Source organism: Ochotona princeps, chromosome 33 (genome assembly GCF_030435755.1).
Source record: "Ochotona princeps isolate mOchPri1 chromosome 33, mOchPri1.hap1, whole genome shotgun sequence".
NCBI lineage: Eukaryota > Metazoa > Chordata > Mammalia > Lagomorpha > Ochotonidae > Ochotona > Ochotona princeps.
Window position 1 is genome coordinate 6,779,397 of NC_080864.1, and position 140,899 is coordinate 6,920,295.

At 51.5% G+C, this 140,899-nt stretch overlaps 5 protein-coding genes and 1 pseudogene across 5 annotated transcripts; all 6 read right to left on the reverse strand.

Moving 5' to 3' along the window:
* Positions 1-318: 318 nt before the first annotated feature.
* On the reverse strand, positions 319-960 carry MBD3L1 (methyl-CpG binding domain protein 3 like 1). The gene has a single exon (XM_058658065.1). It carries the CDS (start codon positions 909-911, stop codon positions 357-359), a length of 555 nt encoding a protein of 184 aa, XP_058514048.1. The 5' UTR covers positions 912-960; the 3' UTR covers positions 319-356.
* A 3,903-nt stretch (positions 961-4,863) lies between these two features.
* On the reverse strand, positions 4,864-62,353 carry MUC16 (mucin 16, cell surface associated). Its single transcript, XM_058657686.1, has 66 exons — positions 62,246-62,353; positions 60,419-60,540; positions 60,269-60,336; positions 54,610-54,773; positions 54,312-54,347; positions 54,038-54,100; positions 52,983-53,107; positions 52,794-52,861; positions 50,498-50,670; positions 48,261-48,296; positions 47,494-47,618; positions 47,076-47,143; positions 46,556-46,728; positions 46,217-46,274; positions 45,995-46,101; positions 42,218-42,345; positions 41,960-42,027; positions 41,506-41,678; positions 41,354-41,389; positions 40,994-41,169; positions 40,480-40,547; positions 39,114-39,286; positions 38,750-38,785; positions 38,482-38,541; positions 36,516-36,652; positions 36,367-36,434; positions 35,882-36,054; positions 35,750-35,785; positions 35,074-35,198; positions 34,840-34,907; positions 34,139-34,311; positions 33,686-33,721; positions 33,118-33,242; positions 32,872-32,939; positions 32,614-32,786; positions 32,478-32,513; positions 31,915-32,039; positions 31,691-31,758; positions 31,378-31,550; positions 31,224-31,262; positions 30,698-30,825; positions 30,398-30,468; positions 29,649-29,821; positions 28,836-28,871; positions 28,455-28,529; positions 27,501-27,625; positions 27,294-27,361; positions 26,863-27,035; positions 26,225-26,260; positions 25,002-25,126; positions 24,838-24,905; positions 23,826-23,998; positions 22,761-22,796; positions 21,321-21,386; positions 20,422-20,543; positions 20,267-20,334; positions 19,933-20,105; positions 16,463-16,596; positions 15,728-15,795; positions 14,300-14,451; positions 11,582-11,745; positions 10,877-10,944; positions 9,244-9,410; positions 6,921-6,962; positions 6,520-6,599; positions 4,864-5,049 (listed from the first exon to the last, which is right to left on the reverse strand). The coding sequence occupies exons 2-66, from the start codon at positions 60,524-60,526 to the stop codon at positions 4,948-4,950; spliced, it is 6,606 nt and encodes a 2,201-aa protein (XP_058513669.1). The 5' UTR covers positions 60,527-60,540; positions 62,246-62,353; the 3' UTR covers positions 4,864-4,947.
* LOC131478406 (NADH dehydrogenase [ubiquinone] 1 alpha subcomplex subunit 5-like) lies at positions 19,105-19,501 on the reverse strand (annotated as a pseudogene).
* Positions 62,354-73,137: 10,784 nt separating the features above from the next.
* On the reverse strand, positions 73,138-74,331 carry LOC131478429 (mucin-16-like). The gene is made up of 2 exons (XM_058657688.1): positions 73,278-74,331; positions 73,138-73,167 (listed from the first exon to the last, which is right to left on the reverse strand). Exons 1-2 carry the CDS (start codon positions 74,325-74,327, stop codon positions 73,138-73,140), a joined length of 1,080 nt encoding a protein of 359 aa, XP_058513671.1. The 5' UTR covers positions 74,328-74,331.
* Positions 74,332-126,801: 52,470 nt separating this feature from the next.
* LOC101525383 (olfactory receptor 1M1) lies at positions 126,802-127,743 on the reverse strand. Its single transcript, XM_004596031.2, has one exon. It carries the CDS (start codon positions 127,741-127,743, stop codon positions 126,802-126,804), a length of 942 nt encoding a protein of 313 aa, XP_004596088.2.
* A 10,560-nt stretch (positions 127,744-138,303) lies between these two features.
* LOC101525625 (olfactory receptor 7G2-like) lies at positions 138,304-139,278 on the reverse strand. Its single transcript, XM_004596032.2, has one exon. It carries the CDS (start codon positions 139,276-139,278, stop codon positions 138,304-138,306), a length of 975 nt encoding a protein of 324 aa, XP_004596089.2.
* Positions 139,279-140,899: the final 1,621 nt, after the last annotated feature.

The window sequence follows — 140,899 nt, forward strand, 5'->3', positions numbered from 1 at the left end:
GGATCCATAAAAATAAATAAAATCTTTATAAACCATGTGCTTAGTAAATGAAGATGGGTATGTAAAACATTAAAAAGCAAAAAAAAAAAAATCCTGTTTCTTCATCTGAAATCCAATATCTGTGCCCCCTCCAAAAGAAATCGTTGTTCATATTCTCTTCCATCACAGAGAAATGCTTAATAAAATGAAGTATATAGATTTTTTTAAAAGTTTGAAATTCTCAAAGCAAAAAAAAAAAAAAAAAACAAAAGCAAAACCAAAGCCAAAAATGGTGAACACTGCAAAGATGTTTGAAAGTAGTCACACAGCATTCCGGGTACCCTTCTCTTTATTGGGTTTTCCCTCCCCCAGTTTGGTCAATCTTCTCTTCCCAGCCCCCTCAGCTTTTCTCTCTCACTAGCTAGCCTGTCTGCAATCATTGCTAAGGCAAGCCTCTCTCTGGCTGTCTCTACTTTCTTTTCCTGTATCTTAATATCTTCCTCAGTCACCAGAAATGGTTTGTAAAAGAGCTGAGAGAGACCCAGACGCGCTTCTCCTGGCGTCAGCTCCGGCCAAGGTGAGTGCCCGGCCAGGGCAGGTGCGGTCTCAGCCTGTGGCGGGGATGCCCCTGTACCACTGAATGCCAGTTGTTGCAAGACTTTGGCGAGATCCATGGTGCTCAGTTCTTCTCCTGTGCTGCTGGAGGCCTGGAGGCCTTGCACTCTCTTCTGCCAGCTGACCTGCTGGGGCTTGTCCAGGGTCTCTTCCCACTGGTGGTACCTGACCTCATTGCTGGTGTGGGAGGACACCCGAGTAACTGGCCTCTTGAGGATATAACTGGACATCCTCAGGGGGCTGGAGGTGCTCCAGCCAGCCCTGGCTTTAGATGGACTTGTATAGTCACGCAGCCTCTTCTGAGAAGTCTTGGTCATGATGCTTGTTTTCCTCTGAACCTATACAAATAAATCATGAAATTCTGTCAAAACGATCCACTATCAGCATGCGTGTTGGCTGTCTCACAGGGAAACTCAAAGGGCCAAAGAGAAAGGTGATTGGCAGGGCTGGAGGGATACTCGGGGGGCGAGAGGAGAGGCTGGATAACAGGTACAAAAACAGAGACTGGGATGGGCCTGAAAGGTAAATTGAGGTAGGGGCAGGCATTTAGCCTGGTGGTTTAGATGGTGGTTAAGCTGCCAGAGTCCCTCTTGACTCAAAGCTCTGGGTCCCTTCCTGACCCCCAGCCTCCTGCTAAAAGGAGGAGGCAGCCATGATGGCTCAAAAGGTTGAGTCCTCACTGATGCAGCCCAGCTGTGGGCATGGGGAACCTCAGGGGAGTCAAACAGTGGATGTGTGTTGCATTAGGCACTGGCGTGCTCTGGATACGGCTGTCTGCAGGTGTCGATGTAATATATCTGTAACCCGTAAACATGACTAGTACTAAATGCAAAGAAGCTCATTTGAAGCCCCATGCCTCCCCGCTTCCCCTGGGAGGAGGCCTGACCTGCACCCTGTAACATCCTCAAGCAACCTCAAGGACAGAAAGCCCAGGTGAAGCCAGAGTTCTTTGCTTGATCCCAAATTCCTGCAACGTGAGTCGTGTGTGTGATCTGAATGTCTGTATGGGTCACCCCTCACTGACTTGGTGTTCAGAGCTCCCTTGAGCCCTTCAAAATCAAGAGACTGTCACCCCATCTCTCTTAGAGGCACCTTTGTATCCCAGATATCTCCATCCATCCAAATGGGCAGACGGTCTCAAAAGAAGCCAGTATTTGTGATCTCAGATAATTCCTTCAGAATAAAAGTTCCTCACTACCCCTGATATCTGCCTTGGAGACTTCAGACTTGAAAGAACCCGTTTTCTACCACACCGTAGCTCCTGCAGATCTTACGGTAATGATTGGCGTGCCTGGATGCCATCATGGACACCGAGGAGGAAGCGTTAGCCGTTAAAAGAGATTTTTCCTCCTTTCTTTGTGGTAACTCTTACTTTCTTGAGTTCTCCCCTAGGCTTGTTTCAGAATTTCCCTTTTTTGTTTGTTTTCCTTGTATATATTTCGCTCCCCTTCCCCCCGCCGCCGTGTTGATCTGAGACTCGCCCCTTCCTCCTCCTCCTCCTTAGTAACCTTCAGTCCCCCAATCTTCCACCCTAGCCCCCTGCACTGAAACCTTACGTCAGCACTCAAGTGTTTTCACATCACCCCCAAGGACATCCTTCTACTCCCTTTCCTGGAACCTCTCTTCAGCCATTACCTCCTGTGTCTTCGCTTTACCTGGGAGCCGTGGACAGAGTCGTCAACCTCCTCTTTTCTCTGGGGCCAGCTCCTGCCACCACTCCAAGACTTCTACCTGCCTTCACCATTCCGTGTCTGTTTGCCTTGGTAGGGTCACAATGACCTGTTGTCATCAGACCCGAAAGGAATCTTCCATGATTCTTTTTGCTATGCTCTTTCAGTGGGAAACTTGGATCGTCTTTGGACCAACCTGGGCATGTTGCATTTTACAAGCTCTGAATACAGGGCAGGTGTATTGAATAAAGTTCAGCTAGCAAACAGGGGATATATTATACTTGGAAAGTACAAATTGGATTTCTAAGGCGGCCCGGAAATGAAAAGAATGTAAATTAGCTCATCAATTCTCATAGGGATTGCGGGCACGAATGATGTATTGTGGGCACAAATGATTGCGGGCATCATCTATACTTGATTGAAACATACTCTTGAGATTGGTTTCATCTGTTTGCCTTCAGATTGCTAAAGAATTTTTAATTTCCCATACTATAGACACCTCGGCCCTGGCCAGAAGTGGCCAGAAGAGGGCGACATCTGGTTAAGACCCTGCTTCCTTGAGAAGCCTACCTCCCCCGTCACAGTTCCCTGGGTTCCAGTCCCGGGCTCCATTGCTGATTCCAATTTGGGGCTAATGTGTGTCCTAGAGGCCGAGGCACGTTGGCTCAGATTCTTGGGTTCCTTTCATCCAGGTGGAAGACCCAGGTTGGGTTCGAGACTCATACTTTGAACCTGACTCATTGTAGGCATTTGGGAAATAAACTGCTAGAAGGAAGAACTTGTCTTCTGTCTCCCTCTCTGCCTTTCAAACAAATGATTTTTTTTTAAAGATAGAAAGGTCAGGGATTTCTCTCTCTCTCTGTGTGTATGTGTATATATATATATATATATATTTTTTTTTTTTTTTTTCTCAAAGAAAGCATGTCTCCTCCCAATCTGGTGAACTCCCTCTCACCCCAACACCACCACACACTCCTACATTCCCCTAACTACTCGGATGCCAGGAGGAACATTTCCAAATACGAGCAGTCTTGGCGTTGATTCGGCCAAAAATGGACAGATTTTTTTTTTCTTCTGCTCAGTGATGCTGCATACTTCTAGAAATATCGTGGGACTCTCTCAAGGGCAGTGTTTTAATGTGTTCTGTGCTGCTGGAACAGAATACCACCAATTGGATAATTTGTAAAGTTTATACATGTACTCTTTCATAGTTGGGGAAGCCCCAACTTTAGGGTGCCAGCATCTGAGGGGGACCCTCTTGCATTCTCACACTCTGAAAGGCAGAATGGCAAAAGAGGGTGAATACTGGGTCCTCAGATGGCAGAAGAATGGGAGAGAGAGCCTCCTCCCACACATTTTAAAAAAAGATTTATGTATTCCAAAGGCAGTGTGATTGGGTGGGGTTAAGGAGAGATCTTCTGTTGGTTCATCCGCTCCCAAATGGCTATGAGAAACAACTTGTGGGGCACGCCAATGCCAGGAGCCAGGAACTCTATCTTGGTGTTCTGCATGGGTGAATGGGGCCCAGGTACTTGGGCCATCTACTGCTGCTTCCCAGGCACATTATCAGAGGGGCTGGATTGGGCATCAATCTATTGACGAGCTCACGGCCTTCAAAGCCTAAACACCTCGTTAGAGGCACCCCCTTGTCAAGGTCATTGTGGTAGACATTTAGGTTTCCAACATGGGAATTTCAGATGGAGCACAACCGAACCATAGCAAATCCAGGCTGTAAATCAGATAATTCACACAGAGCTTGCCAACCACGGTGTTTAGCAGATAAAGGAGCAGTCAATAAGTGGTAGTCATTATAGATTTGAGCATCCCATATCTAGAATGTTTGGCATCAGAATATTTACATAGATTATGTGGCTTTGGGAATACCTTGGATTACCCAAGGTATAGGTTATAGGACCCAGACTGGAAACGCAGGATGTATTCCTGGCGTGTTGGTACTTGGGATAGTCTGCAAATCACACGGGCATCGTGAGAACTATTCCCCACACTTCTGCAGGTCCTAAAAACAGCAGTACAGCTGGCCTCACACCCAGGTTGGTTGGCAGTCAGTGTGCAATTGGAGTCGGTCCATAGGACAAGGAAGACAAACACTTTTAATCATCTTTATACCCTGAGCGGGCATTATGCTCTCTACAATCTTGGCATGACATGGCTTCCCATCATCTCAACCTTTCAAATCCTGAAAGCTGATGATGCGGTCATTTCTTACCCACTTGTTCCTTCTGGCTCCTTTCTTATCTTGGAGCATCCTTGGTGGGTGGGTGAGGAACCATTAGGGGGAATTGATCCAGAAGGCCCAACAAACCTGAGCTTCAGCAAATCAAGCGGTAAAAACCAAATTTGACATTCTGCCAGGGATCCGGCAGAAATAGGGAAGAGCAGATGTAGGCATGATGAGGGTCGGGGCAGGTGTGTAGCAGGGATGTTGACTTAACGCGGTGGCAATTCTGATATCCCTGAGGGAAGACATGGCGTCAATCCGCCAAACACAACTATGGGTTGATGTCATGACTTGGTGAAGGAAGACTTCCCTTGTAGTCTCTGTAAGCCACTCAGGTCAAGTCAAGAAAGGTCCTGAGGCTGTGTCCAACCAATGTGGTTTATTTCTGCCCCCAGCCAAACCGCTCCAGGACCTGGGCTCTCAGGGCCCTCAGGCATTGGGGATTCATTGCAGTTTCCTGAAGTCCAAGTGCGGCAGGTAGTAGCTCAGAGGGCGGCGACGCTGGACCTCGTAGTCGGCCTCCTTCCTCCGCTGGCAGGTGGTCACCTGTGAGGGGTCAAGAGAGGCCGTCAGAATGGACGGGTGAACTGTGCAACTGCAGGAGACCACGAGACTGAGGACAGGGCTGGAACCAGAGCCCCCATGCCTCCAGATGTCCCTCCCTCCTTCTCCTGTTGGGTTTTCTTCCTCGGCCCTTCTTCCCCTCTTTCCACTTATTTAACAGCTCTCTCCCCACTTGCACTCACATTTTTTGTTACCTCTCTGTTGTCTCTCCATGTAAGCATCATCTGTTGTTTCTACCCAGCATCTCTCTGTGATGTATCAATCATCCGTGTATCAAGTTATTTTCTCAATCATCTAGACTCGTCTAGCTCTGTCATCTCCAACCCAGCTATCTGTGGTCTAGCTATTGAACTCTCTGGTTTTTGTCTTTGGGGCTTGGCCTCTTTCTGTGTCTAGAATTTGTTTCTTCGTTTCTTGTTTCTTAGTAGAATACTACAGTATCCAATCTGTTGTGGTCTGGTTGGTTGCATTTGTCCTGGTTATTTGTAATGTATGCACGTTACTGCGTGCATTAGTAATTCTCATCTGGGACAGGCGTTGTGCTACCACGGGTAAAGGCATTGCCTATTATACTGACATCCTGGGTCAGAGAGAGTGGTCAAGTAGACTAATCCTCTACCCGTAGTGCTGTTATCCCATATGGGTGCTGGTTTGAGTCCTGACTGCTGCCATTTCCAATCCAGCTCCCTGTTTATGGCTGGGAAAGCAGCAGAGAACAGCCCAAGACACATGGGAGACTAAGAAAAAGTCCGTTGCTCCAGGTTTCAGACTGGCTCAACTGCAGCCATTTTAGCCATTTGGGTAAGGAGCCAACAGATGAAAGATTCACTCCCTCTCTCTGTAACACTGCCTTTCCAACAGAGAGAGGAGGGGAGGAAGTGAAAGGAAAGGGAGAGAGAGCTCTCCCACCTGCAGACTCACTCCCCCAACGTGGCCACCACACCCACGTCTGGGCCTCACCAAAGCCAGTATCTAGGGACTCCATCCAGGTCTCACATCATGTGAGTACTAGTGGTCCAAGCACTTGAGTGATCCTGTGCAGCCTTTCCAAGCACGTTAGCTGGCAACTGGATCAGAAGTGGAGTAGCTTAGGATTCTAACAGACGCTCCAATATGAGGTACAGGTGTCACAACTGGCGGTCAACCTGCTGAGTCACAACATCGGCCCCATATCTTCTGATTCCATTTCCATCAGCTTTTTGAAGTACCCTTGTATACAGTCACACATTGCTAACTGATGGGAATTTGTTCTGAGAAATGCCCCCATTGGGTGATTTTTGCCTCTGTAGGAATGTCCTAGAGTATACATAAGCTAAGATGGCTACAGTCACTGAGTAATAGGACCTTCTGCAGCTAGCATGGCGTTTAGTCCTCCGGTGGCCGTGATATCATTGGGCATTAAAGTTCCTGGCAACTCAGTAATTAGAGCACCAACAGCCCTCCCCTGCTCACCAGAAAGCAGCAGATCAGGCACGTAATGAGTCCCAGGAGTCCAGCCAAACAGATGAGGATGACTGCCCAGAAGGGAAGGCCTGGAGAGACAAGGACGGGGGATGAACCTGCTCTGTTTGGCTCGCTTGAGGATCCTGTGTAGCTTGAGTTGGCTATGGTCTTGGGCAAGATGTCAAGCCTACTGACTCAACATTACATGCGTCTGAAGCACCCCCAAGAGTGACCCCCCTTTGTTGTAAACCACAATGTCTTCTCATGGTGCCTCAACAGTTCTGGCCACAGGGTGGCCGATTTTCAATGTCCTCTAGGACCACCTGTCCATGGAACTCTTTCACAAAGCAAAGAAAGCAACATGCCACACCTTCCTTATTTGGGGTTGGGAGAATTCTTTGAGTCCTTACCAGAATTCCTAGTCACAGCATCATTTCTGCTTGGAGGATATCCTGGGAAGAAATAGGGTACAGAGTCCAAGTGAGTGACAATGCTTTAATCTTTCTTTAAAAAGTTCACTTATACGAGGGGGAGAGAGAGAGAGAGCGAGAGAACCCATGTTCTAGCTCCCAAATGCCTGCAAATGACCAGGCTCAATGCAGGCAGAGAGGAACTCTCTCCAGGTCTCCCTCATGGGTAGCAGAGATCAAGTTGGCTGAGCCACCATCCATCTGCTGCCTTTCACAGTGTGCACTGGCAGGCAGCTGGAGCAAAGGACTGACCAGAGGATGATGCTGTCGCTGATTGTAGGACATTGTGACCCAAGAAGGTCAGTGAGCATAGGATTACAGTTGGTTGGATAATATTTGGAGGAGAACAACCAAATGGCTACCCTTTGTATACCTCATTGGATATCAGTTGCATAGGAACAGTTGAGTGGACAGTATGTATATGAGAACACCTGGAAGAATATACAAGACAAAAGAGTTCCAAACAAAACCATTGATAGTTCTGTTGATAAGCTCAATACTTCCTCCCTTATCCAGTATGGCCCTCAGTGTATAAAGTCCGATGCCACTAATAAACTTCGGCTTTGACCGTCAGTCAGGGTCCACGCGTGTTATTATCCGCTCTGTACACCAAGTCCATCGCTGCGGGACAGCGACAGCTGATGATGTAGCCATTTATGGAAAAAAGTAATAGCTTCTGTTCCATGTTCTGCCTCAGCCGCCCCGTCTTATAGGATGACACAGAAGCCAGGGTAGTGCACCAGGCACTGGGGAAGGCCCACGTCACGTGATCCACATCGCATAATCCAGAACGTATAAAAGTCTGCCTATTTCTTCAGTCATTATGTGTTAGGCGTGCACGGACATCATGGGCTCTTGGGGAATGAGGAACAGTCAGTCAAGGAAACTCCTCCTCCCTTCCTGGCGCATAGTGTAACATACACAACCCTTCTCTAGGGGGAAGTTTGGATATGGGAGGTTTAACCACCATGGCGGCAGCTCTGGCTACTTTGGCTAAGGGTGATTTCCCATTTAACTTGATTTTAAAAGCCTGCACCTGGTCCGCAGAAACAGAAGAACAATAAATGTCCTTCGGGACCAGGGAGGAGAGCTTTCTCTGGTCCGAGCCTGGCTCCAATTCTGGACCCCCACCCTCCCTCGCAATGACCATCGGGATCGCTCCGAAAACCCCTCACAGCAAACAATCATACAAACTAAAATAACCTAAAATAAATAGACAAACAACAGAAAGTAGAGCTTGACATCTGACAGGAAAGAGCTGGCGTGAATTGGCTCATGTCTCGCTGGGTGGGACACAAAGATTAGTCACTCCTCACATGGTGTTGAGGATTTTCCTGCACACCACCCCCCCAAAAAAATCTACTGCACCTTAAATGTCGACAAATGTCTTGTTAGAGTTACAAGCCAGTCTAGATTATCCTAAAATCTGCCAAGATCAGCAAAATTATACTTCAACACAACAAATGGCTAAATACTAAAATGAAATAGACACGAGACAGCTGAATGGTACTTTATAGCCATTTTAAGGTATATAGCAGCCGGTCCTGTATATAAACTAAAATTGAAATGTCAATGAGCTAATCATAGGTTGTGGTTAGGACTTGTTTTTTGTTTTTTTTTTTTTTTAACATACTGGTTACGCAAAACCATGTCAATTCCATAATATTGCAAATTGCTGTTGATGTTATATTGGGACTCTTAATTGACTGGGATGATATTCTACCAGCTCTAACTTCGGACCAGAAATGGTCTCCCCAAGAAACTGTTCAACCCATCTGGGCAATAAGTAGCTGGACTCTATGCTTGGTATATGTTTGCAAGGAAAGAATCTTGATTGAATTTGAACTGTAACACTGCATCAAGGTGGAGGAATCCACCAGGGGGGAGAGGAGGTGGAGGGGTGGGAGGATTCCCAGAGTCTATGAAACTGTCACATAATGCAAAATAATTAATAATAAAAAATAAATAAATAGTTAAAAAAAAAAAAGCCTGCACCTGGTGGCCTGTAGGGCCTAAACAAAGAAATCTGGCCAGAGGAGGTCACTAGCCTGTGGTACCAGTGCAAGCCAGGAGAGGGCGAAAGTGCCCCAAGTCCCACTCCTTATCTCTTCCTCAGTGATGGCAAAGACCTGGGAGGACCACACAGCCTGCTTCCAGGCTGAGCAAGGTCCGGGTGGACTCGTGGCTAGGCCTCCAGGTTGCCTGTGAAGGAGTGGAGTGGGGAGGTTCCATCCCAGCCCCCATAGTGACCAGGGAACCTTACCGTCCACAAGGACGCTATGTCTGTCCAGAGTAAAGTTCTGCAGTCGGGTGCCATTCTGGGTCATCCGCAAGAACTCCTCATAGACGGTGACTTTGGTCAACATCCGACCCAAAAACGAGAAGCCACACAGGGAATCTACCTTGGTGTGGTTGCTGTTGAAGATGGATCTGGAAGGGCACAAAAGAGGGTAAAGCTAAGGGAACGGACATCCTACTCTGGTTTTAGGTCCCCTGTTGCCAGGCCCTGTCTAGAACCTTCTGCAGTGAGATGAACGTTCTGTCTCTCCATTCAGCAGTACCATGTTTATTACCCTCAACCATAATGGAGCCCTTGGGGCTAGCATGGAATTTCTAGTTGAGTTAATAAACAGCCCAGGTGGGCGTTCAGTTTAGCACTTCAAATGATTCTTGGAACACCTGCATCCCATAGAGGAGCCCAGTTCCCTGCCAGTGTACACCTTAGGAGGCAGCCCATGATTGTTCAACTGCTTGGGTCCCTGGCACCCCAGTGAAAGATCTGCATTGGACTCCTGGCTCCTGGCTCTTGGCTCCTGGCTCCTGGCTCCTGGCTCCTGGCTCTTGGCTCCTGGCTCCTGGCTCCCGGCTCGCTAGACCTAGCTCTGGCTACTGTGGGCATGAGGGGGATGGACAGTCTCTGTCCGTATCTCTGTTATTCTGTCTTTCCAATAAATAAATAAATAAACCTTTACGAATTAATCAAAATAGATAAATAAAAAATAAACAGGTAAAAAAGAAATAAAACATAAACAAAATATAAAAATAGTATATTTTGCATTATATTAATTTATATAGTCATAGTTATATAATATAGATTTTATAGATTTATAGATTCAGGTTTTATATATAAACATAAATATAGCTATTATATATTATTTATTACATATTAATATCAAAATAACATATTATATAATAATGTACTAATAGGTATTATTAATAATAAAAACTACACAAAAATAATATATAGTTATATATAATACATGTATTATATATGCTACATGTACTATATCTCATATATCACATATTATATATTATATATTATATATTATATACCATGCATTATATATTATATACAATATATATTTTATATATTATAAATATATACTTATTAGTACATATATTATATTTATACATAATACATGCAGAGATCAACATATATTATAGAAATACAATATATATTTTTATAGTTGTCTTATTTATAGTATAAATAGAATATTAAGTATATAGTATTTATTATATTTATAAAATAAATATAAAATATAAAAGATATAAGAAATTAAAAAATAAATAAATAAATAAATTTAAAATAAAAAATAATAAATAAATAAATAGATTTATAAATAAATAAATTTATAAATAAATAAATTAATTAAATAAATAAATTTATCTAAAAAATAAATAAATACACGGTTAAACAAAGAAAAGAAACAGAACGTCCAGGACTTGAATCAGCACTCTGATGAGGGATGTGAACTCCGTGTGGGATGCAGGTGTCTTAACCAACAGTCTGAGCTGTGAGGCCACACACCTGTGCCTCCATGCACCCTTTGTAATGCCTTCCTAGTTGAAAGACAGGAGAAGTCCCCAGAGCTGTCCTGTCCTGAGCTGAAACTCACCGAAATGCCACAACGTGGCATTCAGAAAAGTAACTCTTGATGCTGCTGTCCCGGAAGAGCTGGTTGAGCTGAAAGACAGAACAGTGTTTCTATGATGTGGGCAGTTAGAGCTCCCTCTTGGTTCAGAAATACTAGTCCAGGTGTGTGCACCCAGGGACATTCTATTCCAGGGTGTGACTAGGATGTATGGCCCTGGTTCAGCTTATGGATACTCTCGATGCCTGCTGCTTAATATGTAAAATGGGAATCAGAACCTATCTCGGGCCCAGCGCCGTGACCTAGCGGCTAAAGTCCTCGCCTTGAACGCCCCGGGATCCCATATGGGCGCCGGTTCTAATCCCGGCAGCTCTACTTCCCATCCAGCTCCCTGCTTGTGGCCTGGAAAAGCAGTTGAGGATGGCCCAAAGCCTTGGGACCCTGCACCTGCGTGGGAGACCCGGAAAGACATTCCTGGTTCCTGGCTCTGGATTGGCGCAGCACCGGCCATTGCGGCTCACTTGGGGAGTCAATCATTGGATGGAAGATCTTCCTCTCTGTCTCTCCTCCTCTGTGTATGTCTGACTTTGTAATAAAAAGTAAATAAATCTTTTTTTTTTTTTTTAAGAACCTATCTCCACGAATTCCCATACAAGTTCACTTTGGACCCCTCAGTGTACAGAGATCAACCCCCACATGGAAAGGGAGTGGGTACAACCCCATTCTCACCGCGTTCTCAACACTCCTTTTGCTCCGCTGGTGTTTGGCACTGCCTTCCTGGGATATGTCTTGGGAATACAACAGGTTGGTGATGGTGAAATTCAGCTGGAATTCCTGGAAACCAGGACTGCTTGTTGGTTTTTCTGTCGGGAGATGAACTGTTGGCTGCACTTCTAGAATTTAAAAAGATGCAAAAATCTCACATTGAGGCCAATTCTTCATGAGAGGTCATTCATGCCTACTTACTCTTGGCAAAAATCATCTGAGCTAGTTTTTGGTTTGGTTTTGTTTTTAAAGATTTATTTATTTTTATTGGAGGAGAGACACAGAGGAAGATCTTCTGTTCGATGACTCACTCCCCAAGTGACCGTAACGGCCAGAGATGTGCTGATCTGAAGCCAGGAGCCAGGAACTTCTTCCAGGTCTCCCACGTGGGTGCAGGATCTCAAGGCTTTGGGCGGGCTGTCCTCTACTGCTTTCCCAGGCCACAGGTGGGGAGCTGGATGGGAAGCAGGGCTGCTAGGATTACAACCGGCGCCCATATGGGATCCCGATGTGTTCAAGGTCAGGACTCTAGCTGCTAGGCCACCGCACTGGTCCCAACCTGAGCTAGTTTTTAAAGGTGAGTTACAGAAAACCTCCCTCTGCCTGCCCACGTTGTGGGCACCTGTCTGTGTGTCCGATTCTATTTCCAGTAAGCATGATGAGAGCTCCTAGCCATACAGAAAGGAGGAAGGTGGGTCTCCCTCAGCAGGTGTGGACCACCCTTAGTTTCCTAGTAGGTCTTTCTTTCTCTGGTCCTCTCTCCTTCCAGCCCATTCTCTATACAGTATCCAGAGGAAGCTCTTTTTAAAGCAGAACTCTGGGTCTGGCGCATTAGCCTAATACCTAAACTCCTTGCCTTGTACGCCCCAGGATCCCATATAGGCACCAGTTCTAATCACAGCCACCCCACTTCCCTTCCAGCCCCTTGCTTTTGTGGCCTGGGAAAGCAGTTGAGGACGGCCCAAAGCCTTGGGACCCTGCACCTGCATGGAAGACCCGGAAGAAGCTCCTGGCTCCTGACTTTAGATTGACACAGCTCTGGCCATCCATTGTGGCCACTTGGGGAGTGAATCATCGGATGGAAGATCTTCCTCTCTTGTCTCTCCTCCTCTCTGTAAATCTGCCTTTCCAATAAAAATAAATAAATCTTTTTTAAAAAATTAAAGCAGAATGAAAGAATTATGATTGGATTTGAACTGTAATACTGCAAATAGGAAGGGTTGGGGGAATCCCAGAGCCTATGAAACTGTGTTATAAAATCAAATGTAATAATAAAAAATTAAAGCAGAACTCAGAGCATCCTGTGTCCCTCCTTGAACCATGGCGGTGCCTGCCTGCATATTTGCTTCAACTGTGCTCTCTGCAAAGGCCAAGGCATTCTCCAGCCACAACAAACTTCTTACAGCTTCCCCACGCACACCATTGTCTTTCTGGCCGTCTGGGTTAGAGACCCACAAAGCACAGGCTGTGTTCCTCGTCTGGATCCTACCACCCATCACATCTCGTCTTTGTTGTGCCCTCTAGCCAACTTTCCAGCACAGGATTATGTCTCTCCTTGAGCTTCCAGTAGGTTCCAGAAACTCCCCGTTTTATAGTATTTCATGGTGCCTGTTTAACTTTTGCTGCATACTTAGTTTGCATGGGAGGAAGTGGAAGATACTGTAGCCAGTGAGATGAGCAAGGTACAGAAAGCCAAACGCTGTCCAATCACTCATGGGCAGCCAAAAACGTTGGTGTGACAACAGTAGAAATTAGAATGGTGATCATTAGCAGCTGAAAAATGAAGAAGTGGATGGGTCCAGCGGCATGGCCTAGCTGCTAAAGTCCTCGCCTTGAACGTCCCGGGATCCCATATGGGCACCGGTTCTAATCCCGGCAGCTCCACTTCCCATCCAGCTCCCTGCTTGTGGCCTGGGAAAAGCAGTCGAGGACGGCCCAATGCATTGGGACCCTGCACCCGCGTGGGAGACCCGGAAGAGGTTCCTGGTTCCCGGCTTCGGATCGGCGCGCATCGGCCCGTTGCGGCTCACTTGGGGAGTGAATCATTGGACGGAAGATCTTCCTCTCTATCTCTCCTCCTCTGTGTATATCTGGCTGTAATAAAATGAATAAATCTTTTTTTAAAAAAATGAAGAAGTGGGGAGAATAGGAGTTTGGAAAGTGGGTACTCTAATAGCGTCTTGAATTCTATAGCATGGTTGGGTGAAAACTATTCAATGGATGATCTGTATTATAAAGAATTAGAAGGGAGTTGTTTGAAGGTTGCTAATGAAAAGAAACGACCTGTGCTTGAGACTGAATTGCACATTACCCTGAACATGATATACATACGTTGGACTACCACGATGCACTCTGTAGTTATACATACTATATTTTACTTCTTAAAGGAAAAAAAAAGTATTTGTTGAATGAATATGTAGCTCATAACTGGGAGACCTAACGAAGAAAACTCAAGATGCTCCACATTTAGGGTTGGAAGAGAAATAACCGCTTCCTCCAGCAACATTGCTACATGTTGTCTGGTCCTAGGTGGATGGATGTTATCTAGAACAGCAACTTCCAGAAAGCCCCCTCTCCCTTCCTGAGCCTGTCTGCTCCGGTCACTGGAGCAGCTCAGCGACTCCAGCCTTCCTCAGAGTCCCCAGCTCAAGCGGCCATAAAATTGGCCTCCCCACCTCATACCTGTCACATGCAGGTCCGTCAGCTGGTATGTGGCACCCAGCCAGCAGGATGAGGCATTCAGGGTCTTTTCTAGAAAAACTTGCTTTACCAGCTTGGGGCTCAGATTGGAGGATGAGAAGAACAGCTTCATAGTGACCAACACTGAGCCCGACCTAGAAGACACACACCATAGGGATTCAACGAGCCAGAGATCAAGGGGTCAGCAGTGGGACATCATTGAACAACCTCTTTCCCTCTTCTTGAGAAGAGAGCCTAAACAAGATGGAGAACCTTCTAGGAGCTGGAGCTAGAAGCAGCAATAGTAACAGTAATGAGCCTAGACTGAGTCTTTGCTCTGTGTGGGGACCCCGCACCATCAGGTTGGCAGGAAGTATAATCCTAAGTGTTCCTAACGTCATGGGGCTGCCATTGTGGGACAACAGGTCTAGGGTCGGCTCCTCTGCTTCCGGTCCAGCTCCCTACTAATGTACCTGGGAAAACTGCACGAAGTGGCCCAAGTGCTTGGCTGTGGTAGTCGTCCGGGGATTAAATCAGTGAATGGAATTTTCCTCGAATCCACCTCACAGGGGGCTATTGTGAGAATTCAGTGAGATAATCACATGAAGCAGTGTTGAGTAGGGAGTCCATGCTGATGGTCAATGTTACTTATTGGGCTGACATGCTGAGTTCTACACATCAGCAGGTTGTCTTGTCCGAGTTCCAGAAGCAAAGGAGGAGACGGCAGGGTTTATAGTGGAAGTAGAATGGGAGACAGGGATGCGGCGTGGGAGGAAAAGCAGACACTGCGTGGGGGACTTGTCCCTGATGGACAGCTCAAACACACAAGTCACCGGGCTCAGACAAGTGGATAATCCCAGGGACAGTGCTGTGGCCCAGAGGGCCAGGCTTCCGCCTACAATGCCAGCATCCCATCTCGGAGCACCAGTTTGAGTCCTGGCTGCTCCATTTCCAGTGCAGTTCCCTGTTATTGCACCTGCGGACAGATGTCGTAGATGGCCCAAGTACTTGAACCCTTGCCCTCCAACGTGAGCCAGTGGATAGAAGAACTCTGGCTCACCGGGCCAGTCTTTCGGAAGAATCAACATAGATGTGAGTGTGTACGTGTGTGTGTGTGTGTGTGTGTGCATACAAAGTGGATGAACCCAAGATGAAATCGTTCTCACTGAACTCCGACTTGCAGTAGCGCCAGGAAATCACGAGGAGCACAGGGCGGCCGACCATGAAGCCCCCACCGATGAGCCAAGGCCTCAGGTCTGCAAGATCTGTGTTCTCTGAAACCCCCCTTTCCCTTTAAAACCTCCTTGCCCACAGTCATAGTTTCTTGGGGCTTGTGTATTTCCCATGCAACACTTCCCCCCCACCCGGCCCCCAAAAGAAATGCTGTTAGTCTCTGAAGGATCCCACTGTTTTTCAGCCTGCAGAACTTACGTCAAGTTGGTGACCACGCACGAGTGGAAGACGTCTCGGAGTTGACTCCCTGTGTAGACTGCGGTAACCTGGAAGGACAGAAAGGTTAGAAGAGTGCGTGAGACAGTTGCCTCCTGCAGGTACAGGGGAAGTAGAAAGAACACAGAGGCTGGAGCCAGAAAGACCCGAGTTCAAATCCTGACTCCACTCCTAAACTCCTGTGTGACTCTGGGGACACCAGGCTTCATTCTAAACCCTTGTTTTTTTCCCACCCTGGCAACTGAGGAAGGCAGCCAGGGTCCCACCTTTGCTAACTGCGAGAACCCAGAGCACACAGACAAAGAATGGAGATAATCACTTCATAGATATTTGCTGTGGTTTGAATTCAATCTGTGCCCTCTGAAACATTATGTTAGAGTTTAATTATCATGGTAATGTGGGAAGACGGAGGTAATTTCTAATATGACTAGAAACAGGGTCTGAAAGAGATGATTTTTGACCCAAGTACTTGGTGACCCCAGGGATGTGCGTTAGCAGGAAAGTGGAGTCAGGAATAAGGCTGGGATGTGAAGATCTGATATGCCTTGCAAGCCTCCCCACTGGCTCCTAACATCAGTGCTCTGGACGACTGCCTCCTGTCTTCTTGGGAACTGACCTGGCCTGTGGGATTGCAGTGCTGGTGACAGGAAAGTGGAGGAACGGAGGTGCAAGTCCAACAGGGCTCTGTGAGATGGGGAGGGAGACGGAAGATCCCACCTTGTCCCGGATATCCGTCAGCAGGGCCAGGTACTCCGCAGAGCTGGGGTCAGCATCGCTAAGTCTCCAGTTGGTGATGTGGAAATCGAGCTGGTACTCGCTCCGGATGGGTGCCACGTTTGGGGGTGCATAGCCTAGAACCACACAGGGGAGCAAAAGACAGAAGGGGGAATGCGAGGGTCTCCTGCCTGCCACCCAACTCGGCCAAAATTCGGGCCGCATGTGGGGAGTTACAGGGACTCTCACGGCAAAGTCCCTCTCAGGTACAGGAAGCTGCCACTTCATGGGGATTCTTCTGGATGGAGCTTTCCTGCTTAAAAAAAAAAAAAAAACCAAAAACCTGCATATCTGTTTTAGTTAGTTAGTTCTGAGACAGGAAGAAATCTCTCATCTGCTAGTGCATTCCACAAATGCCTGCAATGGCCAGGGCTAGGCTAGGGTGAAGCCAAGTGCTGGGCACTCAATCCAGGCTTCCGATGTGGGTGGCAGAGACTCAACTCTGGGAGACCAAAAGCTGCTGTCTTTCAGAGTGTGCATTTATCAAAAAACTGGACTCAGGAGCGAAGCCAGGACTCAACTTGAAGCACTCGGAGAGAGGGGTGTGGGTATTTCAACCAGGGCCCGAACATGTATGTTAAACATCCGCCTCTGAGCTTTCCTGTTTGGGCTGATGCCATTCGTACTTCCTGAACGATGCTTACAGTCTCACCTTTTTCTGGAAAACTCCTATACAGGCTTCAAAAACCCCAATGAGATGAAACTCCAGGAAAAGAGGGACCCCCGTCTTTCCGATTCACTTTATGTCCTGAGATTTAGCATGGGGCTAGGTAAGAAACAGCCTCTTTCAGGAAGCCCTCCTTGATTTGTCCTTCCTCTGAGCTCCCACAGTACTGTTAATATCAGTGCCATTGACTGTATTGTGCCTCAATGATGCATGATGGACCCCCCAGTGAGTTTGACCCTGATGGGGAGGGGGGGAAAGTCTAAACATTGCCTTGTACCATCAGGAACATCTCCTTGTAAGATTCAACATGGTACTAGAAGTCCTAGCCAGAGCTGTTAGGTAGGAGAAAGAAGCAAAGGGCTCCCGATCTGGAAATGAGGATATTTAAATTGTCCTTGTTTGCAAACATCATAATCTCAGGTACGGGGGTAAAAAAAAACCTGAGAAACTATGGGAAATAATAGAAGAACCCAGCAAAGTGATAGGATACAGGACTGATGTATAAGAACCAGTAGCATTGGGCCCGGCGTGGCCTAGCGGCTAAAGTCCTCGCCTTGAACGTCCCGGGATCCCATATGGGCACCGGTTCTAATCCTGGCAGCCCCACTTCCCATCCAGCTCCCTGCTTGTGGCCTGGGAAAAGCAGTTGAGGACGGCCCACAGCCTTGGGACCCTGCACCCGCGTGGGAGACCCGGAAGAGGTTCCTGGTTCCCGGCTTCAGATCGGCGCGCACCGGCCGGTTGCGGCTCACTTGGGGAGTGAATCATCGGTCGGAAGATCTTGCTCTCTGTCTCTCCTCCTCTGTGTATTTCTGACTGTAATAAAATGAATAAATCTTAAAAAAAAAAAAAAAGAACCAGTAGCGTTTCTATGTCCCTAACGTCTTTTTTAATTTCATTTTATTTTTATTAGAAAGGCAGAGAGATTCAAAGAGAAAAAGAAGTATTTCCCCATCTGCTGGTTCACTCCCCCGCTAAGTGCCTGCGATATTAGGGGCCGGGACAGAACGAACCACGAACCAGGAGCTCAGTCCCCACCTCTCACTACATGAGCACATACAACATGCTACCTCTTGTGATGTGTTTTAGCAGGAAACTGGATACGGTGCCAACCCTGGAAATCAGGTACTCCAATCTGGGGTGCAGGCATCCCGCAAAGCAGCAGCTTCACCATTAAATCAAATGTCCCACCGCACCACCAGTTAACCCAAGGGAGCACCGTCACCCATCTAAGAGCGTGTTTGTTGAAAAATACGAGTGTGGGGTGGCGTGAGGCTAAGGGAAAGGAATTCGAGCATGACAAACACTACATGACTTAACCTATAGCAGTGAGTCCAACGGGGCTTAACCATTGGCGCGTCAGTGGAGAAGATGGGTAGATGTTGGCCAGAGGATACACTTTCAATTGGAAGAACATGCCATGGGTATCTAACAGATGACATAGTGACTGTCCCTAAGGCTCTACAAGGTTGTTTCTTAAAAAGTGCAGGGAAAAAATGTCCTATGAGAAACCTCTGCCTGGATTTTTTTTTAGGTTAATAAACTATTTTTGCTGTTTTCTAATGTGTTGTTTTCTCTCCCTCCTAACGGTTTAGATAATAAGAATAATAAGAATAATAAGAATAAGAATTATTCTGCATTGAAGAGTTTACTGAGGAGGCTTGGCATTTGGGTTACGGCCTCGCTTTTGTAGACTGAACTTTTCTAGTGAACTTTCAAATCTCCTCACAACCTTATCTAGTCAAAAAAAAAAATGTACCGTCTTTGAAATAATCAGGGTAAATACTTTACAGATCAAAAACTGAGCTACGGGACTCTATGACTAATTGATAATTTGACTAAGTCTCCTAAATACATCTTGTATCAGTTTTCTCCAAAGTGTCAATCATAAGGAAACCTTCTATAATAACAGAACATTTCATGACATTCGTTTCCCATCAAACAAGCAAAACAAGGTAATGTATATTGGCCGTTTCCACTGGCTGGCGGGAGGATCTTCCACTAACGGCTCCCATGGTTTCCACGGCATCCCTTTTTTTTTTCCTGACTTAGTTTATTTTCAGCCTAAAGAATCCCCGCTTCTATTTGGCCACCTTGAAGTTTATCTGCTAATTTTTTTTAACATCTGATCCCTTTTTTCACTGTCCTCACTTCTCATTTGTCATCTGGTCTGTATATTTTCGGGATGCTGTAGTTTTAGGCATCTGTTTAAGCACATCCAACATCCTTGAATACAGTATTCTTACCCTCTCGTGTGGATTCTCAAACACAGCCCACCCCGCCAGGCGTAAGGTCTTCGTCAGCAGGCCCCTCATGTCCACCCTCCACTGCATGGATTTCACAATGGTTTTGGTATGTTTCTTTTGATTCCATTTTTTTCCCCAAAGTTTTTTTTAAAGTACTTTCATATTGGATGCTTGAAATTTTCTAAGGGAAAAGGACTTAAATATCCTGTGACGTTTACACGCACACACAGTGTATATGAAGCGATGGGCTTACTAACTGGCTGAAGTTGTGATATTCATCTCAGAAGATAATAGATAGGTGGGTGGATGGATGAATAGATGATGTGGTCAAGGAATTTTGCACTATTTAACTAATTAAAATAACAGGAAGTCCCTCCCTCTGGTACTGTAAAGAAAGGTAGCTATCCCAGGGCTGACTTTTTGACTTTTTAGAGAAGAAAGGAAATAGCCCAGGGTCAGGAAATGACCATTGAAAATCCAAGTTCAGCATGGCCACTCACCATTGACAAAGAGGCTGTCTTTGAAGAGGCTGTAGAGGCCCAGTTGGGTGACGCCCTGGGTCAGCTGGCTCAGCTCTGTATATAGCTGCCGCACATCCAGTCCTAAGCCCACGGGAGCAGGGCGGTAGCTGCAGGTGACTTCCACACTGGTGCCCACGCTGTCCTTCTCAGGCCTAGGGAGACAGAGAGAGAGCTCATCAGGGGTTCTCGAGATCTCTGGGGGCAGGGTCCGAGCAGGGAGGATCGGCTTGCTGGAAATCAGAGGGCAGATTGAGAACGGAGTGGTCGCACAAACAGGATGGTTGTTACGGGCAAATGGTTAGGAGGATCTGACCTGAGGGACATCAGGCTGCAACCAGAGTAGCAGGGGCCCAAGCTGCTGTTCCGGAACAAGGATCCAAGCTAGGGAGAAATAGGAGGAGGGTAAACAGGAGGGGAGGAGAGGGATGGAACATACCCCACCAGGAAGTGCTGGGACCACCACCTCACCAGGTACTGCAGGTTCTGCTCAGTGGAATTGAACGTGGCTGACCCATGGCCCATGTCTGGTGAATAGGGGAGGTTGGAGATGGTGAAGTTGAGTGTGAGGGTCTTCAGGTTGTGTCCTATGACTGCAGGAAGACGGGAAGAGGGGGCGGGGGAAGAGACACCTGTAACTGAGAGTTGGCCCGAGACCAGCTGGCAGTCCTGCTCGCATTAGCATCTTTACTGTGGCAGCACACTCACCACCCCGCCCACTGCTGTGGTCCTCCAAGTCAGAACCTGTATATCTCCTCCCATCTGCCTTAGGTGTCCCTCTTCTCATGTCATCCCTGTTCCAGCTCAGATCTTGTCTTCTCTTGCCTGTCCTGGCACCCCAGGGCATACACTGTACATCCGATCTAAAAGATGCTCACGCTCATCACGTTCGACGCCCAGGGGGTTGGCATTCAAGGCAGCCTCCCAGTCTGCCTCCTGTGACCTCTCACCACCCCAGGATAAGCCTGGTGCCTCATGCCAACCAACTCCTCTTGGCTCTCCCACATGCATTACGCTGCTTCCTATGGCTGAGTCTTTCCTTGCAGGAACCTCTGTTCCAGGAACCCCCTTCAGGCCCTACTCGCCTAGAGCATTGCTACTCATCATTGAAGACTCAGGTCAGGTGACACTGCCTCCCGAAAGCCTTGTCCGCTCCACATTAAGCCAGGTGACCCTCTTCCAAACACCCAATCTTGGTTCCGGCCCCATTCCACCCCCACCCCCGCCTTGGGAGCTCTGTGAGGGCAGAAGTCTAAGCTGCCAATCTTCGTCCTAAGAATCACGTGACACCACTAGAATCCTCACAATCAGTTTCTGCAGGTGTGGGGCTGAGGAGTTGTTCTTGGGGAGGAGGAGGGTCACCCAGATACCTGTGGTGGCTTCTGGTCGCACAGATGTGGGTAAAGAAGTCGGTAACGGGGTAGCCAGCTCAGGAGCTGTGGAAGAAGTTACCATCAAGGAAGGGACTCAGCTCTGCCCATGGTGGGAAAAGCCAACAAGGAGTCTCCTGGTCTTGAGCAGTGGTTGTGCATGCCAAGGCTACCATTTGCAGGTGGCATGTAGCAGAATGAGGGGAAGAGACTGTGTGACACCAACCCAGGAATGGAAGAGCAGAATGTGACCAGGAGGAAAAAAAAGCAGCTGGCAGAAAAACGGGAGGGGTAAGAAGAAGGAGGAAAAGAGGACCAGGAGGAAAGAGGACCAGTGAACGATCAGAAGTAAAGGTAAGAATAAAGTAATAAACAGGAGTTAGAAAGATGGAAGGACAGAGGGAAGGAAGGGGAAGCAGGTGAATGGGCAAACAGAGGGATGGATGGATGGATGGATGGGCGGATGGGAGGCTGGGTGGGTGGATGGATGGGTGGAAGGATGGGTGGGTGAGTGGGTGGGTGGATGATGGATGGATGGATGGATGGATGGAAGGCTGGGCGGGTGGATGGATGGGTGGATGGATGGGTGGGTGAGTGAGTGGGTGAATGGATGGATGGATGGATGGGAGGCTGGGCGGGTGGATGGATGGATGGATGGATGGATGGATGGGAGGCTGGGCGGGTGGATGGATGGGTGGATGGATGGGTGGGTGAGTGGGTGGGTGGATGGATGGATGGATGGATGAATGAATGAAAGAAGGGTGGGTGGATGGATGGATGGATGGAAGGCTGGGCGGGTGGATGGCTGGGTGGGTGTGTGTATGTATGTATGAATGGAAGAAGGGTGGGCGGATGGATGAATGTATGGATGGAAGAAAGGGTGCGTGGATGGATGGGTGGGTGACTGGGTGGGTGGGTGGGTGGGAGGAAGGGTGGATGGATGGATGGGTGGCTGAGTGGGTGGGTGGGTGGATAATGGATGGATGGATGGGAGGCAGGGTGGGTGATGGGTAGATGGATGGATGGAAGAGTAGGTGGATGGATAAATGGACTGGGCAGGAGAATTGGTGAACAGGCAGACGAACAAATGAAAGGGTGATAGCCCAGAAGAGAGATGATTGGAAGGGTGGAAAACTGGCTAACCGGAAGGGTAGATGCATGGACTGCTGGGTGAGAAAATGGGAACATTCAGCCAAAGTTAAATGAAAAGGCTCTGGGGTTTGCAGCTGGACCGCAGGGCCTGTCACAGGGACCCTGCAGATTTTGTCATCAGAGGGCAGGAGCACAGAGTCACCCTCTGACCCCAGTTCCTATCTCTGGAGGGAATAATTTTATTCTGATCTGTCTGAGTGTGGGGAAAGTTCCCTTTGCGAATGAGGAGAATGGCTTGATCCAAGACCCACAGAACCTGAGGCGGTAACTGGATTCGAAATCACATACTTGTAGGAGGCTCCTCTGGGCCACGCTCATTGTAACCTGGAAACAAACAAATTTCAGTCAGGGCAGGTGGTAGAGCCATCCCAGGGCTGAACGCATCTCTATGCTGGTACCTGATGTTCCTGGTGGGGTCCTGTCTGGATGCCTTGCCCTCCTTTGGACAGTGGACATGTGCTCACCATCAAAGATGTGGTGAGGAGAGATTTCAGAAAAGTTCATGAACAGGCTTATCCCAAAAAAGCTGTGCATGGATTTAAAAAAATGTTTTGCACCTAAGCAAGCCTATCTTCTAGCTCTGATTCCCACGCACATTCCATAGAGCCAAACAGAATGATCCCTGCCCTTCTGGGGGTTTGCATGACATACACAAGCCATCTCTTTGCTCCAGGCACCCAGATTCTAGCAGATACCCAACAGACACAAAGCACACACATCACACAGTGGAAAAGAGGACCAGTCAGAACCTCAAGACCCAGACTGGCTGCAAACTGACTCTAGGTGGAGCCCTCTTTGCGGAAGCCTAGGACATCCCCTTGTCCTGCCTCCTCTGGCAATGAGTTGCTAGGCACCACACCCAGATAGGTTTAGGATGTTCTCTGGCCAACCATTTCACTTGCCACACCTCCTCTGCCAGAACCCCACCCTCCCAGATGCTGTCCCTGCCAAGCTGTTGCCCTCAAAGGGAGTTCAGAGCACCTGCGGTAGGGAGGAACCACTTGGGAAAGAAGCCCACCCCTGGCCAAGGGTGAGAATGAAACAGATGTGGGACACGAAGATCGTTCCGGCCCCCCAGTTTCCCTCAGAAGGACTCCTCTGGAAGTGGAGCCAAACCCTAGCTAGCTGCTGGAAGCTGGGGCTTTCCAGCCACAGCCATTGCAGCAGTATGTCCACCTATAAAAGGGGGGTTAGGCAGGGACCGGCTTTGCAGGATAGCTGGGTGGGGAAGAGGGGCTGGGGGGTTCAGTTGAGATTTGCCTCCAGAGCCTACCTCACAGAGAACTATCCAATGGGCAACTAACTGCCTGAGCTGCACACTGGCCTGGGGAGGTGGGGCCGAGGGCTGCTCACCATCCAGGTACAGGCTGTCTTTGTCCAAGGTGTAGGGGCCCAGCTGCGTGATGCCATGGGTCTGCCAGCTCAGCTCATGAAACACCCGCCCAGCAGACAGCCCTGGGCTACCAGGGGGCAGCCGGTAGGCACAGAGAAAGTCCACCTGTGTCTGAGCGAGGTTCTTCACAGACCTGGGGAGGGACAGGCATACCTTTGAGAGATGCGGGTCACCCAGCACCAGCCTACCCGTGGTCCCCGCACACCTGTAACTTTACTCCATCATTTTTGAACCACTTCTAGAATCTTCCCTGGCCATGCTTAATCCTTCAGGGTCTCTGCATGTGTGTTTTACTTCTGGATGGATGCTTCCCCCCTACTTTCCTGCACTGGGTTACTTCTTGGTCATCCTGTAGGCTTTAGTTCTGACAGCTCCTCCTCCTCCTTCCTGATCTTTCCCAAACTGGGTCAGGTGGCTCACCAGGGTTCCCTAATCCCTGGTACCTTCGTTGTCATCATCAGTGTCTTGTCCCTGTGCCTATTGGGATATGACGTCTGTGAGGGCAAGAGCTAGACCCGCCCAGGACACTGTTGTCAAGCAGAAGTGTTCTAGTACCTGGTGCACTCTCCACCCCAGAGAGAAAGCTGAGTGTGATGAGTGAATGAACCCAATTTATATGTGGACATACAGATGGAACATTATTCAACCCTGAAAAGGAAGGACAGTCCGACAGCTGTCACGATAGAGATGATTCGTAGGGGAAGGACAGTACACACGTGCATTGACAGAGTCATTGCACTCATAGAGACAGGAAGTAGAGTGGTGGGTGATGAGGCTGGGGGAGGGGCCTTTGGAGAGCGAATCAGCCAACGGGAAGATCGTCTCTCCATTGTAAAAAAATTGCATTGTTGAAAAATGAAGAATTTTAATAGCGCAAGTAACCAAATAATACAACCCCAGGGCACTCGGAAGTCCACATCCTTCCTTGGTGGACTGTGGGTGAGGGGGCAGGAAGTGAGAATGGGTTCTCACCTTAGAGCCATGACCCTGCAGCCAGTATACCGGGCACCCAGGCTGCTCCTCTGGAACAGGGGGGTGAGCTGGAGTGGACAAAGAGAGTCAGCACTGGTCAGAGGCAGCCGAGAGCCCCAGGATGGGCATGGAGGAGTGGGGGTGGGTGGGAGCAGGCCTCCTACCAGGTGCTGCAAGAGGCTGTCCGTGATGTTGAACTTCAGGGAGCCAGGCCGGCCCATGATGGCTGAGTAGCGCAGGTTGTTGATGGTGAAATTCAGTGTGAAGGGCACCTCGTTCATAGCCCCAGCTAAGGTGGGCAGAGCGAAAAAGAGCTTACAGGGAGGATAGCTATTGAGGGGGGGGAGCTCTCGGGGGGCTCCTTGTCTATCTCCTGAGAGATGCGAAGACACAGGGCAGCAGCCGAGAAGGCACCTTATTGGCTGGAGCACTGAGGACCATTTCCGGGTAGACGCAGAGAGCAGGTGCTGGGGGAAGCCCCGGCTGTACACCTGCTTCCCTCCACCATCCCCTCTGTGACATTCCCTTCCGTGCCCTCTGCCTCTGAATCCAACCGTGGCAATCCTCTCTTGCCCTGGCAAAGACAGCCAGCGACCCTCGTGGCTGGCGCCAACCCCTATGCGCTTTGATTTACTCCTCTCTAAAATGGAATGACTGTTCCTGAGGATTAAGAAAGTGAATCTTTATAAAGTATACGAGTGCTTCCAGGCACAGAGGAGAGGTTACGGATATGCTCATTACACAAACTTCTCTCTGCTCATCCGCTCTGCGCTCTGTCTCTGTTTTCTTCTCTGCTTCCATTTCTCTTACCACTCGTATGCACTGCTTCCTTCCTACATTCTTTCCATCCGCCCACCTCTCTTCTTCCTTCCATCCCTGCCTTTTTAGTCTCTCTACCCATCCAGCCATCCACCATCTATCCATCCAGTCATCACCTACCTGTTCGTTCAACAAATCCATTTATTCTTGTATCCGTCTTCTCTTTCTCCCTCATTCTCTCTTTCTTCTTTCTATCCTCATTTACTTCTCATTTTTTTTTTTTTTTGTCTATAATTCCATCTGTGACCTTATTCCGGGCAAGCCTCTTTGTTTCTGCCTTTCTCTGTCTCTTCACCCATCTTTCCACACACCTTAACCACCCTTCCTCACTCTCTTAACTCTCTGCTTATCCATCTTGTCTCCCATCCTTCTTTTCTTCTTCCCTCTCTTCTTCCTTCCACTTGTCCATGCTTATCTTCCTTCCTCTGCACTTCCTCCTCATGACCTGATCACCTGTCTAGACAAGGCCTCAGACAACAGGATGAATCAAACACCGTTGTAGCTATTCCCCTCAATAAGGGGAGGTGTTTTCCAACTCAAAATAGGGACCGGGCGCGGGCATACTCACTGGGGGTAGTCAGGGCCATAGTGCCATAGGTATAATCTACAGAGAAAACATGAGAAGGATTTGAGTCACATCCGGGTGAACATCAAGGATTAAGATAAAGGGAAGGGTGCCCAGCGGTGTTGTGGCATAGCCAGTTCGGCTGATATCTGCAACCCAGGTACTCCCTAAGACTCATCTCTTGGCTGCCCCGCTTCAGATGCAGCTCTCTGCTGGTGTGTTTGGGAAAGCAGTGGAAGACAGTCTGAGTTCCCGTTCCTTCTGCCTGTGTGGGAAGCCCAGATGAAGCTCCTGGCTTTGGTCTGGTCCCCCCACTCTGTCTCTCCCTCTTTCTCTAGCTGCCTTTCAAATACATAAATCTTAAAAAAAAAAAAAAAAAAGAAAGATAAAAGGAGGGTTGGGGGATAAGCCGGGGGGAGAAGTAGCAGTGAGGTAGTAAAAGGGATATTCTTGGAGGAGGTTACCAGGTGTCGATATTAGAGGTGGCTGGCCCATGTTGTTGTGCCAAGGTTAATTTGGAGTCATCACCACGAAGATGGAATGTAGCCCCAGAGGAAGTGCGAGTCAAGCACTTGGGGTCTTTATTCCTAGCTTCAAAACAAGCACTGGACTGCTAGAAGGAGAGAGAGGCTGTGGCTCACCGTTGACATAGAGGCTGTCCCTGTCCAGGGCGAAGGGGCCCAGCTGGGTGATGCCGTAGGTCTCCCGGCTCAGCTCCCAGTATAGCTGCTCTCTGCTCAGCCCAGGGTGCGTGGGCTCAGAGCGGAAGGTGCAGATGAAGTTCACACCCGTGGCTGCTCCTCCCTTCTCCAGGCTGGGGAAGGAAAAGACAGATGCTGTCATGTCAGGAGGGGCTCACACAAGGGAGACCGAGCACAGGCTCATTAGGACTTGCAGACAGCCAATGTGGTTCTCACCTGTGAGAACCACCTGCTCACAGGGAGTGGGCCGGAAGGCATCCTGGTGGGCTGCAGTAATGTCAGCGGTGCCTGAGTCCCTGATGGTCAGAGCCAGTCAGGAGTGCCCACCCTGCCTGATGAGTCACTTCAATCCCCACCCCCAGGGGTCTCACCTGAGTGTTGCCAAGTTGCAGCCAGTGTAGGAGGTGCCAACGCTGGTTTTATTGAATAAGATGTTGAGCTGGGAGGAGGAGAGGGTGTAATAAGGGAAGAGCATCAGAAGTGGAGGCGGTGGGAAGATGCTGAGGGAGTAGGTGGGTAGGGGTGAGCAGGGCTGGTGGCAGCTGTTGGGTGGGTGGGTGGGGGCATGGGGTCCTCACCCGGTGCTGTAGGATCCTCTTGGTGGCGTTGAACCCTGAAGAACCTGGGTGCCCCATCTCCTGTGTGTAGCGCATGTTGGTGATGCTGAAGTTCAGGCTGAAGGGGAGCGGGCTTAGAGCGGTGGCTGTAGTGGTGGGGAAGGAGGAGAGTGTCCAGTGGGGGCCACAGCAGTGACCCAGGTCTCCTCCAATCCTATCAAGCACCAGCTGTGGGCGCAGTCTGGATAGGACTATGGGCTGCAGGAGCCGGAAGCAGAGAACATTCTGGAATACCCACAACATACAGACCCTTCACTCCCTCAGCTTTTATTGAGTGTTTATTGTATGTGTACAAGATTCCAGGTTGGGCTCTGGATGAGGAGGACACAGTCCTGGTCTGTGATCAGAGCGGGAGCTCTGATGGTGGTGGTCACCCAACACTTGTCAGAGAAAGCACCTTTCCAGGCATAACCAAAAGCTCGGTAAAAATGAAGCGAACAGGAGCTGAGCAGGTGGGAAGTGTGTTCCAGGCAGAAGGAAGTGCCTGGGGTGAGGACCCAGTAGTGGGCAGAACCTGGTGCACCCGAGGAAACTGAAGTTCAGGGAAAAAGTAAGAGTGGAGATGGGAGAGGCAGTGACCATACAGAACACAGATCGAAGTGGCCTGCTGATACATCCAAAGGTAGATACTGAGACAGGAGGGTTGTACCCTGCCTCGGCGGTGACAAGAAGAAAGGAGCCAGTTTGAGAGACAACGATAATGTCAGGGGTCAAAGGCCAAGGGTTGGGTGGGCAGGGGGGAACCCAAGTGAGATCCAGGAGTTCGGAAATGCTGCATGGTACAGTATATGGACCCTGAACTGTGTTGGTCACTGGAATCCACAGAATTGAGAGTTCCTTGGAGGCCATGCGCTGAAAGAAGTGATTAAGCACCAAGGATGTTGTTATGAGCTGTTTTGACCAAGATCCTCCTACCTGTGGGCGGGGCTGGAGGCGATGGAGCCACAGGTGATGCTGGCGAGGACATGGCAGTCATTGTGGTCCCAGCTGCTGAGAATTAAAAATAAACAGGTTAAACCCAAAGTGTCACATTACTAAGGGAGAGGGAACAGTGGTGGAGGCTCTAGTTATGAAATGTGGGACCCTCCTCTCTCTCTCTCTCTGGCCCCCTCCTTGTTTAGAATTAGAGAATCACCTTCCGGTGAGTAACACCTGCTACCTCTGATTCAGTGCCCATTTCTGGACCTCCATCATGTGCCTTCTCAAGCAGAGAGTGGGCAGCAGAAATAGCAGCTGCTACTAATGTTTAGTTGGCAGGGAGGTGGACCCAGATACACAGGGGTCTGGAATACTCACTCTCGGGGGTCGTGGCGGAGGCTGGACGGGTATAGCCTAAAGAAACAAGGAGAGATGGTGAGGACAGAAGAAAGAAACTTGCAGGGAGCAGACAGCTTGGCCATTGTGGGGTGGACTGCTGGATGGAGGCGGGGGGCGGGTAGTCACTGGAAAGGGATGTGCTGGTTCATCCGGCACAGGTGTCTGTTGGACCATCCCAGCTATGGCACATTACAATGAACGTGACAGCCCCACTTGGCAGGTCTCAAAAATCCAACCCTCACAATTACCAGGGATCAGATTTCCTGTTGATGTGGGGCTCAGGCTGAAGTGAGATGTGGGTGCAGGGATCTACTGCAGCAGACAAGGAGACCCCCACCTCAACCCCACTGCCACCCCACACAGCTCTTTATCACTCAGGCAGACATGGGCATGGCAGAAGCTTGGAAAGGAAACAACCCCAAGTGCTCGGACCGGGGACTCCATCCATCCGTCACTCTGAACACGCCAGGGAGGAGGGATTGTGTCAGGGGATTGGTGTACACTTGAGACTGGAGGCGGGCTGGGGTGGAGAGTGGAGACTGTGTCGTAGCAGTCTACTGCATTCCTGAGGGCCTAGAACATTGTGGGGGGAGGCAGCAGGAAGCTTCAAAAAATCAGTGCTGGGATTGGTGGCATGGCAGACATCTGGCAGATGTGCCTTGCGGGCAAAGGGGAGAAAGGCAAGGAAGAGAGAAGGCAGAGGGGGCAGGAGGAGAGTAAAGAGTAGAGAGACGGAGAGAGAGAAGAACTGTGGGACCCTTGAAGCTGCAAAAAAGGAAGACAGTCCCTCACCACTGATGCTTAAGCTGTCTGGATCCAGGGTGTAGGGTCCCAGCTGGGTGATGCCATGGGTCAGCCGCTCCAGCTCCCAGTACAGCCGCTCTCTGTCCAGCCCAGGGTCCGTAGAGTGGACTCGGTAGGTGCAGATGGTGTCTACCACGGTGGCAGTCCCATCCTTCCCGGGCCTGGGAAGAGTGCATTGTGGGTATGGCAATAAGTGGATTTTCTGGAAGAGGAGCCCTGAGCTTGTTGGAGGGGGATGAAAAAGCCCGAAGAGCGGTCAGAGGTAGATTTTCACTCCAGCCAACCTTGCATCAAGCAGGGACATGGATAGATACAGATTGGGGAGTATTCACTCTGTGTGTGTGTGTGTGTGTGTGTGTGTGTGTGTGTTTCTACTTCTCTATAATTGCAAATGACTAAATCTGCCTGCAACAGGTGCGGGAGTAGAATCCAAGGTCAAAGCAAATGGAGAAGGCAATGCTTTGTTTTGAAAGACATCTTGGGGGCAGAGACTTTAAACCAAAAGGAAATGTTCCCACAGGGCCAACAGAGAAGGGGTTCAGATGAGAAGACCAAGGTGGGACGGGTCCTGCGGATGGACCCCTTATGATCTGTGAAGGGAGCTGATATTGGGGAGGTGGGTAAGGAAGGCTGGAACAGCTGCTTTCCAAATTGCATTCTGCTGAAGAAGGACAGAAAGCAAGCCTGCCCGAGTGACCCCAGAGTCCCTGGACCCGCAAGGCACCTTGAGGTCTCACCTGAGCATATTCAGTCTACAGCCAGAGTACAGGGCACTGAGGATGCTGGTGTTTTTTAGCAGGGGGTCAAGCTGTAAGGAAAGGGGAGGCAGAGGAGATGGGCCCGGTCAGGGCAAGGCCATCACCACTGGGCAGAGTGGGCGTCAACATGTGTGAGAGATAGGGGTTGGTAAGCAGAGCCTCACACCGGGATGCAAGACAGAGGACAGCGAGCCCGGGGTCAGCACCAGAGGGTGGGACAGAGGTTGAGACCGGAAGGGCCAGACAAGGGGCACAGGGTGAGTGGGGCGTGGCTGTTACCTGGTGCTGTAGGAGTCTCTCTGTGGTGTTGAACTTCCAGGAACCTGGAGGCTGCATGGCCTCCGTGTAGGGCAGGTTGGTGACGGTGAAGCTGAGAGTGAAGGATGCTACCGGAGGTGGTTGGGTGGCTGCAGCAGAGAGAGAGAGAGGGAGAGGAGGGCCATGCTGAGCCAGGCCGGATGGGGGGGACACAGGAGCAGGCAGGGACCTGAGCCCAGGGTCGATCCCACTGGAGACCCTAGCAACATTAGACTGTCCCACGCTGCAGCTGAAGGTGAGGGTGGCTTGGAAAGCACCGAGTTCTAGAGCCGACCTTCCAGTCCAGCTCATCAGCTTGCAGGATGTCACAGCAATTACCCACCTGCTCACTGCGCTCTACCTGGTCAGGATGCAGGTGGCTCAGACCAGGTGCTTCTTGCCCTCAGCCCCTGAGACTTTGCCTGCCATGCCATGGGGAGCGTGGCTCTTTACCCTAGCTGGAGATGAGGTGTTGGAGAGAGAGTTGGAAGGATTAATGAGGACTCACCATGGGTGGTGGCAATGGTTGTTTTCTGACAAGTATAACCTGTAGAGAGGGGGAGGGATTGAGAGAAGGTCCTAGAAGGTAAAGAGGGCTTACAGGAGGCGTGGAGAGGGGGTGCTGCAGGCTCAACCGCACAGCACAAATGACTGTTGCTTACCGTTGACGTAGAGGCTGTCCTGGTCCAGGGTGTAGTTGCCCAGCTGGGTGACACCCTGGGTCAGCTGGCTCAGCTCCCAGTACAGCTGTTCTCTGTTCAGCGTGGGGCCTGTTGGTTCATGGTGGTAGGTGCAGACAGCGCCCACCTCTGTGGCTGCTGCATCTTTCCTGGGCCTGAGGAGGATGGGTAAACAGAGGAGAGTCCATGGTTCTCTGAAAAAAAAAGGGTCCTCGGGTTCCTGGGCCAGGATGGTGGCTAGCTAGATGAGAATCTCTAGGCTGCGCTAAGCCTAGTAGCTTTCCCCAAGCCTCACCTGAGTAAGACCAGCCTGCAGCTATGGTACAGGGGACCAACACTGGTGTTCCTGAACAGGGGTCCGAGCTGCAGAGAAGAGGGGTTCAGAGGTCTGAGACTCAGGGCGAGACAGGCACCATCCATCACTGCTTGCCGCCAGCAGCCAGCCCAGCTGAGGGCCAGGTGGGCAGGTCTAATGGGTGCCCAAGGGCAAGGGCAGGGGTGACTGTGGGCTCCTCTCACCAGCCGCTGCAGGAGTTTCTCTGCTCTTTGGAACATCCGGGAGCCAGGAGGCTGCATGCCCTCTGCATAAGGCAGGTTGATGATGGTGAAGTTGAGGGTGAACGGCACTAGGGGTGGCCCTGGGGCTGCAGCAGGGGAGAAGAGAGCCATGGGACGGAGACCGGGGGTGGGGCAGACAGGATTCTGGGAACACAGGCTTGAGACAAGCAACCTTCCCACAGGAGACCCTGGTCCTTAGGTCCTTGTGCCACACACACACCAGCTGGATATTATACCACTGCAGGCCGCAGGTGGAGGTGGAAGGTTCCAGAAGCCACAGAACTTTGCAGATGACCCTCTCCAACCTGAGATGGTCACAGACAGTGTTTCTACAAAGATGTTCCTCTGTTCTGCCTCATCCAGCAGCAATGGCACGGAAAAGATCAACAGAGGGTACTTGCTGTAAGGACTGCTCTGCCTATGCCCCCAATATCATCTTCCTAACAGCTGGAGATGCAGCTGGGAACCTGGAGCTCCCTTGCCTGTGTCTGGATCAGCTGTTCTGGGATTCACTGAAGACTCACCTGTGGGTATGGATGCAGCAGTCTTGTGGGTGTAACCTATAGAGAGGAGGGAAAGAGAGAGAGAGGAGGAGGTGCTGGGAGCTGGAGACAGCTTCAAGGAGACATGGAGGGGAAAGTATGGATGGTTACTGCTCACCGTTGACGTAGAGGCTGTCCTGGTCCAGGGTGTAGTTGCCCAGCCGAGTGACGCCCTGGGTCAGTTGGCTCAACTCCCAGTATAGCCGCTCTCTGTCCAGTTTGGGGCCCATGCGGTCAGGGCGGTAGGTACAGACAGCGCCCACTTCAGTGGCTGTCCCATTCTTCCTGGGCCTGGGAAGGGCAGGTTAACAGAGGACAATTAAAATCTCTGGAGCAGGCCAGCCAGGTCCCTTGGGTGAGTGGCCCAAGGTCTCACCTGAGCATGATTAGTCTGAAGCCTGAGTACAGATGACCGATGCTGGTGATCTTGAACAGAGGACCAAACTGTTGGGGGAGGGGAGAAGCAGAGGAAAAGGTCTGAAAGTTGGGGCAAGGCTGTCACCGTTGGACAGGGTGGTCCTCCACGTGGGAGGGAGAGGGTGGACAGGCGGGGCTGGCAACAGCAGGCAGGGCCATTATGTCTCATGCAGTGCCGGCCCAGTGGGTGGAATGTGGCTCTCACCAGGCGCTGCAGGGCCTTCTCGGTGATGTTGAACTCCCAGGAGCCTGCAGGCTGCATGCCGTCCACATACTTCAGGTTGGTGATGGTGACGTTGAGAGTGAATGGGACCAAGGGTGGTCCCGGCGCTATAGCAGAGAGAGGGAGGGGGAAGAAAGACCATCCTGGGTCAGGCTGTGGGATGGACCCTCGGCCAGGCAGGGCCAGGCAGGGCCAGGCAGGGCCAGGCAGGGGACTTCTTCCTGGAGACCCTAGCAAGAACTGAGACTCCCTGGGGCCTACTGCAATGCAAGGGTACCACATGGCTGCCAATGAGAGATGGAATGTTCTGGAAATCACCAAGCTTAGAGGCTGCTGGCAAGCGGGGGTTCTCATCTGAAGTGCACTGTTCATCTACATGGCTCCGTAAACTCACAAACACATAGTGATGACAAATGACCCGCAGCAGCCAGCTGATTGTTACTGTAGACACGGACTGTCCCTCCCTCCATGACAGCTGGAAATGAGGCCAGGGGCTGAATCTTCCCTCCCCGGATTTGGATCATGTGTTCTGGGGTCCCTGAGTACTCACCACTGGGGCTGGATGCTGTGCTCCGGTGAGTATAACCTGCAGAGGGGAGAGGAGGTGAGAGAGATGAGGTGCTGGGAGGCAGAAAAGGCTTAAAGGGACTGGCATTGTGGCATAATGGGTTAAGCTGCCACCTACAATGCTGGCATCCCATATGGGTGCTGGTTCAAGGCCCAGCTGCTCAACTTCCAGCCCAGCTGTCTGCATTAGCATTAGCACCTGGGAAAGCAACAGAAGATGGCCCAAGTTCTTAGGCTCTTGCACCCTTGTGGGAGATTCGATAAAGTTCTTGACTCCTGCCTTACGCCTGGCCCAGTACTGGCTATTGTGGCCTTAGGGAATGAGCCAGTGGATGGTAGGCCTTACTCTCCCTCTCTCTATAACCGTTTGGCAAATAAATAAAATCCTTTTTAAATTTTTTCATAGAAGAACAAAGCACAAATGGCTGTTGCTCACCGTTGACATAGAGGCTGTCCTGGTCCAGGGTGTAGTTGCCCAGCCGAGTAACACCCTGGGTCAGTTGGCTCAACTCCCAGTATAGCCGCTCTCTGTCCAGTTTGGGGCTCCTGCGGTCAGGGCGGTAGGTGCAGACAGCACCCACTTCAGTGGCTGTCCCATCCTTCCTGGGCCTGGGAAGGGCAGGTTAACATAGGACAATGAATTCCTTCCCCTGGAGAAGGGTCCTAGACAGGAATGGGGCAGAGGAGACGAGAAGCCGGGGACAGAGCTGAGCTAATGGACTCTGATTCTGACAACCCCAAGACCGTGTGCACAGGACGTGAGGTGGGGGTTAGTATTAGTAAGTGGTGCACGCAAAACCTGCAGGCCCAGGAATTGGAGAGCAGCTCCTTCCAAGGTACTGCTGGAACTGGGGACTGACCCACACGGACAAGGACAAGTTCATCTTGAGAGAATTCCCGCAGACACCCTTGAGAATCTAGAAGCAATGCCTGTCTTGTTGAAAGGAAGGGAGAAAGCCTAGAGTGCGGGGGGGGGGGGGGCAGCCAGGATTGGGACCCAGCATGCTGATGGACCTGTAGAATCTGAGGGCAGTGGGCAAGCTACAAGAAGAAGGAGGTACCCTAGTGCTGGAGCCAGTACCCCCTTAACGGCAGCTGCAGGGCTCGCAAGAAGGGCTGAGTCGCCCCAGGTCTTACCTGAGCAAGGTGAGTCTGCAGCCCAAGTACAGGGGGCCGATGCTGGTGGTCTTGAAGAGGGGGCCAAGCTGTTAAGGGGAGAGGAGAATCAGGGGAGAAGGCAGGAGAGTCATTGCTGTTGGGCAGGGTGGTCATCCGCGTGGGAGGGCCGAGAGTCATGGGTGAGGCTGGCACCCATGGGTGGGGCAAGAGTGAGGGTGACACCAGTGAGTGGTCGGCGAGCATGGCTCTCACCAGGCCCTGCAGCTCCTCCTCCATGGTGTTGAACTTCCAGGAGCCTGAGGACTGCATGTCGTCTGTGTAGGGCAGGTTGGTGATGGTAAAGCTGAGGGTAAACAGTACCAGGGATGGTGTTGTGGCTGTAGCGGGGAGGAGGAAGAGCAGTCAGACCCTGGACCAACAGCAGGGGGCAGACTGTGCCTGAGGGACCAGGTAAACAGCACCAGGGATGGTGTTGTGGCTGTAGCGGGGAGGAGGAAGAGCAGTCAGACCCTGGACCAACAGCAGGGGGCAGACTGAGGGACCACCACCTCACTGCCGACCCAAGCGAAGGTTGAGAGGGTCCTTAGGTTCTACTGCTTAGAAGCATCAGTTAGGGACATCGGAGCATCACACACACTGCAGGGGATGAAGAATATGATTCGGAAGCTACACGCTTGGGAAGGGACAGTGTGAGTCTGAATTTCCAGCGACTTCTTCACCTGCTTTTCTACATTCATCCCCTCCCCTGTACGCTGTATCCAACAGTGAGTGGCATCTCTCAGGGTCGAACGGACAGCGGAGAGAGAATCAACAGATAATTCCTATTGCACTGATTCCCCCACGAGCGCTGACAGCTGGAGATGCAGCCAGGGGCCGGTTACATCCTTCCCTGGTGGAGGCAGTATTGCGTGTGTCACTGAAGACTCACCTGTGGGTATGGATGCTGCAGTCTTGTGGGTGTAACCTGCAGAGTGGAGGGAAGGAGAGAGAGGAGCTGCTGGGAGCCGGAGGCAGCTTCAAGGAGACATAGAAGGGCAAAATATGGATGGTTACTGCTCACCGTTGACGTAGAGGCTGTCCTGGTCCAGGGTGTAGTTGCCCAGCCGAGTGACGCCCTGGGTCAGTTGGCTCAACTCCCAGTACAGCTGTTCTCTGTCCAGTTTGGGGCCCATGCGGTCAGGGCGGTAGGTACAGACAGCGCCCACTTCAGTGGCTGTCCCATCCCTTCTGGGCCTGGGAAGAACAGGAGACGTGCTGAGCATCCTGGGAAGGGATTCTGAGAGTCTTTGGAGTAAGGAGGGGATACTGCGGTGAAGACGATGCCCAGCCAGCAAGGATGCCTAGACTCTGTGATGGCTACCCCATCTTCCCCAGGCTCAGGGAGGACAGGATAGAGGGACAGGAGACCACAGGAACCTACGGGAGGAAGGTTTCTGAGAACATTGAGAGAGCATCGCAGGGCAAGTTAGGTTGTGTTTGGTGTGGTTGCTTATGGATTTCTAGCACTGACATGCCTGGCCAGGCCATTTTCTCCCAAGGGCTCACCTGAGCAAGGTCAGTTTGCAGCCAGTGTAGAGGGAGCCGAGCGTGCTACTCTTGAACAAGGACCATAGCTGTGAAGAGAGAAGGAGAGGTAGAGGGCAGGGTTGGCCTCTGTAGGCAAGGCAAGAAGGTGGTGTGGGCAGGGCTCCTACCAGGCGTTGGAGAATTTTCTCTGTTCTATTGAATTCCCCAGAGCCTGGGCGTTGCATTCCCTCCACGTAATTCAGGTTGCTGATGGTGAAATTAAGGGTGAAGGGTGCCAGGGTTGGGCCGGCTCCAATCGGAAAATCTGGAGAGGAAAAAAAAAAAAAAGTCACACGTGGGGTCATGACTGAGCTCGATCTGGGCGCGAGGGATTGGGGAGAGGCTGGATCCCACCTCCCCCCATGTCCAGCGGGTTCATATCTGGCACATGAGCTCAAAATGCCTCTCCTACAATGAGAGGCATCATCCTGTAAGACTCTAGTCAAGAGAGTGGCGTTGAGGCAAACCATGAACGGAGGGCTGCAGGAGAAACACTGGTCTCTAGTGAGCCGCACCCAGTGTTAAACTTTGTGCCGCACCCAGTGTTAAACTTTATTTCCAGTATCCACCAACTCTGAAGACGAGCCCTGTCACTCATCGGCTGCAGAGGGTGAGCATGAGTTTCAGAGAAGTCACTCCTCCCCGGTGGCCCCAGTCACAGCTATTTTAGGGCAGAAGCTCAAGCCTTAGCGTAGACTAGGTTTGACTCTTGCCCACCTGCTGGCTGTGTCACCTGGGAAAAGCTCTGAGCTGCCCTCCGGCACCCCTAACATGGAAAAACCTTGTGCAGAGTCTCCATGGGATTGGAGCGACAGAGCAGGCTCCCTGGTGCAGATGATCGCCGTCTCTGTATTGTTGTTGGGACTATTCACAGTCTCTTTAGACTCTGCTCTTTGGGAATGTGTACCGGCTTTGCCCTTGACTATTTTCTTTCCATTGTAATACAAAGTGAACTCAAGTGCCTAAGACCCAAGGACAGGAGTTAGCTAGTGACTGTACCCTCTCTCCCTGTGGTGATGCAGCCCCTACCACTGTGCACCTGCTGTGATGCTGTGGCCCCTCCCACTGTGCACCTGCTGTGATGCTGCAACCCTCCCTCTGTGCACCTGCTGTGATGCTGCAACCCTCCCTCTGTGCACCTGCTGTGATGCTGCGGCCCCTCCCACTGTGCCCCTGCCTGTGGTGCTGCAGCCCCTACCACTGTGCACCTGCCTGTGGTGCTGCGGCCCCTCCCACTGTGCACATGCTGTGATGCTGCGGCCCCTCCCACTGTGCCCCTGCCTGTGATGCTGTGGCCCCTCCCACTGTGCACCTGCTGTGGTGCTGCGGCCCCTCCCACTGTGCCCCTGCCTGTGATGCTGTGGCCCCTCCCACTGTGCACCTACCCAGTAATGATGCTGTGGCCCCTCCCACTGTGCCCCAGCCTGTGATGCTGCGGCCCCTCCCACTGTGCACCTACCCAGTAATGATGCTGTGGCCCCTCCCACTGTGCACCTGCCTGTGGTGCTGCGGCCCCGCCCACTGTGCCCCTGCCTGGGAAGTGCGGCCCCTCCCACCACACACCTGCCTGTTGTTGAGGCCCCTCCCAGCTCTTGGCTACAGCTTGGCCCTGACTGGCTTGGACCAGTGGAGGCTAGGCCAACAGAGAGGAACAGGGGCTTGCATCACTCTGGACACAGACACTCGCCCTCTCTTGCTGCTCATGAATCTGTGGCCCCCATACGCACAAGGCAGAGCCAGCCTGTGGGAAGAAGGAATCCCACGTGGAGGAGAGCTGGCCTGCAGGTGACTGCCTCGACCTAGGGAAGCAGCTGCCCAGCTGACGTCCACAGCAGCGAACGGTAGCAAATGGCTGTTGGAATCCAATATAGGCAGAGCTTCTTTGCTGTGCCTTTAGTCTAGGACTGAAATCCTGCAGTCCTGAAGGGCAGGCTGCACTGGTGAGTGTCACAAGGGTATATCCTCAAAGATTTCCCCACCCTGTCTTGTCTTCATGCCCGGACCTGTTTGAGCAGACTCTGTTTTGCCCTTCTCATTGCTTACCAGAGAAGCATGGAGTTCAGGAGACAGGAGACCAGGCGAGAGGAAGCCTACCTGTGGGGCCAGAGGAGGAGGTGGTAGTAGTTGATACTCCCGACGGGTGGGCCACTGCGGCTGAAGAGGAAACAGGATAAAGGGATACAATGCAGCTTCATCAACTTGGCGGTGGAGGCAGGGGTACTTGATGATAGAGGTGGGGTTGTGTGAGTGACCAGCCTCTCCCACTACCCAGGCTTCCTGCCTCTGCACCTGGTAAGGAGTTACCAACTTCCCCAGCACAGGGCTGAGGAGTCCTGGGGTTATCTATGGCTTGAACACTTACCACTGGGGACAGCAGTCAAGAGTGGCCTGGTGTAACCTGCAGGGCCAAGAGCAAGGGGGCTGTTGGAAGGTGGCTCGGGGCAGGGTGAAGGGGCTGGACTGTTAGTGTGAAAACAGATGCTGTCAGAATGACTTGGAGGGACAGCCTGGGCTCAGAGGCTAGCACCTCCTACAACCTTGCTCTCCCACCTTCTTTCTCTAAGTGATTTAGTTACCTTATAGCGGGGAAGGGCAAATGCCCAAGGAAAGGAAGGGAAAGCAGGGAGAACCCTAAAAGCAAACAGATCTGATGTGTCACAGCTCAACAGCAGAACGCACCTGGAGTAGCAAGAAGCGGGACCCCTCCGTGGCCATCAGACACTCACCGTTGACGTAGAGGTGGTCTCTGTCCAGGATGTAGGGGCCAAGCCGGGAGACCTCATGAGTCAACTGGCTCAACTCCCAATACAGCTTCTCCCTGTCCAGCCCACGGCCCGCAGGATGGGGACGGTGGCTACAGATGGCGTCCACCCCAGTGGCTGTTCCACCTCTCTCAGGTCTAAGGAAGTAAGGATGGGGGAATGGTGAGAGCACCCAGAAGCATCGTTTGTGGGGACCCTCTCCCCTCACTCACGCCCCTTGCATGTGGATGCCTGTTCATCGGCCATCCTGGGCCAAGTAAGGAGCATGTGTGTGCAGTGTGGATAGCGTTGTCCACAATCATTTGGATGCCAGGTCAAAGGTTCACAAAGAGTTGATGTTAAAACCTTCAGTGCAGGGACCACATGCATTGAAGACCTTCATGAATGCTTTGCTCAGGTGCACAGAGGGCACCCACAGCCCCTGGTGAGATTAGACCCTCACCTCTGTGAAGAGAGATCCTTTAGCTCTTGGGGAGTTAAGTCCAGGTATTACTTTCTGGACATCAACATCTGAGCATATGATGGTGCCCAGCAGAGAAAAGAGATGGGCCCGAACTCACTGCCCATCTGCCTGCTCCACTGTTGTCTCTCTAGGGTACCAGGACGAATGAGGGCAACTGTGGAGGGGGAGGTGGCAGGGGACTGATGGAAAATGGCCTGCCCCTTGTATCTCAGCGGGAAGGAAGTGACCTTGAGCCGGGCTGGCTGTAGCTGTGGTCTCCTGGATTGCCCCAAGAGGGGTGCAGGCCATGTTGCATAGGCTGGGAGGGACCTCAGGTTGATGAGGAGGCCATCAGTGAACCTCAGCACCATGCAGAAAGCTACTGGGCTGTCCTCGGTGTGGTGATCCTGTTATTTGGGGACGTGCTGGCCCCTCTTTGGGACGTGGGAGTATCAAGTCACAGTAAACTCCATTTATCCAGTGAGGTCTCAATTTCTCACCTTGGAGAGGGCCACCCAAGATGTGAGAGAGGGCTCTTGCCAAGGTGAGGTGTCCAAGGTCCCGCTGACTGACATATTGGTTCCTGCCCTCATCCTTGTGGATGGATGAGGGCCTTTTTGTGGGTCTATCTAGTAGGATGTGCTGTGACCTCATCAGCCCCCTGCCCATCCCAAACCAACCCCAACAGCACGATGAAGCTATCACAGCATTGAAGGCAGTATCATCATTTTCAGGGTTGTACAAAATGCAGACATGGAAAGCAACTGAGCGTACGATGTCCTTGAACATCATACCCCCCGCCCCATCTCACTGACTCCAGGGCCTGGCCAACCTCCTCCCCAGCCCACTCCTGTACTTCCTGCAGGTGACACAGAGGGCAGGGCTCACCTCAGGGTGGTCAGTCTGCACCCAGTGTAAAGTGGGCCCAGGCTGCTGGTAGTGAACAGGTCCTTGAGCTGAGGACAAAGTGTAAAGACAGAACAGGTAAATGTCAGAATCACCCTGGTTCTGGATTCCGTGGGGCGACAGGGCATCCATAATCTACAAAAATCTATCTGTGTGGGCATCCCTACTGGGGCTGTACAAACGCCTACAACTGCCAGGGCTGAGCAAGGCGGAAGCCAGGATCCAGGAACTCCCTCTGGATGTGCCATGTGGGTAGCAGGAACCCAGCTCGTGGAGCCATCACCTGTTGCCTGGCACCACCTGCATTAACAGGAAGCTGGGATAATGAGTAGAACTGGGGCACAAGCCCAGGTTCTCTGATATACGGGCATCTTGCATCGGTGCCGAACGCCCACTCCCACTCCACATTTTGAATAGTCCAGATGATCCAGAATTCTCACAGAGGCTAATGGAAGGAAGTCAGTAAAGAGGGAAGCAGGTGGCAGGGGACTCCCACCAGGCGTTGTAGGATTGACTGTGTGGAGTTGAACTTGGCAGAGCCGGGCTGCATGTCCTCGATGTAGGGCATGTTGGTGATGGTGAAGTTGAGGGTGAAGGGGACCAGGGCAGGGCTGGCAGCTGCTGATGGTGAGGAGGTCAGCGTCCCTGAAGACAGGGTGGCCACCATAGAAGCTGGAAGGAAGGAGAAAGCAGGTGTCTAGGGTGGGGACCACATCACCTTGGAGATGGGATGCCCCTACCCAAGGCAAGAAAGAGTGGGGTAGAGAGTGCACACACAGGGCCCCAACCTCTTCTCAAGAGATAGAGCTGCACTTTGTAGAAGTGGCAGGGGATTAGGAACCCTCAAAATACTCACTCTTGGGGGTAGTGGCCAGGATCTGGTGGGTGTAACCTGCAGAGACATGTACAGAGAACAGCTGAGGAAGGGATTGCTCAAGCGAGGAAGAGGCACAGAAGTGGAGGTTGTGGGCCTGACCAGACAGCAAAGCACTGGCACCCACTGCTCACCATTGACGTAAAGACTACTCTGGTCCAAGGCATAGGGGCCCAGCTTGGTGATGCCATGGGTCAGCCGGCTCAGCTCCCAGTACAGCCTTTCTCTGTCCAACCCATGACCTGTGAGGTTGGTGCGGTAGGTGCAGATGGAGTGTACACCTGTCGCTGCCCCATCCTTCTCCGACCTGGGGGAGGGCATGAAAAGTGGTCGCAATTATCAGACTTTCCAGGGAGGGGAGCCCGAGATTTCCGGGGCGGGGGGGGGCTTGAATTTCCTAACCATATGAAGTTGGGGCAAGACTGAGGTTGGGGATAGAACAGATGGATGGTTGGGGAGGAAGTTAGTGAGTCATGGGACTGCAAACTGCCCACAGCCTCGTGGCATGTGTCCAGGGAGTTCAAGGCTCAGAGGCAAGAGCTGGCATTGAACATCAGTTGAACGAGGGAATCTCTGGAAGTCTCTCACCTGAGCGAGGTAAGTGTGCAGGCAGAGTACCGGGCACCAATGCTGGTGTTTCTGAACAAATATCCAAACTGTGAGAGAAAGGAGGCGGTGGGGGGGAGGTCAAAGGAGAAGCCTTAGGGGGTAGGGACGGGGCCAGTAAGGTGAGCATGGCTCTGACATCCGTGGGAGGGGTGGGGAATTATTCTCAGGGGGTGTGGCCTAGATGAGGTGGGCGGGGCTTCCAGGGATGGGCAGGGCATGGAGGGGCAAAGCTCTCACCAGTTTCTGCAAGATCTTCTCTGTCTTCTTAAAGCTCCTGGAGCCAGGGCGACTCAATTCAGCCTCGTAGCGCAGGTTCACAATGGTGAAATTGAGGGTGAAGGGTACCTCAAGGATCGGGGCAGTGCCTGCAGTGGGAGTGGGAGGGAGACATGAAGTGTTAGCTTTTGGTGCACCTGAGCAGAAGGCATAACCGCTGTGAATCTTCAGACGGGGACACACGCACACACACACACACACACACACACACACACAGAGGCATCAGCATTTATCTGAGGGGCACTGGGCACAAGTGTGAAAGCTTGCGCTGTAGCGGCGTGGGAGGGAATCATCACAAAAATTTGTGGAAAATGGAATTAAAAGATGTATATTTTGGTGCCAAAAAGAATATTGAATTCTATGCATGTGAGGGGTTGCCAGAAAGTCCAAGGACAAGGAATATTGTAAAAATACTACGCAGGAGTTGCAAAGAAAGTTTGCAGCAAAGTAAACTTTCCAGTGGATTTCATTACATTCTAAAATGCCCACTTACAATCGGATCATTGCTTCAGAGAAGGAATAAAGGGAATATTATCCCTCTTAAGCAACCTGAGCCAAAGGGTATTGGACAGTTTGCTTGATTCCGACCCTGGGCTTTGTGTCTCCAACGTCTGTTCTCCAAACTTCGACTTGAGACTGCAGGGCAGGTGCAGGCGGTCTGAGTGGTCAGGGGTCAGAACGCCCTTGGGAACTCCAGCAAGGTATCTGGGTGCCTAGTAGGACAGCGATAATGCTGGCTCCCACAAGGCCTTCCTCCTAACTGATGGGTGATACAGAAGTCTGCTTTGGGGGGGGGGGGGGGGGGCCGCGGGCCTGGGAGGAAGGTTAGCGCTGTTGGCTGCAACAGGAAAGGCAGGGATGGGAGTCCATTCATGCAACTCCAGCCCTCACACACATGAGTTCCGATTCTCTCCTGCAGAGGGCTCCACTTGGCAAGGAGCCGCATCCTGTCCTACGGAGCTGCCTTTTCTAACTTTGATCCTTCTTCCAGGAGTGCTTGATTTGAGGCTACCTGAAGTAACCTCTGAGGACTTCCCCCATATTGGCCTGGTGATGTGACCAGACTCGTGCTTAGGGTCCTTAGTGAACAACCATAAGTCCTTTGTTCCTGGTACAGGCGTCATCACGCAGGTGCATGTATGTCTAAGCTAAGAAAACAAAGCTCGCATCAGCTACCTCCACCGTGGGAGTATGATAATAGCTTTCAAAACACTTGAAAGGGTAACGAGAACAAACTCAGGCAGCCTGCAGTGCCCGAGGCCTGAGGGACAAGGGGTCAATGGAGAGGCCCATGGGTCAGAGATGGCTCAGAGCACAGAGCAGACGCGAAAGCACACACAGAGAGGTGAAGAATTCGCACGTCTTCCTTCCACCCTGTTCACCCCTGCCTCCAAGCTAACAAGGGGCTCTTGGAAAGTGGAGCTGTCTCAAAGGTTAGTTACTCCTCACTAGGGTATTGAAGATTTCTCTGCACACCCCTCCTAAAAACTGTTCTGCACCTCAACTGTTGACATATGCCTTGTTAGAGTTCTAAGCCAGTTTAGAGTTCTAAGCCAGTTTAAAATCTGCCAAGTTCAGCAAAATGATGCTTCAACACTATAAACTGCTAAATACTTAAAATGAAAATAGACACGAGACAGCTGAATAGCACCCTATAGCCACTTTAAGGTGGATAGAAGCCGGTTGTCTATAACCTAAAATTGAAATGTCAATGAAGTAGTCACAGGATGTGCTTAAGAACTTGCATTTTTTCAACATATTGGTTACTCAATACCATGTCAATTAATTCCATAATATTGTAAATGGTTGTTGATGTTGTGTTGGGGCTTTTAATTGATTGGGATGATATTCTGCCAGCTCTACCTTCAGACCAGAGATGGTCTCCCCAAGAAACCGTTGAATTGACCTGGACAGGAAGATGCTGGACTCTATGCTTGGTATATGCTTTCAATGAAAGAATCTTGACTGAATTGGAACTGTAATACTGCACCAAGGTGGAGGAATCCACCATGGAGGGAAGGGTCCGGGGAGGGGTTGGGGGAATCCCAGAGCCCATGAAACTGTGTCACATAATGCAACATAATTAATAATAATGATAAAAAGAAAGTGGAGCTGTCAGCCTTTGAACCCACACTTGCCGCCTGGGAAAACCAAGACAGCCTGTGCCGAAGCGAGTCTAGAATCGTGTGACAATTGGTAACAAGCGCCGTGCGGCGGGGGGGTGGGGTGGGGTGGGGTGTTGTGTTGCTGAAGATACTGTAACTGTCCAGGAAAACTAAAAAGTGGATGCTACTATCCGTTATTGACGTCTGCCACTGATGAGGAGTTAAGTTAGCAGATGTCAAACAGTTGTCCCGAAGAGTGAATGTGACAGAATCATTAATGGTTGGGATGCGGGCCAGGAAATGAACAGGTCCATGGAAAACCATCTGTGGGTTTCCTGTCGCTCTACCACGTAGAAGGTGCTGGGGTAGACAATCCAGAATCACGAAGGAGTGTCACAGTTGATCAGCCGATTCCCTCAAGATCAGCAGCAAGGAGCCGAGAAAACGCCTGGGTTTTCACGACTTAGTTTTAAATAGGCAACAGGATTTAAAATGAGTGACAAGTGAAAGTTTCCCATGCCTCGTCTGAAATGAAATTTGATCTAATAAAAGGAAATTGTGTTTTCTTAAAAAGAAAAACCCAGCCAATCACACAGTTAGCTATAGACCATAGCTCTGAGTACATACTTGGTACATATTTGGTAATGGTCTGTAATCTCTTTAATAACCATCATCATCATCATTTCGAACAGTACCACCACTGCTATGGCTTGGGTGTGTCTCCCAGAGTCATCTGGCGATAGGATTTGCAGATAGGGGTTAAATAAGGGCGTGAGGAAGAAGAGGGGAGAGCTGGGCTGGTACACTCGCTCTCATTTCGTTGTGTGTGGCCCTAAAGGACCCTGGAAGGCTGAAGAGAGTCTCCCTCACCAGCTGGGGGCCCTTGACCTTAGATCTCTAAAACCATGAACTGAATAAACCCCTGTCCTTTATAAAGGACCAAACTGGAATTCAACAGTTAGAGCAGGGCCTGGTGGCGTGGCCTAGTGGCTAAAGTCCTTGGCCTTGAACGCACTGGGATCCCATATGGGCACCGCTTCTAATCCCAGATGCTCCACTTCCCATCCAGCTCCCTGCTTGTGGCCTGGGAAAGCAGTCAAGGAGGGCCCAAAGCCTTGGGACCCTGCACCCGTGTGGGAGACCTGGAAGAAGTTCCTGGCTCCTGACTTCGGATTGGCACAGCACCGGCCGTTGTGCTCACTTGTGGAGTGAATCATCGGACGGAAGATCTTCCTCTCTGTCTCTCCTCTCTCTATATCTGACTTTGTAATAAAAATAAATAAATCTTAAAAAAACCCATTATAGCAACAGGAAGTCATCATCATTGCTAATTATAACCACTTTCATCATCATCATTACTATAGCCACGTTCCGTAGCAGTAGCATCCTCTTTACCGTCACCTCCTTCATCAAAGTCACAGTAATCTAAAGCTCCTTGAAGAAGGATAGCGAGTCTGTGTTGTCGTCTGTGTGCTGTGTCCCTAGGGCCCAGCCCAGAGCTAAGCGAAGGCTGTTGGCTGAGTCATGATCGCTGGGGTTACCATGACCTTACACCTTCATCGAGTCAATAATATCATTGTGGGGGGGGAGGGGTGGTGGCCCTCTCACAGAGATGCCATGTTCTGGTACTTACCCACAAGGACAGGGGAAGAGGATTGAGGCCCAGAGATTCCCAGGTCCCCCGTGGTGGTCTCAGGAGCTACGGAGAAGCCCCTCATCAATGACGGGGTCAAGACACTCCTATATATATGCATATATGCCAGAAGGAGGGACTATTCATGGGGCACCTAGGACAAGACCTGGGCTTCTCGGGACAGCTCCCAGCCCACCTGGTTGAGGGATGGGGAAAGGGCACGGGCCACCACGTGGGTACTCACTGCTGGCTGTGGTGGCAGAGTTCCTGCCCGTGAAACCTGCAGCGAGAGGGAGGGAAGACAGTGGGTCGCGAGCGTGAGAGAGGTATGGGGTGAAACCGAGGGGTTTTCATGGAGCAGAGACCCCGTGGGAAGCTTCTATGAGCACCCCACACACTGAGGAAGAAGGGTCGAGGTTGAAGTCAGCCCCCAGAAGGGGAAAAAAATCCACTAGCTGCAGCCTTGAGCCCACACGCATGGCCGAGCCTACAACGACCAGGCAAAGCGTGGAGGCTGCCCAGTGAGGAGGATGAAATTCTAACAACACCTAGGCTACTCACCATCCACACAGAGGCTGTCCCTGTCCAGGCTGTAGCGACCGAGAGAAGTGACACCATGAGTCAGTCGGCTCAGTTCCCAGTACATCTCTTCCCTGTGTAGTCCCACGCCTTTAGGGTCAGGGCGATGTCTGCAGATGGTGTCCACTCCGGTGGCCGCCCCGTCCCTCTCGGACCTAGACAAGAGCCTCCCGCGGTTAGTCCAACGGTCCCTCCATCCTTCCATCTCCTTTGCCAGGAGCTGGGAAGGTGGCTAGGCAGTTTGCTGGTGTCCCCAAGGAGACCCCCGCCCCCATCTCTCAGCAAGCCAAGCAGAACCCAACGCCAAGCCTCTGCCTGCCTCCAGCCTAGATTTCCCTTGTAGTTCCGCTTCACTGAGTTGTGACTTGGGCTGGTGTGACAGCAGAAACGAAGGACACCAGATGGCACCCTGGGCCTTGGGGAAGCAGCAGCTGCCAGGATGGGCAGGATCAGGGTTTCCCAGAACCCTCAGCCCATCCCGCATCGTTGGGCAAGAGCTCACCTGAGTGACACCAGACTGCAGCCTGAGTAGAGGTGTCCCAGGCTGCTCTTCTTGAACAAAGGTGTGAGCTGTGGGGCAGGACAGAGGAGGTAGAGGAGGAAGTGGCTGAGGGAGGCATTTGTGGCGAGGAAGAAACGGGTATCCTGGACAGAGCTGGTACCATGAGCTATGGACTGCCTGGGTGAGGTGGGTGGGACAGGCACCAGGGGGCGGGGTTTGGACGTTGTGGGTGGGGCTCGCGTTAGTGGGTGGGGTCTGGCCATGGGTAAGAGGGGCTGACATCAGTAAGAGGAGCTGGCCTCAGTGGTTGAAGCGTGAGTCTTGTGGTGGAAGTTACTGTCACAGAGGGTGTGGTCCAAGAGACTGGCCGTGGTGGGGGGGACCTCCACTGGTAGGTGGGACCCAGGTAGACTCTCACCAGACCCTGCAGGATCTTCTCTGTGCTGTTAAACTTCCAGGAGCCCTGGAGCTGCATGTCCTGCTCATATGGTAGGTTGGTGATGGTGAAGTTCAGGGTGAAAGTTACCAGTACAGGCACTGCCGCTAGGCGAGGGAGAAAAGGAAACCACCCGTGAGGCAGACCTGGAATGGGCTCTAAGATAACTCCTGAGGCCCCAGGCAGAGGAGTTGAGCCCAACAGGCAAGCACCCCCTCAGCTGTGTCTTTCTCTTTCCAAATAAATGGCGTAAAAACCCATAAAGACAACGAGCTGGGGTCTGGTGCTCTAGCCTAGCAGCTAAAGTCCTCGCCTTGCACGTGCCGGGATTCCATATAGGCGGCCCTGCTTCCCATCCAGCTCCCTGCTTGTGGCCTGGGAAAGCAGTCGAGGAGGGCCCAAAGCCTTGGGACCCTGCACCCGCGTGGGAGACCTGGAAGAAGCTCCTGGCTCCTGGCTTCGGATTAGCATAGCACCGGCTGTTGCACTCACTTGGGGAGTGAATCATTGGACGGAAGATCTTCCTCTCTGTCTCTCCTCTCTCTATATCTGACTTTGTAATAAAAATAAAATAAATCTTAAAAAAATAAAATAATAAAGAATTTGGGCTGAGATTAAGACCTCAAAAAGACCCTGGGGCTGTCGGGGGCACAGGGCGGCAGGGAGGGCCTCTTCCCAGGAATGCTGTCTGAGGAGGAGGGATCCTAGGGACCCTGCGGCATCATGGGGGCACTGACTGGACTACTCACTGCTGGTGGGAGGAGTCCAGGATCCGGGGTTGTAGCCTGTAGAAAAGGAAGAAAGAGTTAAAGGGGACTTTGACACAGAGGGATGAGGGCAGTACCGGAAATACAAATCATCAAGGAACCTTCTGAGGTTCACCAACATTCAGTGGCCTCCTGCATCTATTATATGAGCACTGTGACTGGTGTGATTAATACCAAAACAAAAACTATCCTTAAGAGATGACTGTATTCATCGGGATCAGGGGAGGTACCCACGGTGATGCTAAACACGCGGCAAAGATGAAAGGGTGCCTTTCCCAACAGGTGTATGTCCGGTCTTACCTCAATGTGTCCACACGGAGAAGTAGCTTTTTTTTTGTTTTTCAAGTTGTTACTTATGTATTTGAAAGGCACAGTGTTAGGAAAAGAGAGGAACTGATCTTCTATCTACTCTCTCACTCCCCAGATGCCTGCGGTAGCCAGGGCTGTGCCCAGCCTTTGAAACCAGGAGCCTGAAAGCCCTTCCAGGTCTCTCCGGTGGGTACAGGTGCCCAAATACTTAAGGCTGTCTTCTGCTGCTTTCCCAGGTCCAGTGGCAAGGAGCTGGGATCAGATGTGTACCCATGTTCCAATATGGGATGCCAGCCTTGCAGGTCTCAGCTGAGCCCTCAGCACCACAACAGAGGCTCCAGAAAATAAATTTTATATCTCCCCTCCCTAGATTTTATGATAGTATGCTTCCCTGATGCCCTCTGCCACGAGCCATGAGCCTAACAGACAGGACCAAGGGGAACACCTTGCCCTTGACTGGGGTTATTCCTGAATTGCCTCCTTTGCTCATCACAACAGTCCCGTTCGCTGAATGTTTTTAATTCCATCTGACAGACGGGACACTGAAGTCTACGAATGTTGGATAGTTCATCTAGAATCCCACAGACTACCCAAGCCAGAATTACACAGCTAGGAACTGGTGTTGAGGCCCTGTGGATTAAACATGTGCTCGGGACACCAGAGGGCCCACTGGAGTCCAGCCCCACTTCCGATCCAGCCCCTTACTCAGGAACCTAGGAAGCAGCTAGAGACAGTTCGAGTCCTTGGGCTCCTGCCACCCAATGTGGAAGACCCGGACAGAGTTTTTGGCTCCTAGCTCCTGGGTTCTGGCTTCCCTGGGTTCAGGTCGCAGTCAACTGGGGGAGTGAGCCAGTGGATGGAAGATCTGTCATTTTGCCTTTTAAATAATCAGATGAATCTTAAAAGATGGACATGATTTGCCAGGGCTGTAATTTGATCTCAGTTCTAGAACAAACCTCTGGAGTGTGTCCTGTTGATTGTACAAAGACTTACAAAATTTCAAGCCAGATACAAAAGAAAACTCCAGAGGGACATAGAGAGCAAAACAACGAGTTAAGCATTCAACTAGGATGGCAGACTACACCCTATTAGTGGCCCTTCCTGTGCTCGGATGGGGGCTTGCTCTGGCTGGTGGCCTGCAGGGAGCCAGAGAGCTGTCTCCAGGCTTTGATTGGCATCTCCATTCTGTCATGCGTGGTCATGGACGGACTCTGTCTTTCTCCGCAAATGCGTAACAGCTGTCTATAAAAAATGCGCCCCGCCACCTAGAGTGATGGATGAGAATCCTAATGCAAGCCTGACTTCTCCCCACACCTGTGCTGGCAAGCAGCAGACCCTGGATACCTACGCGCTACTGTTTCAGCAGCTTTGCAGGGAGCGGCCCTGCGGCCCTCTGTGCTAAACAGTCAAGACTCAGGGCATGTTCGCTGAAGAGGGAATCATTTTACAAAGCCTGTATGGTGAAGCCGGGCCTGCGGAAGCAGAATTTATGTTTTAAGTGATACAGCGGAGAGGGAAGCGGAGTTGCCTTCTGCACCTGCAGCCCCATGAGAGAAACCTAGCCGTGGGACGCTGCATTCCTCTGCTCCTCCCTCCCCCCCCAGTTCTCAGTTCTCAGCTTAGGCATGAAGTAGGAACAGGGAAAGAGGAGGAGGAGGAGGAAGGGAAATCAAGCTCCCTTGGTGTGTTGAGCTAGCTTGGTCCCAGGACTGGGAGTGTGTGCGCAATGGTTTCCCAACCCTGGCATTGTGGCCACTCTGTTCTAGACTATGGGATGGTCAGCAGCAGCTCAGGCCTCTGCCCACTAGCCACCATTGGAATCCATCCAGTCATAATGTCCAAATTGCCAAATTTGCTGCTGCTGAGAACCAGTGGTACATGGAGATACGGGCCATTGGCATGGTTCTCACCGTTGATGTAGAGGCTGCTGCTGTCCAGGGTGAAGGGGCCCAGTCGGGTAACACCATCAGTCAACTGGCTCAGCTCCTGGTACAGCTGCTCTCTCTGCAGACTGGGGTGCATGGGGTGAGCATAATATGTGCAGACAGTGTCCACTCCAGTGGCTGTCCCGTTCTTCTCTGGCCTGGAGTGACAGGGGGAGTTAGACACCTTTATTCAACTTCTTCAACTGAGCTGCCCCATCCCATTTTGGCTGCTTCTCCCTCTTAGATATTTTGTTTTCCCTCCTGGGCTCTCTTTCACCCCATCTCTTGACAATCAATCTGTATGGTTTTATTCTCAACCACGTTCTTTTTTTTCCCCCCCTAGCCTTCTTGGGTCTGTTGGTTCCTACTCATCGTTTCAACATTTCTGCTACCATGAAACCCAGTCTCTAGACCAGACCTGTCTCCCCAGTTCTGCCTCGTGTGACTAACACCCTTGGGGGAAATCCTCTAGACCCTTGGGTTCCATAGACCTCCAATCAAGCTCATCATTTCCACTCCCCTAAAAACACAGCACCCTGTTGTGGTGGTGGTGGTGGTGGTGGTTGTGGCTATTGTTCTAACCCATACCAGTTGTTGACCTTATTTCATGGCTTCTCATTGATGGAAATGTATAGAGATGGAGTACTGGGGCCTACCATGTCCAGATGTGGGGGTACAATGCAACATGCATTCCTGCTTCCCAACAAAAGGGGGACTCCCGATGAAACTGTTGGACCTGTGTAGGCAATGGGATGCCGGACTGTCTGACACTGTCTGTACCAGCAATGTCGGGGTACACTGATGGAATTATGACCCTTTATGAAGGACTATATACTACTGTAGCAATGTGGGGAAAACCTGTCGGGGGGGTGGGAGTTTGAGGGGAATCCCAAATAAAATAAGTTTCCGTATCAGTGTCAGACCAGGAGCTCCCTGGCCTGTTCTTCTTTCTCCCCACATCTGCCTCTCCTTAACTCTTCTTAAGTCCAGTCCAGCTCCGCAGTGGCCTGTCCATCTTCTGTCCCGTCATGCCACCACCACCAGTGCTCTTATGAACGATGCCAACGTGTCAGGGTCCTGCCCGTGACAACACCATGGCTGCCCACAGCACTAATCATGACCAGTATTGATGCGATACCAACATGTTACATTTGTTGTCCCATTGGTAACAACTGGGACAAGTCAGGTGCTTTTACTGCCATCCAGCCCATGAACATGCCCATTGCCTCGCAGAGTGATTTTGGGTGACGGTCGGGAGGCGTGAGAACACCAAAAACTGCTCTCAACAAGTCTGAAGTACAGTACAGCACAGTACAGTTATTCACAGGAGTTGTTTTATAGTCAATGAAATAAGGCCATATTGTGTGTGATGCCAGATAGAATGGGACTGGATGCGTTTGGGTACCAGGGACCTTAATGCCTACCTTTTTTATGTTGCTGGGCACGATTCTATAGAAATTCCCTACACTGGCTTTTCATCCCAGTTCCAGCCTGGATTCTCCATGATACCCACTCAACTTGGAATTGATGCGCGGCTCACGTGACGGTACCGCTCAGCAGTCTGCTACTGTCCCTCTTCCCTCCAGCCTGTCATGTCCTTCTCTCTTCCTTTCTCTCTCCATCCTTCCCTCTCTTCTGTTACCATTCACTCATTCAATTGCCATTTATCCCAGTCTGCTGTCCAGTGTGATGTGATTGTGCTTGGGTGTGTCTCACCTCTTTTGGACTGCTCAGAGGTGCCGCCCCTCATATTTCATACTTGGATAATGTCTACTCAGCCATTGAAGTTTGGGCCAGCCATCTTTCTCCAAGACGGCCTCCACCCAACTACCCCCCGGTAGAGCCAAAAATTCCTCTCCTTGGACTCCTGTGACCCCTCGGTAGAGCTCAAACGTGAGGCCAATTCTGTTTCTGTTATGGCTTCCTGTTCAGCTGGCTCCTGCCTTCTTTGCTTTGTGGGCATCTTAGGGAAAGGGCCAGGCTCGAGTCCCTCAGTGCTGTTAGCACAGATGTGGCCTGCAGTGTCTTACCATTTCTGGCTAAAACATCAATGTCACCTTCCCTGGAAAGTGGGCCTGGATGCTGCACAGCCTCTGCTCATCCAAATAATTTTAGCCCTTTGAAAGACCCCTCTTCCAGAAAGCCTTGTCTGGTGTAGTCAATTGCAGGGGAAAGCTTCCAGGCTTGATTTGGTTCTAGGAGTCATGCTTAGGACCCCACTTCGAAGTGAGCTTGCCTGTGACCATGCAACTCTGCACAGTATGAGGGCAGAAGGTCTCACCTGAACCAGGTCAGTCTGCAGTCAGAGTAGCTGGATCCAAGACTGGTGTTCTTGAACAAGGATCGCAGCTACAAGGAAGACAGGGAAGGAGGGAGGTCAGGTGGAGGGGGGTGGCATGGGGGGGTGGGCGCAATACTGGTTATAGACTAAGAGTGAGGTGGGCCAGGCTGGGCACCGGGAGGCTCTTACCAGGCGATACAGGGCCTTCTCAGTGGAAGTGAAATTCCAGGAGCCTGGGTACCCCATATCTGAGGTGTAATGCAGGTTGGTGATGGTGAAATTGAGGGTAAATGGTATCAACTCTGGGCCTGCAGCTGGGAGGGAGAGAGAGAGACCATGGATTTTAGTCCTGGGCTTGGATGTGGAGTTCAGGGATAGCCCTCTCTGAGAATGGTCATATTGTCCAGCGGGTGGGGCCCGAATTGTCCCATCTGGGATATTCTTCAGCCATCTCAAGGAAAGGGGGGGGAGGGTCCTCCAAGATGGACGTTGCCTTTAGCTCCATAGGGGATCTCAGACCTCTAGTCTCAGAATGGCCAATGCCTGACACATTTCATCGAGAAGAGAAGGGGCCAAGCCTTTTCGTCCTGCCCAGGTTTTGAGGGCCAGGAACTCTCCAAATAGTAATGATGACCATGCAACAGACTAAAAACATGCCACTTGCAGGCTGTGTTTGGGAGTGCGGGAGAGAGATGCTACTTGATAGAAAATGACCTTGGCAAAGGCATGCCGAGCAAAGACAACAGGGAAGGAGGAATCAACACAGCTAAGTTTCAAGATCAGCAGGTGCGATGTCCCTGAAGGTGGAGGGATATTTGGGCCCTGAGGGAACAGGATTGAGATTAACGTGACCAGAGAGGACAGAAGCAAGGGACAGAGTGGACAGGTTGAGGGTGGGGGAGCACCAGGGTCTAGATCAGCTACCGATGGTGAAGTTCATGATTTGTTTGGAAAACAGATACCCAACAGGTGATGGGCGGAGAGAGCTTGTCCCTCTGTTATTTCACTTCCCAAATGTCTACAGTGACTGGGGCCAAACCAAGCCAAAGCCAGGCTTCCTATATGGATAGCAGGGACCCCAGTATTTGAACAATCACCTGCTGCCTCCCAGGCATGTTTGCAGGACACTGAAGTCGTGCTCAGAGCCGGGATGCGAACTCACACACTCCCGTCTGGGATGGAGGCCTCCCAGGTGGTATCTTTACCTACCACACAAATGTCCACCCAAGAAGTCAGGTTCTTACCTGGAGCCTTGGGGGTGGAGGTCACAGATGTTGGGGTCCCAGGAGGGGATGTGGTCGCGGGACCTGAAACATACGTAAGAGATTCTGTGGCCCTGCTGTGCAGCGCTGTGGTCGAAGTTGGTACCAGGAACTTGCATTTCCTATTGGCCCAACCTGAAACTTGCTGTCCCCGGGGCTGACAGCCCGGAGCAAGGGGGCTACTGTGCCCCAAGGGGACAGCCTTAAGGAGGTGGGGACCCAGGGCAGCAGGGGTTTTAGGGCTGGCATTACTCACAGATTGTGGTGGGAGGCTTGGACTGATAGTTACAACCTGCAGAGGGGGGCAGAAAGAGATGATGGGAGGGGACTGGGGACAGGGTGTGGGGAAAAAAAAAATGCCAGGCACACAGTCCTGCCCTAGCTCTCCCTCCAAGAACTGCTGCCCATCACACACTGCCGCCTCCTCGTTGCCCTTGACCTCCCAAAGTCCCAAGCCTTGTTTGTTTCTCTGTAGTGTGTGTGTGTATAACTATTCTTCATGCATGGTTGGTACGGTATTTCACGATGACACATAAACCTTCAGAGCGGCTCACCATTGACGTAGAGACTGTTCCTGTCCAGGGTATAGGGGCCCAGTGAAGTGGTCCAGTGGGTCAGCTGGTTCAGCTCCCTGTACAGCCGCACTCTGTTCAGCATGGGGTCCGGGTGGAAGGTGCAGACCATATCAGCTCGGGTGCTTGTTCTGGCCTTTTTCGGCCTGCGGAGGAAGGATCACAAAGATCTGAGTATTCCGGGCAACAATGTCCTCTGGTTGTGCCCATTGGTTGTGCCCATCTTCCTCCATTTTTGTTTCAATGCGTTTATTTGAAATGTCAAGAGACGAGTGAGAGAGGGGGAGGTCTTCCATCCCCCTAAAAGGACACAATAACAACTCCATCCATGTCTCCCGTGTGGGTTAGCAAGGCCATGGCCAACTTGGGCCATCTCCCAGATGCATTAACAGGAAGATGGGTTCGGAAGCAGAACAGCCAGGGACTCCATCTGGTGCTCCCATATGGGATGCCAGCATCGGCAAGTAGCAGCTTACCATGCTACAGGACAGCACTGGCCCCTCCCATGGGTTGTCACTGTTGCCTAGGAGACATCTGCTTCCTCCAACACATGTTTGATGTCACTTGCAGATCCAGCCTCCTGCTGCCAGCCACACGCATTGGATAGACCATTCTCCAGGGCTCCTCTTCCTCCTCCTTAGTTCACTTTTCTAGACTTTCCATTTTTTTCAAAGATTTATTTTTATTGGAAAGTCACATATACAGAGAGGAGGAGAGACAGAGAGGAAGATCTTCCATCCGATGGTTCACTCCCCAAATGATCGCAACAGCCGGTGCTGCTCCTATCCGAAGCCAGGAGCCAGGAACTTCCTCCAGGTCTCCCACAAGGGTGCAGGGTCCCAGGCCACAAGCAGGGAGCTGGATGGGAAGTGGGGCTGTCGGGATTAGAACCGGCACCCATATGGGATCCCAGCGCGTTCAGGTCTGAGAGCTTTAGCCAAAATCACCTGGTGCCTTGCTGGAACCGGAAGCAAAACTGGGAACTCAAACTTTGAGGGCCCCTAAAACGCCTGCAAGAGTTCATCAAGCAGAAGATATTTTAAAAATCATACTCAGACCTCATTTTCGCTTTCACTCCCTCGTGTACGGAAGAATTTTTTTTTTCCAAGTACGCACAAAGTAGAATTTTCTGTGAGATTCAAGGCAGAAGCAAATTCTTCTACTAAGCCAGACATGTGTCAAATAAAACAATGCCCTTAACTCATTTTACCCCTTATTATTATTATTATTATTGTTTTAATTTGAAAGGCAGAGTTCCAAAGAAAGAAGGATGGAGCAAGGGAAGAAATAAGAGAGAAGGAAAGAAGAGAAGAGAGAGGAGAGAGGGGAAAAAAAAAGGTGTATTTTCTACCTGCTGAGTTACTCCTCGGATAGCTGCAACAGCTGGAGCCAGGTAAACCAAAGCCAGGATACCTAAATTGCTTCCTGGATCTCCCGAGTGGGTAGCAGGGACCCAAGGACTTGTGCTATCCTCCACTGCTTCTCCCACACCATTAGCAGGGAGCTGGATCAAAAATAGAGAAACTGGGCCTGGCGCAATAGCCTAGTGGCCAAAGTCCTCACTTTGAACGTGCCAGGATCCCATATGGGCGCTGGTTCTAATCTCAGCGTCCCTGCTTCCCATCCAGCTCCCTGCCTGTGGCCTGGGAAAGCAGTGTGAGGATGGCCCAAAGCCTTGGGACCCGGCACCCGGGTGGGAGACCCGGAAGAAGCTCCTGGCTCCTGGCTTCGGATCGGCTCAGCTCCAGCTGTTGCGGTCACTTGGGGAGTGAATCATCGGACAGAAGATCTTCCTCTCTGTCTCTCCTCCTCTCTGTATATCTGACTTTGCAGTAAAATAAATATGAAAAAAAAGTAGAGAAACTTGAGTCTAAAACCGGCACCCATGTTAGATACTAGCGTATCAAGTGGTGGCTTTACTCGCCACGTCACAACGCCCACCCATCTTACTCCTTCAGGCTAGGCTGAGATGTGGAAAAGATTATGGTTGTTCCTAAAACTATATCTCTGTTTTTTGCAACATTATATGCTATATAGTGACTATGCATGTCTATACAGTATATGTTGTATCAAAATTGTTACAACTTGAAAATATGGGAGCAGGGAGGGGTCCCCAGAGTGGAGCAGGCGGACAGGAGGAGGCTTGTATCCCAACCCTGAAGACTCCTAGATCCTCACCAAGGACTATCAGTACGAGCACCGAGGACTACATCCCAATTGCCAAGGAGACCACGGGGAAATGGAGTGCCTTCGGAGACCAAGAACTCTGAGGTCACCCACCCCCATTTGGATCTACCACATGGGATGGAAGAAGCCCAAATCCTGCCTAGCAGGATCCAAGGTCATCGGAACAACAGCCAGGATCCCTGAGCGGTCCGCAGAAACAGAAGAACAGTAAACTTCCTTCGGAACTAGGGAGAGGAGCTTTCTCTGGTCCCTTGTCTGCTTCCAATTTTGGGTCCCCACCCCCTCTCGTAATAACCATCAGGAGCGCTCCAGAAACCCCTCAAAACAAACAAACAAACAAAACTAGAATAGATAGACAGAGAACAACAAGGAAAGCTTAGAAACAGACAGGAAATGATCAGCGGGGATGCACTTATACCTCACCGGGTGGGACACAAAGATTAGTTACTCCTCACTGGGGTATGGAAGATTTCTCTGCACACCCCTCCTAAACATGCTCACCTAAACTGTTGACATATATCCTGTTAGAATTATAGAGTTAGACCACCTGAAAAACAGCCAGGTTCAAAGAAAACATGCTTCAATGCTATAAACTGCTAAATACTAAAATTAAAATAGGCATGAGACAGCTGAATAGCAATCTAAGCCATTGTAAGGTGTATAGAACACAGTTGAATATAAACCAAAATTGAAATGTCTATGAAGAAGTCACAGGTTGTGGTTGAGAACCTGCATTTTCCTATTAACATATTGGTTAATCAATACCATGTCAATTAATGCCACAATGTTGTAAATGGTTGGAAATACTATGTTGGGGCTTTTAATTGATTAGGATGATACTCTGCCGGCTCTACCTTCAGACCAGAGATGGTCTCACCAAGAAACCATTGAACTTACCAGGACAATAAGAGGCTGGACTTTATGCTTGGTCAAAACCTCCAATGAAAGAATGTCAACTGAATTTGAACTATGGAAATGCAACAAGGTGGAGCAATCCGCCTTGGGGGGAGGGTGTGGGGAGGGGCGGGGGGAATCCCAGTGCATAAAAAATGTATCCCATAATGCAATGTAATTAATTTTAAAAAATGAAATGCAATAAAAATATGTTTAAAAAAATAAAATAAATATTAAGCATAAAAATAATACAAGGGGCCCAGTGTGGTAGCCTAGTGGCTAAAGTTCTCACCTTGCATGCACTGGGATCCCATATGGACGTCAGTTCTAATCCCGGCGGCCCCGCTTCCCATCTAGTTCCCTGCTTGTGGCTTAGGAAAATAGTCAAGGATGGTCTAAAGCTTTGGGACGCTGCACCCGGGTGGGAGACCCGGAAGAAGCTCCTGGCTCCTGGCTTCAGATCGGAGCAGCTCCGGCCGCTGCGGTCACTTGGAGAGTGAATCATCGGACGGAAGATCTTCCTCTCTGTCTCTCCTCCTCTACATCTGCCTTTCCAATAAAAATAAATACATGTTTTTTTAAAAATAATATAGGAAGATGATCTATTTTGTTTGCATATAGTGGGCTTCGTTTTCATTAATGAATAATAAATATGAACTTTCCCAAGCATCATTTTTATAACAGTAAAGGTTGGTATCCTTTGGAAACCTTAAGTTTTTAAAAGAATGTAGAAGTTTTTCTGCCCTTTGATCTTTCTGACTTTGCAATAAACTTGATTATTAAAAGTTTTGGGGGAGGTAGGAGGGAGATGCTGTTGGTCCAATGGTACAAAGTTGGAGCTGATGATGCGTTATAGTGCGTTAAGCTCCTGCTTGCAGTGTTAACACCAGCATCCCATGATTGGAGCGCCAGTTCAAGTCCCAGCTATTCCCGTTTCTGCTCCTACTTCCTGCCAACACATCTGGGAAGGCTGTAGATGATTGATGACTTGGCGTACTTGGGTCTTTGCCACCCACGTAGGAGACCCAGGTGAGTTCCTGGCTCCTGGCTTCCTCCTGGTCCAGTCCTGGCTGCTGTGGATATTCGGGAAGTATACCAGTAGATGGAGAATCGATTCCCACTCCTACTCTTCCCTCTCTCTCTCTCTCCCTCTCTTTTTCTTTCTCTCTCCACCTTCACCCCCGATCTCTCCACCATCCGTAGAATTCAATAAGCAGGTTTAAAAGAGACTAAGACAGTTTCTACCACAAGATGCTAAATCTGTACTGGAATCGGTAAAGGTAGTTTGGCCACTGTCGCTTGGTAATCCCTGACGTTTTTGCTAAGGATCAGGCTCATACAGTCCCAATACACACCCGGACCCAGGCGACAGCTGTGTCAAGGAGCTTGGCCTGCTGACCAGCGGGGCTGCGGTGGCCATTTCACAGCGTCTGCTGCCTGTGCCAACGCAGAGAGTCGCACGCCTTCAGTAGACACAGGTTATGAACCTGTTCGCAGTATCACAAGGCATTGAAAATATGTTTGTTGACCCAGTGGTTTCCTGGGTTACATGCAGGGGTTCTAAGAACCCAGAACACATGAGGTCAAACATGGCTGCCCGCAAGTGACTAACTTGAGTGTTCTGAGTGAGTATAAGCCCCACAGCATCTGCAATGTGGGATTGCTCTAGGTGGGTACGGGGATGAGGACTGGCAAGCATATAGGCCGCTGTGACTATAGGATGGCAGGGGGCAAGACCTGTGTTAGAAGTGATTGGAGCAGTTGGGATGGGTGGAGCTCAGCCAAGGACACTTGTGATATATAGTAGGCAAGAAATCTCTATTCCATGGTGTGCATAGAGGACCTCCCTTCTGGCTGAAGACCCCCTGATCCACAAAGCTCCCCATCATTGTCTGGGTACATGAAACAGAGACACTACAGGGTCATGAAGTATCAGAAAGGGTGCTGTGCCCAGAGGACCTTAGAGGACACCAAGGGGACATAGGTAGAGAGATGTGAAGGCAGGTTATTCTGATGAGTAGACAGGCTATTCATCAAAGAGTTTAGGGGCATCTGAGCATCTTACAATTGGCAAAAAAAAAAAAAAAATACCCCCATTGAAGCGTGACACTGATTATGGTTTTCAGTAGAGCTTCCTTTGTGAAAGTGTCTCCCTCTTTTCAGAGAACAAACTTTGGATCTGCAGTGTCCAGCGTCTGTCCCCAGGACAGTAGAGACAGGCCAGAGTAGGAAAGTTATCTGGAACTCTGGGAATATCATTGGTAAGGATGTTACTCCAGTAGCCGCTATTACAAGATCTAGCTAAATGAGGGCTTACACTGTGCGGAATGATTGACAACCTCAGGAGTTATGGACTGGCTTCGCTGTTTTACAGAGACAGCAGCCTCTGTATCTTGCCCACACGGGTGAGATCAGGGGTTCAAACCCAGACACTTTGGGTCCAGCAGGCTGCATTGCCTCCAGCAAAGACCCACATAGCTGTGGTTGGCTGGGGTGTTAGAGCCCAAGAAAGAACAGCAGTGGGATTGCTGGAGGTGCTGTGCGGGTAGGAAGGTCTCACCTGAGCCCGGTCAGCCTGCAGCCGGTGTAAAGGAAACCAACACTGCTATTCTGGAACAAGGTCTGGAGCTGGGAGGCAATGAGAGAGGGAGAGTGAGCAGGAAGGTAGACTCAAGGCAGCAGGGTCAGGTAGGGTCAAAGCAAGGCTCACCAGGTCCTGCAGAGTCCTCTCCGTGGCATTGAACATCCCAGAACACGGGCGCCCCATGTCCACCATGTAGGGCAAGTTAGTGATGGTGAAGTTGATAGCAAAAGACATTAAGATGGGAGCCCCTGCTGCAGTGGGGAAGATAAAACAGAGATACATCCTGAGTCAGGCCCTGATTGGGGGTGGGGAGAGCAAAGGCTCTGAGGACACCATTTCCTTCCTGTGCCCACCTGTGACCTGGCATGTGTGTCCAGTGGGAACTACTCCAGTGAACAGTCACTGTGTGTCCACCTATCCTGGGTACCATGTGCGTGCAGGGGATGTAGATGTTTGGATTTCAGAAGGGAGTCACTCTGGGCATGTCGGGATGAGTATAGGTCCCTGCTGTCTCCAATGGTCCTTACTAGCTCAGCACACAGCAGCCCCTGCACCTGTTTGTCTTGTGGGGAGGGGATTAGCAGACTCAAGGAGCATCCCTGCAAACAGCGGCTCACAGGATTGGCAGGTGCAGGCCCCAGCTCCTTCATCCCTCTGATGGGATGACTCCACGGTATTTAGTTTTTGCATTTTCCCAGCGTCTTTCTTGGAGACAGTTAAGTTTCTGTTGGTGAAGCCACCCAGCGTGTGGCATTTCCTCTTACAGCAATCCCAACAAATTTAACATACCCTGCGACCCAGAAATTTTTTCAAAGTATAAAAAAGGGGACTCCAAAAGATACTGACATGCTGATTCATTGCGGCATTATTCGCAATGATCAGTGAATCAAAGCACTCCCCAAGGCCCATCAACACCTGAGTGGATAAAGGAAGTGTGTTCTATCCAGAGAGCAGGATAGCATTCATCCACACAAGCTGATGAACTTATGGTGCACACTGCAACACAGTGAAATTAGCCAGACACAGCAGAGCAGGCGGGGGGGTTAATTTCACTTAGATGAAACATCTAAATTGTGCAGAATTTTAAGAAGCATTAACTTGATTAGAAATTAACAGTGGCTGGCAGGCATGGGGGACAGGAAGTGACTGTTGAATGGATTTCATTAAGAATGGATTTTAGGGACTAGCATGATGGCTCAGTTGCCTAATCCTTCCACTGTGTCCCAGCTGCTCCACTTTCCACCCAACTTCCTGCTTATGGCATGGGAAAGCAACAGAGAAAGGCTCAAAGCTTTGGGACCCCACACGTGTGTGGGAGACCCAGAAGGGTCCTAGCTTAGGTTGGCCATTGCAGCCACTTGGGGATTGAACTAGAAGACAGAAGATCATTCTCTCTCCTTCTCTCTGTGTATCTGCCTTCCCAATTAAAACAATTTTTTTATGAAAGAATGGGGTTTGTTGGAATGGTAAAGGTGGAGGAAGAGACAGCAGTGATGTTTGCATAATAACTGAATGTGTGATTAAATACCACTGGATGATATACCTGCGGTGGTTAAGAAGGTAACTTGCATATTACACATTTTGCACACAATAAAATGAATTCTTTTTGCTTAGTCCTGAAGCCACATGCTCACAGGCCAAGGTGGACCCCCAAGACATGCCCACAGGGACTAAAGGGGGCTGTGGCCACAGATACAGTGGGGCTGGAACCTGTGGCAGCTATGTGAGTGATCATGACAGTTATGTGTTATCGCAACAGTGGTAGGTCTTGCTCCTTCTCTGTGACTAGCTGTGGGTGACCTTGGACTCTCTGAAAGTGTCCTGTGGCCTGGCAAGCTTGGGGAGTCCAGCTGAAGCTACAAATAATGAGGTTTCTGTGTGCTATCAGGTTATAGGATGGTAGCGACACTGGCAGTCCCAGGGAATCTGGGAGAGACAGCTGGATAGAAATACCTGTGCCGGCATATGCTGAAGAACTGGTGTCCCATAAGCCTGTGGGAAAGGCTGAAGCTGGGGTTGTCGTGCTGGTCTCTGTCTGAGGATGAGAAGATGGTGAGGATGTTTTCACTGTAGCATCCGTCGAAGGTGAAAATGACATGCTTGGTTCAGCACTTGGGTGTGGTTCCCCAGGAAAGTGAGTCATCATTGGCAAGGGTGTACTCTTCACCGCTCCGGAAGTCATCGCTTGGGAGGTCACCATGCCTCGTTCACCCTGTGACACAGGCTTCGCTGACACAACTGAGCTGGTTTCAGACACGGGGTGGGTAATCCGTGAGGCTGTGGATTGATCTGGAGACGTTCTCAGGGTTGGAAATACAGCATGCTGTGTTCCAGCCGCAGTGAGCCGTGAGGTTGCTAGGTCTGTTGTAGTAAGAGGGACGGTCAGGGTTGAAGGAGCCGAGCTGGCTTCTGACTCAGGGTGCGTGACTCCTAAGGCTGTGGTCTCTGGTACACCAGAAGATGGAGTTGTCGTTGGAAGCGCTGTTCTCTTCATTGTTCGAGAAGTTGGAGCCTGTGAGGTCTCCGTATCTCGTTCACGCTGTGACATGGTCCTTGTTGACACAACTGAGTTGACTTTAGACTCAGGGTGGGTGACCCATGAGGCTGTGGTCTCTCGTTGATCTGGGGATTTTGTCAGATTTGAAATCCCTGGACTGGTCACTTCCGTGGAACTACTGAGTACTGAATTCAGTAGTTCATCAGGAACCCAAAGTGAAGTATTAGGTGTTGGGATATCTGAATTCACTTCTATCCCAGGACTGGAACCAACGGGGACTGTGGGGCCTGATTCACTAAAGGACAAAGGGGGAGTTGTTCTGAGCACTGCTGCGCTGGTTTCAGGAGGCTGAGTGACTAATGCAGTTTCTGAATCTGGACTGGAAGGGTGAAAAGTCTGCGTTGTAGCAGTTGGACTGAGGTCTGCTTCAGGGTAAGTAGCCCAGGAGGCGACAGTGGTACCCAGAAGGTCTGGGGAAGCAGTCAGCTTAGGAATGGTTGTGTCTGTCTCTGTCTCAGGGCTAGTGCCCAGCAACGTCACCTTCCCTGCTATGGCAGGTGCACCTGTCGGAACTGGAGCTGGTATACTGGTACCAGCTCCAGGATGGGCATCCATTGAGGCTGTGGTCAAAAGTTCAGATGGAGAAAGACTTGGGTGTACTGGTGTGGTTCTGGTGGCTGTCTCAGAGCTAGTGATCCATGAAGCCACATCTCCTGGTGCCGTAGGTGAGACCATTGTTGATGGAAGGTCTGATGTGACTTCTTCCCCGGGACTAGCAGCTATTAAGGAGGCGTCCTCAAGGTGGTCAATCCTTGAAGTGGCACTGGGAGCTGTTGGGCTGGACTCTGCATGATGAGTGACCCAAGAATCTGCCGTTGTCTGTTTCACAAACGATGTATCCATCATTGTCCCAGAAGGAGTGGCCAGTGATGTCAGATCATCTGGGACACCGGGTGAGACAGGTGTTTTGGGAAGAGACGAACTCACTGTTGCTCCAGGATGGGTGGCCATCGAGGGTGGGGCATACACTACACTATGAGGGAAGCTGGGAGTTGTTCTGGATGCAGGTGGGCTGGTCTCTGCAGAAACAGTGACCACCGAGGCTGCTGAACCTGGCTGACCACGGAGGATAGTCCAAATGGAATCTGCTGAGGTGGCCCTTGCTCCCGGGCTGGTTCCAAACTCGGGCTTTCTGGGGGAGACTGTTGCAGGTGGCATGGAAGAGCTGGTCTGTGCTCCAGCATCAGGGACCCACAAGGCTGCGGTATCCGGTCCATCTGGTGGATCAGTGCTGGGCATCAGCATTGTTGTATCCGTCCCAGGACTGCTAGCCGGTGAAGTTATCGCCTCTGATACAGCAGAAGAGGTAGTGGGGCTTGGACCCGCTGAACCAACCTCAGGATCACTGCTTATTGAGGCTGTGGTGAATGGTTCTCCACGGGAGACTCCCGGGGCTGCCTTGGAAATCCTTGAGGTGGTCTCCGCAATATGGCTGAGCCACGAGGCTGTTGCGTCTGACTCAGCAGGTGCAACAGTCTGAGTCAGAACAGCTGGACTGCTCTCTGTCCCCAGATCACGGATTGATGGGACTGTGCTCTCTGGGGCACTCCTGAAAACAGGTGTAGTTGTCCTGGGCACAGCTGTGCTGGCCTCAACTCCGCGTCTGGTGGCGGGTGAGGCTGTCGTCAGCGGGACATCAGAGGACACAGCTGAGGTTGTAACGTCCATTTGTGCTGCGTGTGTGCTGCCTGCCTGCACGGAGGTTAGGCTTGGCATCGTTGTTGCTGATGCTGGAGTAGAATCTCTTGTGCCTGGGTCAGGGGCCTCTGTTTTTTCCATTCCTGTGGATTGAGAGATGCAAATCGATTATGCAGAGTGGACTGGCAACCACTATGTTTCTCCACAGAAGGACAGGGAGAGAAATATCGTTCAGCTATGGACTGCCTACAGAGCTTCTGCAAGGAGAACACTTGCACTGCTGGTCCCTGAGCTTACTCATCTCCTCATGGAGGAATAGCCACCCAGACCATAGCTGTTCCCACCTGTGTCTTTACCCCCCACCTTCGAGTCTTGCTTCCAGCTCTTCTGTCAGCCTTGAACGACTGCTCATCATCAGATACCTACATTCTGCATTTCTTCAATCCCTAGCCCAAATCAATCTTCACCAAGCCATGCTGGCACTCATCTCTCCCTACTCCCTACATAAGGACTTCAAGAAGTTTATGGAGGGGTGAACCTTTAACGCAGTGTTTTAGCCCCAACCTGGGATGCCACCTTGAAGGGCTTGGGTTTGAATGCCAACTTTTTTTTTTTTTAAAGATTTATTCTTTTTTTTTTTATTACAGCCAGATATATACAGAGGAGGAGAGACAGAGAGGAAGATCCTCCGTCCGATCATTCACTCCCCAAGTGAGCCGCAATGGGCCGGTGCACACCGATCCGAAGCCGGGAACCAGGAACCTCTTCCGGGTCTCCCACGCGGGTGCAGGATCCCAAAGCCTTGGGCCGTCCTCGACTGCTTTCCCAGGCCACAAGCAGGGAGCTGGATGGGAAGTGGAGCTGCCGGGATTAGAACCAGCGCCCATATGGGATCCCGGGGCTTTCAAGGCGAGGACTTTAGCTGCTAGGCCACGCCGCCGGGCCTTTGAATGCCAACTTTTTGTTAATTCCTGCTACCTGCTAACGCACACCCTGGATGGCTCAAGTAATTGGATCCCTGCCACATTGTGTGAGACCTGGATTGAGTTCTCAGTTGCAGATTTTGGCCTGGCTTTTGTGGACCTTTGGGGAGTGAACCGGTGGATTACAGGCTTCTTTTTCCTCTGTCTCTATCTCGGGAATGTCACTGAATTCACACACGTGAATGGCAGGAACCAAAGTGCTTGAACCAGCCATCATCCGACACTTCCCAGAGGCATTCACAGAATGCTGACTCGTAAGAGTTGGTAGGACTCCATCCCAGGCACTCCAAAATGGGGCAGAGGTGTCCTAAGCCATGGCTTACACCTGCTGTACCACAGTGCCCATCCTAGCATACATTTACAAAGGTGTATCTTCGTTGTTTTCTTCCATTGCCATCTCTCCTTCTGGAATGAGCACTGTACATGGACATTGCTAAAAAAGTGGCATCAGTAGCTCTTCAGATGATAACATAGACTCTGAGACATGGTAAGTTATCAATTAGCATCTTCAGAATGTAACTGAGTCACTTCTGGGCCCGGCGGCGTGGCCTAGCAGCTAAAGTCCTCGCCTTAAACGCGCCGGGATCCCATATGGGCGCTGGTTCTAATCCCGGCAGCTCCACTTCCCATCCAGCTCCCTGCTTGTGGCCTGGGAAAGCAGTGGAGGACGGCCCAAAGCCTTGGGACTCTGCACCCGCGTGGGAGACCCGGAAGAGGTTCCTGGTTCCCGGCTTCGGATCGGCACGCACCGGCCCGTTGCGGCTCACTTGGGGAGTGAATCATTGAATGGAAGATCTTCCTCTCTGTCTCTCCTCCTCTCTGTATATTCGGCTTTCCAATAATAATAAATCTTTAAAAAAAAAAAAAACTGAGTCACTTTTGCAAAGTTGATGTATCTGTGCTTGGACTAAACTCACTCAGTCTACTCCAAAGGAAAGAAACATGGTGGCCTATACCTTCTCACCGCTAAGCACAGATCCAGCTCACACATCACAGCCACACGCAGGGCTCTAAGAAACCAACAACCCGTGTCTCTCTTGCGAACGAATTAGAGCTACATGTAGAGTTACTGTGGAGTCATCCGAGTCAAGGCTACCTTTAGGATGAGCAGGTGCTGTGGATGCTGTGGAATCTTGGACTGGACTTGTGGTGCCTCTGGGGGTTTCTCCAACATGCTTCCCTGGGGCATGCTTCACTGAGCCTGTAGTTCCTGCAGCTGAGGGAGGGGAACAAAACCAGAGCCATTCTTCAGACCCAGAAGGAAAGCCCTGTCTCCAAGGCTGCACTCCAATGACCACGCAACATCATCTGCACAAGTTGCCCTGTATGCCTTTGAACTATCAGTGGCTCCGTTCTCCCTGAATCCATCCCTTGACCTTCCTTCAGAACATTCATTCTTCCCTTCACCCATCCCTGGAGCAGACCACTGTTTCTTCCAGCTTTCCATTCTCATTTATGCATCCTTTGACCTTTTATCCTTTCTTTCCCTTGTCATTTTTGTCCCCCTTTTTTTACATCTTTATTTCATGTCACCTTCCCTTCCATCTCTATATCCTTCAGTCTTTCCTTTTTTCCGACCATCCATCATTCTGTCCACTCATCCACCTTCTCGAATCTTCCTTTCGTCCTTCCATTCATACGACCACACCTGAGGCCTCCTTACAATGTCTGCGCTCATTCGGTTACTGCACACCCATAACCCAACTACTGAGCCACGCTTGAAGATTTGGATCAGTAGCTCCCGACATGGTTAACTTGTGACTTCTTAAAGCTAACTGAGGTTGGAGACATCACGTTGGCCTTGTGAAGATACTGTCCTCCAGGGAATCAGGTGTCAGAATAGTCAGAAGCCGTCTTGGCACTTGTGTCCAACAACTAAAGCTGGGCCAGATTTGGAGGACTGCAGTCCCTGACAAGTTTAGTCCCTTACCTAGTGATCTAGGGCTGTCCCTGATGTGTGCAAAGCATTTTACCCTTTGGTACTGTCATCTTCACCTCCCTCCACGTGAATTCCCCATACCACCGAAACAATCACCTCCTCTCAACTTGACTTTTCCGGAGCGTGTGAAAACACTACCATTTCTCCTTCTCCTTTTCCTCATCATTTGACCCAGATAAACTTATTAGGGTCCTGGATTTGAATAGTGTTACCATAAGGAGTAAGTAAATTAATCAGATAATGCTTGATAAAAAAAAATCAGGATTGTCACCATCATCGGGATTGTTGGTTATACCAAGGTTACTGTGTCATGGTATTAGAATGACTCATTTGCTTTCTTAAAGCTTGAGTTTCCACGGACTAGTCCTATACCTGGAGCTGCAATTAGACCCACAAGTGCTTGCTCAAAGAATTCCCAGTGTAGGAATTGACTCTTCATCAACTCCGTTTTACCTCCCATTGGTAGTTGGGTTGCGGGGGGGGGAACATCATTTTGCACAAACACACACAAGAGTGGGAATGCAGGAGCTACGGGTCCTTACTTGTCAACTGTGTTGCCAGTGGAGGAACCCGAGATGCACTTGTCATTTTTTCTGAATCAACTTGCTTCGTCATGTTAGCACCCAGAATGGGTGATAAAGATGTTCCAGTGGGCTGGTTCCAAGCAGTAGTGCTGCTCTCTGTGCCAAGATGGGTCTCTACCATGTGTGAGGTAGCTGGAGAGGAACCTAACCCAGAAGGAATGGGGCTGGTTGAAGAGTCAGCTGCAGTGATGTTGGGAGAGTGGAATTGCATTGACGCTGGTGAACGTGGGTTCCCTGCCAGGGAGGACATAGTAGCATCCCCAAGGCTGGACTCAGCCCTAGAGAGTGGACTGGTTGAGAAGGCAGATGAGCTGGGTCCTGGCATTCTGGAAGCAGGGGGTGACGTCATGGACCCCGAAGGCAACATTTCTGTGTCCAGCGGATGAGTATTTTCTGCCACAGGCATAGTCAACTTGGATCTTGGAAATGAGCTCATTTCAGTGGTCTCTGTAGCAGGGGGAGAAGTATAAACTTGCGTGACATTCTCTACTGGTGTCTCAGTAGGATGTGAAGGTGCTGGCTGCTGTGAGGCCAGTGTGTTCACAGGAGAGTTGAGATCAGCCACAGAATTCTGCATAAGGTGAGTGAACGCAGCAGATGAGATAGTGTTGGGTATGGCTGTGCTGGTGTCCAGGGACATGTTGTTTTCCTTTAACCCGGAAGTTGAATTGGAAATCGGTTCTGCCTCAGAACTTGTGGACTCCACGTTTGTCAGCAATGATGAGTGAGTAGTGGCCTTGCCCATGGAGGAGGCTGTGGCCATTGGATATGTGGCTTTGGATGACTCAGACTGGGTTGGGGAAGCAGTCAGCTTAGGAATGGTTGTGTCCGTCTCTGTCTCAGGGCTAGTGCCCAGCAACGTCACCTTCCCTGCTATGGCAGGTGCACCTGTTGGAACTGGAGCTGGTATACTAGTACCAGCTCCAGGATGGGCATCCATTGAGGCTGTGGTCACAAGTTCAGATGGAGAAAGACTTGGGTGTACTGGTGTGGTTCTGGTGGCTGTCTCAGAGTTAGTAGTCCTTGAAGTCACATCTCCTGGTGCCATAGGTGAGACCATTGTTGATGGAATGTCTGATGTAACTTTTTCCTCGTGTCTAGCAGGAATGGCCGTGGTGTTCTCTGGTAATACGGAGGAATGCGGAGTAGTTGTGGTCATGGCAGGAAAAGGCACTTTGTGCTGTGTGGAGCTGGACTCCCTCATAGCGGCTGTGCTTATCCGCAGTGCTTCCTCTGGATAGGGACTAAGGGCCATGATGGTCATTTCTGAGTGTGGGAATTCCTCACTCTCAGCCAAATGGGTCTCTGCCTGTGTGGCTGTGGCCCTTATTTCCCCACTGAGTGTACTCTGCCTTGTAGTCTCGCGAGGAACCACTTGGGTGGTGACGGCCATCTCCGTGGTTTCTGTCATGATGGGCGAGGTGGAGTGCTTGGTGATGCTCTCTGTGGAAACGCCTGATGACTCCTTGACGGGAAGAGAGCCAGAAATGGGTGTCCTAGCGTGGAAGGTGGCGTCTGTCTGGGAGAGCTCAGTGGTTGCACCAGGAGGCTCTGCCCAATGGCCATAACTTGTCTGTGTGACTGAGCTGATCTCAGAGGGGCTTGTCTCCCTCGGTGTGGAAGCCACGGAGGAGACCAACTTCATTACAGTCTTTATGTCAGACAAGCCAGGCATTGCCGAGGGAACAGCAGCCTCCAGAGTGGTGAGATTAGTAACCAGTGCAGAAGTTGATCTGGATGCTTCTGAAACATCCTGCAAAGAGGACATGGATTCTTGTTCAACGGGGCTTTTGTGCACAATGGTCACTGTTGTGCTTGCGGAAGGATGCCTTCCATCAGTGTGTATAGGAGCCACATCAGTGGCCAGCCTCTCCTCTGAGATACCGTTTCTACTTGGCGCTGAGTTACTTCTGGGAGCAGGGCTTTCGCCCATCGCCTCTGTGGTTTTTAGCTGTCCAGCAGACAGCAGTGAAGTCACCGATGGAACAGTGGAGGGGCCCCTCACGGCTAAGCCGGAGGAACCGGAAGCTGGTGAGCTCGTGGCAGCTAAAGGTGTTGTATAGGAGGTAGAGATGGTTTTTCCCACAGGAAGACTGCTCGTTCTCCACGTTGTTTGGGGATTGCTGCTTGTAACAGTCCTCTCCTCTCTCTGGGGAAATCTCTGAGCCGCAGTGGAGTGGGTCACTGGCCTAGAGGCTGTTTGTGAGGTATCCCAGAAATGAGTGCTATTGGTTGTGTGCGTGGGCGGCCCAGTTTGGGTTGGGATACTCCTGTCTGCAGATTCCACCATGAGAATGGAGGTAGCGGGAGGCCTGGTGATGTCAGCTGAGTGAGGAAGTGATGTCATGAATCGAGCAGGGTCTGGATCAGATGTTCTGTTCAAGGAGCTGAGCTCTGAGCTGAAGCTCTCTCTAGGAGCATGAGGAGATGCTTCGGGAGGACCGGAGCGCAAATCCTGGGAGGTGCTGGTATCTTTCAACATTGAGGTCAGGGAGTATGCAGTCTGAGTCTCCCTTTGTAGAACCAGAGCAGAGCCATGCGCTGCCATAGAAACGGAGGTCTCCCCTAAGGTAGATGTGAAAACCTTTGATGGTGTGGCTTCGGATGTCCTTGAGTCAGCCAGCACAGAACTGGTGGTTCCCACGGTGGTCACTGCTGTGCTTGTGGAAGGGTTTTCTGCTTCAGTGCCCGCAGTGGCTTCATACGGAGGCACTGTATCCCCTGGGGTGCTCCTCATGGTTGGAATTAAACTGCTTTGTGATCCTGGGCTTGGTGTGGTCACAGCCATGAGCTGTGAAGTGCCATGAGGAGAAGAAGGACTCTCCTCTCCCGGAGTGGAGGAGACAGGCAACGGTGAAGTCATGGCAGGGGAAGACAGCAGAAGAGAGCCAGAGGTTGTTTCATCTGCCGAGGGTGGGTGTGGCTTTGATACACTCCCAGGATCCCTGCTCAGAAGAGTGGTCATCTCTGAATGGGGCAGACTCTGAGTCACAATCGAGGAGGTCCCCACCCACGAGGCTGAGGTGGAGGTTTCCTGGGTAACAGTGGCTTGTGCTGTCATCCCAGGATGACCTGACAAGGCAGCAAGGGTCTCATCCATAGACTCTGTCATGACAGGAGAGTTGGAGAACTTGGAGATCTTCGCTGTGACCGTAGCTGGTGACTGTGTGGGTTGAGAAGCCTGGATGAGTGTTCTGGTAGAGGAGATGACTTTTGTCCCAGGCTCCGATGTCCCAGTACCAGTGGACTCTTCCAGGAGCCAAGTACTTGTCTTTGCAGTTGAACTGATTTCCTCAGAGCTACTCATCTTCCATATCTCAGTAGCCGGGGGGAAAGTTGGCTCTAGAGGAATCCTCAGAGTGTGTGAGAAGGCAGGAGTTGGAGAAGAAACACTCTGATCCCCTGTAACAGAAGTGGGCATTTCTGAAGCTGTGACTTTGCGCTTCTCTGAATCAGCTGAGGCAGAGAAAGATGACACACGCGCAGAACTGGTGGTCCTCAGAGTGGCTACGGATGCCCTTCTGGAAGGACGCTCTGTAATGGCCAGTGGCTCTCCTGAGGTACCCCTCATATTTGGAGTTGAATGTGTTTGTGGAGCTAGACTGGGACCTGACACGTGGGGGTAAGAAGTGGTATGTGAGGGGCTGTCCTCTGATGGTGTGGAGGAAGCAGAAGATGAGGGCGTGGCTGAGAAAGGTACCAAGGATGAGGCCGAGTCGGTGCTATCCACAGAGGTAGTGCTGATCCTCGCCACCGACCCTGGACTACCGCTCACGAGAAGGTGACCTTCAGGCTGGGCAGAGTCGGCTGTCACAGAGGAGTGGGTCCTCGGCCAAGATGTTGTGTTAGACGTGTTCCGATAATGGGTACCATATGCTACACCCACGGGTGGCTGAGTCACGTATGCAGATTTGGTCACAGGAAGGGAGATAGACATCCGGTTGACAGTTCCAGTTGGCAGATCCAGCGACGTCACAGAATGAACAGGATCTGGGCTAGATGCCTCACTCAGGGAGATGACTTTCATCCCAGCAACCTCAGCAGTAGCTACAATAGGCGAATCAGCAGTGCCAGTGCTCGTCTGTGCAGAGCCAGTTGATGCAGAATTGGTTTTCTCTGTCAGTCCACTAGTCAAGGAAGACAGTGGCATGGTTGCTGGCTCAATGCTTGTACCCAAATCGTGTGTGGTCTGCACCAGGTCGGGCATGCTCAGTGAAGAACTGGTAAGAGGAGAGGAGAAGCCTCCCTCTGATGAGGTCGAAGAAAGAGCAGATGATGTCATAACAGGATGAGGTAAAGATGGAAGAGATGACACATCCTGTATTTTGCCCACGGTGACAGGGCTTGAACTTGACACAGTCTCAGAACCCGTGCTCATTGGAGTAGTTACTTCAGAGTAGGGGAAATGATGAATCCCACTTGAGAGATTGTCTACCCATGACCTTGAGGTTGATCTATACCCAGTGAAAATGCTCTGTGATGTAGCCTTGTGACGACCTGACTGGATGGAGGTGAGTTTGTCGGCATGTTCTGTCATGAGGATGGAGCTGGAGAACTCAGAGGTCTTGCCAGCAGTGATGTCTGATGACTGTGTGGATAGGGTTGGATATGGGAGAGGCGTCTTACCAGAGGAGAGGATTTCTGTCTTGGGCACCTCAGTGGTAGATCCAGGGTCCCTTTCAGAAAGATCAGCGCTCGTCTCTGCTGCTGAGCTGACCCCCTCAGAGGTGCTTCTGGCTGTCAAGCCTGCAGTCAAGGACATTGGTCTTCCTGGAGTCCTTGCAGTATGAAGGGAGTCAGGAGTTGAGGAAATACTGGTATCCTCCAAGGTGGAGACAGTCACCTGTAGAGACGTGGCTGTGGATATGTCTGGGTCAGCTGGGAGAGAGGAGTATGATTCTTGTCTAGGATCAGTTGCTTTTGGCACATTCTCAGGCCCTGTGCCTTGAGCTATCTCCAGGATGTGTGTCCTGCCGGGAGAGATGACTTCTGCCCCGGATACATCAGTGGTAGCACCAGTGTCGCCCTCAGAAAGACCAGGACTCGTCTCTGCTGTTGAGCTAGTCTCTGAAGCACTGGACGATCTCAATCCAGGGGTCAGAGAGGGAGCCAGCCCTCTGGGTATCCATGTCATGTTAAAGAGGTCAGGGGTTGATGGTAAAATACTTGCATCCCTAGAGGGGGAGGCAGTTATCTGTGGAGATATGGCTTTGGATATCCCTAGGTCAGCTGGGATGGAGGAATGTGACTCTCGTCCAGGACCGGTGGTGTCCATCATGGTCACTGACGTGTCTAAGGAAGAAGTCTGCTGTGACTCTATTTTGACTTCGGAGGAGGTCAGAACATTCGCTGGGGCACTAGTCAGATGTGGAGAGAGACTAGATTCTGGTTCTGGGATTGGACTTAAAACTTCAGTGATCTCCATCAGACCAGAAGTGACAATCAGAGGGGAGGAGGTGCTGCTCTCTGTAACCGTGGAGGAGACAGACAACCAAGAGTTTATGGCAGAGGGAGACAAGGAGGCCAAGTGTGAGGCTGCCTCACCCACAGAGGTCGTGCTTGCCCTTGACACATTCTCAGGACCCGTGCTTGGAAGACTGGTCATCTCTGAGTTGCGAGTCTCCACTGACGTGGTCCCTGCCCACCATGTCATGGTTGGCTTTTCCCCAGTGATGGTGCTCTGTGTTATTGTCCCTGGAGAACCCGCATGGTTGATGGTAGTCATCTTGGCAGGTTCCATCATGTCAAGGGGATTAGAGAAAGAGGAGCTCTTCCTGCTAAGGGTTTGTGGTGACTCTGCGGGTGGAGCTGCACCATATTCTTGGCTAGAAAAAAGTTCTGTCTTGGACACCTTGGTCATAGCAGTAGCAGGTGATTCAGAAAGATCACTGCGGGTCTCTGCAGTGGAGCTTGCTCCCTCAGAGCTACTGGCCTCTCTCGATCCCATCCTCGGGAAAGGAGGGGGACTGGTTACCAAAACCGGGCTCATGCTCAGGTCATGTGTGGTCTCGTTCAGCCCAGATGTGAGCGGCGAAGGAATGGATTGAGAAAAAAGAGTGTTGTCCTGTGCTAACATGGAGGACTCAGGGGTCAAGGCCTTGACAGGGGAAGAGGAGGGGGAGGACTCAGAAGTTGTTTCCGTCACAGAAAGTGTACTTGTCCTTGACACACTCCCAAGAGCAGTCTCTTCTGAATGAGGAATACTGTAAGTCAGTGTTGAAGGAGTCCCTGTCCAGATGGTTGGAGTTGATGTGTCCCCACTGTGGGTTCTCTGTGTCGGTCCCAGGCTATGTCCTGCCTGGACAGAGAGTGTCGGGTCTGCTGATTCCACCATGGTAGAGAAGCTAGAGAACTCAGGGATATTTCCAGTGGTGATGTCTGGCAACGGTGGGGTTTGAGCTGACTGTGGAGTGGGTATCCTACCAGCAGCAATGTCTTCTTCTGTCCTGGACACCTCAGTGGTAGCCCCAGGATGCCCCGCAGAAAGGCCAGGGCTTGCCTCTGCTGTTGAGCTGATCTCAAAGGTGCTGGTTACTCTGAATTCAGTGGTTAGAGAGGAGGCTGGCCCTCTATACATCCTTGTAGAATTGAAAAGGACAACAGTTGGTGGTGAGGAAGTACTTGGATCCCCCAAGGAGGAGGAAGTCACCTGTGGAAACGTGACTTTAGATGCATCTGAGCTAGCCGGGAGAGAGGAAGAGAATTCTTGACCTATACTGGTGCTGTCTGCCATGGTTATCGCCATGTCTGAGGGAGGAGGACTCTCATCTGACTCTGTGGTGATGTCAGAGGCGCCCAGTCCATTCACTGAGGTGCTAGTCAGAGTTGGAGAGGAGTCATGTAGCTGCCAGCGTGTGCTCATGACTTTGGTGGTCTTCTGACTTGTTACTGGTTCCAGGATTGTGATGAGAGTCCCACTGGTCAGTGAAGACGTAGGAAGTGGGGAAGAGGGACCCTGCTGTCTTTGCAGGAAGGAAACAGCAGGAGGTGAGGTCATGGCAGGTTGAGACACTACAGGAGGATCAGAGATGGTTTGGATCACAGAGGGAGGAACAGTTGACCCAGACATAAGGTCAGGACTTAGACTTCTAAGAGTAGTTTCCTCTGAGTTGAGTGGACTCTGAGCCACAGTCAAGGTACTGCTTGCCCACCACTGTGTGGCTGGTGTGTCCCCATGGGGAGTGCTCTGTGATGGGCCCACAGGATGACCGGACTGGTTGGTGATGGCCATTGCTAAAGATTGTGTCATGGCGGGAGACTCGGAGAACCTGGAACTCATTCCAGTGTAGGTGTGTGGCGACTCTATGGATGGAGCTGGGCTGGGCATGGGTGCTTGGCTAGGGGAGATGATTCCTAATCCATCTGCCTCGGTGGTAGCACTAGTGGGCAATTCAGAAGGATCAGTGCTGGTCTGTGCTGTTGAGCTGGTTGCCTCGGAGTTTGTGTCCTCCCTCAACCCTATGGTCACTGGAGAAAGCTGACCAATGGCCATTCCCTGATTTGTCCTCAAGCGCTCTGTGGACTCCTTCTGGCCAGATGTGGGCAATGATGAAGCGGAAAGGGATAAAGCAGGGCTGTCCTCTGCAACAGCAGAAGCTGGGGCGGATGCAGTCATGACAGTGGATAACAGCAGAGAAGGGCCAGAAGGGGGTACGTTCACAGAAGGTGGATGTGTGCTTGACACACTCTCAGAACCCGTATTCCTGACAGCCGTCATCTCAGAGTGAGGGAGACCCTGAGCCACAGTCAAGTGAAGCTTCCTCCATGTGGTCCTGGTTGATGCCTTTGCGTTGAGCGTGCTTTGCGTCGTAGCTCCAATAGGACCTGACCGGATGGAGGTGGTCATATCTGCAGTTTCTGTCATGGCTAGAGAGCTAGAGGACATAAAGATCTTTCTGGCTGTGATGGGTGGTGACTGCAGCTCAAGTGTCCTTCTATCAGAGGGGACGTCTGTCCAGGGTGCCTCATTGGCAGCCGCAGTGGCCCCTTCAGTAAGGCCAAGACTTGTCTCCGCCGTTGAGCTGGTCTCCCCAGAGGTTCCGCTTGCTGTCAGTCCTGTGGCCAGGAGGGCTGTTGGCCCTCGGTACATTTCTGTGGCCTCAAAGGGGTCAGGAGCTGATGAGGAAACAGGAATGTATTCTGAAGGGGAGAGAGTAACTGGAGGAGATACGGGTGTGGCCATATCTGGGTCAACTGAGGCAGAGGAAGGGGGCTCTTGTCCCAGACTGGTGGTCTCCACCATGGTCACTGCTGTGTCTGAGGAAGGTGGAGTGTCCCGTGACTCTGCGGTGATGTCAGAGAGGGCCAGTGCATCCCCTGGGGTGCTACTCGACATGGTAGGCGGACCCGTTGCTGGCTGTGGGCTTGTGTTCGTGACGTCATTGTTCTTCATCAGACCAGAGGGGAACAGTGAAGAAGTGGTCAGGGGAGAAGACAGGCTGCTCTCTGTTGATACCGAGAAAACAGGAAATGGAGTCACGTGACGGACAGACTTCCGGGTATCCTCGGAGGCTGTCGTATCGACAGAGGTGGTGCTTGTCCATGAGGCGTGCTCGGGTTTCCAGCTTCTAAAAGTGGTTGTTTCCAAGTTGAAAGGACTCCGAGTCACAGCACTACGGGGTCCTGTTCTTGAGTTTGTGGTCGGCTTTTCCACTATAAGGGTGCTTTGTGCCACAGGGGAGGCAGAAAACCAGGAGCTCTTCCCAGTGGGAGTGCGTAGTGACCCTGGTGGCTGGACTGGGCCTGTGATACGTGTTTGGTGAGCAGAGATGGTTTTTGTCCCAATGTTCTCAGCGATAGCTCCAGCAGCACCTTCAGAAAGGCCAGTTGTCTTGGCTGTTGAGCTGCTATCCTCGGAGGCACGGGTTGCTCCCCATCCAGTGGTCCAGGAAGACGTTGGCCCTCGGTGACTCTTTGTTGTATCAAAGAAGGCAGGGGTTGATGGGAAAATACTTGTATCCCCTAAGGGGACATCAGTCACCCATTGAGATGTAACTGTGGCTGTCTCTGGGTAAGCCAGGACAGAGGCTGGTTCTTGTCCAGCACTGACGGTGTCCACCACGGTCACTGCTGTGTCTAAGGAAGGAGGACTCTTGGCTGACTCTGTGTTGACATCAGAGGGAGGTAGTGCATCAACCGAGGTAGTACTGAGATTTGGAGGCAAGTAGGTTTCCGGTGGCGGGGTCTGCATCAGACCAGGGGTGAGCAGTGAAGCAGTGGTCAGGGGAGCAAAGGGGCTGCTGTCTGCTGATGTGGACGAAGCAGGTGAAGAGAGGTGAGCAGGACCATAGGTTGTATCATCCACAGAGACCACGCTCGAGCGGGACACCACGCCAGACACAACAGCAAGGGAAGTGGGGCCCCTCTCTGGTGTTACAGAGGTAGCAGGAAAAGATGAAGTACCGTGATGGGAAGATTTCCAGGAAACATCAGAGGTCGTGCTTGCTCTTGACATATCATCAGGACCCTTGTCTTCACTTGTGGTCCTCTCTTTAAGATTCTGTATCATGCTGGAGGCAGTGTCCACCCATGCAGTTCTGACTGATGGGCCCTCAGGAAGCGTCCTCTGTGATGTGGCCTCACGATGACCTAGCTGATTGGAGGTAGCCGTGGCTACAGACGCCATCACGAACTCAGAGGGCTTTCTGGTAGGAGTGCCGGAGAACTGTGTGTGTGGAGTTGGCTGTGGGGTGGGTTCCTTCACAGAAGAGAGGACTTGTGGCCTGGATACCTCAGTGGTAACTCCAGTGGCCCCTTCAGAATGGCCATAACTTGTCTCTGCTGTCCGGCTAGCCCCCTCAGACGTTCTGGTTGCTGTTAATCCTGTGATCAGAGAAGCCGCTGGCACCCCGTGTGTCCTGGTAGCCTCAGAGAAGGCAGGGCTGGATGGAGAAAGAGTGCTGTCCCCCAAGAGAGTAGCAGTTACCTGTGGAGATGTAGCTTTGCGGGTCTCTAGGTCAGGTGGGACAGAGGAGAGGGATTCTTGCCCAGCACTGATAGCCAATGGTGTGTCTGAGGAAGAAGTGTCCTGTGACTCTATGGTGACGTCGGCAGAGGCCAGAGCATCCTCTGGGGCTCCGCTCGACATTGTAGGTGGACTGGTTGCTGGTGGTGGACTCATGCGCGTGACATCTGTGGTCTTTGTCAGACCAGAGGTGAACTGGGCGGAAGTTAACAGAGGAGAGGAGGGTCTGGCTTCAGGGAGTGCGGAGAGAACAGGAGAAGGTGAGGTCCCAGCAGGTGAGACTGCAGTAGCCTGCTCCTCAATGGCCATACTTGCCCTTGATATGTTCTCAGGAACTGTACCTGGAAGCCGTGTACCCTCTGGGCTGGGGAGACTCTGAGCCCCCATTGCTGGGGTCCCAGCCTGCCAGATGGATGCCGATGTGTCCACAGCCTGGGGTCTCTGTGTTGCCACCCCGGAATGACCTGTCTGTCTGGTGAGAGTCAGGCCAGCATTTTCTGTTGTGTCAAGATAGCTAGAGAACTTGATACTCTTTCCACTGGGAGTGTCTGTGGACTCCCTGGGTCCAGCGATGCCCAAGGTTGGATTCCCTTCCAAGGAGGTGGTCCCAGAGGTCTCCCTCGCAGCCCCAGCTAGCATGCCAGGAGGGCCTGTGGCTGTCTGTGCTGTGGGGAACATAACCTTAGAAGAGCTGGTCTCCTTCGGTGGCCCCGTCGGTGAGGGTGTCATCTCTATGCGTGTCCTAACAGAGTCAGGGAAGGTAGGTGTTGTGGTAAACCATCCTGGATTTCCTGTGGTGGCATCTGAAATAGATGTGGCTGTGCCGGCTTCTGGGTCTGCTGGACCAAGCGACCTGGGATTTGGGGTATCCACATTGGCCATGGCTCTTTCTGAGAAAGACGAAACCTTCTCTCTGTCTGTGGTGCCTGCGGAGGTGGTCCGTATTGCTAGTGAGATGGCACTCGAATTTAGAGATGGCCTGGTTATGGCTTCTGGGGCTGTGGTTAAGCCATCTGTGGCCTTCACCACGGCAGAGGGAGGTAATGAGGAAATGGTGACAAGAGAAAGTGGGCTACTCTCTGGTGATGTGGAGGCCACAGGAGAAAGCGAGGTCCCATTGTACAAAGTGTCGGGGGAGCTGTCAGAAGCTGCTTCATCCCCAGAAGCCGTACCTGCCCTGGGTAGATGCATAGGACTCCGGCTCATGAGGGCGGCCGTGTCCATGTCAGAAGGATTCTGAGTTACAGCCGTATGAGACTCTGCCCATAAGCTGGTAGTTGACTCCCCCCTGGTGAGGATGCCACGTACTGCACCTGCAGGATCACTTGTGTGGGTGACCATGGAACTGCGTTCAGATTCCGTCATGGCAGGAAGGTTAGAAAGCCAAGAGATCTTCCCAGTGGAGGTAGGCAGTATCTCTGTGGATTGAACTGGGCGTGGGGTGTGTGCTGGGCTAGAAGATACGACTTCTGTCCCAGTAACATCAGTGGTAACCCCAGGGGGCATTTCAGAAAAGTCAGTGTTGGCCTCTTCAGCTGGGCCACTTGCTTCGGAGCTGCTGGTCTCTGTAACTCCTGTGATCAGGACAGAAGATGGACTGGTTTCCTCTTCCGGGTCAGTGGTCCTCTTCAGGCTGGACGTAAGCAGCGAAGATGTAGTAAAAGCGAAAGAAGGATTGTCCTGTGTCAACGCGGACGTGGAAGCTGAGGTCATGACCAAGGATGACGGCAGCAAAGGCTTAGAAGTTATGCTATCCACAGAGGGTGGGCCTGTCCTGGGCACAGTCTCAGGCCCTTTGCTGCTAACAGCAATGACCTCTGAGTAAGAAAGTCGCTGAGCCACAGAAGAGGCAGTCCCCACTGATGCGTCCCTGCTGAAGGTGCTTTGGGTTGCTGTCCCATCGTGCCTGGGCTGAGTAGAGATGGCTGTGTCTGGAGATTCCACCACGACAGAGGAGCTAGAGAACCCAGATAGCACTCTGGTGGTGATGTCTGTAGATGGTGTTGGTTGAGCTAGGGGTGAGTAGGGGACCCTGCTGGAGAAGGTGTCTTCTGTCCTGGGTGCCTCAAGCGTAACCCCACTGACCCCTTCCGAAATGCCACTGTTTATTTCTGCCGTTGAGTTGCTCTCTTCAGAAGCGCTGGTTGGTTCCAATGCAGTGGTCAGAGAGGAGGCTGGCCCTCTGCGTATCCATGGGGTGTCAAAGAGATCAAGGGTTGATGGGGAAATAGTTGCATCCCCAGAGAAGGAGGCAGCCACCTGTGGAGATGTGGCTTTGGGGATCTCTGTATCAGCTGGGACAGAGAAAGGTGATTGTTGTCTAGGACTAGGGGTCCCCAACATGGTCACTGCTGTGTCTGAGGAAGGAGGACTCTTGCCCGACTCCGTTTTGACTTCAGCGGAGGCCAGTGTTTTAACATTACTCAGATTTGGTGAGGGAGTAGTTTGAGAGTCTGGGCTCACATTGTCAACTTCTGTGGTCTTCGTCCATCTAAAGGTAAGCCTGGAGGCATGGCTCGCTGGGGAGGGGTTGCTCCCAGGGAATGTGGGGGGAACGTGAAAGGGTGAGGTCGTGGCAGGGGAAGACTGGAGGACAGAATCAGAGGTTGCTTCAGAGGTCACGCTTGCACTCAACATGAGCTCAGGGCCTGTGCTCAGAGGACTGGACTCCTTCCAAGCTTGAGTCTCCATCAAAGTGGTTGCAGCCAGCCGTGCTGTGCTTGACTTTTCCCCAGCAAAGATGCTCCGTGTTAGTGCCCTGGGAGACCCTGTTTCGGCGCTGACGGATGCATGAGCAGGTTCTGTAGCGTCATGTGACTTAGACAGAATGGTCCTTCCAGGAGGAGAGTGTGGCGACTCTGTAGATTGAGCTGGGATGGGCATGTGTGTTGGGCTAGAGGACACTTCTGCGGTCACCCTGGCAGGCAGTTCAGAAAGTTCAGAGCTCATCTCGGTGGTGGAGGCAGCGGAGCTCTTAACTGTGGTCAGGAAGGGAGATGGACTGCTCACTGTGTCCATGCTGACACTGACAACATTGGAGGTCTTCGTAAGGCCAGAAGTCGGAAGTGAAGGAGTGACGGCAGAAAAAGAGGCAGGGTCCTCTGTTAAAATGAAGGATGTAGCAGGAGCCGACAGAGGGGAAGGGACAGCAATTATGTCATCCACAGAGGGTTGGCGAGTCCCTAACACATTCTCAGGACCCGTGTTCCTAAGGGTGGTTGCTTGTAGATGAGAAAGACCGTGTGTCCCATCAGAGGGGGCTCCCATCCACACTGAAGTGTCATCCCTGGTGGTCCTTGGAGTTGTTGCTGAGCCACAGCAAGCCTGGATGGAAGGGGTCATGTCCACAGATTGTGACATGGCCAGGGAGCTGGTGAATCCAGAGATCTCTTCAGGGGTGATGTCTGGTGACTGGGTGTCTTCGCCCGGCTGTGGGTTGGTCGTCCTGCCTGAAAAGATGACTTTTTCACTGGACACCTCAGTGTAGGCACTGAAGCCAGGGCTTGGCTCTGCAGTGGAGCTGGTCCCCTCAGAAGTGCTTGTTGCCCTCAGCCTTGTGGTCAGGGAGGACATTGGCCCTCTGGGGGTCCTTGAAGCATCAAGGAGGTCAGGGGTGGATGAGAAAGTACTTGTATGCCCCAAGAAGGAGGAAGTCCTCTGTGGAGATGTATCTATGGATGGTTCTGGGCCAGCTGGATCAGAGAAAAGGGATTCTTGCCCAGGACTGGTGGTCTCCACTGTGGTTGCTGCTGAGTCTGAGTGAGGAAGAGTTTTGTCTGATGCCATGGTGGTGGTAGAGAAGGCCACGGTGCTGACTAGGGCACTACTCCAATCTAGAGAAGGATTGGATTCTGGGAATTGGCTTGCACTCAAGACTTCTGTGGTTTCTGGCAGACCAGAGAGGAGCTGTAAAGAATCCATCACGGAAGAGGGGCTGCCCTCTGCTAATGTGGGGGAGACCGGAGAAGGTGAGGCCAACACGAGAAGTGGCAGAGAGACAGGAGTTGAGGTTGTTTCACCCACAGAGGCAATGCTTGCCCTCCATGCATTCTCAGGACCCATGCTTAGAAGGCTGGTCATTTCTGAGTGCTGAGTCTCCATGGATGTGGTCCCCGCCCACCACGTTGACTTCTCACTGGTGAGAGCGCTCTGCATTGTCATTGTAGGGGGATCTGTTTGAGTGGTGATGGCCGTGGGTGCTGATTCTGTCGTGACAGGGGACTTAGTGAGCATGGTGGTCTTCCCAGGGGCAGTGTCTGGTGACTCTGTGGAGTGAGCTGGACTACGGGAGTGTCCTTGGATTGAGCTGCTGACTTCCGTCCTGGTGACCTCAGTAGCGGCAACAGTGGACAATCGGGACACATCAGTCTGTGCCATTGAGCCGCTTGCTTCAGACCTGCTGGTCTCAGTTAATCCCGTGACCAGGAAGGAAGGGGGACTGGAGTCCCTTTCCATGTTGGTGTGCAGAGCATATGTGGTCTTGCTCAGGTCGGATGAGGGCAGAGAAGGAGCAGAAGGAGAAGAAGAAGTGATGCTGTGTGTTAACATGGAAGACACAGGAAGTGAGGTCATGAGAGAGGAAGACAAAGGAGGAGAGCCGGAAGTTGTTTCTTCCAAAGAGGGTGGACTTGACCTCGAAATGCCCTTGGGGCCCATGCTTCCAAGAGCTGAGGCCTCTGATGGAGGGTGGGTCTGAGACACAGTTGAGGGAGCCCCCACCCATGCCGTTCTCTTTGCTGCAGCCCCCCTGGGAGTCCAGTGTGTTGGAGCCCTGTGACGCCCTGGCTGAGTGAAGATGCTGGCGTCCACAGATGCTGTCAAATCTGGGGAGCTCGAGAACCCAGAGGGCTTTCCAGATGTGATATCCAGAGACTGTGTGCTTTGAGGTGGCTGTCGAGTGGGTGCCTGACCAGAAGTGATGAGTTCTGTCCTGGGCGTCCCAGTGACAGCATCAGTGGCCATTTTAGAAAAGCCAGGACTTGTCTCTGCTGTCCGGCTAGCCCCCTCAGACGTTCTGGTTGCTGTTAATCCTGTGATCAGAGAAGCCACTGGCACCCCGTGTGTCCTGGTAGCCTCAGAGAAGGCAGGGCTGGATGGAGAAATAGTGCTGTCCCCCAAGAGAGTAGCAGTTACCTGTGGAGATGTAGCTTTGCGGGTCTCTAGGTCAGGTGGGACAGAGGAAAGGCCAGGGCTTGTGTTTGCTGCTGAACTGGCACCCTCACTGGTGCTTGTGGCACTCAGTGCCATGGTCAGGGAGGATGTTGGCTCTCTGGGAGTCTTTCTAGTATCAAAGACGTCAGAGGTAGGTGGCAAAACACTTGGATCTCCTAAGGAGAAGAAAGTCCCCTGTGGGGCTGTGTCTGTGGACGGTTCTAGTTCAGCCAGGACAGAGGAAGTCGGTCCCTGTCCAGTACTGATGGTCTCCACAGTGGTTGCTGCTGCAACTGAGGAGGGAAGACTTCTGTCTGACTCTGTGGTGATGTCAGAGGCGGCCAATGCATCATCCGGGGCACTTCTCAGATTTGGGGGACTCGTTTCTGCGAGTGGAGTGGTCACAGAGGGGAGCTGTGAAGAACCCATCAGAGAAAAGGAGCTGCTCTCTGGTAGCGTTGGGAGGACAGGGGAAGGTGAGGGCCCAGCAGGAGACAGGGCAGCAGGGATCAAAGTTGATTGACTCACGGCATCCATGCTGCCTCTCATCACAAGCTCAGGGCCCATGTAGGTATGCAGGGACTCTGTGAATTGAGCTGGGCCAGGGACATATGCTGGGCTAGAGGACATGACGTCCGTCCTGGTCACCTCTGGCGTGGCACCGGTGGCCAATTCAGAAGGGTTGGTGCTGGTCTCTGCAGTTGAGCTGTTTGTCTCTGAGTTCTGGATTGCCTCTCTGAGTCCCATGATCAAGAAGGAAGGTGGATGAGTTTCCACTTGCAGGCTGCTGTCCAAATTCCCCATGGTCTTCCTCGGGCCAGATGACAGCAGGGGTGGGGTGGGAAGAGACAAAGGGATACTGTCCTTGGCTAAAGCAGAAGATATAGGAGGGGAGGTCACTGAAAGGGAAGATGGTAGAGACAGCTCAGAAGTTGTTTCAGCCACAGAGTGGTGGCTGGTCCCTGATACAAGTTCAGGACCTGATACAGGAGCAGAAATGGTTAGAGGAGAGGAGGGGCTGCTCTTGCGTAACGCAGAAGGGACAGGGGAAGGTGAGACCATGACAGAGAAAGGCAGGGGGGCCGAGTGGGAGGTTGTTTCATCCATAGAGGCCGTGCTTGCTCCCAACACAGGCTCAGGGCCTGTCTTCAGAAGATGGGTCTCCTGGGAGTGCTGAGTCTCCGTCAACATGGCCCTGGCCCACCATGTCATGGTTGACTTTTCCCCAGCAAGAGTACTGTCTACTGTAGCCTCAGGATGCCCTGATTGGGTCGTTCTGGTTACCTCTGCGGGCTCTCCCCTGGGTGGGGAACTAGGGGACGCCGAGATCTGTCCAACAGGGCTGTGTGGTGGCTCCGTGGATTGCGTTGGGTTGAGGATGTGTACTTTTCCAGAGGAGAGAGCATGTATCTTGGAATTCAAAGTGGACCCACCAGCAGGCAGTTGGAAAAGATCCGCGATTGGTTCTCTGCTTGAGCTGGTCTCTGTGGGGTCTGAGGTCTCCAGAAACTCACCTGTGAGGTAGGAAGCTTGGCGTGTAGAAGCCCTCGTCGCATCGGAGAAGCCAGGAGTGTCCCTGGGAACACGTGCATCCCCTGCGGTAGCTGTGACAACCTTGTGTGTCCCTGAGACAGAAGCAGGAGAGGAACTGGATCCCTGCGTTGAGCTCTGGGCCCCTGGATCAGCCAGTGCTGTCCTTTCCGAAGGAAGCACCGTTTGAGTATCCGCTGTCGCCTCATGAGTGGCCAGCTCCTCCCTCGAAGTGGTCCTCACACCTGCAGTGGAGCTCATCCTCGGGGTGGTACTTGTGCCCGACAGCTCTGTGCTGAGCCATGAGGTCACATAAGGAGAAATGGTGTTGCTAGTCCCTGAAGATGTGGAATAAAGAAGGGAGGCTGAGGTTACCACAGGTGAAGGGACCGGGAACACAGAGACCCAGTTCAGGGAGGACTTGTCCGTGGAGCATCTTCACCTTTGCTCGAAATGGTGGTCACCTCCCATAGAAAACTCTTAGTCACAAGTCATCGGGACCCCTGCCTGGGAGGCTGTGTAGTCTCTGTTTTCAGTCCCAGGATGCCATTGTTTACAGCCTGCCATGACCCACCTGAACAGGTGTTTGAAGGAGTGAGGGAAGGGGGTAGGCTTTGGGAAGGACTGATTTTGTATTCTGTGGGGTGCTTGGGGAGAACCACCCAACCCTACCAGAAAATACCAAAGGCTCTTATGGACGGAATGGACCTGCCGGTAGCCAGTTCCACCAAACAGCACACATTCGTCCTCCACAACTAGAAGCATTCAACGCTCTGCAGCTTTCATTGGACACACTGTGACCACCCTGATGTCACCAATTATGCCTGAATCACACACATCAGTACAAGTCCAGGGCACACGGTTCAGCCCAGGGGACACAGCCAGGTCTTATCCAAGCATGACTCTCCCAGTTACAAGGAAGCAAGCACCTGTTGTGCCAACATTCCAGGTAGAAATTCAAGTCTCAACCCACGATCCCACAACACCATGCACCTCCAACTACTCTTTTCAAAGGCCAAGGACACAGAGTGACATAAACAACCCCCTTCCTACTTATCCGGCTTGACCCTGCCTCTTTTGATAGCTTGCCAACTTGGACTCTTCACTTGTAGCAGCTAGAACAAGTTCAATGACATCGGGAGAACACGTGAGATCCTGAGAACGCTTATCTTGTAGGACAGACCACCCTCAGGGTCCAGGGCAGTTGATGTCATGCATCCTTGGATGGTCAGCCCCACAGAAGTGGTTGCTATGGGAACACCAGTCTTCACCAGCACAGGGGCTGAGCAGGGCTCTGGACCCTCTCTGAAGTATTGACAGGGTCAGTGTAGGGCCTGTCCTCCGAGAGGACGAAGTACAGATGCCCAGAGATGAAGCACGTAGGAAGACCATACCCACGTCTCCGCCTCAGGCACAGCCCTCCCAGCCAGTGCGGAGCAAACCCGCCCACCTGCTTTGTTCTCAGAATTGTGGGTGTCCCCAGACCATGGGGTTCTTGGAATTCACCGTTCACACGCTCAGAAGAGTGAGTCTCAGAGGAGTGATGTATTTGAGTCTGGCTCTAGCCTGGCCATACTGTTTACCAGAAGCAGGTTTCCAAAGGGAATTGGGATTCTTTCTTGTGTGCCTTCAATAACTTAGGCAACTTCAAATACTAAGGCAACTTCAATAAGTCCCTGGGGGAGGGGCTGACATGATGGCTCAATTGGATAATCCTCCTGCAAGCTCCAGCATCGCCCATGGGTACCAGTTTGTGTCCCAGCTGCTGCACGTCCAATCCAGCTCCCTGCTTATGGACTGAGAAAGCGGTGGCTGATGGCCCAACTCCTTGGGCTCCTGTACCCATGTGGGAGACCCGGAAGAAGCTCCTGGCTCATGACTTTGAATCAGTGGCACTTGTAGTCGTTTGGGGAGTAAACCAGCAGATGGAAGACCTTTTTTCTTGATCTCTCCTTCTCTCTGTAAATATGCCTTTCCAATGAAAATAAATAAATCTTTAAAAGGAAAAAAAATAAAGTTCTTGAGTACATGGAGGTGTTTATTTTGAAGCAAACATGCGCCAGAACCCACACAGTTTGGTCACATGAATCTCAAAGGATTCCTCATCTTGGATTCTAAAATAGGTTGGCACCAAAATTGGCTTTTCTTACAGTTTCTGTTAGATTCGCTAACCACCAGGGAAAGAATAACTCAGCCCAAATATACGAAAAAAATTTAAATGGCCTTTATTTCGGGGGACCACAGTCATGGGTTTCCCTTCCCCATGCAGCAGAAAGACAGAAGTGAGTAAGTGGGCTGCCGGGGAAGAACAGCGTGGAAGAGATGGGGAAGGGACCCTTTTAAACTCTCTCTGAAAATGGAAACAGAGACGGGGGTCGCCTGGGCCCTTATTGGTGGCCGGATATGAGTCGCTATGCCCCTCATTGGTGCAACGGTGGTCTCACAGCCTGAGGGGCCTGCCAGAATTCCGCCATCCGTTCCGGGGCTGGTTGGAGGCAAACTCCGCCCTTCTCCGGTTACCGTGGTAACCATCAGTTTCATTTTGCACAAGCTTTTAACAAAGGTTATATGTTTAAAGCAGAGAGAGACATAGGGAAACATAGAGAGATCCTTAATCCATGAGGTTGACACTCTTAATGCCTGCCTTAACCCAGGAGCCAGGGATTCAACAGGGGTCCCACATGTGGGTGGCAGGGACCCATGTTCTTGAGCTATCATCTGCCACACACTTGGGATACGCCTTAGCAAGAAGCTGGAAGAGGAAGCAAAGAGGGAACTCAAGCCCAGGAGCTCCGATAGGAACCGCAGGCATCCCCAGTAGTGTCTTCATTGTTGTCCCAAACACCCACCCTTCTATGAGCTTTTGGAAGTGGGAAAGAGACATCTTTCTTCTGATGTTTTCACTCCCCAGATGGTTGCAACAGAAAGGACTGGGCCAAAGTCAAAACCGGGAGCCAGGATCACCTTTTGGGTCTCCCGAGAGGGTGACAAGGGCCCAAACGCTTGGTTTGTCCTCCACTGTTTTGCTCAGGCCTTTAGCAGGGAGCTGGATGGGAAGCAGAGACCAAAAAGGGAGCGAAAAGACATGAGGGGTAACTTTTGATATCTACTCTGTGGGTACCAGTGCCGGGCAGCTAAGTCACCTGTTGGGACACCCACATCCCATACCAGTGCCAGCTCCTGGTTGTTGTGTCTGCCTCTTGCGGTAGCTTGCCAACTTTGACTCTTCACCACCAGGAGCTAGAGCAAGTTCAATGTGGGTAACCAGTCCAGCTTCCTGCTAATGCAGACCCTGGGAGTCAACAGTGATAGCTTGAGAGCTTGGGTCCCTCCCACCCACGCGGGATAATGAAAGACCTGGATTGAGCTCTGAGCCCTAGCCCAACCCCTACCACTGTGGACATTAAGGGAGTAAACCTGTAGTTTCTCTCCCTCTCTCTCTCTCAATAGAAACAAACAAAAAACTTCTAGATCCTCCCTTGCCACAGAGAAAGGCTCTTGACCCAAGAAAAGCCAGGGTCTATTTCTCTTCCTGTAAAAGTGGTATCTTTCCCGGTCTTGTGTTCTGTTACCGGTCTGATCTGGTCATTGGCAACCATGGTGACTAACTCCTATTGTTTTAACACTGAACTTGCTACAGGATACCAGTAACCTTCCAACATTCCTGAAAAACAAATCTGAGTAAACAATAATGCATAGATTGATACCATATGTATTTTTTTTTGTACTAAGGTGAAGTTACCTTTGAATCCCATGTTCCAGGAGTGTTTTTGAGAAACCCTCATATATATATACACAAAAACATGCGCCCCAATGCACACCATCTTGCATTTTTTTTTTTTTACAGTTGTGCGCTCAGAATGCCTGTACACACACACACACACACACACACACACTCTCGGCAGGAATTCAAGTCCTAGAGCTCTGGGTTTCTTCCTGGATCTACCTCAATTATTACACCTCAGTTTCCCCCATGATTAAAGACGAAGACTGAATGAATCATAAAACATATGCACCTTGCTGGTTGCTGCCATGGGTGTAATGCGAGTGAATTATAGGAGCTGTTTTTTGTTGTTGTTGTTGTTTGTCTTTTGCCAGCAAGTGTAGCAGATGAATTCATTGTGCCTTTAGAGCAACAAGTTCCCTAACCCTTCCAATCTCCGCTTCTCTGGGAGGACCCCCGCAGTGCCACAGTGACCTTGGCTCTCGTATTCCCGTCTCCAACTTCTGCACCCTATCTCTTCTCTCCCTGTCATGACCTCAGTACAGCATGCTGTATACATCACCAACCTACCTACCTTTGCTAGAACAGTCTGCTCAGGAGGTGTCACAGCACAGCTGTGACCCCACAGCCCAGAACAGTTCCTGATACACAGTAGCCGCCCAATAAGTATTCTTGCAACAAATAAATGTCGCCCAGGGAAGTCAAAATTCACAGGAAAAATAGGGCGAGGGGAAGAAAGCAGGGCTTCTTTTGGGGAGCAGGTGTTTAACAGGTGCAATACCAGCATCCCATACCCAAGAATCTAGACTCAAGTCGCCATTCTGGCCCCTGACTGCGGCTCCCCAACGGGAGGTCGCAATGATGGGTCAGGTAGTTTGGTTCCTGCCACTCAACGTGGGAGACCTGGGTTGTATTTTCCTTTGTTTTTTTTTTTTAAGATTTATTTATTTGTTTTTTGAAAGACAGAGTTACAGCATAGAGAGAGAAGAAACAGAGCAAGAGAGAGGGAGAGAGTGTATGTTCCATTTGCTGATTTACTCCTCAAATGGCTAGGGGAGCCAGTGCTGGGCCAGTTTGAAGCCAAGAGCCTCAAAGTTCTTCCAAGATCTCGCAGGTGGGAGCAGGGGCTCAAGCCTTTACTGCTTTCCAGGTGAACTAACAGGGAGCTGGACTGGAAATGGAGCTTCCAGGACTCAAACCGGTGCCTGTATGAGATGCCAGCACTGCAGGCAAAGGCTTATCCTACTGTGCCCCTAAAGTGCCGGGCCCATTAGGATGTATCTCTATTTCTAAATCTGTCCCCAACCTTGTCCTTTGTCGCAGGCATTTGAGGAGAGGAGTGAATCAGTAGATGAAAGCGCTCTCTCTCTCTCTTTCTCTCTGTGTATCAGATAAATAGCTTGCAAAAGATAAGCTTCTTTCTGGTGCAAAAAGATTTTTGAAATTCATTTTTTTCTATCATATGCATTTTGCTTGAAACTTGAAGGGTTTTTTTTTTTTTTGCATACATTTTGCCCCAGATTAAGATTTCAAATTAAAAAAAATTTTTTTTTACTCATTTTAACTTTGGAAGGCAGGGAGACACAGAGTAGTCATGGAAAGAGATTTTGCCATCCACTGGCTTGTTCTCCAGTTTGTTACAGCCTGGGTTGGGCCAGGCCACAGCTGGGAACAGAGCAGTCCATCTAGTTCTGTCCAAGTAGGGACCAAGTACCTATGTCACTCTCCGCTGCCTCCCAGGAAATGCATCCATCAGTAGGGAGCTGGATGGGAAACCAGGCCCTTAACGCAAGATGGGGGCAGCCCCAAGGAGTACCCTCAACTATGGCATCACAATCAGTCTCTTTGTTAAAAATTCTGTTTTCACATGAACTGTGTTTGCAGCAACCTCCTTCGGGTAATTAGCAGCGAGGAGAGTTGGGGGACTCCTCCTGCAACCCTGGGCAGGCTGGGCGGGGTGGGAGGGGAGGGGAGGGGGGAAGGGGAGGGGGAGGGGGGAGGGGAGGGGGAGGGGGAGGGGGAGGGGGAGGGGTGGGGCGGGCTGCTGTCTTCAGTGGAAGGAAGCAGAGAATCCCCGCCTCCCTCCCTCCGCTACCGTGAGACTCCTCCTTTGCCACGGAGAGGGAGGTCTTAGACCCAGGGAGACAGGGGACATCGCGGAGGGTAAAGAGGCCCCCCCCTAAGGTGGCTCTGTCGGCTTTTGACTTGACACTTATTTTTTTATTTAGAAGGCAGAATTACAGCATTGGAGGGAGACTTTGTTTTTAGTTTTAAGATCTGTTTTTTGTTTTGTTTTGTTTTTGTTTTTTTTTTTAGTTTACCTAAAAGGCAGTTTTAGGGGAAAGAGAGGGAGGGAGGGAGGGGGGGGTGGGAATCTTCCAGTCTCTATTTCACTCCTCCAGATGGCCACAGTGGCCAAAGCTGGACCGGGCTGAAGCCAGGAGCCTGCAGTTCCAAGTCTCCCATGTGGGTGGCAGGGACCCAAGGACTTGGACCATCAATCACTTGCTGCCTCCCAGGGTGCTCATAAGCAGGGAGCTTGATTCCCAGTGGAGATGGGACTGGATCCCAGGCATGCTGATATGGGATGCAGTTGTCACGTGTGGTGGTTTAGCGCACTGCACCACCACACACCTGCCCCAAGGAATCCAACATGCTTAGGTTCCTCATAGACGTCAACCCTGTGCGATGACTCCCTCAACAAATCCTCGCCCATCAAGCGCCAGGATCCCAAACGGATACCGATTAGTCTCCCGGCTGCTCCAACCCCCATCCAGCTCCCTGCCTGTGGCCTGGGAAAGCAATGGAGGATAGCCCGAGTCCTTGGGACCCTGCACCCACTTGGGAGACCTGGAAGAAGCTCCTGATTCCTGGCTTTGCGTCAGCTCAATTCCAGCCATTGCAACCACTTGGAGAGCAGACCAGTCGATGGAAGATATTTCTATCCTCTGTAAATCTGCCTTTCCAGTAAGAATAAATCTTAAAACAAAAAGCAAGGTGAGTGGGTGTTGTGGTGCGGCGGGTTAAGCTACTGCTAGACTGCAGGGTCTGGAATGACTCTCTTTCCAGTCCAGCTTCCTGTGAATTATCTGTTCCGAAGTCCTTATCAACCATGCGGAAGACCGGAATGGAGTGCCAGGCTCCTAGATTTGGCAGCCCCAACAGTTGGAGGCACTCAGGGAACAAACAGCAGCTAGATCGCTTGTCTTTCTGTCTCCCTTCTCTCTGCCTGCCTTTTAAATCGTTTTTTTTTCTTTTCCAAAAAAAGTACATTTTAGTGCAACAAACCCTGAAATCCATGCAGCTAAGGGATCTTCAAAAAGTTCGTGGAAAATGTGTACTTTAAAAAGAAAAAAAGCAGGGCCCGGCGGTGTGGCCTAGCAGCTAAAGTCCTCACCTTGAATGTGCCAGGATCCCATATGGGCACCGGTTCTAATCCCGGCAGCTCCACTTCCCATCCAGCTCCCTGCTTGTGGCCTGGGAAAGCAGTCGAGGATGGCCCAAGGCTTTGGGATCCTGCACCCGCGTGGGAGACCTGGAAGAGGTTCCTGGTTCCCAGCTTCGGATCGACACAGCACCGGCCGTTGCGGCTCACTTGGGGAGTGAATCATAGGACGGAAGACCTTCCTCTCTGTCTCTCCTCCTCTCTGTATATCTGGCTTTGTAATAAAATAAATAAATCTTTAAAAAAAAAAAAAAACAAGCAGATGTCCTACTCACTGGTTCACTTCCCCAGACCCCACAACCTCTGGTACGAAGCCACCCAAAGCCAGGACTGGGGATGTTCCATCTGGGTCTTCCACGTGGGGTGTAAGGACCTACTTGAAAGCACCTGACCCATCCCTTCCTGCTTCCCAGTTCCTGCTGGAACTAGAAGAGGAGCCAAAAATCCAACCCAGAGGCCAGTGCTATGGTGTGGCCAGTAAAACGACCCCGAGCACACCAGCATCACATATGGGTGCCAGTTCAAGTCCCGGCTGCTCCACTGCCCATTCAGCTCCCTGCTAACAACAGCTCCCTAGCTGTTGAGGGCCATCTGAGAAGTAAGCCGGATGATGACGAACAATCAATCAATCAATCAATAAACCTATCTCTATCCAAGGAAACTCCGAGTTTCAAATAAATAAGGTTCTCATCAATAATATATGTATTTCAAACACCTTCCCAAAGGCTCCACAAGAGTTTCAGTTTGTCCATCAAAATAAACATCATTGAATTCCATTTTCCAAAAACTTACCCAAAAGATGGATTGATTTTTTTTTTTTTTTGAAAGTCTGAGCTAACATAGAGAGAAAGAATCTTCCACCCACTGGTTCACTCCCTAAATAAGCATAATGACTGAGGTTAGGGCAGGACAAAGTCAGGTTCCAGGAGCTTCTTTCTGGGTTTCCAAGGATCCCACATCCTTTCTAAAATGCCTCCCTACCTGTCTGTGCTGGGGTCCGAGGTTTAAACAAAGCTTGAAGATGGATAACAAGAACAAATGAGCAGAAAAGCAGTGACATTCACTGCAGGTCCCACCAGTCCCCATCACGGCCTTCCTGGTGATTGACGCAAACTGTGACTGACTGGCAGGGAGAAGACAGAGCATGGAAACCCTGGGCCAAAATGAGAGTTATGTCCCAGGTGGGGCAGCACCGGCATCCCACTGCTTAGGACCACGCACCATCTACAACCTGTGCTCTTCTCATTATCAAGGGTGGGATGGAAACCTATGTGTCCTGTGGGGAGTCTGCCCAGAGAGGTCTCAGAAGAGATGAGCCAGCACATGGGGAGTGAGCAACGCAGAGAAGGCCTTCCAGGGACCGTGGGGACATAGGAGGGCAGGACCACCGGGGACAGGAGCTAGACACCGAGATGTGTAATGGGAGGGTTTCCCCCAGGTCTGGGTCAGTTGATCTATTGATCTGGCTATGTATTCACCTCCATCTACCTATATGTATTTATACATTTATCTCCCAATGTATTATGTATTCATTTATTTTTGCCTCCCTGCTTACCCATCTATGCAGCCATATATTTGTCTGTATATTCACCTCTCGACCTATGTTTTGTATTTACATATTTATGTATGTATCTGTGTTTTATTTGCATGTGTATTTGTGTATTTGTCTATGCCTCTATGCATTCATTTATCCATATTTCCATTGATCTATGCATATATCTCTCTGGAACTAGATTTATCTATCTCTGTAAGACTGCTACTTATCTATCTATCTAAGACAGCTCCCATCTGCTGATTCGTTCCCCAATGCCCATAACCCACAGATCTGGGCCAGGCTGAAACTGGGAACTCCCTTTAGGGTCTTTCATGAGTGAGTGGTAGAGACCCAAACATTTGAACCCTTGTCCCCTGTTCCCCCACCCGCCGACAGCAGGAAACAGGAGTCAAGAGCGAGCCAGGACCCAAGCCCAGGTATTCCCGTGGAAGACAAGAGAGCATTCTTACTGTCAGACCACGCTGCTGCCTGCAGTTCTGCAATGTCCTGGGGAAAACCTGTGCTTTGGGGAGAAGTGTCCAGCCCAAAGACATACAATCCATCCATCAGCAACAGCAGACCCAGATTCTTGCCCTAGAAGTTGGAGGAGGCTTTCCGCAGGTGTTTTATATAAAAACGACTAAGGGGATGTTAGGATTATGGGAAGGACAGGCTCGAGAGAGGAGTATCAGCCACGGGGAGCTACCCTCCCTGGGATCGGAACAGGACCAAGAGGCTGCCTTCCCCTGGCCATTATCCACTCCACGGTGAGCTCTTGGGGACGGAAGCAGCTAACCAGCCTGAGTCTGTGATGACTTGGGAGCAGCTCGGAGCCCTGCCTGGGATGGTGGTGTACAATTCAGCCCATTGTGTCCAGGTCTCACAGTGACCTCCAACAGACACAGGACTGGGGGCCCTGGGGCCGCCTCCTGGAGCAGGGGAGGTGACATGATGGGGGTCCCCGCCCTATCTCATGCTGTGCCTCCTCCTCCCCCTCGAAAAAAAAAAACAGAAACCCAAACCCTGGTGTGGCCAGGTGCCCCTCCGACAAGCTCCAGGTTGTCTTGGCTACCACAAGGGTTTGTATGCCTGCCATCTCTACTTCCTAGCCAGCAAGAAACAGTAGGGGGACCCTACGCCTCCCAGGGAGCTTGGTTAGTACCCCCTCCCTACCCCTACCCCTCACACACCACCCAGCAGGAATCCAGCTTCTCCCAGGGGAACTTTCTCTTGTCAACAAGGCCCACACTGACCTCCTTCCCCCTCCCAAGTGACCCAGAGACCACAAGAGTCCCCCCTTCGACCCACAAATGTGTGTACCTCTGTCCGTCCCAGGCTGCTAAGCTTAATGGTCTTGCACCTGCTCTGAGCATCCCCCCATCACACGGCCACATTTGCTCATTCACACTCAATGACCCAACTGAGTCTGGCATTTCCTGCCCCCCAGCCTCTGCCCACACAGCACCCCTGCTACGAGTGCCCGTCTGCAGAATGGTGCCTGCTCAGTTCGTGGCCAAATCCTGTGAAAACCCAGGGCACTTTAGGCAGAGGGCTTCCAGCACCTTTGAATGCCCGCTCAACCTCGCACCCCAGGTTTCTGTCAGTCTCACCCCCAGGCAGAAGCCCCTAGAAGCCACAGGATCCACGTGCCTCCCAAACCAAGAGCCAGGGGTGTAAACCTTCCCCCAGCAACCCTGCCTGTGGCCTTGAATTTACCCCAAGTTGATTCAGGAAGATGAGCCTCAGCTGGGAAGGACAGGCAAACTCCAGAGAAGACCTCCTGGTTCCTACCATGGGCACAGGGAAAGCCCGGGACCCCTGTCCTGTCCGTCCCTATCATCCTCACTGCTGGCTTCAGTCCAACCCCCCGCGTACCTGGTCTGCAGGTGAAGAGGAAGCTCACAGCCAGAATAAACAGGTGCCCGTGCCAGTGCCCCGGGTGTGCAGGCACCTCCTGGCCCATCTTTGCGCCCTGTGCCCGCTGTGCTGCTCAGCCTTGGGGCGAATCTCTGAGACTGAACCCAGCCCAGCCTGAGGACACACCTTATCGGTTCCCCAGGAGGGGCCGGGCTTGCCCTAGGGGAAAGCAGCGGGTGCCACCTCTGCTGGTCAGCCTGCATTATTCAGTGGCCCATGTTGTGGTGACTCATACCAGCAGGCTCATACCCTTGAGAGGATGGGGTCCCCATGTGGACCGCCTCCACAGAGGACAGCTTCTTCCTAAGAATGTGGTCAAACCAAGACTCCTCGCGGGGACCCATGAAGGAAAACAGAGTCCCAGGCACAGGTCTGCCTCCCTGCTCCTGACTCCCCGGCTCCAGCCTCTGTCCGACGCCGTCCTCTCTGAGACAGGCACCACCCGCCCACTGCAGCTGGGCGGACCCCTCACTGGGCTGCCTCTGGTTGGTCTGGAATGCGTAGGAGTACGAGCAAGGCTGCGCTTGCACGCTTGCCCGTGGGAGCCCCTAGCTGCCCAGGGAGCTGATCTCTGGGCTTCTCACACTTCCCAGGAGTGTCCCCCATCCCTGTGCTGCCATCAGAGCCACCCCTACCTCTACATCTACATCCGACTGCTGTCCCACTAGACGTCCATGGCCACCGTAGGAGTTATAAGCCCTCGCTCCTCCCCACACTGCCCTTTGGCTGCCTGCATGGTGGCAGAGCTTGGCGCAAAGAGTTGGCACAAGATACAGACACGGGCTTTGGGGTATTCTACATCCTCTTAGCAAACTCTGCAACTTCCACCCAAACCTGGCTGGTGCAGCAGCTGCCCCAGAGGTAGGCTCTGCCTCCCAGCTGCTCAGAACCATACTTTCTTGGGACACCTGCTGCCCCTCCCTAGTCCCCCGTGCTCAGCAGCCTCTCTGCCCCCTCCAGACTCCAACGGAAGAAAGCTGGGTTTGTCAGCACTGTCTCCCAGAGGATGCCAATGCTGGTACCTAGAGTACAGATGACAGGTGGTGGATTCAGATCTTGGCAAGTTGAATGTGCCATCGGGCCTCAAATCCCTCGGCCTCTCATGCCCAGCGTCAAACCCCTGGGACCTGTATCTCCAGGCAAGCTATTCAACACTCCCCTTGGCTCTCCACTGGCCTCCATACAATGTCCTATTAACCTGACTTGGCCTGGCACCCTCTAGCACACACCCTGCCTTGAGCCCCTCAACCCACACTCCAGACGTTGCAGTCTGATTGAGGTAGACTCAGGAACAACCAATGGATGACGGGGCTGGAATGCAGAGGTAGGAGACAACACATCCAGGCGGGGAGAGGGAATCAGGGCAGCCTTCCTGGAAGAGGTGGCATGCTTAGCACCATGAAGCTGGCAGGGCCATGGGAAGATGAGGAGCAAGGAAGAGGGTGTGGCAGAAAGAAGATAGTAGCAGACCAAGAAAGACAGGAAGGAGGAAAGTAAGTTTGTCCTGTATCTCATTCCCAAACACCCTTTTCCACAAGGGGGAAAACTAGTCCTGGAGAGACAGAGGGCCCGGCCAGTAGATTCCCTTGTGTGGTCACTGTGTTTCATTTACTTGACAGAGGAGAAAACGGACCGTCTCTCTCCCCGCCACACGCGCGCACACACACACACACACACACACACACGCACCTTCAAGGGCAGTAACAGAGCTGGAACTGGGCCACCAGTTCTCATTGCACAGCTCTGACAGACTGCTGTGCGTTCAACACCTGCCATGTGGTAGGCATGGTTTCCAACTGGGCTTTCCCCCTTCCCAGGGACTCCCGAAGGCAGGAAAATGGGTCCATTGCACGGATGAGAGAGTTGTGGCCAAAAGGACACGTCTGCAGTCATTCAGCTGGACCAGGATGGCGGTGGGATGTGAACTCATGGTCCAACTATAGACCCGGTGGTTTTTCACCCCAGAGGTGATCATCTCCCTCCTCTTGGAGGGATGGGGATACATCTGGCAATGTCTAGGTTCATCCCCTGACAGCAGGAGGAAAGGAGTTGTAGCAGGGGACACCCGGTGAATAGAAGTCAATGCTGTGTCTACTATTGGGGAGGAGGAGGAAGAAGCTGAAGGTAGAGCTCTCCCCACCACGCCCCCTAGCAGCACACTCATGACTTTAGGAGTTCAAGTCCTGGTGGCTCCACTTTGGGTCTAGTCCCCTGCTGATGCGCTTGGGCCCCTGCACCCACTCCTGGGAGAGCCAACTGGAGCTCCTGGCTTCTGCCTGGCCCAGCCCCAACCACTGGGAGCGCGGGGGGTGGGGGTGGGGGGGCCTTTGGCGAATGAAGCCGTGGATGGAAGATCCCTCTCCCAACCCTGGCTTCTGCCTGTCTCGCTTGCAGTCTCCTCGACTCCAACGTGTAAGTCCAAGAAGACAAATACATACACATTTTAGGAAAGCAGAAGAGGGTGGCCAAGGAAGAGATACAGAAAGCTCCAGAAATGCTCTGAGAGAGAGAGAGAGAGAGAGAGAGAGAGTGTGTGTACAGGAAAACCTGAATCAGGTTGGCAAGGCTGGAGAGAGGAACAGGGGAGCAGGTTGGGGGGGGGGGCGCAATCGACTTTTCGATCCCCATGGCAGCAGTAATGACTACAAACAAACAGCAGTAACAAGGAACAGGAAGAAGGGGGCCGGGGGGGCTGAGATCAATGGCCTTAAACCCTGGCACCCACAGCTGACGTTTCTTGAGGGTTGGTCTGAGCTACGTCCCGCCCCACGCGGAGCTGAATGACTCAGGGCACCCCCAGGGGTGTGTCTGTGCTGTCACAAACCTATTTCACAGTAGAAAAGGCAGAGGCATGGGGAAGTGACAAGACTCTCCCTCGGTACCACCTCACCCCCCCACACACTGCCATATGCCGTAGCTTTGCCCCCTTAACCCCTCCATCCCAATACAGTGGGACGGTTTAACCCGAGGGTGAAACCGTCGCTGAAGTCAGAATGATCTTCTCTGGGCTAGGGGGAGGTACTGGCTGAGAAGAGGGTACTGAAGGAAACTTCTAGTTCTCAGGTACCAGAAGGGCATCCAGCAATGCCGGAACTGGGGTGATAAAAGCTGCTGGCGGGCCCAGCGGCATGGCTTAGCGCCTAAAGTCCTCGCCTTGAACGCCCCGGGATCCCATAGGGGCGCCGGTTCTAATCCCAGCAGCTCCACTTCCCATCCAGCTCCCTGCTTGTGGCCTGGGAAAGCAGTTGAGGAAGGCCCAATGCATTGGGACCCTGCACCCGCGTGGGAGACCCGGAAGAGGTTCCTGGCCCAGCATCGGATCGGCGCGCACTGGCCCGTTGCGGCTCACTTGGGGAGTGAAATATTGGACGGAAGATCTTCCTCTCTGTCTCTCCTCCTCTTTGTATATCTATCTGACTTTGTAATAAAAATAAATCTTTAAAACAAAACAAAAAAATAGCTGCTGACATTGAGAGAGAAGCTCCTCCTCATCTGATTCGCTTCTCAAATGCCCGTAACAGCCAGCATTGGGCTAAGCTGAAAGCAGGAGCCAAAAAAAAAATTTATTTATTTTTATTGCAAACTCAGATATATAGAGAGAGGAGGAGAGACAGAGAGGAAGATCTTCCCTCTGATGATTCACTCCCCAAGCGGCTGTAATGGCTGGTGCTGTGCCGATCCGAAGCCAGGAGCCAGGAGCTCTTCCGGGTCTCCCACGCGGGTGCAAGGTCCCAAGGCTTTGGGACTGCTTTCCCAGGCCACAAGCAGGGAGCTGGATGGGAAGTGGAGCTGCCGGGATTAGAACCGGGGCCCATATGGGATTGCGGCACATTCAAGAAGAGGACTTTAGCTGCTAGGCCACTGCTCCGGGCCCTCACATCCATCTTAAAAAAATAAATAAAAGTGGCAAGCGGAACTGGGATTTGATCTGGCCCTCTGATTTGGCACATGGGCATCTCAAATGGCCACTTAATGGTGGGCCTGGTGCCTGCAGGTCTCACCTCAGTGGGCTGTGGTGGGGCGGCCTCTGCTTGCTCCAGGGCGGCATTCCCCTCACACAGCCTTCAAGCATTAGTCAAGGGATTAAGAAAAAGAAGAAGAAGGCCCTAGAATTTCCTCTGCAGAATCAGAAAGGGCCCTTTGTTTATGGGACCTGACTTTGGGGGCCACAACAGCCTCGGGGAAGAGGGGGGGCAGGCCTCCTGGGATGCTGTCTGTGAAGTGCTGCTCCCTTCCGGAATCTTCTGGGTGATCCTGGCCTCTGTCCACACCTCTGACATTTTGCACATCACCTGCCACCACCCCACCCTCTCTCATTTCCCCCTGCAGCAGAGCATGACCTGTCAAAAATGCAGAAACAGCCAGCTCCACCCCTACTGCGGATTCCTCAGGGCGTTCTCATCACGCCCGGGTCAGGCCAAGTTCTCTAAGCTGGTAGCCAAGGTATCGGAGGCCGATCCCTGGCTACGATGTGCCCCCACACCACACAAGCTGGCTGCGTAGCTGCAAGCCTTTGCCCAGCTGTGTCTGTGCCAGGCTTGCCCTTACCCCCTGCTTACGTGCCCTGTCCAAGATTTGACTGCTCTGCCTCACCATCCTCCCGCCACCTCCACCCTGCTGAACCTCCAGGCCTCCCCTGCCTCCCTCAAACAGATGATCAACTGCTCTCCCAGTGTCCAGAGTCCTCGCCTTGTAACTGTCTCCATGAACGCGCACGGACCACCTTGTGTTCAGCCCCAACACCGTCTCCATTGATGAGGAGCACACAGGCAACATGACCCATAGCGGACAGGCAAAAAACAAAGCGTGCTGAGTCCCCACCTGGGATGCCCACACCCCACATCCAAGTCCCCAGCTCTTCTGCTGCCTGTCCCAGCTCCCTGCTTAACGCAGACCCCGGATACAACAGATGGTGGCTCTTCATGAGCCCCCCACCACCACCCACGTGGGAGACTGAGATCTCCCCACGCCCTTTCTCAGCAGGAATCCGTCGTCACCTGTTGCCTCCAGCATCTCTATTAGCTCGCAGGTGAATGGCCGGTAGAGGAGCCAGGACTGCCACCTGCATTCCTGTGTGGGATATAAAATCCCTAGGAGCAATTTAATTCATTGCACCACCCTCCAATCCCCAGCGTTTGCTGAGTGTCGTCCAGGGAGCTTAGGTCAAGGGGAGGAGGTTGGGGACCAGTCAGGGAACTCTTTGGTTTTGGATTCCTTGATTGTGCAGTTTTATTTTGTGTTAGGATTTATTTCTGCGGATGGAAATGGAGAGAGAGAGGGAGAGACGGAGAGAGAGGGAGAGAGACAGAGAGAGAGAGAGAGGGAGAGAGAGTGAGAGAGATAAAAGGCCCCAGCAAGGAGCCTAGGACCTCTATCCAGGTCTCCATGTGCTTGGGCTGTTTGCTGCTGCTCTCCCAGGTGCAATAGCAGGACACCGGATGAAAGCAGAGAAACTGGGTCTAGAACCCACTCTCCATCATGGGGTGCTTGGGGTCAGGAACAGAGGGCACCACGATGCCGGTTCCCAGACTACTTGCTGGTTTTGAATCCCGGCTTTTCCACTCCAGGGCTGGGATGGAGCCACACGGCTCACACCACTGTCACTTGCAACTTTGTCTATGAAACGTGTGTGTGTGCATGTATATGGGAGGGTAGTAAGCGCTGTTCTGGATGCCAACTGCACGGAAGCCATGGGAGTGGGCAGCGGGGAGGCAGGGATCCTTGAACACTTCCAGCCGAGCCCAGGACACCTTGACCCTGGGCTTTCCTGGTCATATTCTCAGCAGCTGTCCCTGCGGACACTTGAGCTTAGCAGGTCCATTGTGGTGGCGTTATCCGAGCCGGCTGGCACCCACGGGTGTGCCCACGTGAGCACAGCAAAACCATCATTACAGCCGCAGCAGCAGGTGGCAGGCCCCCACCCTCCCCACAAGGTGGCTGTGAGGGCCGGCCAGAGGAGGTTAACATTGCTGGCTGACCCCTTCCTAAGCAGCTGGCGAGAGCTGGACATGAAGGAGTTGGGGTGGGGGAGGTGTGGGCTTTGTTTTCCAATTCAAAGAGAAGAAACATAACTGTCCCATTGTCCCCCAGCTTCCCGGGATGTTCAGTTCACGTGTTTGGCAAATATTTACTGAACACCTGCCATGTGGACTTGTGTGTACCCAGGACAATGGATGCACAGAGAGCAGTGGGGTGTGAGCCTCTCTTCTTTGCAGAGGTTGAAAATCAACAGATTGGGCCCGGCGGCGTGGCCTAGCGCCTAAAGTCCTCACCTTGAACGCCCCGGGATCCCATATGGGCGCCGGTTCTAATCCCGGCAGCTCCACTTCCCATCCAGCTCCCTGCTTGTGGCCTGGGAAAGCAGTCGAGGATGGCCCAAAGCTTTGGGACACTGCACCTGTGTGGGAGACCCGGAAGAGGTTCCTGGTTCCCGGTTTCGGATCGGCGCGCACCGGCCGTTGCGGCTCACTTGGGGAGTGAAACATCGGATGGAAGATCTTCCTCTCTGTCTCTCCTCCTCTCTGTATATCCGGCTTTCCAATAATAATAATAAAATCTTTTTAAAAAAATAAAATCAACAGATTATATATATATTTTTAAAAGTAGGGCTGTGGGCTAGGTGAGCAAGAGACTAAAGGTAGGCTAGTGGCAGGAGAGGGAGCCCCTGCAGGGCAAGGCATCACCAATGGTGGAACAGCTTTGCCAAAGCTCTGAACAAAGGGCAGCCTTTGGGGGTACAGCGGGCCGAGGAGCGCATGCGAACATTGGTAACCCGTATCAGAATGCTGCTGTGAGCACCAGCTACTGGGTTTCCAATCCAGCTCCCTGCTAATGCTCCTGGGAGAACAGCAGACTGTGGCCCACTTCCTTGGACCCCCTGCCACCCATGTGAGAGAAATGAATGAGGTTCTTGGCTCCTGAATTCCGCAACAAGGCCATGAGGGGAGTGAATCAGTGAATGGAAAATCAACTCTCATTCTCTCCCTCTCTTGTTCATTCTCTCTCTCTCTCTCTCTCTACGTTTTAGAGAAATTAATACATCTGTGGCTGGTGCCGTGGTGTAGTAGGTTATACTTCAGCCTGTGGTGCCAGCATACCATATGGGTGCCAGTTCGAGTCCTGTCTGCTCTGCTTCTCACCCAGCTCCCTGTGGGTGAGCTGGGAAAGTAGCAGAAGATGGCCCAAGCCCTTTTTTGGATTGGCTCACCTCTGGCCATTGCTGCTACTTATGGAATGAACCAGTGGATGGAAGATACCTCTCTCTCTCTCTCTGAAACTTTGCCTTTCAAATAAAAATAAAATAAATCCATTAAAAAAAAAAGCCAGGGGCCCAGCGCAGTGGTCTAGCAGCTAAAGTCCTCACCTTGAACGTGCCGGGATCCCATATGGGCGCCGGTTCTAATCCCGGCTGCCCCACTTCCCATCCAGCTCCCTGCTTGTGGCCTGGGCAAGCAGTCGAGGATGGCCCAAAGCCTTGGGACCCTGCACCCGCGTGGGAGACCCGGAAGAAGCTCCTGACTCCTGGCTTCAGATCGGAGCAGCTCCAGCCATTGCAGTCACCTGGGGAGTGAATCATCGGACGGAAGATCTTTCTGTCTGTCTCTCCTCCTCTCTGTATATCTGACTTTGCAAGAAAAATAAATTGATGTTTAAAAAAAAAAAAAAAAACCAGGTCATGAGAGGGATAGCTCTTCCAGCCCCTATGCCAGGTTCAGCCAGGCTGCCATGTGTTCTATTGTCCCCCGCACCCCCTGTAGTACCACGATAGATTGTCCGTGTGCCTCAAAGCCCAGCCACTCCTTTCCCCTCCTCTGGCCTTAGGCACAGTTTGAGCATCTCTGAAATCAAGGAATAAGTAAATGTGTGCCATGTCAATCTTGTCCCCACAACAACAATAACAACAATAACAACAACAACATGCTAGCTCTGGGCTCAGGCAGTAAGACCACCCACATTCCATTATCAGAAGACCTGGGTTCAAGTTCCCACACTGCCTCCCGCTTATGCACATTCTAGGAAGGAAGCAGCAGGCGACTGCTCAGGTCAGTCCTTGGGTCCCTGCACCGCAATGTGGGTAGCCCAGATGGAGTTTCTGGCTCATCCTTGTTTATTGCAGGTGTTGGGGAAACTGAATCCAGAGATGAGAACTATATGTCTGTCTGTCCATCTTGCTGTCTGCCTTTCAAATAAGTAAAATAAGAGAGGTAGGACCTCGTGAAAGACCCTGGGCTCATCAGGGGCATTGCCCTTGCATGGGAACCCTGGTTTATTTGAAGCAAGTATTCAGGACAGCACATGATTGTAAAAGCCGACCCCTGACCCCAAGTCTCTCCCTGGCTTTCTGGTTGGAGGTGTGTTCATTTCTTCCCAAGCACACACACGCTTGTCATCCACCGTGGCACCTGTTCCAGCACCAAGCTATTTTGAATTTCAGCATCCAAAACTGAGCGGAGCAAACGCCCCTTTCTTTTATGAAGTTGCCCTTCCTCGGGTATTTTGTTATAGCAACAGAAAAGCTGATGAATACCCTCAGGTTCCTCTCCCGTTTGCTGGAGCTCTGGCTGGCATGGAGAGGCCACCGCAAGGGCCCAGCATCATGCTGTCTCAGATCTGTGCAGGTGCACATCATGGTATCCTTAGAACAACCCAATCACCAAACGGCACACTTCTCTGAATCCATCCATGTCACGAAGCCATGTGTGATCTGCCTTCTAACCATCACAGTGCACATAGCAATGGACATGTGATGCCTCTCAGTTTAAAAAAAAAAAAAAAACAGAAAGAAAGAAAGAAAACTTCATAAATCCCAGAAAACCAAAGGCAATAGCCAACTCAGGGTCTCATCAGAAGATTAAAAAAGCAAGGACTTACCACGCCTGGTCCTGATACGAAGGCCTGGCCACCTCTTCAACCCTGAGTGTAGATGGTATACCCAGGCAGGGAGCAGCCAATAGCCTCCTGGGTCCCATTCCTGGCCCCCAGTGCCTGGCCTCCTCCAGGAGCTCAAAGGAAGGTCCAGACTCAGGGGTGACTTGGAGGGTTCCGGGCTGGACTCAGCTTCTGTAATTGGTTTCCTCTTCTTCAACCATCCCCAGGCATCCACAGAAGAGTCACTCATGTTCCTGGGTGGAGGATGCGTCCCTGGGGGCCTCCTGGGGGAGACGGGCACATCAGGGCACAGACCCTCTGCAGAAGGCTGAGGTGTGGATACATGCTGAGCCCCCAGGATGCCTGAGGCTACAGCAAGTCTTCGTAGGGCTCTGGTTTCCAGGTGAGTAGCAGCCCCTGGGAGGGAGGGAAAGGGAGACAAGACCAGCTTTACCTCTGAATGAGCCAGAGCCATCCCTGCCCTGAGAGTGTCCTCAGTTACAACCAGCTACTGCACTCAAAGGACGAGTCTAGCCCTAATCTAACCAGCCCAGTTCTAGAAGCTGCAGGAATAAAAGAGAAGAAAGGAAAGAACGAAGGAATAAGGATGAGTGGATAAGTGGATGGATGGATGGATTGGTGGATGGATGGATGATGGATGGGTGGGTGGATGGATGGATGGGTGATGTGTGGACAGATGGATAGATGGATGGATGGATGGATGGATGGATGGATGGATGGATGGGTGATGGGTGGATGGATGGATGGATGGGTGGATGGATGGATGGATGGATGATGGATGGGTAGGTGGATGATGGATGGGTGATGTGTGGACAGATGGATGGATGGATGGATGGATTGGTGGATGGATGATGGATGGATGGATGGATGGATGGATTGGTGGATGGATGGATGATGGATGGGTAGGTGGATGATGGATGGGTGATGTGTGGACAGATGGATGGATGGATGGATGGATGATGAACAGATAGTTGGGTAGGTAGATGGATACACACATGAACAGATGGAAGAACGGATGGATGGGTAAGTAAGTAGGTGGATGAGTGGAAAATGAAACTCCTCAGCCCTACGCCTCTTCCTGTGTCTCAGCTGGCAGAGCATGGCTCCTCTCCATGTCGGATCCCAGAGCCAGCTACCCGAGGTAGTCCTAGACTACCTTCCCCTCCACCCTGCTCTGGTCACCATGCCCTCCAGCAACATCCTCCAACAGAAACCTAACAAGAGACATATAACACCAGTAACTGCCTTACATCAAAAGGCAAAAGAGGTGGAATGTTAGTGCCGTGTCCTATTTAAATCAGTATCCAAAGTATGATTCTGATGTGTGACCCATTTTTTTTTAATTATAAAGGAGATGTCATGCCTACTTTTTTTGCACTACATCTTTAAGATCTGGCATACATTTTGCACACCTAACACACCTCTTTCTGGACCAGTCCTGCTTTGGGTGTTCTGTAACCACATGTGATGGGTGCCATCCAGACAACGCAAACTTATTTCATGTGCTGCTTTGTTAATATCCCAAAGCAGATTTACTTTCTCTGTGTTTGCTTGTGAATATTGAAATCATATCTCCTGGGGCAGGTGTTTGGTGTAGCAAGGGAGGCGCTGCTTGGGACAGCTGCATCCCATATCTGGGTGCCTAACTTTGAGTCCTGGTTCCAATTCCAACTCCAGCTTCCTGCTCATGCAGACCCCAGGAGGCAGCAAGCATGGCTCAAGTATTCAGGACTCTATCTTGTGCCCCGCAGACTGACACTGAGTTCTAGGCTCCTGGCTTTAGCCTGGCACAATGCCAGCTATTGCGGGCTTTTAGGAAGTGACCCAGTACGAAGTAGGTCCCTATTTCCTTATCATTCTACCTTTCAAATAAATACATTTTTAAGAAGGAAACTCCTCTTACTACCTTAAAAAGAACACTGCAAATATGCCTTATCAATTAAAGATGGATGAAACTACTATAAATATTAAATGTCAGCTTCACCAGGTTGCAAGTACAATATGCCTTCAGCAGAAAGTGTATTTCCAATCTTGGATTTTGATCTCTGCCCATTTGGGGAGTAAATCAGTGGATGGGAGATCTCTAGGTTAGCAGGCAGGCATGGTGTGCTGGTGGACCAGGCTTGGAGAAGTGTGAATGTGCTTGGATCTTGGGTGGGCAGGGGTAGGGTCCCAGGTCAGCACATGTGCCAGGAGATTGGGTTCCTGGTGGGCAGGTAGACCTCCAGGCCAGCACACCACACCACTGGATGAATGGACTTGGGAAGACAGGGCTGGGGAACCCATGCGCTCCCAGATGAAGGGAGCTCAGGATTGCTCAGGGAAGAAGGTATGGGAATATGATGTGGGACGGAGGACCACTGAGGGAGTGTGTTGCACACCAGGAATGACTTCTGGGGGATTTCCACCAACAAGGTCACTGTACTTGCAGGTAAGCAAGGAAGCTGAGACCAAGCAATTTGCAAGAGGGAAGTTGCAGAACCTTTCTGGGTCAGACTGATTCACCCACACACGTAGGAGATGAGCTGTGCTAGTTAGCATCAACCACCAACAAACGCCATCCATCAGGGCGTGTTAAAGCTAGGGCTGGGGGCCTATCTGGCAGGGCTAGATCATAGTGTCCACTAGTGACTGTCGGAACAGGGGATGGATAATGTTAGGCTGAGCCATGACACTAACCAGCACACAAGAGAACCAGATCTGGGAACAGATTCTGTGTGGATTATGTGGGCCCACCCCCTGTGGAACTGCAATATCTGCTGATTTGTTTGAGCTGGGGATAGTGATGGGCTGAGCTAGCTATGACCATGGAACCCCAAGACATTCATGGGTACTGGGACTGGGAACCGGCTGGACTGGTCCAGAACACCACACCTGTAGGTGCACCCAAGAATAGGATGTGGATTGGGCCAAGCCACAGCATCCATAAACTCACAAGAAGATTAAGTAAGACAGAGGACGCAGACTACACTGGGTAAGGGCCTAGCAACTGCTGGCACCTGTGAGATCTGGATCTGGGAGTGCCCCTGTTGGGGGAACTTGGTGAACCCCTCAGGTGGGCTATAGATCCTGCTGATAAGCATGTGATTTAGGACTAGGTGTTGGTCGGGCTGGGCAAGGCAGATCCACTTGTCAGCAAATGTATGGATTGGTTCTAGGGGATGTACTGGGCAGGGCCAGGCCAAGTCTTAACACACTGCCATGTGTAGGAGCCAGGATGGTGTGCAGACCATGCTGGATTACGCTGTCATGCCTACTGGTTTGCATGAAAGCTAGGAAAGAGGGCAGACCGGGCAGAGGTAGGCTGCAGCACCCACCAGTGAGAGTTGGGACTAGTAATCGGCTGGGACAGGCCAGGCTGCAGCATCTGATGTCATAAAATAAGACAGGTGATGGTGATTCCAAGCTGGGTCAGAGCAACCATTGACATGCGCAGGATCTGTGGCTGAGAGCAGGCCTGGTCAGGGAGCTAAGGGGATGCTCTGGTTGAGTTGCAATTGCCACTGGTGAGTGTGAAAGTCAGAATGGGGGCAGTGAACTGGGCTGGACATGTCTGTAGTCTCCCTCGGCATGGGTGTAGACTGGGTCTGAGGTATGCCAGACGGGGCTAGACTCCAGCATCCACTGGTGCTTGCAAGAGACAGGGTGGGTGTAGGATGGGCTGGGCTAGGTCTCATCCCCCATGGAACTAGATGAGAACTGGGTCTGGAGGTGGACCAGGCATGATTGGGCTGTAGCACCCAACAGTAAGAACTGGAATAGATTTGGGCTGATTAGGCTGAGCCAAGTCCTCATCAGTGTGCATGACATCTGCCATTGTTAGGAGACTTGATAGAAGAGCTTGGGAACTCCTCTGTCAAGGTAAAGTTCTTGCAGGTGATCTGAGAACTGAGGCTGGGAGCAACCCAGACCAAGCCAGGTAATACTGCCTGTCCACACACGTGTGTGTTCAGGTCTGGAGGCAGGCCAGGCTAGGCCAGTTCCTAACACCCTCTGGCAGATCTGAGAACCCCAGGATGGGGTGCAGGACAGGATGGGTTGCGCCACAACACCAGCCAGTTCACATTAGGGCAGGGAGTGGCCTGTCCAGGCTAGGTAAGGTTGGATGAGCTGAAACTGGGAGCAGGCTGGACCTGGCCAGGCTGAAACACCCACCAGCTAATGCCAGGGTCAGGTGGGCCATGCTAGGCTGGGCCACAGCACCCATCAGCACACGTAAAATCTTAGTGGGAGGGAGTGAGCCCAGTATGGAGGCAGCGAGGACTCCCCTGCTGGCCCACTACTCCTGCTAGGCAGCATGAGAACTGGATCGGGGCAGATCAGGCAAGGCAGGGCTATCGCACCCGTTGCCCTGCTTGTGAGCTGGCTGAAGTAGAGAGCCAGCTGGGTTAAGCGATTCTGTCAACCAGTGCATGCAGGAGCCAGAGTAAGTGTAGGCTGGTCAGATATTGGTGCAGCATCAGCTGGCAAGTGCTGGGAATGGGGGCAAATCCTGTCAAGCTAGACTGCAGAACCACCTGGAAATTGCAAGATCCAGAACTGGGAGTGGGCCTAGTAGAGAAACTATGGGAACCCCTCTCTGATCAGCTGCAGGTCCCACCAGGGAACGTGAGAACCAGGGCTGGGTTTGGGCCTGGCTGTACAGGCAGTACTACCCTGTACGGACTACTGCCTGTAGCAGGAGTGTGAACTGGACAGTAGGGTCGGCTGGGCTAAGCTGGGTGGCAGCATACGTGTGTACAAAAGCTGAATGGAATACAGGAAGCAGGGCTGGGGATGGGCCTGGTGGGATTATCAGGGGTCGTTCCGACTATGCTGGAGTTACCACTGGTGTACTTGAGGGTTGGGTATGTGATGGGCAGGGTTGGTCTGGACCACAGCATCCATCCGTTTGCTTAAGAGATGGGGCTGGAGGCAGAACTGACCCACCAGTACAACTACAGACATCAGTATGTGTGTAGGCTGATGTGGGTTACAGACGAAGCTGGACCCTGTACTGGCTGGCGCACATAGGAGTTAGGTCTGGGGTCACCTCAGATGAGGTTTCTTTGGTAACCTCCCTCCTCCCTACCTCCCCAACTGAACCGCTCAGAAGTCAACTCCAACCGTGGGGAGAACTGTAAGATCTGTGACCACCATGGAGTGAATGTGTTAGACCGGGCCTCTTCATTTACTGAAGACGGTGTGGTGGACAGCATTCCCAGATGCACATGGGGGACATGAGAGATCATTGAGGCATCCATCCATGGGAGCATGCTCCACTTTAGGGTCCCTGAGATGGCATGGGGTAGCTGTCCCCCATCCCCAGGTACTGAAGTGGTTGGGATGCTGGGTGCAACTTCCCCCTATCTCTCCCCCCTCCCTCCAGATATCAGAAGAAAAAGAAAATTGGAAAACAATGGGTTTCTTTCACTTTGCCCTATTCCTTAACGCAGCGGCTTACACGGTCACGCATGCTACTCAACTGTATAAACATCAACAAAAATAAATTTTAAAAAAAGAGAGCGCGAAAAGTCAGTGAGGGGCCAGGATTGCTGCGCAGGTCGTTAAGCCTCCATGTGCGGTGCTGGCATCCCATGCCAGAACATCAGTTCAAATCCCGGCTGTTCTACTTTCAGTCCATCTCTCTGCTAAGCTGCCTGTGAAAGCCATAGAAGATCGTTCAAGAACTTGGATCCCTAGACCCATGTGGGAGACCCGGATGGAACTCCTGGCTTCTAGCTTTAGCCTGGTCCAGACCCAGTCATTGTGCCCAAGGTGGAAGCCGGTCTTTTCTTTTTTTTTTTTTTTCTCTATCTCTCCCCCATCCCCCACCCATTTCATCCCTCTCTGTCACTCTGACTTTCAAATAAAAAAATCTTTCATAGAGAAACGATTACATAGAATTGTTTCCCCCATTCGCAGAGAAACTGTATTTCTCACGTGGAGAAACTTCTGCAAGGTGTAGGCGCCGCCCAGAGAGAGACGGGAGAAGAAGAGGAGGGTAGAGTTTCAAATGTGGGTGCTCCAGAGGAAAAGCCTTGTTCCAGGACAAAGCCATCACAGAGGGATCCAGGGCCTGGGCCGCCTCACCCTTGGGAACACCTGTGGGGTTGATGAGCTCAGCCCATAGTAAAGCTCTAATTAAACAGTACCGTTCCAGGAAGCCAACACCCCCTCCCCACCAGGCTCCTGCGCAAACCACAGGGTGCAAAATGGCACCCAGAGGTTAAATACCATGAGCTCCTCGCTGAGAAACAGGGAAGCTGGCTCTGGGTATTGTCTACACGCAGCAAGCCCGGGACAGCAGCCAAAGCCTCCTCTCTGGGCGGTGCCTGTACCTTGTAGAAGTTTCTCCAAGTGAGAAATACAAGTTTTTCTGGGAATGGGGGAAATAAAGCAGGTCTTAGAGGCCGCTAGCCACTAAGTCATTTTCTGTGTGGGACTTGGGCATACACGGATTTTTGGAATCCGTGGAAGTACTGAGACTCAGTACGCCGGGGACATAAATGGACAATCCCACGACACTGCCAACACTCTTTTTTTTTTTTTTTTTTTTACCAAAAGACATCAGTTTAACACAGTTTGACCTAGTGTTAGTCCCATGTTAAACAGAGGGAAATTGGCGTAGGCCAAAGTTGCACGTGGAGGGCGGACAATTGTCACGTACTTGCCTTGGTCCCTGGTCTTTCTGGCAGCAGCCTGGAGGCAGCCATATCGCACACACGCCCTGCTTTGGGACCCCAGCCAGGGGCTGCTAACCAGTGGGCAGGTGGACCAAGTCTTGAGCAAACAGCTTTTTCTCTCTTTCTATGAATCTGCTTTTCAATAAAAAAAAAAAAAAGCCAGGAGCCAGGAACCAAGAACTTCATCTTGGTTTCCCATGGAGGTGTCAGGGGCCCGGGTACTTGGGCCATCTGCTGCTGCTTTGCCAGATACATGAGCAGGGAGATGGATCAAAACTGCAACAAGCAAGGGGCCAGCATGGTGGTATGAAAAATACTTTTCCACCTGCAGCAGCCCATAGGGTCACCAGTTCGAGTCCTGGCTGCTCCACTTCCTAATCCAGCTCCCTGCTTATGGCCTGGTGGTCACTATGCTGGATAGTGGCCTCTAAGACCTGCTTGGTTAAGTGAGTCGGCACCTTTGGAGCACTTAGTGAATGGCCAGGACTGTGTATGTGTGTGCTTGGTACACAGCAAATAGACATTCATTATTGACAATGAACTAAAGTCAAGTGGATTTATGATAAGAACGGATAAACACCATGTGTGTGTATGGTATACTTATATGTAATGCTCTGAAATCTATAAACAGGGGTCAATGCTGTGGCACAACGACCACCTACACACTGCCAGGATCCCAAATGGGCACGGGTGTTGAGTTCTTTCTAAAGATTTGTTTATTGTTTTATTTATTTATTGTTGGTTCATTCCCCCAAATGACCATAACAGTTAGGGCTGGGCCAGGTCAAAGCAAGGAACCTGGAGCTCCATCCAGGTCTCCCACATGGGTGGGAGAGGCCCAAGCACTTGCGCCATCTTCTGCTGCTTTCCCAGGCCACAAGCAGGGAGCTGGATGGGAAGTGGAGCAGCCGGGATTAGAACCGGCGCCCATATGAGATGTCTGCACTAGGAGGCGGAGGTTAGCCTACGAGCCATGGTGTCAGTTCCTCCATGTACTACTGTAGAGACTACTACGAACAGGATAGTCTGCTTTGGAACCTGGGAAGCAGAGAGCTTTTGTAGATTCGGTTTCATGAACATTCAGAATGGTGGGCGGGTGTTCCGCATTGAGGTTTAACCCCAACTTGGGATGCCCACATCCCTAATGTAAGTGCCTGGCTTTGAGTCCTAGCTCCGGCTTCTGACTCCAACTTCCTGCTCCTGTACTCTACTGTTCAGATCGCTGCCACCCATGTGGGAGACACAGTGAAGCTCCTGGCTGTTTGCTGCAGCCTCACCCAGCACTGGCTGTTACAGACACTTGGGGATGTGAACCAGTGTATGGGAGATCCATCTCCCTCTGTCTCCACTGCCTCCCCCATCACTGTTTCTTTCAAATAAATAAAGCACACACGCATATTAACAGAGAGAGGCATTGGGGCACAGTTAAACAAACTGCATCGTGGCATGCCCACCTCTGTGAAAGGACATTATGAATATTTTGCCATGCAGAGCCATAACTTTGGGAGAGCTCCAATTTCTCTGGGCGGGCCCCCAGGAGCAGTTAATATGGGAATGAACAGACAGGAAACTCCCTACTGGGCAGGTAGGTAACAGCAGAAACCTTCTAGACAACAAGTTGTGTATTGGGGAACTGTTTCTTGCTGTTGACATGTAAATGGTCCTGAGGCCTAAGTGACAACTTTTTTTTCGAAGTCTCATCCTTCAATACCATGCCAATTAATTCCATAACGATGTTAATTGTTGCAGATGGTATGTTAGTGCTTTTATTTGACCGGGATGATACTCTTTGCTGTCTCTGCCCTCAGACCAGAGAGGGTCTACCCAATAAGTAGTTGGACTTGACTGGACTATAAGATGCTGGACTCTATGTTTGGACTGTATGCTTGAAATGGGGGAATCTCAACTGAACTTGAACTATGGTTATGCAACAAGGTGGAGGAACCCACCATGGGGGGAGGGTGGGGGGAGAATCCCAGATTCTATGTAATTACAACACAATGTAATCAATGAATAAATTTAATTTAAAAATAAATAAATAAAAGTCTCATCCTGAAAATAAGCCATCTTCACCATCACGTAATCCGCGCGAGTTATTGATACGCTCTGCGCACCAAGTCCGTTGCTGCAGGACAACGAATACACGTCCAGTTCAACTCCTGGCTTTTCTATACTTCTTCTAGTCCAGGTTCCTCCTGATGCAATTGTGAAGTAGCGTCACAAGTACTTGAGCACCTGCTAGCACCTGCTAGCCATCTAGGTGAAACACTGATGGAGGTCCTGTCTCCTGGCTGTGTCCTGGGCCAACTCTGGCTGCTGTGGGCTTTGGGGGTATGAACCATTGGATAGAGAATTGTGTGTGTGTGTGTGTGTGTGTTTGTGTGTGTGTGTCTGTCAACCCTGCCTTTAAAGTCAATCAATCTTTACAGAAAACCACATTTTCTTGCATACCCAGACTCAACTACCCAGAGCTACACCACACATCTCAACTCCACTCCTTGCAGGTCCACACTGGGATGTCCACTCGGGGGACACCGACTCACAAAACGGACCCAGCAGGACTGCAGCACAAACCCACAGCCCCGTCGATGGACACCCACTCGGAAGTCTGCTCTTGGCTCCTGGGACAGCACCTTTGTCAGGAAACCCAACACTAGGACCACCAGGAGCTGACACACAGGGCACAACTTGGGACAGGTAAACCTAAACCTACCTTTCCCCTGCCTACACACACACACACACACACACACACACGCACACGCATGCGCTGAACTGCTCGTCTGTTACAAGAGGGGAGATTTCAGAAAACCATAACGAGATGTGCGAACCCCGTGTCCTGCCACCCAGAGAAACCAGAGGTGAAAAAAAGATAGGGGAGAATTCTTTAAATCACAAAAAAGTGGAGTGCAAAGATAAATTGGGGCCCACGGTTTGGTTCGGGGGGGGCAAGACACGACTTAGGACACCCACAGTCCCATGTCACAGTGGCTAGGTTCACATGCTGGCTCCACTTGCAGGTGCAGCTTCCTGCCACTGCTCACTCTGCGAGACATCAAGTACTATCTAGCCACACCCCCAGAACCTGCCACTCCCTCCCTCACCTGCCAACGTAGGAGCATCACACATGGCTGTAGAATGGAAAGGGTTTCAGCTCGCATCATCCACCTGTCTTCTCTCCCCCCTATAATGTTCTCCTCATTTCTGTCTCCTTCCACCCCTGGGGCAGGCATGGCACTGCAGTGGGTTAAGCTGCCACCCGGAATACCCACATCCCGAAGGGGAGCCTGGCTCAGCTTCCTGCTAACGTCCCTGGGAAGGCGATGGATGATGGCTGCTATAACTAGGGCCCTGCCACCCATGTGAGAGACCAGATGGAATTTCCCAGTTACAGTTTGTCTTGGGCGTTTGGGGAATAACCCCCCTGCTTGAACATTCTGACCTCCCTCACTGCTGAGAGGCTGAAAGGCAACGCCCCGCCCTCAGCACATGTCACAGAGGAAACGCACGGGAAACAGGGAGGAGCCACTGTACTAACAGTTACCATGGTTACTGTGGTCATTCATCACCGTAGTTACATCAGTTTTGGGGTATGGTTTACTCCTCAAATGGCAGCAGCAGCTGAGGTTGGGCCAAGCCAGGAGCCAGGAGCTTCCTCCAGGTCTCCCACGTGGTTGCAGGGACCCAAAGACTTGGACCGTTTTTCACTGCTCTCCCAAGCTTATTTACAGGAAGCTGGGTTGGAAGCGGAGCAACTGGGACTTGAACCAGTCAGTACTCACACGGGTTACAATGGTCACACGGGCATTGGGTTAACTGGCTGTGCCCCAGCTTTTTAAAATTCCATGTTTTCATTAGCTTTTAGAAGTACCCTCCTAGGAACGTACCTAATCCTTAAACAACTATTTTTTTTTAATTTTAGTTTTAGTTATATTTCAAAGGCAGAGTTACAGAGAGAAGGAGAGACAGCGAGAGATCTTCCATCCACTGAGGTTGGATGTTGGGTGTTCCATCCAACTCCCCAGTTGGCTGCAAGAGCCAGAGCTGAGCTGATCCAAAGTCAGGAGCTTCCTCTAGGTCTCCCTCATGGGTGTGGGGGCCTGAGGTTTTGTTGTCTGTTGCCGTCCTAGGCAATAAGTAGGGAGCTGGATGGGAAGTGGAGCAGCTGGGACTTGAGCCAGCGTCCATATGGGAAGCTGGTGCCATAGGTGGGAGTTTAGCCTTCTATACCAATGATAGCAACCCCAGGTAAGGATTTCTCTAGGTGGAAGTTGGGGGTGAACCTTGGGGGCCATGGAAACAGTTTGACCTTGGGTGTCATAGATATAGATATAGATATAGATATAGATATAGATATAGATATAGATATAGATATAGATATAGATAGATATAGATATAGAGATACAGATATAGATATAGATATAGATATAGATATAGATATAGATATAGATATAGATATAGATATAGATAGATAGATAGATAGATAGATAGATAGATAGATAGATAGATAGATTTTTCCAGGCTCAGAAACTGGAGATAAAATGGAATAGCTGGGGCCCAAACTAGCACCCCTGTTTCATGCTGGCGCCACGAGTGGGGATTTGGCCGACTACACCACAGCGCCAACCCTTAGTACTAAGGTAATAGTTTATGTAAACAGAGATGTTAATGAGCGATGTTGGGCGATAGTGTGTAATACTAACAACGTAAGCATCAAAGGCTTGCTGTCATCTTAGCCACAGGAACCATCCCCAAAGCCCCAGGACACTTAGGCTTTGGGGTTTTTGTTTATTGAGGGATGGATATAAGCGCACATCCATCACAGGAGATCTTGGAGACAGGACCCAAGGCCCAACGTAAAATTCCTTTCTGTTCCACACACACAGACCTTACACACGCATTCCATTTTATCGAACACTCCAGTGTAACCTTGACCCAGCTCACGCAGGCTAGGTGGACACGCCCTCACAGCTATAGCATCAAGTGAGTGCCTAAGAAGCTTTTCATTCTGGAACATTTCAGCTTTCAGACGCCCTGCCCATTTCCCGGGAGCCCTCCGCCCTCTGCCTCCCCTGCTGTGCCCCCAGAGTCTTCTCTCTCCCTCTCTTGTCTCTCTCCCCTTAGCTGTCTGCCTCCTTCCAGAACAATCTCTCACTCCCTCCGGCCTCCCTCCCCCGCCCTGCACCTCTCATTTTCTCTGTCCCTCACTTGTGGGTCCCCTCTCCCTCCCTCTGGTCATCTGGAAGGTAGCCCATTGCTGGCAGCCAGACACCAGCTAATCCTGGGCAAACAGAGGTCGGGTCTCACTTCCTGCTGTGACCACAAAAGCAGGCCTGGGGCAAAACCCGCAGACAAAGCCCAGGGGTGGGGCAGAGCTCCCCTCACTGCCCAGTATTTTTGTTTCTTCAAAACTTGGAGGCCAAAAAAAAAAAAAATGTTTGGTGACTAGGGTATTGGGGATTTCTCTGCACACCCCTAAACTGTTCTGCACCTCAACTGTTGACATATGCCTTGCTAGAGTTCTAAGCCAGTTTAGGCTATCCTAAAACTGCCAAGTTCAGCAAAATGATGCTTCAACACTATAAACTGCTAAATACTTAAAATGAAAATAGACACGAGACAGCTGAATAGCACCCTATAGCCACTTTAAGGTGGATAGAAGCTGGTTGTATAGAAACTAAAATCAAAATGTCAATGAAGTGGTCACAGGATGTGGTTAAGAACCCACATTTTCTAACTTATCAGTTACTCAGTACCATGTCAATTAGTTCCAGAATGTTGCAAATGGTTGTTGATGTTGTGTTGGGGCTTTTCATTGATCGGGATGATATTCTGCCAGCCCTGCCTTCAGACCAGAGATGGTCTCCCCAAGAAACGGTTGAATTGACCTGGACAGGAAGATGCTGGACTCTGTGCTTGGTATATGCTTGCAGTGAAAGAATCTTGACTGAATTGGAACTGTAATACTGCACCAAGGTGGAGGAATCCACCATGGGGGGAGGGAAGGGTCCGAGAAGGGGTTGGGGGAATCCCAGAGCCTATGAAACTGTGTCACATAATGCAATGTAATTAATTAAAAAAAATAATGTTAGGTGGGAGTACAGGGACTTTCCTTAAGGTTAACAGCATGGCCTGGAGTCCAGCCAGGGCTAAGTCAGCCTGAGTTTGCTGGGAACTCTCCTTCTAGCTCCTCCTCCTCGTGGCAGGCAAGGCCACAACCATGGGATTGTTTTTCTTTCCCTGGAGCCCTGAGGCCAGCCAGTAGACAGTAGGACATGGCATTGGCCTCTGCCAGCTCTGGCTAGCCTCCCTGAGCCATGCTCTCTGGTTTTAATATCAGGAACGGACGACAGTCTGCTACCATGTGGTGGTACCTCATAGAGGTGGGACCCTGGGATGGGAGCTAAGGATGCTAGGTAGCATGAGGGCACTTGAGAAAGTTCTGGACTCAGAGAGGAAAAAATAACTGTATTTTGGAGGGGGGAAGAAAAACAAAATAAAACAATCTTCTAGAAGTGTCATCCGGGCATGCAGTTGGCGTTCTGTCTGAGCACCACGTCCTCGTAGCAGGTGTCACGCAGTGCCCTGCTTTCTGAAGGCTTTATGGACAGACCTAGCATTTGATCCATGTCTGGAGCTACACCCCCAAAGACTCTCAAAGAAGTACTTGCATTCCCGCATTCATAGCAGCGTTGCTCAGGGAAGCCAAGAAGAAGCAGACAGACCCTAAATGTGCATCAAGGTATGGAAAGATTAAGAGAACATGGGACAGTTTGTAGCACAGGGAGTTAAGCCTCCACTTAGGGTGGACACATCTCATACCAAAGCAACCGGTTCAAGACCCAGCAACTCCATTTCTGCTCTGGCTTCCTGTTACTGCTCCTATGAAGGCAGCAGGTGATGGATCAAGTATTGGGGTTACTACTATCTACATGGGACACCCAGATAAAGCTGCAGGTTCTGGAATCTGGCCTGGGCTAGCTCTGGCTGTTTCAGGCATTTGGGGAGTGAAGCAGTATGCGGAAGACTCTCTCTCTCTCTTCATTTCAAATAAATAAAAATTAGCATTCTTTAAAATGTGGTATATGACAATCCTTCATCCCTCAGGATCCACGGGGAATCAGACCAGCCCAGATAAGAGATCCTCCTAACTTCCAAAAGTTCATGGAAAGACAGAATGAGAGATAAGCTCGGGTGCGGGTGTTGTGGGTTAAGCTGCCACTTGCAAAGCCAGCATCCCATACCGGAGTGCTGGCTTGAACCCTGGATGCTCCAATTCTGATCCAGCTTCCTACCGATACACTTGACAAGGCCCCAAGTCCTGGAGTCCCTGCCACCCATGTGCACGAGAGACCTGCACGGTAAACGTGCCTTCCTGTGACAAGCAGTCATGCCACAGCCGGCTGTGTCACAAGCTGCCAGCTGGTCACGTCTGTCCATATGAGCAAATGAGAGCGAGGCAACCACCCAGCTTCCTTCAGCATCGCGTCCTGTCATGTCTGTCACAGCTGTCTGGCACCTGGGTGCTGCATGGGCTGCGTGGTGCTCTCTGCACCTGTCCTGGCTGGCTCATTGTTCAAATCAACGCTGCAAACCTGAATGGGTCTAAGGTTTTCAAGTTTTGATTTAGTTTTTACTTGCTTAATTAATGTCAGAGGCAGAGAGAGAGAGAGAGAGAGAGAGAGAGAGAGAGAGAGATCTTCAGTCTCTGGTTCACTCCCTCTAAAAGCTGCAGCAGCCAGGGCTGGGCTAGGTGCTGGGAGCTCTATCCGGGTCTCCCATGTGGGTGTACGGGTCCCAGCACTTGGGCCGTCGTGCTGCCCCCCAGGTTCCACATTAGCAGAGAGCATGCATCAGGAGCCAGTGCTGGGATTCAAACCCAGATCTTCGGACGTTGGTCTCAGGTAAACACCTGCCACAAAGCTTTTCTCTGAACACAGCCAGGGTCCCCTCACTCACTGAGTGTGTCCCTGGGCCAGTTGGAATCCAGCGGATCCACGCTGAACCCACTCACCATGTCCTGTGAAGTAGGTGCTAATGTTGGCATTGTTGTGCCCATTTCACAGGTGGGGATACCTGAGGCTCAGTAAGACCAAGTTTGGAGGCGGGGGAGGGCTTCAGGAGTCCAAGCCTGTGACAGACATGGAAAGGATTCAACTCCTAAATGTGAGCCTTCAGTCATCCCATCTCTAACCCCAGCACGCTGAGTCTACAGTGTGAGACCAACACCGGGGCACAGCATCCCCTGTGGGTGCTGGTTCAAGTCCCAGATGCTCCACTCTGACCCAACTCCCTGCTAATGAGCACGGTTAAGCAGCAGGAGATGGCCCAAGTCCTTAGGCCATGATTACCCACATCGGAGACCTGGAGAAAGCTCCTGGCTTTGGACCTGCACAGCTTCGACTCTTGCACTGAGGCAACAGATGGAACATTCTCTCTCCTCTCTCTCTCTCTCTCTGATTTTCAAACAAAATTCTGTGCATTCTTTTCCAACCTCCTAATACTTTAAAAATATATGCATTTTGTGAGGACTTCCTGGGCACCCAGCACTGCTCCAGGCACTGGGCACACATCGGTGAGCAAACCCATGTCCCTTGAGCCGACACTGTGGCACTGTGGGTTAAGCGACTGCCCGTGATAGTGGCATCTCGTACGGTTCAAATCCCAGCTGCTCCACTTCCAGTTCACCTCCTGCTAATGAAGCTGGCTTGGCAAGCACAGATGATGGCCCCGAGCGCTTGGGACTCTGCACTCATGTGCATGGCCCAGATGAAGTTCCTGGCTGCAGGCTTTGGTGTGGCCCAGCCCTGTCTATTGCCAGCAAGGGACTCACAGGCCCCCAAGAAAGTTCAGGAAACAAGAACTGTGGGGCGTTGAAAGACTGGAGAGAGAGAGAGAGAGATGGGAGGGGACAGGGTTCTTTGGGGGCACATGGAGGAGGTGAGTGAAGACCCACAGGAACCAGGGCGGCAGTGGCCCCTTACCTGTGGATAGCAGGTGGCTTAGCAGCGGCAGAACCAGGAGCCAGCGCAGGCCTGCAAGGGAGCCCTGCCTTGGGCCGGCCATTCACGGCATTAAGAAGATATTCCTTGTCCCTAGGTGCAGCCCCCCAGGCCGAGCCCACAGGCAGGGCATGGCTCACACCCCTGCCCCAGGGCCAGACCTCCAGGTGGCTGTGTGCCCACAGGTGTGGAGTGTGCTCAGGTTGGCTTAATCCCTGAGAGGCTGGGAGGGCGGGGTGGGAAGGGGCCCCTTGCTGGTTCCCAGGCCCCAATTGGCTCCCTGGGTCTGGGAATCATTCTGCCTGGGTTCTGGGAAGAGACAAGCCTTTGCGAGTGGCTGCCAGGCTCAGCTGTGGGTGCCAAGCCACCCCCACCCCCCATCACCCTGTATGGTCCCAGTTGTCTGGGACCAACATCACTTTTCTTGTCTGCCCTTGTTCAAAAATTCGTTTCATTAAGTTTTGCAACCGCCCTGGTGTACAGCTACATACCAGCTGGGCCAGATTCGATTGATTTTACCTGACTGACCCCTTTTCCTCTGGCATCCTTGGGAAGAGGGGGCGAGTGCTCCTGAGAGAGGAGTTAGACTGGGTAGTAGGCAGTTAGGGTATTCTGGGTCCCCAAGTCACTTTTTTCTCAAATATAAAGCGGTATTTCCCCCATCATGTCTTGGATTCATCAAGGCACATCTCTCCCAAGGCAAGTGCATGTTTTAACATATCAGGAACATGCTTCCCCAAGAGACAGGGGCGACATTAACATATCAATTCCCACCTGAAGCCTCAGCCCAATTCTGTCTCGGCCATTGCCAAAGGGGACAGCTTCAGACTGGCCTCTTTATCATCAGAAAGGGACCAAGGAAGTTGGCCAGTGACACCTTTCTGGCCTTTTGTCCCAAGGCCAGGTACCATGGAAACCAGGAATTGTGTTTATTTATGGAGAAACATCTTTGAGGTGAACCTTTAAAAAATATTTTCTCCACTATTGATAAGGGTCTTTCTTTTCCTCTTGCCACTATGGCAGGGGGAAAGGGTCCTTTCTATCTCAGAGCCCCCTCCCGTCACTAGGACGGGAGTCTCCTTTCTCAACTTTTCTAATAAATCTTGCTTTAAAACTAAACTGTGTCCGCACGAAAATTCTTCTTTCCTGTGAGTTGAGAATTGAGGTAGCTGCCGTATTTGGGGTCAAAAAACCCTACAAGAGCAGGGAGCTGGATCCCAAGTGGAGCAGCCAGGACTCGAACCAGTGCCTCTGTGGGCATCACAGGCCACAGCTTAATCAGTTACTCCCCGAGGGCAGCTTTTCCCTATCGCTTCTTTTAACTGTCACGTATTTCAACATACACGGTTTTTAAGAATTTCACCGGACTTGCCTCACCCCACCCTCACCACCTCCTTTGTGAGTTAGGGGAGCACTTTCTGAGTGCTTCACAACCCTTTTTACCTCTTATGGTCTGTTATCTCCCATTCCTGGGACCTCCCCCAGCCTCTGGGAACTCTAGCAGCCTCTGGCTCCTGTCAGCTGGAATTTGGACCCCACTGAGGCAGCATTAACATCCCTGGGCCTGGCTCACTTCACCTAACATTTTATCCTCCAGGGTTCACTCCCGGGTCACGCAGCAAGAATGCGGGGAATGCCGTGGTGGGGAGGGGGGCATTGTTCTCACGAAGGATGACCTGGCAGCCAAACCGCAGGAGGGGGGGCACCACCCAAGCAGGCTGGGGCTTCTCTTCCTCGCCACGGTGACAGGACCTGGGACACCTGAGTCCCATAGCCCAGTGCCTGGGTTCTGGTCCTGGCTTCGCTTCCTACTCCGCTCGCCACCCTGGGAAGTGTCCCCCCCACCACCCTACCCCCGGGGGAGCTGGAGGTTGGATTGCAGGCTCACTGCTTTTTGGCCTGGTCCATCCTTTGCAGGCAGTGCAGGGGGTAAAAACATAAGGCTGTCTTTCTCTCTGCTTCTTTCCAGATGGTGCTCTGTCTTTGGAATAAATAGAAACCAGAATTTTCAAAAGCTCCTATTGCTGATTTGAAAAGCAGAGGGACAGAGGTGGGGAGATGGAGTGAGTGAGAAAATGACAGAGAGAGCTAGATCTTCCAACTGCTAGTTTATTCTCCCAAGGGTTACAACAGCCAGGGCTGAAGCCAGGAGCCAGGAACCTCCCTTTGAGTCTCTCCCGTGGGTGGTAGACACCCAAGCACTCAGCCTCCCAACTGGGATGGGAAGTGCAAAGCCCTGGAACCCTGGGACTAGCTAAATGACAGCATTCTAAGTGGTGGCTTAACCCATTGCAAAAAAAAAAAAAAAAAAAAAAATCCCCAGGACCTGGTGCAATAGCCTAGCTGCTAAAGTCCTCACCTTGAATGTGTCCGGGATCCCATTTGGGTGCTGATTCTAATCCCCGCTTCCCATCCAGCTCCCTGCTTGTGGCCTGGGAAAGCAGTCGAGGACGGCCCAAAGCCTTGGGACCCTGCACCCAAGTGGGAGGCCCGGAAGAAGCTCCTGGCTCCTGGCTTCAGATCAGCGCAGCTCTGGCCATCGTGGCTGCTTGGGGAGTGAATCATCGGACGGAAGATCTTCCTCTCTGTCTCTCCTCCTCTCTGTATATCTTCCTTTCCAATAAAAAGAAGCAAAAACTTTTAAAGATTTATTTTATTTTCATTATAAAGTCAGATATACAGAGAGGAGGAGAGACAGAGAGGAAGATCTTCTGTCTGATGATTCATTCCCCAAGCGAGCCGCAACAGCCGGTGTGAGCCGATCCTAAGCCACGAGCCAGGAACTTCTTCCGGGTCTCCCACACAGGTGCAGTGTCCCAAAGCTTTGGGCCATCCTCGACTGCTTTCCCAGGCCACAAGCAGGGAGCTGGATGGCAAGTGGAGCTGCCGGGATTAGAACCGGCGACCCTAGGTGGTTATTATTAAGATGTATATTTGGCCCCCTAAGAACACAGGTGGCCAGCCAGCCTCTATTTCCGACCGTGGGGTCTGGGACCAGCATGACCCTTCAGTGCCTCTAAGGTTCCAGGGGGGGCAACCTGAGCCCTGCGGACCCCAGCAGGGTTCTGGCCTCCTGTGGGGGTACCCAGCTGAGGGTGGTCCGCTCCCCACTGGGGAATGCAAGAACTGGAACCCCGCCACTGTAGCCTACCCCTCTTTCTCTCCACGCGTGACCCAGGGACAGTGCAGGGGAGCAAAGGTTATTTTTCCTTTGGTGAGGAAGACACATCCCTCACACTTCCTCTTGGGGGCAGTGTGGTATTTCAGACTCTTTGTCTCCTGGGCCGGATCCCTGGAAGTCCAGATCTTGTCACAACCACGTAACGCGGAGCACAGGTGGCGTATTTTGTCCTGCGTCTGAGTCTTGTTTTACCCAGAACACTCCAGCCTCGGCCGTAGATAGGAATGGCGGGTGGGAAGGGGGCAGGGTGCAATCCCAGGTCCCCCAGGGATCAGGCCCAGGCCCAGCTCGAATTTCCTTAAGCCAACCCTTCTGTCTTCTCTGTGATGGGCCCTTGCCTGCCCTGTACCCACACCCACGCAGGAGCCCACCATCCCTCCCACTCCCGCTCCCACCCACAGCCAGCTGCTGGGCACTTCTAGGTCTTACTCAACTCTGAGCTCTCGTAGCTCTGGCTTGACTTAGTTCTGCTGTAGCCCCGCCTGTCCCAGTGGGTCCCTCTCTTGCAGGTGCAGGGTCCCAAGGCTTTGGGCCGTCCTCGACTGCTTTCCCAGGCCACAAGCAGGGAGCTGGATGGCAAGTGGAGCTGCCAGGATTAGAACCGGCGCCCATATGGGATCCCAGCACGTTCAAGGTGAGGACATTAGCTGCTATGCTATTGCGCCAGGCCCTCCATGTTCTACTTCTGATCTAGCTCCCTGCTACGGCAGCTTAGAAAGCAGTGCAAGAAGGTCCGAGTGTCTGGGTGCCTGTCATTCACGTGGGAGATGCGGAAGAAGCTGCTGCCTTCAGCCTGTCCTGGCCCTGGCCAGTGTGGTCATTTAGCGAATGAACCAAGGGCAGAAAATCCTCTCTCTCTCTCTCTCTCTCTCTCTCTCTGGTCAATCCACCTTTCCAACAAATATTTTCTAAAACGAAAAGGATGCTTTTAAAGAAAGAAGGACGCTTCTGTAGCAGCTAAGCTCCTGCTTGGGCTGGGCTCATTTTCTATGGGATCCAGGGGTTTGAGTCCTGACTCTGCCCTCAACCCAGCGCCCCACAAACCCCCACAAACGCACCTCCAGCAGGCTCTGGGTGATGTTGGCTCCAGGACCGGAGCCCGGCCACCCATGGGTGGAGTTCCAGGCTCCCGGGCATGTGGAGTGGGAATCAATGAACAGGAGACCCCTAAGCTGTTTCCTCTCTCTCCGCCTGTCCCTCTACTGTTCAACAGTTAAAAACCATAGATTTGCTCGCTCTGGGTCTCCAGCGACTTTGAGCGACTTGATTAGTTACATTGTTTCTTACTGATTTGTGTCTTGCCTGAAGGTTTTTGGCCGTGAGTGACCCTTCGGGATGGGCAGGAAGGAACATCCCTTTTGGGGGTGTTGTTGTCTTTAATGATTTATTTAGTTAGCAGGGAGACAGAGACCTCTTCCATGGGCTGATTCACTCCCTAAATGAGCAGAACTGCGTGGCCCAGCTCTGCCACGTGGTTGACAGGTGCACAGTCCTTGGGTCACTGGCAGGTGCATAGTCCTTGGATCATCTTCCGCTGCTTTCCTACGCATGTGAGCGGGGAGCTGGACCAGACCTGGAGCAGCTGGGACTCCAACCAGCTTAACCTATTACACCAACACACCATACCTTGGGTGTGAAGTGGAGTGTCCCCCGCTTCTGCCGCTCCAGAGGGAAGAGAAGAGGGGACGAATCCGCAAGAGCCCAGCGGGTGAGGTGTATTTGCGCTGTGTGTCTCAGCGCGGGAAGCCCTTCTGCTTGAGGGGTGCAGGGTTTCTGAGTGAAACGTTTGGGGACCAAGCACAGCCTCAGGGTCAGGGATGCCAAGCGCTCTCTGTGCGTTTCTGCCGGTGTCTGTTGCCCTCGTGCGTCCGCACTTGGAACTGCACCCACCTGAAGTCCAGTCTGATGGCCATCCCTGCTAGCGCCAAGGCCCAGCTTTCAAGAACGACATCCCTATGAAAGGGACACCAGCTCGGAGGACACTGGCGTGGTGGGCATTCTTGAAAATAGCTAAGCAAGGGCCCGGCGGCGTGGCCTAGCGGCTAAAGTCCTCGCCTTGAACGCCCCGGGATCCCATATGGGTGACGGTTCTAATCCCGGCAGCTCCACTTCCCATCCAGCTCCCTGCTTGTGGCCTGGGAAAGCAGTCGAGGACGGCCCAAAGCCTTGGGACCCTGCACCCGCGTGGGAGACCCAGAGGAGGCTCCGGGCTCCTGGCTTCGGATTGGCTCAACTCTGGCCATCGCAGCCACTTGGGGAGTGAATCATCGGATGGAAGATCTTCCTCTCTGTCTCTCCTCCTCTCTGTATATCTGACTTTCCAATAAAGATAAATTCTGGTCAAATAAATTCACTGGTCAAAGACAACAAGAACCAGGAACCTCTTCCGGGTCTCCCACGCGGGTGCAGGGTCCCAAGGCTTTGGGCTGTCCTCGACTGCTTTCCCAGGCCACAGGCAGGGAGCTGGATGGGAAGCAGGGCTGCCAGGGCACAAACCAGCGCCCATATGGGATCCTATCATGTGCAAAGCAAGGACTTCAGCCACTAGGCTACCACACTTGGCCCATGTATTCTGCTTTTAAAAACATTTATATACTTTAAAGGCTCTGTTACAGCTGGGGGTGGATGATGAAACAGACAGGATACTTCCATCTGCTGGTTCAGCCCCTAAATGGCCACAGTGGCTGTGGCTGGGATGGGCCAAATCCAGGAGCCTGGAATTCCCACATGAGTGGCCAAGGCCAGAGCACTTGGGCCTTCTGCTGTGGCTTTTCCAGGTGTGTCAGCAGGAATATGGACCAGACCTGGAGCAGCTGGGCTCCAGAACGGGTACCCACATAGGGTCCAGGCACTGCAGACAACAGCTGAACCTACTGAGATGCGATACGAGGTCCCTGGAGTGTATTTCTACTTACAAGTTTACTGCAAAACACTACATCCAGAAAGTCAACGGCAGCCTCACACAGCTCATGTTTAGTGTGGTTGTTTATTTATTTGAGAGAGCAACACAGAGAGAGAGATATCTTCCATCCGCTGATTCCTCTTCCAAATGACTACGATAGCCAGGTCTGAGCCAGGAGCCAAGAAATTCATGGTAGCCTCTCCCAAGCAACTAGACCATCTTCTGCTGCCTCACTTCCCATCCAGCTCCCTGCTTGTGGCCTGGGAAAGCAGTGGAGGATGGCCCAAAGCCTTGGGACCCTGCACCCGCGTGGGAGACCCGGAGGAGGTTCCTGGCTCCTGGCTTTGGCTAGGCTCAGCTCCAGCCATTGTGGCCACTTGGGCAGTGAATCAGTGCACGAAAGAGCTTTCTCTCTGTATCTCCTTCTCTATTTAAATCAGCCTTTCCACAAAAAATAAGTAAGTAAGAAAGAAAGAAAGAAAAAGGAAATGAAAGAAGAGAAAAAAGAAAAATAAGGAAAGAATAGAAACTGAGCAGCTGGGATTCGAACCGGTACTCTGATAACCAGACGCCAACGCCCCAAGCAGTGGCTTGATTTACTGTGCCACCATGCCGGCCCTGCCCAGTCCCTTCTTGGATGAAGAAGGCCACATCAGGTGCGTGACCTATGCCATATGGGATCGGGGAGTCCACTCTGTGGTGTTCACCTGATGGGTGATGCTTTCCCAGAATGTTCGTGTCGCCCCATCTCCCTCCCCGACCTCCTCCCGCACCCCGTTTTGAGCAGTAACAGGAGACTGTGTGTGTGTGTGTGTGTGTGTGTGTGTGTGTGTGTGTGTCTAGCGTGGGTTCTGAACCAGGGTAGATCCTGACACCTGCCACCGCGTATCCCCCAGTGCTGGGGTGGTCAGGGTGACAAGGCGACCTTCCTTTGGATAAGCTTTCTCAGGGCCCCCTTCAGGTCCCTGTTCCTCAGACTGTAGATGAAGGGGTTCAGCATGGGGGTGACCGCTGTGTACATGACGGCTGCGGCCTTTTCTTTGTCAACCGTGCGGACAGAGGAGGGACACAGGTAGACCCCGATGGTCGTGCCGTAGAAGAGAGTGACCACGGTGAGGTGGGAGCCGCAGGTGGAGAAGGCTTTCCTCCTGCCCCCGACAGAGGAGACCCCCACGACAGCCACCATGATACGTGCATAGGAGGCCAGGATGCAGACGAAGGGCGCCGCGATCACCATCCCCGCCACAACAAGCACAAAGATCCTGTTGACCATGGTGTCCGTGCAGGAAAGCCGGAGGAGGGGCGTGAGGTCGCAGAAGTAGTGGGGCAGCTCGTTGTGGCCGCAGAAAACCAGGCGCGCCACGAGCAGGACGTGGGTGAGGGAGACGGAGCAGGAGAACAACCACAGGCCACCGACGAGGAGGCCGCAGAGGCGTGGACTCATGACAGTGGCGTAACGCAGAGGGTGACAGATGGCCACGAAGCGGTCGTACGCCATGACGGCTAGGAGGACGCTGTCCACGATGCCGAAAAAATGGAAGAAGTACATCTGGACGAGGCAGCAGGAGTAGGAGATGGACTTGCCTTTGGTCTGGAGGTTCACCAACATCTTGGGGATGGTGTTGGTGGCCAGGCACAAGTCCACCCAGGAGAGGTTGGCCAGGAAGAAATACATGGGCGTGTGGAGGTGGGAGTCCCAGCTGATGGCCAGGACGATGAGCAGGTTGCCCATAACTGTGACCACATACATGCAGAGGAAGACAGAGAAGAGGAGAGTCTCCCGTTCCGGGCTTTCTGCAAGGCCCAGGAGGATGAACTCGGATGTGCTCGTTTGGTTGCTGGGTCCCATGGCTGTGAGTGTTCTGGAAGTACTGTTGGGGAGGGTTACGAGATGTTAGATGACTTTATTATTTATTTTTTTTTATTTTAAAGGCAGAGTTGCTGAGAGAGATCTTCCCCATCCTCTAGTTCACTCCCCAGAGTGGCAGCAACAGCCAGAATTGGACCGGTTCAAACTCAGGCACGAGGAGCCTTTTCTAGGCCTCCTACATGGTAGAGGGACCCAAACACTTGGGTCATTCTGCTGCTGCTTTTCTGGGGGCATTATCAGGGTGCTGGATGGGAAGCGGAGCAGCCAGGACACGAACCGGCACCCATATGAGATGCTGGCCACGATAGAGGCTTAACCTAGGATACCGCAAGGCACAGATAGGATACCGCAAGGCACAGATAGGATACCACAAGGCACAGCTAGGATACCGCAAGGCACAGCTAGGATACCGCAAGGCACAGATAGGATACCGCAAGGCACAGCTAGGATACCGCAATGCACAGATAGGATACCGCAAGGCACAGATAGGATACCGCAATGCACAGATAGGATACCACAAGGCACAGATAGGATACCGCAGTGCACAGATAGGATACCGCAAGGCACAGATAGGATACCGCAATGCACAGCTAGGATACCGCAATGCACAGATAGGATACTGCAAGGCACAGATAGGATACTGCAAGGCACAGGTGGATTTTGGAAACTGAGTGTCCAATGAGATCACATGCTACTCCTCACCTGAGCTAGTTGGGATGCAAAGGGTGTGTGTGTGTGTGTGTGTGTGTGTGTGTGTGTGTGTTGGGCACTCTTTCTTCCTGCGATGATGTGTCTGGAGCAGCCCCATCTGCTGCTTCCTCTTCCTATGAAGATGGTGAGACCAGAACTGTGCTTGATGCATGGGTCCTTTTTTTTGAAAGAACGCCTGTGAAGGTTGCACTCCAGAACAAAACATGCCAACTCCAGAAAGGAGTGGCGTCGGGGGAGTGCCAGTCAACCAAGGGGTTGGAATGTAGATGGGAAAACAGCACATCGTGTTTTGAACACTCAGGACTAATAAGGAGAGGGTGTAGTGATGGATAAAGAAGCAGGGGCGTTGGCATTCATGTGCGTGGTTCTCATACTGAATTGCAGAATAGAGTCCTGATCCACATCCAGGTGCAACCACTAAAAAGGGGGCATATAGGTTTTAACTTCTGGGCTCGGTGCGGTAGCATAGTGGTTAAAGTCCTCGCCTTGCACGCGCCGGGATTCCATATGGGCGCCGGTTCTAATCCTGGTGGCCCTGCTTCCCATCCAGCTCCCCGCTTGTAGCCTGGGAAAGCAGTGGAGGACGGCCCAAAGCCTTGGGACCCTGCACCTGCATGGGAGACACTGAAAAGCTCCTGGCTCCTGGCTTCGGATTGGCGCAGCACCAGCCGTTGCACTCACTTGGGTTGTGAACCATCGGACGGGTGATCTTCCTCTCTGTCTCTCCTCGTCTCTCTATATCCGCCTTTCCAATAAAAATAAATAGACCTTTTAAAAAAAAGTTTTAACTTCTGCCTTGGCAGAAAAATGCTACAGACACAAAGAGATTCTGATAAACCAAGTTAAAGTTAGAGCAGAAACAGGAGTTGGCCCTTATTAGTAAATGGGGAATATGTTGAAAAAAATATTGCATTTTTACTGAGCAAGTATGAAAATAAGACATCATTGTATATGTGGGATGTGAGGGTTTTTGCATCTTGTGAGGGGGTTGGGAAGAGGGCAGGTCCTGAAATGAAACCCCATGGATACTAAGGGATAATTGTCTAAAAGAGTAAATCAAAATGATTACCAAACCTGTGTTGAGGTGCAACATGCTAAGCTATTCTGTATGTGATGTGTCCTATATGGCTGTTGGTTCAAGCTTTGGCGGATGCCCCACTTCTAATCCCAGTCCCTGCTACCAGGCCTGGGAAAGGAACAGAAAATAGACCATGGATGGGCCCTTGCAGCCCATGGAGAAAACCCAGATGAAGCTCCTAGCTTCAACCCAACCCTGGCCATTGCAGTCTCTCTCTCTCTCTCTCTCTCTCTCTCTCTCTCTGTCTCTCTCTCTCTCACACACACACACACACAAACATTCTGTCTTTCACATAAATAATTTTTAAAACCTCCCTTGGGGCCTGATGTGATAGTGTAGTGGTTAAGGTCCTCACCTTGCATGCCCGGGATCCCATATGGACGCCGGTTCTAATCCTGGCAGCCCCACTTCCCATCCAGCTCCCTGTTTGTGGCCTGAGAAAACAGCTGAGGATGGCCCAAAGCCTTGGGACCCTGCACCCGCGTGGGAGACCTGGAATAAGTTTCTGGCTCCTGGCTTCGGATTGGCTCAGCTCCGGCCGTTGCGGCCGCTTGGGGAGTGAAACATCAGACGGAAGATCTTCCTCTCTGTCTCTCTGTATATCTGACTTTGCAATAAAAATAAATAAATCTTTAAAAAAATAAATAAAATAAAACCTCCCTTGATAACAGTGTAGATACCCAACAGCAGGAATCCGCAGGGTGGGCATTGTGGCACAGCAGGCTAAGCTGTGCTTACAACACCCATACCCCATATCAGAGTGGCTGGTTCAAATCCCAGCTTCCCCACACCTGATCCAGCTCCCTGCTAACGTACCTGTGGGGAGGCAGTAAGGATGGCTCAAAGACTTGGGTCTCTCCTTGCCAATCCTGTCCACATTGGGGTTATTAAGAAGGGCGTGATGTGACAGGGCCCACGTTTTAGGGTTTCCTTGTGGCTTGCGGGCAGTGTGGGATTGGGTAGAGTGCAGGATTGACTGCACACGGGCTTGGGAAACTGAAGACCAAAGGGTCTGATTCTTATCCAGCCCGAGAATGAAGAATGCCAGCATCTCCCTCACGCTTGCCAACCTTGGATGCTCTTCTACTTCCTTGCCTTTGTATCTGACTTTGCAATAAAAGTAAATAATACATCTTAAAAAAAAAAAAGTTTCACCTAGTGGAAGCAGGTCCCAAGGGTAAAGATGCAATTTACTTCTACTTTGTATATATGTGACCCCAGAGAATGTTTTGGGGTACACTGTTTTTGGTGTACCCTTGTTTTGACCATCACCCCATTCATACGTTTTCCACTTGAGTATCATTTCAGTGCTCCAAAAAGTTTGCAATCTCTGACCTTTGGGACACTCAGCCTGCACATACTTCACAGAAAGGAGAGAAAGCTATCCACCCCATAGCTTACGAAGGCTTGCACCTTGCCAGCTGTGTGACATGGGAAAAGTGTGGCCTTCAGGCTGATGGCTAACCGTGGCCTTGCATCCTTAGCCTGGCCATGTGCACGCTAGGCACTATTGAAAACTCGTAAATTTTTTTTTTTTTGAGATGTTTTTCGCTTCTTTACGACTGAAAATTGAGGAGAGAAATTTTAAAGATTACAAGTTTCGGGCCCCGTGGCGTGGTCTAGCGGCTAAAGTCCTCGCCTTGAATGCACTGGGATCCCATATGGGCGCCAGTTCTAATCCCGGCAGCTCCACTTCCCATCCAGCTCCCTGCTTGTGGCCTGGGAAAGCAGTCGAGGACGACCCAAAGCCTTGGGACCCTGCACCCGCGTGGGAGACCTGGAGGAGGTTCCTGGTTCCCGGCTTCAGATCAGCACAACACCGGCTGTTGTGGTCACTTGGGGAGTGAATCATCGGACGGAAGATCTTTCTCTCACCACTTCTCTGTATATCTGACTTTGTAATAAAAATAATTCTTTCAATAATACTAAAAAAACAACCCGGCGTATCTAAATATAATATAATATTTATATGTATATTTATATAGAGAGATATATGAAGATAATAAAATTATTATATATAGAGGGATAATAAAATTATATACGGAGATTATAAAGTTATTTATATGTAATATAATATAATATAATATATAATTATAAATATAAATATGATAAAATTACATATAAATATATAACACAAATATTTGATATCATATAATATATAGTATTCTTACAATATAAATATAGAAATAAATCTTATATATATTTATATTTATATTTATATATGTTTTTATATATTCACATATATTCATATATAATTTTATAATATTTATATATTTATAATCATCTATAATACTTAATATATAATAGAAATATTATAAAATTATAGAATTATATTCTATATTATATAAAATAATTTTATTATAGTATATAATATATAAAATATCTTGTATTGAATAATATATTTTATATTTATAAATATTTTTACAAATATATATGTGTGTTCATATATTTATATATGATATATATTTGGATATATATTCAGATTTGAATATATAATATATAATATAAACATGTCTTTTTATATATTTACATATTATATATGTGTCATGACATATAGTACAGCATAACATTGTGCGTGTGTGTGTTTGTAAAAATATATGTACATACGTATCTACGGCTATTAGGTATGCTACTTAAATAGTTCGTTCCAATTTTATTTGGAAAAAACAGAGCGCTCCCGCCTGTCGGGTCACTCCCCACATGGCCACAACCGTTGGTGAACTCAAAGTCAAGTGCGCAGGGTACCATGTAGACCGTCCCTACGGATAGCAGGGACCCAGCCACCCGAGACAAGCCGTCACCTGCTCCTTGTCACTCCCAGCAAGGAGCTGGAAGTGAGGGCAGAGCCGGGACTCCCACCAGCAGCCTCTGCCCAGTGCAGGCTGTGACATGAAACCTCCATCACTGTGCCGAAGCGCCGGCTCCAAACTATTAACAACAACAACAACAAAAACACTTTTTTACAAACCAAATGGAAATGCCAACAGATCTCCCTTAACCATCATCTGTTGAAAACGTTGAGTCATTACCCGCTTGAATATGTAGAATGCAGAAACAGCAACAGTAAAAGCAACTGGCTGCATCTCTTGCAAACCTGTGTTTACCAACCCAGGGATGCAATGTGCTGGCGTCCCACAGCCCCCACCCCAACTGCCATTTCCACCCCCACTCCCCGCTGCTTTGTGTTCCCTGCTGTTGGTTGGGAAGTCCAAGTGTGCCAAGCCGCGCTTCGCATCTGCAATATATCCTGTTATCCAGCTGGGAGTCAGAGCATAGTATCCCGCTGAGGAGCTGGGTGGTCGAGGCTTGGCCTGGGTGAGCACGCGTTGGACATATGAATTGGTCACAGCTCAGGTCCCCGAGGAGGTACTGTCTCTTTTCTCTGTCTCCCCGTGGCTGCTGGCCTCCACCCCAGCCTCCTCTGGGTCCCCCTGCCCTCCGATTGGAAGCGTGTGCCACTCTGAGGCAGCTGGCGACGGTCCACCTGTCGCCATCATAGAAGGGTTGGCATTTATGAACATCCTTTTGGTCACCGGCCTCCATCTCCTCCCCGATGGATGCCAACATCTCAGTACACCTGCTCTGTCGCTCCTGCTGCCCCAGCTCTTGGGGAAAAGCGTCAGGACTGGAACAACTCTTAAAGTTCCATCTTCTTGCCTAACCTCTATGGAGGCGAAACTCCCACCTGGGCCCTGCCGACCCTGGGTCTGAGGTCTCACTCTGGACAGATCTTAAAAGATTATCTCCAAGATGCAGCGAGAGGACTGACCCACACTGGTGTCAGAGAAACCACAGGGGGGGACCGCTCTCCGGATGCATTCAAAGGGGCTGGGAACGCTTGACCCAGTTACTAGGAAGCACGGCTTGGTAGCCTCAGAGCTGGACTGCGTCAAGCCAGAGGGTTAGCAATAGCCCTTGGATGCTGGGCTTGCAGGTGGGCGCTGCTTGGCCAGGGAGAACCTTTTCGCTGCTATGTGTCTGAGATCGCAAACCTTGCCACTGACTAACTGCTGTTGTTTAAGTTTCCTCTCTCTCTCTCCATCACTTACTTTGCTGTCTTGTTTCTCGTTGCGTTCCTTCGGCTCAGTCTCCTCTCTTGACACGCAACAGCAACGTCCGTTTCCTGGAAAGGGCCAGAAGAGGACCCTGCAGGTGCACACATCCGCATGCCCGCTCCCCTGTCTTCAATTCTTCCCACAGAGGAGGAGCTGGGCTGGGGGGGAGAAGCTGTAGGAACTGAGGGAATATGTATGATTTCTGAGCCAATAAGGAGCCAGTTCCCAAGGCTCCTTGTTAGACAAATTGTTCAATTTGCCCTCGATTCCCTGGGCAGTTCAGTTTCCTGCCGGGACTGGGACACGGTGGCCAGAAGCCTGTGTGGACCACGCCAGGTCTCTCAGGAGGCACCTGTGGGATGAGCCTCCTGTTTCCCCCCCAGTTTCTCTGCACCCCCTTTCTGGGAACAAGCTCTCCTCATCGTCTTAACTCCCTCTTCTCGGACGTTTCCCAATCTCAAGGTCCTCAGATCCGAAATTCTTGAAAAGTTCAAAGCTCTCTTCATGGCTTAAGGAATCCCAAAGCCAGGGCAGGTGGTGGGCTCAGGGTGGACACAATGGCTGGACAATCCCACATCTCTACCCCAGAACATCGAGTCTCAGTTCCAATCCCCATCTCCATCCCAGCTGCCTTGCTGTGGCTGGCAGCAGTGACAGCAGTGAGAGTCGGGGTTCCCGCCATCCATGCGGGAGACCCAGACTGAGTTTCTGACTCCAACCTTCAGCCTGTCACAGCCCTGGCTGTTGTAGGCATTCGAGTAGATGGGAACTCTCCCACCGCAAGTGAGCCGCAATGGACCGGTGCGCGCCGATCCGATGCCAGGAACCAGGAACCTCTTGAGGGTCTCCCACGTGGGTGCAGGGTCCCCAAGGCTTTGGGCTGTCCTCCACTGCTTTCCCAGGCCACAAGCAGGGAGCTGGATGGGAAGCAGGGCCGCCAGGATTAGAACTGGCGCCCATATGGGATCCTGGGGCACATGCAAGGCAAGGACTTTAACCATTATGCTATCGCACCGGGCCCTATTTATTGTTTTTATTGGAAAGGCAGATGTACATAGAGGAGACGAGACAGAGAGGAAGATCTTCCGTCCGATGATTCACTCCCCAAGTGACTGCAATGGCCGGTGCTACACCGATCCAAAGCCAGGAGCCGGGAACTTCTTTCCAGGTCTCCCCTACGCAGGTGCAGGGTCCCAAGGCTTTGGGCCGTCCTTCACTGCTTTCCCAGGCCACAAGCAGGGAGCTGAGTGGGAAGTGGAGCTGCCGAGACTAGAAGCAACGCCCATATGGGATCCCGGCACGTTCAAGGCGGGGGACTTTAACCACTACGCTCTAGCACCGGGCCCTTTTGGGTGAATTGAAAACAAAGAGTGGCTCTGAAATTAGCAAAAAGTTTCCAAAGCGTGTGCCCAGCTCCCTGCTAAGGTAGCTGTTCCATTTTGTGTTCCCACCAGTGATGGCTGAGCCGCTCTCTTTCCTGCCGCTTTTTGGGTATTGAGATAGAAACTTACGACCACAGAAGCTGTGGCTGGTTTCCGTTCGGATTTCCCTCATGCTACACGGCTCTCAGCTACGTGTTCCTTGAAGTCCGTTTTCTCCGGTTTCTGTGAAATCTTTGACCCACTTTTTCTTTTAAAAGACATTTGCTTTATTGGGAAAGCCAAATGAGACAGAAGGAGAGGCAGAGAGAAAGATCTTCCATCCTCTGAGTCTTCCCTCAGATGGTCGCAGCAGACGAAGCTGAATCAATCCAAAGCCAGGAGCCAGGAGCTTTTTCTGGGTCTCTCGCCCAGGCACCGGGTCCCAATTGTCATCCTCTGCTGCTTTCTCAGGCCACAAGCAGGTAGCCTGACGGGAAGTGGAACTGCCTGACTATGGAGCACCATCCTGACAGGATGCTGGCTCTTGCAGGTAGAGGATGAACTAGTTGAGCCATCGCACCAGTCCTTTGACCCATGTTTTTTTTTTTAAATTGGGTTCTTCGAGTTGAATCTTAACACTTCTTTATTTTGTACAACAGTGCGTGAAAACAAAGCAGCCACAGACAGCGGGGCAGCAGCGGCTTCTAGTGGCGGCAGGCACGCCTTGCGAGCCACCCAGTGTTTCCGTCCAGGAAATCCTGGCAAGCCACTCAGCTTACAGCGGTCCCGGACACAGAGGCCAAAAGCTGGGCCTGTTCAAATTCAGGAGCCAGGAGCTAGGAGCTTCCTCTGGGCCCCCCGTGTGGGGGTTATAGGGCCCCAAGCACTTGGGCCATCCTCCGCTGATTTCCCAGGCCGGGAAACAGGGAGCTGAATGGGAAGTAGAGCAACCGGGACTCGAACTGGCGTCCATAGGGTACGTCGGCGCTGCGGGCAGAGGTTTAACGCACTACAGCACAGCACGTCTAGCGTATCCCTTCCCCTGGCAGGCTCATGTGGGCTGTTTGCACCTTCTAGCTCCTGTAACATCAACAGGTGTCCAAATATTTCTCTCCGCATGCTGCTTGCGGTTCTTCCAGGTATCTAGCCAAGAAGTGGTACTGCCGGGTCCTAGAATAATTCAATATTTGTTTAACATTTTTTTTTTTTTTGGAAGTGCCATTGTGCGCTGTAGCGCCCCACCTCATTTGGAATTTCTGCCCACAGTACGTAGAATTTTGGTTGCTTACCAATGACCTGTTGTTTTCTGCTTTGAACAGCAGATGGCGTGCTTTGCGGTTTGGCTCACGCTAGTGTTCTTTCGTGTTTTTCTAATGATCGGTGGGGTTTTAGCATCTTTCCATAACCATGTTGGCCACAGGACCACCTGCACAATTTGTCTCCCGGATACATCCAATGGGAGAATGTTTCTGTGATTAGTTGCACAAAACCTGGAAGTCCAAATATCTTATTAAGAGGAAATTATTCTGATATATGCAGCAAACTGGATTTTAAAAGCAATTTGAAGGGCCCAGTGCGGTAGCCTCGTGGCTAAAGGCTTCGCCTTGAATGTGCCCCGGGATCCCATATGGGCGCCAGTTCTAATCCCAACGGCCCTGCTTCCCATCCAGCTCCCTGCTTGTGGCCTGGGAAAGCAGTGGAGGAAGGCCCAAAGCTTTGGGACCCTGCACCCGCGTGGGAGACCTGGAAAAGGCTCCTGGCTCCAGATAAGCTCTGCTCTGGCCATTGCGGTCACTTGGGGAGTGAATGAGCGGAGGCAAGCTCTTTCTCTCTGTCTCTCCTCCTCTCTGTATATCTGACTTTCCATGCCTGCCTGCCTCCCAGAAGTGGCATCACAGAGAAGCTGGTATGGGGGCACAGTGGGTTCAGCCACCACCTGTGACGCCAGCCTCCCGTATGGCAGTGCGGGTGCGGGTCTCGGCTACTCTGTTTTCAATCTGCCTGCCTGCTCACCTGCCTGGGGAAGCCACAGAAGACGGGCCAGGTGCTTGAGTCCCTGCCGTCCACGCAGGAGTTCTTGGCTCCTGACTTGAGCTTCGTGCAGTTTCTGGCTGTTGTGACCATCGGGGGAGCGACCCAGCACATGGAAGATAGCTCTCTCTCTTCCTCTCCCTCTCAGCACCCCTCTCTCTCTGTCACTCTGATTTTCAAATAAATAAATATGTTTTTTAAAGGTGGCACCGCAATGGAAAAGCGTGAATTCGTAGGAAAGGCAGTCAGTAAAATTGATGATTTATGTAGATACAATGAAATCAGATGCCTGTCCCACAACAGAGGCAAGGGTAAGTTATAGACAAATGGGAAAGTCACATTCATGTGTGCTTTTATTTATTTATTTATTTTTATTGGAAAGTCAGATATACAGAGAGGAGGAGAGACAGAGGAAGATCTTCCATCTGCTCATTCACAAGCCAAGTGACCGCAATGACCGGTGCTGTGCCGATCCGAAGCCAGGAGCTAGGAACTTCCTCCAGGTCTCCCACACAGGTGCAGGATGCCAAGGCTTTGGGCCATCCTCGACTGCTTTCCCAGGCCACAAGCAGGAGCTGGATGGGAAGTGGAGCTGCCGGGATTAGAACCGGCGCCCCTATGGGATCCCGGGGCGTTCAAGATGAGGACTTCAGCCGCCACGCCACGGCGCTGGGCCCTCATGTGCGTGCGCTTTGTAAAGCAACATCTTTGTGATTGCTGGGGGAGAAGAAACTTCTCTTAATGACTTCCCGCAAGTCACTCAGGGAAGTACAATTGCCCCCCTGGTGTCTGTCTGGGGAATTTGTTCAGCACCTCCCACAAATGCCATAATTTTCAGATGTCCAACTTCCTTCTATTAGATGGGGACAGCATTCGGATGTAACTTGCCCGCATCTATAATAAACCTCTTCTCTTGTTTGCTTAAAGTCCTTAATACAGTGTGAATTCTACGTAAGTGGCTACATTGGATTCTTTACGTGCGACAATGGGAGGAAAGAGGCATGTTCAATGAGACACGATACGCATTTTTGATTTTAAATATGTATGTGTATACATACATATACAATTTGTTTGACAGAGTGACAGAGAGAGAGACAGAGACAGAGGCAAAGATGGACCTTCCATCTGCTGGCTCACTTCCTATACGCCCGTAACAGCCAGGAACTTACAGATGCATTCAGGGTTGGCCACGTGGATGGCAAGTGGGGCAGCCGAGACGCGAACCAGCATTCTGACACATGCACGGAGCCTGTGGGTCACCCTGTTAGGTTCCCGTGGGTGAGCCGTCCCCACGGACATGGGCTCAGGCTTTCTGGCTCCGTGACTGATTCTGTGCGACCCATGTCTGAAGAGAACGCCGCATCACTGCAGACAAGGCCGCCTTCATATCCGCGTTCCTCAAACTGTAGATAAAGGGGTTCATTATCTGGGGGACCACGGAATACATCGCCGAGGCGGCTGCACTCTGCCTGGATGAGCTGCTCAAGGCAGAACCAACATACGCGCCCAGCCCCGTTCCGTAGAACAAGGAGACCACAGACAGGTGGGCCCCGCAGGTGGAAAAGGCTTTGTGCCTCCCCTTGGCTGATGGCATTTTGAGCACAGAGGAGACGATGCGAACATAGGAGAACAGGATACCGGCAAAAGGCACGCCACCGAACCCACAAGCAGCCACATAGACCAGGAGGTGGTTGAGGAAGGTGTCAGAGCAGGCTAGCCGGATGACCTGAGCCAACTCGCAAAAGAAAAGCGGGATCTCCAGGTGCGTGCAGAAGGCCAGACGCAGCGCTGGGAGGCTGAGCAGGAGGGCATTGAGGAGGCTGGCGCACAGCGAGAGCAGGACCAGCAGGACGCACAGGCGTGGGCTCATCACCACCGTGTACCTCAGCGGCTGGCAGATGGCCACGTAGCGGTCATAGGCCATCACGGCCAGCAGACAGTTCTCCAAGCCCGCAAACACCAGAACCACACAGGCCTGGGTGAGGCAGCCGGCGTAGGTGATGCCGCGGTCCCCGGCCCGGAGGTTCGTCAACATCTTGGGGACGGTGGTGGTGCTGAAACAGATGTCCACGAAGGACAGGCCCCCGAGGAAGAAGTACATGGGGGTGTGGAGGTGGGCATCGGAGCACACGGCCAGGATGATGAGCAGGTTCCCCAGCACGGTGACCAGGTAGATGCATAGGAACAGGCCGAAGAGGAGCGGCTGCAGGGCCGGGTCATCCGTGAGCCCCAGCAGAAAGAACTGGGAACCAGCTGTCCGGTTTCCGGCTTCCACCATGCTGTGGATGAATCCCATGGAAATGAGGTCATGAAAAGGCCAGACCAGGAGCCAGAGCAGCCTGGTCTGGGAACATGATGGAAATGGCAATTCTTGGGGCGGGCATCTATGCCATTGGTTGAGTTGCCATTTGGGATGCCTGTGGTCTCAGCTGGGAGGGTCCGCTTCCTCTCCTGGCTTCTCCACTCCCACCATGTATAGCGGGTGATGGCTCAAGTGCCTGGATCCCTGATACCCATGTAAGAGACCCGGATGGAGTTGCAGCCATTTGGAGAATGAAGCCACAGGGGAGATTCTTTCAGTCTAGGTATGTATATTTCAGATACAATTGCGATCAGATTTCTTTTAATGATTGGAAAGGCAGTTACTAAGAGAAAAGGAAGGAGAGAGAGAGAGAGAGAGAGAGAGAGAGAGAGAGAGAGAGAGAGAAATCTCCCACTACTGACTTACTTCTCCAATGACTGCAGTGGCCCAGGCTGGAACCTGGAGCCTGGATCCTGCAGCCTACAGCACCATCCATGTTTCCCACTTGAGTGGCAGTGGTCCATGTACCTGGGCCATTGACGAGCCATCGCTTGGAATCTGCCATCTCCGGTTATCGCTTTGGGACCTGCTTCCCAACCCAAGCCCTGGGTGTTTGATGGCCTCTGGCCACCAAGTTCATCACAGCAGGTGGATGGTGTGCATGAAGGCGGACATGAGCCAAGGTGGGCTCCATTAGTCTGTTAGCCATCCGCTGATGCACCCGGAACCCGGAGTGCCCAGGAGAGCTAAGGCAGGTTAGCTGTGGGGGCACTCCATCCTGGTCTCTCAGGTGGGAAAAAGGGACCCAGCTATTTGAAGTGTCGTCTGCTGTATTTGTCCCAGCGTCTGTGTTAGTGGGAAACTAGAGTCAGGAGCACAGCTGGGATTCATCACATGTGGGATGAAGTGACTGAACCATTAAGCTATTTCATTTGCCCCCTAAGCATCTGTCATTTTTCTTAGTCTGTATATTATATAGGATCCATGGGGATGTTTTGTCATAATAAACAGAACAAAAGCCATCAACACAGAGCTGGGGATAGAGGGTCCTCGGTGGACCGTCTTCCATCATAGATAGTTCATTCTGTGTCACAAGCAATTGCACGTGGCGCTGTTCGCTTTCAGAAGCGAGCCCCTCTCCGTGGTAAGGAATGCAAATTCTGGCAAAGGGCTGATGCCATCGCTAGACACCTTGCCCAGGTAGGAAAAATTACAAAACAAACAGTGACACCCAGTATTCCCTTAGCATTGGATACAATGTGAAATCAGAGTGGGGGGAAGCATTTAGGGCGGGGTTATGGCACTGTTTGGTTAACCCTGAGCTCAAACCCCTCTGCTTCTAGCTTTTTACCAAAGCAGAGGGTGACCCAGGTTCTTAGATCCCTGCCATCCATGTGGGAGACCCCAATGAAGCTCCCGGCTCCTGCCTTCAGCTTGACTATTACAGGCATTCGGGATGTGACTCAGCAAATGGGAGATCTCTTTCTGTCTCTTAACCTCTCTCTATCACTTTGCCCGTCAAACAACAGATCTGAAGAAGCTAAGTAGCAGTTTTAGAAACAGAAGCAGGAGGACCAGGAAGGCAGCCGGGTGAACC

Bases quoted from the DNA above. Each gene is read 5' to 3' on its own strand.
- MBD3L1 (XM_058658065.1), bottom strand. From the start codon at position 911: ATGACCAAGACTTCTCAGAAGAGGCTGCGTGACTATACAAGTCCATCT.
- LOC101525383 (XM_004596031.2), bottom strand. From the start codon at position 127,743: ATGGGACCCAGCAACCAAACGAGCACATCCGAGTTCATCCTCCTGGGC.
- MUC16 (XM_058657686.1), bottom strand. From the start codon at position 60,526: ATGTCTTTTGCTATCAACTTCACCATCACTAACTTGCCCTACATGGTG. The intron at 35,199-35,749 runs GTGAGTCTTCAG...TCCCCGCTACAG, and splicing joins TGCAGCATCCATACCCACAG to CCACAACACCATCCCTGGTA. The intron at 20,106-20,266 runs GTCAGATCCTCC...CTGTCTCCCTAG, and splicing joins TGCAGCCTGATGTCCCTCAG to GCCTGAGAAGGACAGCGTGG.
- LOC131478429 (XM_058657688.1), bottom strand. From the start codon at position 74,327: ATGGTGGAATCAGCAGACCCGACACTCTCTGTCCAGGCAGGACATAGC. The intron at 73,168-73,277 runs GTGACCATGATG...CTCCCCCTCTAG, and splicing joins CTTCTTCCTTAGACACGTCA to GGATGCAAGTATTTTACCAT.
- LOC101525625 (XM_004596032.2), bottom strand. From the start codon at position 139,278: ATGGTGGAAGCCGGAAACCGGACAGCTGGTTCCCAGTTCTTTCTGCTG.